The 143,035-nt window shown below is 33.9% G+C and overlaps 15 protein-coding genes and 1 non-coding gene across 23 annotated transcripts in view; 7 read left to right on the forward strand and 9 right to left on the reverse strand.

Moving 5' to 3' along the window:
• LOC118062957 (uncharacterized) overlaps nt 1–4,990 on the reverse strand; it is a 5,843-nt gene extending 853 nt beyond the window's left edge. The window contains exons 1-5 of the mRNA XM_035076851.1: nt 4,698–4,990; nt 3,696–3,757; nt 730–820; nt 143–245; nt 1–37 (exon numbers count right to left, since the gene is read on the reverse strand). The exon at nt 1–37 is cut by the window's left edge and continues 853 nt beyond it. Of these exons, the coding sequence (XP_034932742.1) occupies nt 1–37; nt 143–245; nt 730–820; nt 3,696–3,757; nt 4,698–4,861 (457 nt within the window). The 5' untranslated portion in view covers nt 4,862–4,990. The remainder of the gene's footprint in view (nt 38–142; nt 246–729; nt 821–3,695; nt 3,758–4,697) is intronic.
• Nucleotides 4,991–10,431: 5,441 nt separating this feature from the next.
• LOC118062958 (lon protease homolog 2, peroxisomal) lies at nt 10,432–20,956 on the forward strand. Of its 2 annotated transcripts, none has more exons than XM_073408094.1 (17): nt 10,432–10,803; nt 10,984–11,111; nt 11,193–11,323; nt 11,423–11,592; nt 11,720–11,811; nt 12,050–12,229; nt 12,335–12,418; nt 13,386–13,513; nt 14,215–14,416; nt 14,508–14,714; nt 15,765–15,895; nt 16,211–16,424; nt 17,281–17,583; nt 18,235–18,429; nt 18,711–18,956; nt 19,843–19,944; nt 20,405–20,956. In XM_073408094.1, exons 2-17 carry the CDS (start codon nt 11,055–11,057, stop codon nt 20,486–20,488), a joined length of 2,526 nt encoding a protein of 841 aa, XP_073264195.1. In that variant the 5' UTR covers nt 10,432–10,803; nt 10,984–11,054; the 3' UTR covers nt 20,489–20,956. The 2 variants fall into 2 exon arrangements, with proteins under 2 accessions (XP_073264195.1, XP_034932744.1); XM_035076853.2 differs by having other exon boundaries at nt 11,212–11,323.
• A 1,463-nt stretch (nt 20,957–22,419) lies between these two features.
• On the reverse strand, nt 22,420–29,215 carry LOC118062959 (ATP synthase subunit delta', mitochondrial). The gene is made up of 2 exons (XM_035076854.2): nt 28,844–29,215; nt 22,420–22,930 (listed from the first exon to the last, which is right to left on the reverse strand). Exons 1-2 carry the CDS (start codon nt 29,120–29,122, stop codon nt 22,586–22,588), a joined length of 624 nt encoding a protein of 207 aa, XP_034932745.1. The 5' UTR covers nt 29,123–29,215; the 3' UTR covers nt 22,420–22,585.
• A 2,406-nt stretch (nt 29,216–31,621) lies between these two features.
• Nucleotides 31,622–51,657, reverse strand: LOC118062960 (uncharacterized). Of its 3 annotated transcripts, none has more exons than XM_035076856.2 (23): nt 51,358–51,657; nt 49,486–50,510; nt 48,061–48,176; nt 47,316–47,524; nt 45,171–45,290; nt 44,093–44,221; nt 43,864–43,989; nt 43,096–43,151; nt 42,884–42,983; nt 41,932–42,049; nt 41,578–41,787; nt 41,023–41,347; nt 38,867–38,960; nt 37,772–37,880; nt 37,411–37,676; nt 37,183–37,307; nt 36,538–36,772; nt 34,717–34,905; nt 34,345–34,631; nt 33,755–33,962; nt 33,416–33,655; nt 33,059–33,144; nt 31,622–32,267 (listed from the first exon to the last, which is right to left on the reverse strand). In XM_035076856.2, the coding sequence occupies exons 2-23, from the start codon at nt 50,340–50,342 to the stop codon at nt 32,108–32,110; spliced, it is 4,365 nt and encodes a 1,454-aa protein (XP_034932747.1). In that variant the 5' UTR covers nt 50,343–50,510; nt 51,358–51,657; the 3' UTR covers nt 31,622–32,107. The 3 variants fall into 3 exon arrangements, with proteins under 3 accessions (XP_034932747.1, XP_034932746.1, XP_073264133.1); XM_035076855.2 differs by having other exon boundaries at nt 33,755–33,983; XM_073408032.1 differs by lacking the exon at nt 51,358–51,657 and adding an exon at nt 51,222–51,353 and having other exon boundaries at nt 33,755–33,983.
• Nucleotides 51,658–55,442: 3,785 nt separating this feature from the next.
• On the reverse strand, nt 55,443–68,921 carry LOC118062826 (regulator of nonsense transcripts 1 homolog). The gene is made up of 29 exons (XM_035076678.2): nt 68,255–68,921; nt 67,091–67,342; nt 66,848–67,018; nt 66,677–66,727; nt 66,462–66,554; nt 66,151–66,246; nt 65,947–65,997; nt 65,737–65,855; nt 65,275–65,383; nt 64,449–64,571; nt 64,296–64,367; nt 62,978–63,049; nt 62,809–62,875; nt 62,237–62,379; nt 62,096–62,167; nt 61,890–62,018; nt 60,346–60,501; nt 59,928–60,041; nt 59,747–59,845; nt 59,587–59,664; nt 58,687–58,821; nt 58,414–58,488; nt 58,140–58,257; nt 57,569–57,933; nt 57,410–57,472; nt 57,243–57,314; nt 56,771–56,902; nt 56,562–56,681; nt 55,443–56,377 (listed from the first exon to the last, which is right to left on the reverse strand). The coding sequence occupies exons 1-29, from the start codon at nt 68,783–68,785 to the stop codon at nt 56,246–56,248; spliced, it is 3,810 nt and encodes a 1,269-aa protein (XP_034932569.1). The 5' UTR covers nt 68,786–68,921; the 3' UTR covers nt 55,443–56,245.
• A 7,863-nt stretch (nt 68,922–76,784) lies between these two features.
• LOC118062861 (putative invertase inhibitor) lies at nt 76,785–77,681 on the forward strand. Its single transcript, XM_035076723.2, has one exon. It carries the CDS (start codon nt 76,861–76,863, stop codon nt 77,407–77,409), a length of 549 nt encoding a protein of 182 aa, XP_034932614.1. The 5' UTR covers nt 76,785–76,860; the 3' UTR covers nt 77,410–77,681.
• Nucleotides 77,682–82,439: 4,758 nt separating this feature from the next.
• Nucleotides 82,440–83,144, forward strand: LOC118062858 (putative invertase inhibitor). The gene has a single exon (XM_035076720.2). The coding sequence runs from the start codon at nt 82,472–82,474 to the stop codon at nt 83,060–83,062; it is 591 nt and encodes a 196-aa protein (XP_034932611.1). The 5' UTR covers nt 82,440–82,471; the 3' UTR covers nt 83,063–83,144.
• A 1,848-nt stretch (nt 83,145–84,992) lies between these two features.
• LOC118062860 (ras-related protein RABH1b) lies at nt 84,993–88,913 on the reverse strand. Its single transcript, XM_035076722.2, has 6 exons — nt 88,549–88,913; nt 88,013–88,083; nt 87,221–87,309; nt 86,840–86,951; nt 86,450–86,540; nt 84,993–85,471 (listed from the first exon to the last, which is right to left on the reverse strand). Exons 1-6 carry the CDS (start codon nt 88,663–88,665, stop codon nt 85,325–85,327), a joined length of 627 nt encoding a protein of 208 aa, XP_034932613.1. The 5' UTR covers nt 88,666–88,913; the 3' UTR covers nt 84,993–85,324.
• A 1,736-nt stretch (nt 88,914–90,649) lies between these two features.
• On the forward strand, nt 90,650–95,369 carry LOC118062841 (nuclear intron maturase 2, mitochondrial). Of its 4 annotated transcripts, XR_004689842.2 has the most exons (4): nt 90,652–90,929; nt 91,274–93,312; nt 94,228–94,731; nt 95,078–95,369. XR_004689842.2 is itself a non-coding variant. In XM_035076702.2 (2 exons), exon 1 carries the CDS (start codon nt 91,104–91,106, stop codon nt 93,309–93,311), a length of 2,208 nt encoding a protein of 735 aa, XP_034932593.1. In that variant the 5' UTR covers nt 90,650–91,103; the 3' UTR covers nt 93,312; nt 94,228–94,904. The 4 variants fall into 4 exon arrangements, 1 of the variants encoding a protein (XP_034932593.1); XR_004689841.2 differs by having other exon boundaries at nt 90,650–93,312; XR_012169487.1 differs by having other exon boundaries at nt 90,650–93,312; nt 94,228–94,726.
• A 2,796-nt stretch (nt 95,370–98,165) lies between these two features.
• On the reverse strand, nt 98,166–100,870 carry LOC118062887 (haloacid dehalogenase-like hydrolase domain-containing protein Sgpp). Its single transcript, XM_035076757.2, has 5 exons — nt 100,718–100,870; nt 99,397–99,511; nt 99,011–99,162; nt 98,671–98,932; nt 98,166–98,582 (listed from the first exon to the last, which is right to left on the reverse strand). Exons 1-5 carry the CDS (start codon nt 100,732–100,734, stop codon nt 98,391–98,393), a joined length of 738 nt encoding a protein of 245 aa, XP_034932648.1. The 5' UTR covers nt 100,735–100,870; the 3' UTR covers nt 98,166–98,390.
• A 3,348-nt stretch (nt 100,871–104,218) lies between these two features.
• On the forward strand, nt 104,219–106,099 carry LOC118062857 (expansin-like B1). Its single transcript, XM_073407895.1, has 5 exons — nt 104,219–104,419; nt 104,528–104,634; nt 104,800–104,981; nt 105,314–105,446; nt 105,692–106,099. The coding sequence occupies exons 1-5, from the start codon at nt 104,275–104,277 to the stop codon at nt 105,893–105,895; spliced, it is 771 nt and encodes a 256-aa protein (XP_073263996.1). The 5' UTR covers nt 104,219–104,274; the 3' UTR covers nt 105,896–106,099.
• A 1,835-nt stretch (nt 106,100–107,934) lies between these two features.
• LOC118062856 (pentatricopeptide repeat-containing protein At4g18840) lies at nt 107,935–110,413 on the reverse strand. Its single transcript, XM_035076718.2, has one exon. It carries the CDS (start codon nt 110,229–110,231, stop codon nt 108,300–108,302), a length of 1,932 nt encoding a protein of 643 aa, XP_034932609.1. The 5' UTR covers nt 110,232–110,413; the 3' UTR covers nt 107,935–108,299.
• A 4,371-nt stretch (nt 110,414–114,784) lies between these two features.
• LOC118062835 (uncharacterized) lies at nt 114,785–122,368 on the reverse strand. 2 transcript variants are annotated; one of them, XM_035076694.2, is made up of 9 exons: nt 122,197–122,368; nt 120,726–120,945; nt 119,744–120,635; nt 118,465–118,532; nt 117,810–117,871; nt 116,973–117,076; nt 116,026–116,098; nt 115,705–115,885; nt 114,785–115,223 (listed from the first exon to the last, which is right to left on the reverse strand). In XM_035076694.2, the coding sequence occupies exons 2-9, from the start codon at nt 120,922–120,924 to the stop codon at nt 115,138–115,140; spliced, it is 1,665 nt and encodes a 554-aa protein (XP_034932585.1). In that variant the 5' UTR covers nt 120,925–120,945; nt 122,197–122,368; the 3' UTR covers nt 114,785–115,137. The 2 variants fall into 2 exon arrangements, with proteins under 2 accessions (XP_034932585.1, XP_034932582.1); XM_035076691.2 differs by having other exon boundaries at nt 122,184–122,367.
• A 1,547-nt stretch (nt 122,369–123,915) lies between these two features.
• LOC118062878 (pentatricopeptide repeat-containing protein At1g32415, mitochondrial) lies at nt 123,916–126,664 on the reverse strand. Its single transcript, XM_035076744.2, has one exon. The coding sequence runs from the start codon at nt 126,570–126,572 to the stop codon at nt 124,338–124,340; it is 2,235 nt and encodes a 744-aa protein (XP_034932635.1). The 5' UTR covers nt 126,573–126,664; the 3' UTR covers nt 123,916–124,337.
• A 3,388-nt stretch (nt 126,665–130,052) lies between these two features.
• LOC118062973 (small nucleolar RNA snoR135) lies at nt 130,053–130,204 on the forward strand. Its single transcript, XR_004689850.1, has one exon. It is a non-coding gene; the product is annotated as a small nucleolar RNA snoR135 (small nucleolar RNA).
• A 6,755-nt stretch (nt 130,205–136,959) lies between these two features.
• LOC118062913 (uncharacterized) lies at nt 136,960–140,114 on the forward strand. The gene has a single exon (XM_035076796.2). It carries the CDS (start codon nt 137,076–137,078, stop codon nt 139,860–139,862), a length of 2,787 nt encoding a protein of 928 aa, XP_034932687.1. The 5' UTR covers nt 136,960–137,075; the 3' UTR covers nt 139,863–140,114.
• The last annotated feature ends 2,921 nt before the right edge of the window (nt 140,115–143,035 follow it).

Raw genomic sequence — 143,035 nt, forward strand, 5'->3', positions numbered from 1 at the left:
ATTTGGAAAACCTCCATTCATTTATAGCTGCAGCTTCCTAAAATAGATCATTTGGATCAGGTAAAAAGAAAGGAAAAAAACCCTTTTTGCACCAACATATAACACAATCAGCAAGATATAACATCAGCTTATTATAATGCACCTTTCTGGTCAATGGCTTTCTTGAGCGGAGTGGGGAATGCAAATTGTTGAATTGAGAAAAATTGCTAGAAAGTTGCCGAAGTGATGCAGCTCTATGCGAACTCCTGAAACAAATCCCAATGAAAAGAAACAACCATGGTTCAAAACAAACAAGAAACCAAATCAGAAATAGGATACAGCGAAGAAAGTAAGCAATACAGGGTACAGACAACCGAGTCAAAGAAGTTAAAAAGGAAAAAAGAAAAGAAAAGAAACGTGTAGGGAGCATTTAGCAAACAAGAACTTTAGAAAAGCAAGGTGAATTTTGAAGAAACAAAGGAATTCAATGGAAAATACAGAGAATTAAATGATTCACTTTCACATAACTAAGAGAAATATGCCCCATATACCTGTTTTGAGTGGCACGGCAATTTTTATGACCTACCCTCAGTTAAAAAATCTCTATTATAGATATCTGACTATCATGTAAGGTAGTTTCTTGCTTGATATTTTAATACTTTGTCAAGGATCAAGAATCAACACGGATGTATACAACACACAAGAATCATGTAAGGTAGTTTCTTGCTTAGAGACAGGAATTTGACTTACACTGCAGGGGGCGCTTCATTAACCGGCTGCTCAAAGAGAGGGGCACTTGAAGCTGGACTCTTGTCCGGAAATGTTGCATTTGCTTTAAGAACTGCATTTAAAAAAATGAGGATGTAATACAGACCAAAAATAAAATGGCATGCAGACAATTTACTAATTCTTTACAGATGGACTGTAGCAAACTAGAATTTAAATTTATAATGCATCATCCATGAAGGTGAATTTCTTAGACAATTGCAATACTGAAAATATTAGGTAAAATTTTCTTCCCCCCATCAAAATCATATAGCATCTGCATTTTTAAGTTCTTACAATTTGTGAGACAATGCATCAAATCTTGGCATCTAATTTTTTGCTACTATTCTACGTATACATATACCCACACACAAACTTAGGAGTTGGGACTTTAAACCTGTGTCCACATGCAACATGACTTTGCATAATTAGTTCAAACATAAATCTAAAGTGAGCTATACGAATCCTTGTATCAGCTGTGGCAGCAGAGTCGCTAGGTGAAATAAATGATTTTATCTGCATTATAAGAGCTTGCATAATTCAGTTGTTTATATATGTCCTGGGCATATTTCTTCAACTTTAAGGTGGTCCTTTATGCGTTTATCTTTTAGTTTTCAACTAAGGAATACTGAGCATGTTTAACTAAAGATAACTTTAACTCACATGACTTGCTTTTGTAGGTCTCTATATGTCTTAGTAATGTTTTCATCAACTTTTGGTGATTCCTTTAGGTGTTTATCTGTTAGCTTTGAACTCAGCGATCGTTACACCCTATCTAAACAGTGAAAAGCACATAAGTTTTCTCGTGATCTTAAAGTTACAAGACTTTGATTGATGAAAATTCAACCTCTTTTAATTTAGGAAGAAATGTGTCCAGAGTCCAAACACTCTGTCCTTTCTTCTCTTAGTTATAATCCCTCTTCTTTAATTTTCTGCTGTTTTTATTCAGTTACTTCCAACCAAGGAAGCAGGAGGTGCAACAGAATATGACATGTTGATAAATGATAAAGTTACAGCATGTCAAAGAGCTCATCTCTTCAAACATTCAAATGAAGCTTCCAGTAATAAAAATAAATATTAGAAACAAAAAATGAAAACAGAACATTCTTCTACACAGAATCTCTCCAAAATCATTCCCAAAACATCAACCAAGACCTATCAGCAAAATATTAATTACAGTCTCCTTACCCTTTAAAACTATATATTATCATGCACTCAAGCCCCTTCATTAAATTAAGAACCTAAAAGCAATCAAGTTACAAGTCTACTAAGGATAATCTTGAGCTCAGAATTTTGCCAATCTTCTCTAGGACCCCTTTTTTTTCTTATCCTTTGTGTTTCAAGTTAAATTTCTCTTCATATCAAAAGTAAAAAATTTTAAAAATAAGAATGAGAAACTAATTCTCTGATTATGGGAAATTCTCAGACAGGGTTCAGAGTGTACCCAACTCATATCCATAGGCAGGCTCCTTATGTCATGTATTGGAGTATCCACATTTCACAGAGTAACATCCTGAACTCAACCAACAGTTTCTCTTTTACAGTATCAATTTTTCACTTCACCACCAGCCAGCCTTATTCCTCTATTTTCTAAAGCTCAATATCCGATTTCTTAAAACTCTTTTGGTATTTACATGATTACGTCACACCAAAAAATATCAAACTCTGTTAGGACTTGCCAGCAACTTGATTTCTCAAGTATCATCTACCTTTCCCCTTTAAATCTTAAGCTTACTCAAGTTCTTTGCAAGCCCAAAGCATTCATCTATGAATTCAAACCCTAAAATCACATGAATTCAAAAGAGTGGATTACCACACAACTGACCTTGAGATATCTTAGGGTGTCTTTTTTGTCCGTGAGATAAAAAATACACTATCAAAAATCAATGCAACAAAGACTGGGCACCACTTCTTGTAAACTAAATGCATAAAGGGCATTATCAATGTCTATTTACTCCCTAGTTCATCCGTACCAACACAAATGGAGCATAAGAAAGAAAATCCCATAGTTTCTTTTCCATGGACAACCTTTCATTGCCATCTTTCTAGAATAAAGTGATTGAACATGGAAGCACACAACATATTCCAACTGAAGAAATGATGGCAGTCCCAAACTACACTACCAAATTCAACTGAACTCAACCCAAATAGCCAGGTGAAAATCAATTGTTCATGCATCTTCATCAGGGAGGAAATTCTGTCAGGGGCTAAACTTACTGTAAAATATGTGACACTAGATCATCTTATCACTTCAGCCCCAAATGCTGATTAACCAAGGATAAACCCTTTTCTTCAGATATCTACTATCAAATCAAGTTTAAGAAAGCTTATGAAGTAAAAAAGGCCCATCAATGTGTCTACATATAAATTGATCAATGCGCAAAATCTGAGAAGAAATTATCATTGTTACATCTGAAGATCAAGGATTACCAGAGTGGATTATCCCAAAAAATCAATGAATATTCATTGCAATCTCAAATATGACCATGTACCATATATGATCATTTAGTCATTTGAAAAACATACTTCCCAGATGATATGACATTAGCAATGGTGAAATGAGAGTATTTCCCTAACTAGCTAAAAAGAAAATGTGTTTGGATGGCTTGACATGATATAACATTAGTAATGGTGGAATGAGAGCACTTCCCTAACTAGCTAAAAAGAAAATATGGTTGGATGCCTTGATATTGTTATTTAACTCCAAAAAAAAACTCCTTCCAAGCAATGTATAACAAAACATATGACGATAGATACTAACTAAGGAGTATCCTCAGATTTATAATAATTTTTTAATGAAGAATCGTTACTAAGTTTGTCCCATAAGTTGCTTCTTTCCATAGTAAGACAAGGAACCTCCAAGAACTTCATTTTAAACTCAATGTTGGGAAAATAACATGCAACACAAAAGAATAGTTGTTTGCATGATTTACAGAAGAAAATTGGCATACCATGAATGTGGCATGGATTTTGAGCTCTTGAGCAGCAACTTTTGCACGACTGATAAGGGCACCTGCATAGACAATTCCATTGATGAAAGGTTTAAACAATGGAAAAGATGCCAATTTTTTAAAGATATCTACACAATAATAAAAGGCAAGTGATTATCATGATAAATATGTACTTCTCTAACACCTATGCACACTGGAGTAGCATCTTCAACAATCACAAACCAATCCACTATGCATGCATGTTTTAAATATCAGCACTAACACTAATAATGGCATTTACTAAGTGACTCTATACAAATCAATATATCAAACACTAAATGATAAGCCGATCAACACGCCATCGGAATCTCTATATACCAAATTGAGTCAGTCAGTTTCCATTGGACATGGAAAGCAAGTAAAAAAAGTGCCTCTCTCCTCGAATGGCAATCTGTACAGACAAACCTTGTATAACCTAATAGTCAATACCCGAGGACAAAAAAAAAGGTAAGCCTATCTCCAAATACTCTGTTGAGAACACCACTTAAACTGGTTCACAGCTACATAACAGCATTTTTTAACCTAACACCTAGGAAAATATCACCATGGTTAAAGATCACAAGCTCGAGAATGGGTATAAAATTTCACTAGAGATGGATAAAATTCCCAGACAGATAATCATTCACATAATGAATTTTCACGACGACAGAGAAAGTAAATCACCAATTCTTTTTCTCCCCAAGTGAATTAACTCCTCTATTGGCCAGCGCCGCCCAAAAGGATTCACTGATATCAACCAATACAATACTTCTAGGGCTAGGGCTAGACACCTAACATGCACATTTGTTTCAGTAACTATCTTCATAAATAACCCATACAACTTTCACCTCTTAAATTCAATACTACGATTTGTATTTTTTAAGTAATTCCAAGGTGAAACCAACAATACCTAACTGCAAAAGCGAAACGATATCGTATAACATTATAAAGTACACATATGCGCGTGCACGTGTACATGTGTACCTGGAGCGGGCAACGTTGCCGCATTGAATACACTTGGGTTTGTTGAGGCCGCGGAGAGTCTTCGGTGGTGCGCTAAAAGATACCGTGCCTCCGGCGGCGGTGGAGATGGAGGTTTGGCCGGTGTCGGAGCTGTTATTGCTCATGACCGGAGAAGAGGCTGCCATTTAAGTGTGAGTGCTGCAGTTCGGGTGGCCTATTGTAATTTTACGGTTAATTTCGTTTGGGTTGCAGAGGGAGAGAGGGCGATTTGATTTTTAACGTTGTATTATTTTGTTTTTATTTATTTATTTTTATCAGGGGAGAGATTAGAAATGTGTATATATCGGGGGTGATGTTAGGAGAAATAGATAATGGGCTGGGTATGGGCCCTTAGGGTATAAAAGGAAATCGACCCACGAACACGTAGATTTCTAGATCCGTCTATTAATGGGCCCCTAATCTGGATGGGACTTCGATGGGTCTAATCAAATTTTATTGATATGATTCTCTAATTAATCTTTGTTTGTTTGAACTGGTGCTCGAGTTTTTGTCAAATCATATCTTCTACCTGCTGCTACTGTTGTTTTCACTCAGAAAAAAAGGAGGAAATTTCTCAAATCCTCAGACACAGACAGAGAGAGTCTCGTCCTCTCTAAACTCCCTACCACCACAAGTTCATTCTTCTTCTTCTTCTACTTCATCTCCAGATCCTTCTCAATCAAACCTTAATTTCTGTTTGTTTTCTTAGGTAATTTTCAGCTTAATTATTTAATATCATTCAATTTCTCTTGCTTTTAAGTTCACCACTCGTTATAGAAATATTCTTGACTTTGAAGTAAAAAAGAAGAATATTTTTAACAAAAGAACGGCAAAAATTCAAAGAATCAAGATTGAAATTAAAAAAAAAATTGAATTGTAAAATTAAAAAAAAAAATCAATTCAATAAAAGGGCATAAAAAATAAAAAGAATAATGACTAAATTGAAAAAAAAAAAAATATTTCTTAAACGAATCAAAATTCTACAAAAATACTATGAATAAAAATTAAAAATTAAAATAATAAAAATTGAATTTTATATATTAATAAATTAAAGGAAAAGGCCATCATCATCACATCCCCACACCATCACACACGTCATCTTAAAAATAAAAGACACTGCACTTGAGGTCTTGGCCCAGCGGTTGAAGGGACTTGTTCCCTTCCTCTGCATCCTGTGTTCAAACCTTACTGTGCACGCCTATCACCCCTGCGGTGCCTTACATGTTCACTGGATTTGCAGAATGTTCAGTGAGCCGTGGATTAGTTGGTGCGCGCAAGCTGGCCCGGACACCCACGTAAATAAAAAAAAAAAAGACACCATAACACTTTCAATGACATGGCACAAAAGTCCAAAGTTAGGCTGTTGGAAGATGTTACATATGCTATTTAGAGGGCTTAATTGTGCTCCTACATGCTAATGCTTGCATTGCATGCACCAATAAATTTTATTCTTTTAATAATATTTTTATTATAAAAATATAAAATTACTCTTCATTTAACATGATAATAACAAAACAAAAAAAAGTAATGTAAAAATTCTAAAAATCTCGTAATGCCAGTTTACAATTTTTTGCTTCAAACAATATGTTGATTGTTTCACCTTGTTTTTAAAATAAAATTTTTTTTTATCACTAATCAATTTAATAATAATTAAAAGAACTTTAGAAATAGCCAATTCTATATATATTTTTTTTTTTTTAAATGAACAAAACTATTTTTATACATTCCAGTACACAAATCATACGAGGCTGCATGAATAATGCTTTTCCTAGCTGTGTTAGTTTTGGTTAATGTCCATGTATGATCACATCATCAATCATCTATCATCGCCAAACAACGACTTCAAATCATCGGTGACTTCACTTTTTTGTGATGGAAAGGGCAAATGAAGTGAAAGAGATTCACATCACTTTTTCTGTGATGGAAAAGGCAAATGAAGTGTAATTAAAGGCAAGGCAATAAAAGAAATTAAAAGGTCGGGCACCAAACAATAGTCTTTTAAAGATATATTATAAATCAACTATTGGATGGGGCACAGAAAAATTAAGTTTAATTGCATGTAAATCCTGTTGCAGTATTTTGACTGTCTTCTTCTTCCTATTCTTTTTTAAACTATTGCTATTGGCGATGTTAATTTTCTACCTTTTTAATATATATAATAATAATTCTATATCTAGGTTCTATCTCAGTAGACATTTATGTTTTTGTTCTTAATATCCAATTTATATGGTTATATATATATATTCGAGATGTTTTCAAGTAAAAACAATGTATGTAAAAATGAGTTTTTATGGTAAAAAATCTTGAATTTTAATTTTTTTATCATTGAATTTGATCAAAAACTTTTCAGCAAGTAACAACTCACCTAGTTATAAAAAAACCTCAAAGTGAAGGGCAATTGAGAAAAAAAAATCAGGCATGTCTAGGTTTTTTTATTAGAGGCCATGAGTCTATCATGTCAGGCCCATCAATACCTAGCTTATATTTTTTATTTGTATATATTTTTGAATGCCTAGGTTTTTTTTATTAGAGGCCATGAATCTAGCATGCTAGGCCATTAATATCTAGCTTATATTTTTGTTTTTTTTATTTGCATCATTTTTTTTATTTAAATATTCATTAATGTTTTATCTCTCATTTCTTAAACTTTTTGGTTGAATTTTATTTTTAAATAGTGAATGATTTCTTCATTTCTTTTTAGTTTTATATTACTTTAAAGATATTTATTTAATTTATCTTCCATTTTTTTACTCTTAAATTTTATATAAATTAGTTGTATTTATATGACATATTTATAAAAATAGAATTCCCATTTTAGTAACAACGATAATTAGAATCTAAGATTAAAAAAAAAACCTACCTTGAATATTTAGTAGTTTAGTCATTTCTTCACTTCTCTTCTATTTTTTTTTTAAATATAATTTTAAATCCTAGAATTTATAAGCTTATAATACATCTTCACTTATCCGTGCAAAAAAAAAAAAATCTTATTTTTTAAATTATAATTATATTCCAATTAATAACTATTTTTTTTATATTAAATATTATAATTTTACCATCAAATTGGAAAACGAGGCACCTTCCTCATCATTTTCTCCTCCACGAAATCTCGCTTATCCCCTTTATTGACTAGAGTCCAGACCATCCATTATCTTCTCTGCAATTTTTTCTAGCCAAGAAAAAACACTAATTTTCTCCAGAGAAGGTCCACCTTGCAAATCAATGACATGGAAAAGAAACACAGGAAAGATAATCTCTGGATTTCTTCTTTAAAGATTAGATCGAGTGTTATAAACTAAAAATTTATTTAATTGTTAATTTTAAAATTTTTAAAAAATTAATTAAAATACATGTAAATTAATTCAGACTTCCACGATTACCCACCATTCCTTCCATCTTCGTGGTGACTTGTCCGCCACATTGCTACTTCAATATTGATAAAACACTCACTTTATGTTCATCGTTAGCATTCCGGTGAAAAAAGGATTCCGTTTCGAGGGCGTGCTTGTTGCATCTCAATAGTTACTACTCATGTGCAGTCAACTTGAACAGTTTCAAGCAGCGAGATGAGATCCTAAGATCCTGCAAATTGCAGATTAACTTGGTTACCTTTTGGATCATCTATTCCAAGAGTAAAACACCCAAGTATGAATTCTTTGGAAATTTCAAAAATTCATCATATGTTTTTTCTTCAAACTAAACATCGGACATTGCTGAAAATTTATTGAGTCGAAGCCTAAGCTCTCCCTCTCTACCAAAACACCGCTCAGATCTAACAAAACATCGTTGGATCTTCATAAATGTTCATGATTTAGGTTAAACTATAATAAATTTTGATTTTGGTTAAATTGTGTTCGAGAAGAGAGATAAAATATGTATAAAAAGAGAAGTTTTGTTAAACTAATGTCATTTGTGGCTGTTACCGGATATCCTTAAAATCTCGTATATGGTTTTGATTTAGTTTAAATTATATTAGATTTTAATTTTGATTAAAAGATGTTCAAAAAGAGAAAGAAATTGTGTTAAACTATTATGTTTTATGTAGTTGTTTATGTTATATTATTATACATGAGAGTAGATTTATTTTTTCATCCAAATTAAAAAATTGCATCGAGCTAGGATATAAATTGTAATTTCTAAAGGAATAAAGAAAAAGATAAAAAATAACTAAACCATAGAGTAATCAAGACAATTTTCCTTAAAATAAATGAAAATATATAAAATAAAAGACAATCAATGTAAAATATTTTGTATGTGCATCAAAAATTTCTTTAACTATAAGAATTAACCTTTTATTTTGGTACTTAATTAATATTAACATTTTTAAAATTTATCATTTCATATATATTTTTAATTATTTTAAAAAACATAAATAATGTCTCTTATATTAGAAATTGAATTGAAACACATGTAAATGATTAGTCATGTTCTAAATAAAGAGGTATTTGAGAATGTGGTAATTATTATTTTTTAAAGTGTTTTTCATTTAGAAATACATTAAAAATAATATATATATATATATTATTTTTAAAAACTTATTTTTAAGATCAACACATCAAAATAATATAAAAATTTTATTTTAAAAAAAATTAATTTATTTTAAAATACAATTTCAACGTGATTTGAAATAGAGAGAAGCTAGACTCAGTGGCGGAGCCACATATAAAAAAGGAGGCAATTGCCCCCTTAATCTCTTTATTTTTTTTTTCAAAATATTTTTTATATTAAAATATTAATATAATAGCTTTACAAGGTTAATTTTCTTTGTTAGTTAATAAATTGATTCGAGCTCTTCTTCTTCCTTTTTTTTTTCACTATTGTCTTTACTACCTCTTTCCTTTCTACAAAATTTTTCTTTAAGTCATAAGCTACTAATTAGTTAAATAAGTAACATCTTATGCTTTATATTTTAGAGAAGTTTTCTTAATTTTTTCTATTTATTTTATTATCTAATTTTAGTTTTATTTTTTTTATAATTAGTTATTGAAAATGTTATGATTTATAATAATTTATGGGTTTGTTGAATTGGTGCATGGGAGAAAGGCAATTATAATGTAAGTTTTAGATGAAAGTTTGTAATAATTTTTTTAAGCTGTGATTTTAAATGTTATATACCATATGTCAGTATAGAATTGTTGTCAAAAAATTTCCTAATCCTTGAAAGATTTAGAAATACATAAATGAAAATTTGTTGTATATATTAAGAAAGATATTTTTAATTAGATTAAAAATAAAATTATTATGAATCAGTTTTAAAATATAAAATATCGAATATAACAATTATAATGTAAGTTTTTTTTATTTTAAATGTATTCTTAAATTAATTTTTCTTGACTTGAGTTAGTACATATATTTTAAATTAATTTCTCTATATAACACATGTTTATATAATATATAATATTAAATATTTGTTAATAATTTATCTTTTTATTTAAAAAATTCTTACTCCACCGCTAGCTAAAATTAGCATAAAAACCGGAGTTACAATGCCATGCATATCACATTTTTTTTTTTTTTCCAGTAATACATGTGAGAATTAAAACAGTAATCGGAACATTCCATGTTAGGCATCATGCACATCCGAATAATAAATAGATATGTACCCAAAATAAAAATGTTACATAAAATTGTGGTACAATAAATAAACAAATAAACTAAAGTAAAAGTAAATCCATAATAAAATTCACATGGTAGTTTTTACATGCAGATAGCAAAAACGAGATTGAGAAGAGAAAGGGGCGTCGATATTCTCATTAGGTGACCTCTTGACTGATCACCATCTCTCACCAAACTCCCACGCCCGCCTACCCGCCCTATTTCCATGTTTCTTATTTGCTAGTATATTATCTGTCTAGTCCTTGTTTCTCTATTTTAACGAAACTATCTCTTTATAAACAAAAATCCTCTCCCTTGACAAGTGATTATTGATTATTGTCCCCCCCCCCTCCTTTTCTCTTCTGTAATTCGAGTTACGAAAAAAAATGGCTGAATCGGTGGAGTTACCGAGTCGGTTAGCGATCCTTCCGTTTAGAAACAAGGTTCTTTTACCTGGCGCCATAATTCGCATTCGCTGTACTTCTCCCAGCAGGTACTCATTTTCTTTTATTTGATTCTCTCTCTCTCTCTCTCTCTTTAATTTAGAACTACACTTATGGATTCAAGTTTCTACATATTCGGAAATTTATAAATTATTCGATTTTTCTTCATGATGAATTGCGTGATTATTTATTTGTATTTTTATAAATTGATTGTTTTCGATGAATTCTAGTGTGAAATTGGTAGAGCAAGAGCTTTGGCAGAGAGAAGAGAAGGGGTTGATTGGTATTTTGCCAGTCAGGGATGCTGCTGCTGCTTCCTCGTCGGAGACAGCATCTGTGGGCCCAACGTTATCCCAAGGCAAAACTCGTGATCCTTTTGTTTTTTTAATCTCTCTTTTTGGTAGCGTTTGACTTATTTTTTGCTATATATAAATTGAAGGGAAATATGATTTGTTTAGGTCTTGGTAGTGATTCCAGCGAGAGAAGCTCGAAAACTCAAGCCAGTACCTCGTCGGATAATGTCAAGCTTGATGGGAAACACCAACAGGAAGTTTTTCACTGGCATAATAGGTTTATACTTTAATTCCAAATTCAAGTTCATTGTTTTTGCTGTTTTTAAATTTTAAGTTAAAGTAAAAGTAGCGACAATGGATGTTGAGTTCCTTTTAGGGGAGTGGCGGCTCGTGCTTTGCATCTTTCTAGAGGAGTGGAGAAACCTAGTGGGAGGGTGACGTATATAGTTGTTCTTGAAGGCTTGTGCAGATTCAACCTCAATGAACTTATTACGAGAGGGACTTATTATACTGCACGGGTATCTCCACTTGAAATGACAAATGCTGGTATGTTTTGAATTAATTTCTATACTTTCCGCATGCATTGATACCGAGTCATATAGCACTGATGTGCTCTATATAGTGTCGTTGATCAGTGTGCTGAATTATTTCCTCTGTCTTGATATTTTATTAGAGCTGGAGCAAGTGGACCAAGATCCTGATTTTATAGCATTGTCTCGCCAGTTCAAAGCAACTGCAATGGAGCTGATTTCTGTTCTTGAGCAGGTAATTTTCTGTTGTGATATTTGGGGATTAAATTATGAAATGCAATGCACCCCCCTGTTTATATGTGAACCTTGTCATAGTAAGATATGATCGTTGGCAAATTAATTAGTCAAATTAACGTGTCTCTTTCAAGAGCGTTGATTCTTTTATTACTTGAAAAGAATTAGCTCCTTCATATTGTTTTTCATGTTTGTATTGTTATTCTGTCACTGATTGCTGTTTCATTTTCTGCTTTTAGAAACAAAAAACTGGTGGGAAGACAAAAGTCCTTCTGGAGACAGTTCCTGTTCACAAATTAGCAGATATATTTGTTGCTAGCTTCGAGATAAGTTTTGAAGAGCAGCTATCTATGTTGGATTCAGTTGATCTAAAAGTAAGACTGTCAAAAGCTACTGAGCTGGTTGATCGACATTTACAGGTAATCAGTTCATCCTCTGATAAACATCTAATGCTTTTACATGAAGTGTTCTTGATTATCCTTCCAGCCTTCAAAAAGTCATGTTTTAATGTGTATTTGTGACAGTCAATACGCGTGGCAGAGAAGATCACGCAAAAGGTTGAAGGACAATTGTCAAAATCACAGAAAGAGTTCCTTCTGCGTCAGCAGGTTAGCTTTTCTTCTTAGGTAGTATAATATGTAGGCTACAATATGCAGGTACTGTAGCATATTTGAAGCATCTACTATGGAAATGAGAGCCTTGTTTTCTGGTTTCAATCGTGCAATTTAAATGTTGTTAGATGTAAGCTATTGTAGATGCAAGCTATGTTTTAACCAATTAGCAGAGCTTCTTAGGAGGATTCATGCTACTATCAGTAATAAGCATTTTTTTTCCTGTGGGGGATGGAGGTTCAGGAAATCTACAAGTCCTGTCATTTGGATCTAATTTGAAGTGTTTTTTTTTTTTTTTTTTTAAATAAAGATAAAAGCTATGTTTTTTTTTAAATAAAGATAAAAGTGGAAGTCTAGTTGTTCTACTGTGGTAACTGCACTATATTTTCATCTTTTAAGTTCATTATTCAATGTAGCATTTTATAACTGTATTTGGAGAGGGAGTTATGATAATTTAGTTTTTACATTGCAAGATTCCCCAAAGTTATTTTGTGATTGAAGGGGCCTGAAAGGCTCCTTAATGGAAGGGTCTCTTTTGGGTATTAAATTGACATCAACTGGTGTAGCTGATTTGGAACTTTTCATGTTAGTTTTGTATGTAATGGACCAATGGTTATAGACAAAGATGCGAAGTGCTATCAGGCTGTGTCTCATGCTTAATATTTACAAGTGTGTGGCTAATTTCCTTGCTAAGATGGTTTCTCACCAGGCTGCTTTGGAGACTCAGTGGATGACCTATCCTCCTGGTCTGCGTAATCGCCTCCTTGGTGACTTAGTTGGGGCTGTTTCTGTTAGGCCTTAGTTTGCTTTCTTTTCTGCTGTTTTTGTTTTTTTTTTTTTTAAAAAAGTGTATGGCTGCAGCTATTCAGTAAATTATTTGCTTGTAGAACATTCTTTTTTAAATCTCAGCTAGATACTATAATTGTTTTAATTTTTGAGCTAATCCATTTGATATATGTTCTAGATGAGGGCTATAAAAGAGGAGCTTGGTGACAATGATGATGATGAGGATGATGTAGCTGCCCTAGAAAGGAAGATGCAAAGTGCAGGAATGCCTTCAAATATCTGGAAGCATGCCCAAAGGGAGTTGAGGTATGTGTTTTTGGATCACAATCTTTTGATTGCTGGATTTAATGTGGCAATAAAAGTAGTTGATTCTTATCTAGCCAAGGATTTGACTAAAACCACATGTTGATGCAGTGTTAAAATATCATTACTTTGGAAAGTTTGTGTGGAGAAATGTTATTAGTTTCATATGTAGATGACTCCGTTTAGAAATCTCTAAAGTCCAAGACAACTTTTATGAAGACTTATTGTGTTAGAAAACTTAAATGTCAACATGTACATCTGAGAAAACATCTACAGACATTCCAATACATCTAGTGTGGTAACGATTGTGCAAACCCTGACACGAAGCTATACTCTGAATCAATGTTTTTTGATGCTGGTTGGACTACCAAAGCTTTAGTGTTACCCATACATAGAGGCTAGGTGGATCATTCTTGCAGACCCATTGGGCTGCTGCATTTCTAATATCTCAATGGAATATCATAGTGCTGAAAGAGGTCCTTATCCTAATTAGATTTATTTTCAATATGATACTTGCAATCATCAAATTTTGTGGTTCCTGTGTTTTACATGCATTTCCTCTGGAAAGATTTAGACTTCATTTGAATTAGAGTCTTTCCTGCTCAGAAATGTTCTAATGCAAGACCTGGATTTTGTATTCTGGAGTCTTGAATTTTCTGTTCATCCTCTTCTATATTTACGCTTTTTTTTTTCCTCTGTTTCAGGAGGCTTAAGAAAATGCAACCTCAGCAACCTGGATATAATAGTTCACGTGTTTACTTGGAGCTTCTTGCTGACCTGCCCTGGCAGACAGTGAGTGAAGAACATGAATTGGATCTAAAAGCTGCAAAAGAACATCTTGATAATGACCACTATGGTCTAGTCAAAATCAAGCAACGTATTATTGAATATCTAGCTGTTCGCAAGGTTGACATATTTAAATGTTGTTTCCTTGAGTGCCTTTAAAATTTTAAATTTCAATTGGATTTTAGTCTGGATTTATTTGTTTCGATTGCAGCTTAAACCAGATGCAAGAGGTCCAGTTTTGTGCTTTGTTGGCCCACCAGGTGTTGGAAAGACATCTCTGGCTTCGTCTATTGCTGCTGCCTTGGGCAGAAAATTTGTTCGTATATCCCTTGGTGGCATTAAGGATGAGGCTGATATTAGAGGGCACAGGAGAACATACATCGGAAGCATGCCTGGGCGTCTTATAGATGGAATAAAGGTAGAGCTTGTTTTGGTGGATTATATTTTTCCAATGTTTGCTGTCTCTTGTCAATATCTTTTTTGGTACACAAGCCACCAGAATGTATTTTCATTAGGAAAATAATTTCCAAGTGGGGTAGCTTGAAGTTTTCTATTATGCTAGGTCATCAGATTTTTATGCCCCAGTAATTTCCATATAGCTATCTCACACAAACTAGTTTTTCATTAATCACTATCTATTTATGACTGACATCTCACATATAAAAGATTTGCCTTAGTTTTAGAGAAGGCCTAGTTGCTTTAATTCCAATCAAAAAGTTCTTTTTGATTGAAATAGTTCTCTCATCATACAACATATGGGCACCTTAAATTCTGTCACAAGGAATGCAAAAATCTGAAGTTCGTTCTTTTAGATTGGTGTGATTAGTGGGAGATTATTGTCCTTTCTTTAATGATTGATGACATGTAGAGGAAATGAAACACACTTTCCAACTGTTCTTTAATTTATACAAGTAGATTTATCTGTAGAAGGAAAAAAAATCAGGGTTGCTTTGATCAGCAACGCAGCCATTGGCCCAGTTCATACGCCCTGATTTGTGCCAAGAATGTGATGCTGATGGATTTTGAATAGACAAATGATCTAAATTGAAGAAGGCTCAATTAATTTTCATGCTTAACCATGGAACTATGCATCTATTTATGTACAGTATGTGTCATGACTCCAGGAACTATGTGGATTTACTTAATTTGAGCTTTGTCCCCTCTCTTGCAGTTTTTCTTTAGAGTTAGTTTTAGTTAGGATAATACAGCAAGTTGATAATTGTGACCTTCTGTATTCATGTTCCCGTTTTAGTGTTTTATCTCCTTCTGAACATGATCTCTCACATGAGGTAGCATAGAACTTGGGTGTAAATTAGATCATTCAGTTGCTTACCATTCTGCAATTGATTTTTTTGTTGCACAAGAGTTGAATTTTGAAGTTATGAACCAAATTCCTCTTTGCAAACAAAGATCATGTGACCAAGTTAGTGAATGATTTTATGTTACTTTTCTGGTATTTTGGCTTTAGAGAGTGGGTGTTTGCAATCCTGTGATGCTGCTGGATGAGATTGACAAGACGGGTTCTGATGTGCGTGGGGATCCAGCTGCAGCTCTGCTGGAGGTTCTTGATCCTGAACAGAATAACACATTCAACGATCAGTATCCTATTTTTGGCTGCAGGATGTCTTTCACTGAATCTTGGTTTTGTCTCACTGGGCATGCATTTGCATCCCTAAAGTTTAATTCCATATACATATGATATAAATCTAAAGTTTTCATCACTAATGTTAATGATGCAAATTCTATTTATTTTTCTTTTTATAGGACCAGGAGAAAATTTTAAGGCATGAAGTTCATTTGGAGGTGTTGAAATTTAGATCTGATCGATGCCATTAAATCTAAACTCTGAGTAAAATAACATCTCTCTCGTGATAAGTATGTCAGAATGGTTCTACCTTAACTTAAGGTCTGTAGCTATCTGAATGTTCCATTTGACCTTTCAAAGGTGATTTTTGTGGCAACTGCAAATAGGATGCAGCCTATTCCTCCACCGCTCTTGGACAGGATGGAAGTCATTGAGCTGCCTGGATACACACCTGAAGAAAAGCTTAGAATAGCAATGCAGTATTTGATTCCAAGAGTTTTGGATCAACACGGGCTGAGCTCTGAGTTCCTTCAAATTCCAGAGGTAGTGAATTTATTGCTTGACTGATGTTAATAATTTACAAGGATACCTTCTTAATTTCTTGTTATCAATTTCATGCTTAAGGACATCTTTTTCCTTCACAATTGCAGAATAATGTTTGTTTTTGAGATGAAATTTATTATTTTCTTATTCTCACACAATTCAATATTTAAGCATTTCATATTGGAGCGAACAATTTTTTATTTGAAGGTCATCTATGGAAGTACTCCTATTTTTCCTTCATTAATATTTATTGTTGAAAGTTGTCAACCAGTTACTTCATCAGTCATCAAATGCGTGGAATGATGTGGTTATTTATTATCTATCAAGGGATATCATCCAATCATTGCATTTCTATCTTTCTAAATTCTTTATCCACTTGTTGCATTTTATTTTGCTGAAATAATTCATCCAATAGTGATCTATGGATGCTGGGATGCTATGGTAATTGTGATAAGAATGAAGTATTTGAGTGATTAGAAGGAGAGGCAGACAAAAGTTTGAAGTGAAAAATACAGATTTAGAATCATGACAACTCACTGAAAGTGGGATGGGATCCGTGCAGCTGCTCCATCTTGTTTGGGATGGAGATGAGTTGAATTCAGCATCACCATCTGGCTAACATAATACTTTTGAAATTGTCCGGTCTCACATATGACCAACTGATAACTTCTTCCCAAACTAATGTGAATCCATGTCTTCAATATCTTCCCTCTTTAGAATTATGAAGAAAATGAGAAAAAAAAGAAGATAGGACTCGGTGAGAAATTTTCTGGACAAGATATTGCATATTCTGTAATAATCTGCACATAAGTTGTTAATGAATATACATCCTGATAGCCTTTCCAACATATTGTAGGGTATGGTGAAACTTGTCATTCAGAGATACACAAGGGAGGCAGGTGTACGCAATTTGGAGAGGAACTTGGCTGCCTTGGCTCGTGCTGCAGCTGTGAGAGTTGTGGAGCAAGAACAAGCTGTCCCGTTGAGAAAAGATATGCATCAGCTTGCTTCACCATTGCTGGATAACAGACTCGCTGAGGGAGCTGAATTGGAAATGGAAGTTATACCAATGAATGAAAACAAGCATGAGATATCAAACACTTTCAGCATTGCCTCACCTTTGGTTGTGGATGAGCCTATGCTGGAGAAAGTACTTGGGGTAATAATTATTTTCGTTGTTTCTTGATTTTCAACAGGATGCTTTATGTTTGAATGCTTCTGATCTTTTATGCATTATTCAAGTTTATTTTAATGGGTTTGAGCTTTGTGATAACCATCTGCTTAGCAATTAGATCCAGTATGTTTACTATTGTACATAAGGGTGTTAATCTTTTCTTGCTGGAACCAAACTGTGAAGATGTTCTTTTTTACATTGATATATTCATGGGTTGCTCGCTTGGATGATCTTAAAAAATACGTTGACATTTGGTTATGCTTTGGTGGTTCCTTTTTCCAAATTGAGAATGCTGAGTATTATTGTGGTTTGGGCATTTCAGTTACTTTGATAGAATTGGCATGTGCCAAAAGTCATGCATGACAGCTACACTGCTGGCATCATGTTGTTTGTTTTGTCATGCATTGAGGAAGTTCAGCCTGCTCAACCTTCCATTATTTGTCAGATTTTGAATTATAGCATGATCTCATATTTCCTTGCTGTTGCTATGCCTTCCCATGCATTGTGTGGTCTGAAGCTAAATTTTGTATTGACCAAATACAATGGTTTTCCCAATTACATAATGCAGGTGGTAAGGTCTGTTGTAAATTTGACCACTTCTGAGAATCTTTTACTTGATCTTTTACTTTGATGCAGCCTCCACGTTTTGATGACAAAGAAGCTGCAGAGCGTGTTGCATCCCCAGGGATATCAGTTGGGCTTGTCTGGACTGCCTTTGGTGGAGAGGTTCAGTTTGTGGAGGCTACAGCAACGGCTGGAAAGGGTGAATTACATCTTACTGGACAACTTGGTGATGTAATTAAAGAATCAGCACAAATAGCACTGACATGGGTAATTCAAAATTTTCCCGATCATCAGTTCATTCTTTTTAGGATTATGAAATGAATAATCATCACTATTGATGAAGGCCAAGCTTTAAATTGCTTTTAAATCACCTATGAAATGCTTATTTGCCCAACATTCAAGGGTGTAGCATCTTTCTCTGTTTGAAATGCATGATTGGAAATAAAATCACGTTAAAAATGAGATGTTATGCAGAAAATAATCCTGTTTTCTATTAATGGAATTTTTTTTCTCGAGATACTTGTGTTATCGAGTCATTTATGATGTAGGTACGAGCGAGGGCAACTGATCTTAAGCTGGCAGCTGCTAATGAAACCAATTTCCTTAAGGGTCGAGATGTTCATATACATTTCCCTGCTGGTGCAGTACCGAAGGATGGACCCTCAGCTGGTGTGACATTGGTAACAGCTCTGGTTTCACTGTTTAGTCAGAAAAGAGTAAGAGCAGATACAGCTATGACTGGGGAGATGACTTTGAGGGGCCTTGTACTTCCTGTTGGCGGTATCAAGGATAAGGTATAGTCTCTTGATTAGCTGGTCTTGTTATTTTTATCCATTAAAATAGAGGGTCCTAACTGTGGTGTGGCATGATAGAGCTGTTGGTTTAACCTCAAGCACTACCGTTTCTTTCTTTATTTTTTTCCCTTCAAGTTGAACCATATACCACAACAAACAACATTTTTTGGCATCTTTTTCCATTTAAAGCTTAATAAATGGAGTTCTCATGCCACATGACTGGTTGCTCCTTTTGAATTATAATTAAGACCTTATATATACTTTTGTTGACCTGCAAAACATCTTGACTTGTGTGCTTGTTGGAAACGTTAACATTTTTGCAGTTTTATGTGGTTGTATCTGTTCTTGCTGCAAATGCAAACACATTTGCTGTTATTGTGTTTTCATACATATTGTATTTGTGTATTGTATTGTGACTTCTAATTTAGGTTTTAGTTTTTGCTTGATCTTTTTCCTATAATTGGCAAATAATGGCCTGTTCCATTCATATTATTAGGACCACCCAAAACTTATTCTGTGTTCATTGACAGCTACCTGGCTAAGCTGTTGGGAATGCTGTTTGATAGTCTCATGCCAAATTCTGTACAATTTCTTAAGAAATTCAAATCTTGTTGTAAAATGGAGTGTGGTGACTGGAAAGTTTTGTAGTTGGCTGGGGATGTAACCGAAATCTTGTGCTTGTTATGTCATATATGCATGTTTAATTTGATAGCTTTGAGCTTGCATATTATGGCATATTTGATTAATGTACACACGGTATCAACTGTAAAAATTATGGACTATAATCATTAGTTTGTGTGGAACACCATCTGCTTAGGCACTCAGCATCTCTCATGTGTGGCATGCTTATATCAGAGGTGCAGTTTCTTAAATTGTTCTCTTGCAGATATTGGCAGCACACCGCTATGGCATCAAGAGAGTGATTCTGCCAGAGAGAAATTTGAAGGATTTGGTTGAAGTACCGGCAGCTGTGCTTGGCAGTCTTGAGGTAATGTTTCTGTTTGAAGCATATTGTTTGTCTGCTTTATCAGTCCATGTTGAACAGAGATTTACTGGTCTACTATGGAACTGCAGTGTCCTTTCTTGTCCTCTTTTAGATTCATTTACCCCTCACTTTCCTGGCCATGTTAAAAGGAATTTAGATGGCAGATATATTCTTTTGCTTAAAATGATGGCTTGGCATTTGTGAATTCATTGGTAGCGTGGAAACAATTTGCTCTTGAATGTACTTTTTGAGATGAGCACAGGTCAATAGCCAGAATTTCCATATTCATCTAATTTCCACTTTGGGAAGAGTCTGATCATATGTTCGAGTGCTTATCTCTCACATTGAGAGATCTCATCTATTTAAGTTTTCCCACCGTAAGAAACTTAAGCATGGTGGTTGATGGTGGATATTTGTTGTGATGCTTGCCTCACCTGTATGCATCAAACTCTCATCTTGACAGATTTTACCAGCTAAGCAAATGGAAGACGTGTTGGAGCATGCATTTGAAGGTGGTTGTCCGTGGAGACAACACTCAAAATTATGACAACCCCCCCAGGCATGTATCTAACCAATCCCCGGTGACGTGGTTGTTTGGCTTGTCCCACATCCAATTGCAGACAGAGTTCATATTTATTCCGCCGCTGCCGTCATAGTCGGAGATCAAAAGGAGTGCTATAAGTCCTACTGGTCAGTGCTCTAACAAGGAAAAAGGCAAGTTCAATTGCTGGGACCTTAACATTTGTAATCTTTGAGAAAAGTTTTCATGTCCAGTCCTTTTTCCCCTTTCACGTGGCTGTATTCATAGCGGGTAAGCCACCGCTTTCCTATTATTTCCGCACCCTTCCATGTTTCTTCCGTCTGATTATAAAAATTGTGTACAAGTTATTTATATAATGGAGCCAGGCAACGCCAGACATTTAATTAAATGGAATGGTGCTCGTAAGTTGTAAATTTGTTCGGAGGCTTGCCCAACAGGTTTAATAAAGTTTCTGATTAATGGTGGTGTGTGGACTATACGTGAACGAACCTCTACATCTATCTTCAATAACTAATGGCGTTATCTGGAAATGTCAGCGGGTAGCTTGTGTTTGATAGACTTTGGAAAATATTCAGTTGAGATGGAGTGCAGTCAAGGTTGTAGATGTGAAATTTATAATATAAATTTGGATTGTAAAATCATAAAAAAAATATATTCAAACTAATTATATATTTATAGTTTCGGTCAAATAATAAATAATAATATAATATAATTAAAATAAAAGTGAAATAAACAATATAAATATTCAAACACCTTAAAATATATAATTTAAATAAAAATTTATAAATGGTTTAAATAACTTAAAAATATAATATAATACAATTTATTTATAGAATTTTATTAACTAAAAATTAACAAATCTAAAACAAATAATTTGTTCAAGAATCAATATATGCATCAACAATGATGTATAAGGTAAAGAGTTGGATAAAATACAAAAAAAAAAAAAAAAAAAAAAAAAAAGAAGAAGAAGAAGAAGAAGCATGCATGTATATGGTTTATATTCTTATTTGAATCAAGTTGAGTGAAGTTAAATAAGCTATTAAAACCTTGATTGAATTAATCTAATTTAACTCTGTTAATATTTTATATGGTTAAATTAGAAATTGAGTTCTAAATTAAACTTATAAAATTAAACTTTTAATTATAAAATGCAGTGTCGGAAGATTCAAACAGGAAGTTAGTAAATTTTTTAACTTTTATCAAACTCGTAAAATCAGTTCGATTTTACTGAGTTTGACCGATTTTTGAATTTTTAACTTAATTTTAAATATTATATACATATTAACTCATAAAATCATATAATTTTATGATAACAATGATTGCAGTAGCAAAAGTTCTAAAATCAAAGGCTCGAGGCTTGGCTAGGGAAAAATCCAATAATACTTGGGTGATTATTGTATGAGGTAGATTTATGTGGAGGATGCGAGACAGTCCTTGGTAACTTGCTTTCCGTTCTATCTATCCACGTATAACACAAGGTAGAACTGCTGCATGATTTGACCAAGTACTAAAGGTGTCAGCTAAAATTGTTTGTTTTGGAGGTGCAATCTCTGAAATCTGGGACTCTAAACTGGACTTCCGTTGTGCTATAATATCACCACATTATCAATCGAGGGTCTCAATGGTATCACCAACATCAGAAAAGAAGAAGAAGCTCTGCTCAGTGCCTGCAACGGCATGCAAAATGATGGAGAACACGAGAACTCTCAAACAAATCTTCTAATTATTTGTGTTATTTTCAATGCATACGCTTTTGTCATATGACCATTAACGATCAGGATTCATGCAAGACGCTAATGAATTCAAAACAGAGTCATTCAAATGGTCTGGCTATATAATCAACAGTCTCAATTCACTAGAGAGCAATTCCATTTGTGTTTTAAGAAACAGATTTATCAGTTGGAAGGAAAAATCATCCTGCGCAGAGAGGTGTCTTCAAGGAAGGGAAAAAACATTGGAGTTCTTGTTTATAAGGCTTTATTTAGATCTCTGGAAATCACAGCAAAAACATATCTTGGCAGAGCTTATCAGTTATAGAGACAAGATCAAACAGACAGGGAAGAATTGTGAGAAAAACTGAAGACAGGACCACAATGACCATCAGCCTACCAATGCAGAGTTGAGAGCACTGTGAACATCAATACCAATCTGTGCCTCAGCTTTCTCCAACTCGGTTGTAGCTGAGCTGAGCTTCTGTGTGAAATCTGCTAGCCCCTTTTGAACCAAGTTCTGATCAATGTGGTCAACTGGAACAGCCTCAACAACGACTATATCAGCAACCGAGTTTGCATGGACAAAGACAAACCCACTGGTAAGGAAATATTTTTTCACATCATTTCCTTCATGGACTGATAAGACCCCAGGCTTCAGTTCCGCAATAGTAGGTACATGCCCTGGCAAAACACCCATTTGCCCAGTTGTTGCTGGTATAATGACCATGTCAACCTGCATCACATCAATAAGCACGATGATTATGAACGTATATGTATTGAAAAAAGGTCTCATGTTGGGAATCCCTCCATTCCATATCTAGGGTACAGCATGCAGATTAAAAATCCTCTTAACATGCTGATGCAAGCACACCAATGTACCATCTGATTGTTTTCCATACAACAGCCGAAATCAAATTGCTGGGAAGTACATCATGCTATAAGAAGGTTCAAACAAAGACAGAAAATGGTTATGACTGGGTGTGAAAATGTAGAAGATCAACTTAAACACTCCACCAAGCACATCAAAGGGCTTTGGTTTATTTTGATTATAATTTTTTGACTGTAATCGCTCTCCTCTAACATAGAAGCATGCTCAAATTTTTATTTCATCTTCTGCGTTCTCTTCTTAAAGTGAATGGCTAACTTAATAGTATGAACAACTTCAGTGGGTGAGAAATTAGAAAGCACATGCACAAAATTACAAGCAGTCACTGACTGAATCACAGGGAGTTCAGACATATACAAAAGCCTAAAGAGGTAAATGGCAGACGGGTGTGACAAAAAACATAGACAATTGAACATGCACTGTCACGTGTTAAACCACGCTTGACTAGGCATGTCGCCTTTTTATCCCCAATGCTACTGTTATTAACCTCATCATGAATTACTGGAGTAGACATTGGAGTGCATGTGGTAGAAAAGGGAACAGCTCGTTTTAACTCTAAATGGTTCATTTCAAAGCTTGCACTCTATACCTGGAGAGACTAGATTCAGGGACTGATGGGGACATCGAACCAGAAACACTATTTACGCACGCGTATGATCATAGACGATGGAGGATAGCCCAAACCATTGAGAAATTGGGCTTTAACTTATGTTTTTGGATTTAATTTATATGGACTTTCAGTTGAGTTTTATTAATTTAGCTTTATTTGTTGGGCTTGATTTAATTAATGTTGGATATTTTATTTAATGGGCCATAAGCCCAATTGCTTATTCAAGTTAGGGTTTTAGTATAAATACCCTACTTTTCTAAGTGTTAAGGGACTTTTGATGATTAATGAAAAAATGCAGATTTGCATATCTCCAACCCCTCTCCTCCTCTTCTTCTTAGCTTCTTTCTTTCTCTAAAGCTTCTTTCTTTTCTTGCTTTAATTCTTTTTATTTGTTGTCCCGCGTCAAATTTGGTATCAGAGCACGGCTTTTAATTGTTCTTACAATTAAGCGATCTATGTGTTCATGTTTAACCCTAGATTAATCTGAAAAAAAAAAAAATCAGTACTGTTCAAAAAAAAAAATCAAAAACATCCACTGTTCTGATCACAAGAAAAAAAAAAAGAGAGTTCCCCGTTCACTGTTCACTGTTCAAAATCACTGTTCATCTTCGATCTTCAGCAGCGGCGCCCCGCCATCAACGGCGCCTCAGACCATCACAGCATCCGCAGACACCACCGAGAAGACCTGCACATCACTCCCACAAGACGATCGCCCATTCTACATCAACGCCGATCACAGCCACCGATTACTAGTCCTCACCGATTTACTGCCTTCGACGTCCAGTAGCGACGCCACAGCGCCATCCAGCAGCGACACCACCGCCTCGTCCCTCGCATCGCCATACCTGAGCAGAATCAGCAACCTTCGTGCGCCGTCGCCGACAGCAACAGGGCACCGAAGCCAGAAAGAAGGAGAACAGTAGCTGGGAAAATAATTAACCTAGACACGTCAGCGCATCAGTGGCCTTCCACGCCAGCAGTTCTTGCCACGTCATCAGATCGTGCCATGTCAGCGGTACCAGCCACATCATCTGTCTTGTCAGCCCTCTAAATCCACGTCAGCCGCCACATCAGCATGAGCAGCCACATCATTGTCCGCCACATCAGCATGAGCAGCCATGTCACCCCAATTGCCATGTCATCTGAGGTCCATCCACGATCGAATTCGACGATTTGAATCTTGGTCGGTAAATTACTCTACTCTTTGGTTTGTTGATTTTTACTTCTTTGGTATTGCACTTAGTATTCGAAATTATCATTAATATTTCTTTTTGTGCCAAAAAAAAATAATCTCACCTAGCGTTTTTATTGTTAATTATGTTCATCAACCTCTTTCATTAGTGATAGCTAATATCTTGTTCTATTTGATAATTATAAGTTCTCGCTTGTGACATCGTATTTGATTAATCATTTACACTTAAAAAAAAAAAAAAAATCTAGTATTACATGCTTACAATTTTATTAGTGTAATTTGTTCTTGATTAATCTCCACATTTAAAAAAAAAAAAAAAAATTAGCTTTATTTTTGTATTGTGATTTTACATGCAAGAACCATTTGTGATCTCAATTCCATTTATAAGTTAGTATTGCATGCATTTGTGTCACGATCATCTAGTGTTTAAGCTCAAGTTTACACTTATTGTAGACTCAACCTTTAGTGATACCCTAATGATCATTTTAAAGGAACTGCAAACTTAGGTGATCAACATGTTTAGAAGAATTGAGCCCCAAGAGAGTTTTCGAATAAAGTACTCAAAGACCAATAAATATCACAAGAATAATCATTATGAACAAGATCACTCTGAGCGACACCAATATGACCATCATTTAGGTTACTCTAAACATGATGATTTTGATGAGCGAGTCTTGAGTCCTAACAAAATAGAAGCCCCCACTTTTGACGGTCGTCATGACCCTTGGATATTTGATATGTGGATTCGTGATATGGATCAATTCTTTGAGTGGCATAATTTGTCTGATAATAAGAGAGTTAGATTTGCTAAGATGAAACTCATTGATAAAGCCAAAATTTATTGGAGAGATGTTGAGGATTGCTTAGAGATGAGAGGTAAACCTCCTATAACTGACTGGATCAAAATGAAACAAAAACTTCAAGAGAAATACGTACCCCAGTCTTATAGGAATAAACTCTTAGACCAATGGAACAATCTAAGACAAGGGAATAAGTCTATCAATGAGTACATAAGACAGTTTAACGATTACATGATTAGATGTGCCATAAGAGAGAGTGAAGCCATGACTTTGTGTAGATTTTGTAGAGGCTTAAATGATGATCTTAGAAGAGAAGTTGTATTTCAAGGTGTATCTACCCTTGACCAAGCTTATACCTTAACTAAAGATTACAAGTTGGTCACAAAGAATCAGTGGAAAAATCGTCAGGACTCTTATAGTATCCCTATTAGGTCCCAATTCAGAAGTAGTGATTCTTTGTTAGTTGCTCCACCCCACAGACCTAATCCTAGTAACTCACAACCTTACAAGAAAGATAAAGTCAAACGAGTTGTTAATGAAATGTCTAAAGTGAGTTCTATGGTTAAATGTACTAATTGTCTAGGTTTTGGTCATATCTCTTTAGATTGTACCTCTGAACCTTTAGTCATCCAAAAATATAAAGATCTAGGTAAAGAGGAATATTGTAGTGTTGAAGTGTATGAGCCTAATCTTGAGGATTTTAGTGACCTAGATGACGAGGATGTGCAAGAAGAGGGACCCAACACAATAAGTCCTAATGAGCTTGAGAATGAGGTTAAGAAAGAGTTTGATATGTCTGCTTTAATGGTGGAGGAAATCTTAAGGAACTCTTCAGTGGAATCACCTATAGAGATAACTATGGTCTTAGAAGAGTCTCATGATATTAGTCCTCCTGAATTATCTGATTCCTCACCCCACATGCTTGGTGTCCAGCACATCATAAGTTCAGAGCAACATGTTGAGTTTCTTGACCCCTTACCACATGCACGTTATGAGGAAGATGAAGATAATCCTAGTTTACTTGATTGTGTCCATACCATATCTACACAGGTTTCAGACAATGCTTGTCTCATTCCACACCCTCAATCATTTAGTGTTCATAGTTACAACCTTGAGGAACTAATAGAACACCTTCCCATATCTCCTCACAATAGGATGTCTAAGTCAGCTGAGTCATTACCATGTAGGGTTCATAATTTGCATATTGAGATCATGAAACAAATTCAAGCAAGTAATGAACAATACAAATTTCGAGCTGATTTACTTAAATATCATAATGCACTTAATGTTGGAGATTATTTCATGATACAGATTAGACCTGAACGGTGTCCTTTGGAAACCGATCATAAATTGCAAGTAAGTAGTGCTAGACCATTCAAAGTGTTGCAAATGATTACATCAAATAATTATGTCATTAAATTGCCATTAAACTTTGATATTAACTCTACTTTGAACATGAAAGACCTCAGTATTTATAAAATACAGCCTACCCCTGATGCTCCTTTTGATACCCCTACCTCATTATCCATATCTTTGGCACAAAAGGAACATATTAATGCTACTTTGAATGCACAAGTTGTTTTTACCAGGGATGGTGAACTTCAGCAAATCCCAGTATATGGACTCGACGACCAGATTCATAATATAATTGGATTATCAGAGAGACATCACAACAGTTTGATCCTTATCTTTGAGAGCATTATCGGAGCTGCCTTAACCTATACTCGACGGGGTCGAGTTCTTCCAACCCCGGGAGAATTGATGGGGACATCGAACCAGAAACACTATTTACGCACGCGTATGATCATAGACGATGGAGGATAGCCCAAACCATTGAGAAATTGGGCTTTAACTTATGTTTTTGGGTTTAATTTATATGGACTTTCAGTTGAGTTTTATTAATTTAGCTTTATTTGTTGGGCTTGATTTAATTAATGTTGGATATTTTATTTAATGGGCCATAAGCCCAATTGCTTATTCAAGTTAGGGTTTTAGTATAAATACCCTACTTTTCTAAGTGTTAAGGGACTTTTGATGATTAATGAAAAAATGCAGATTTGCATATCTCCAACCCCTCTCCTCCTCTTCTTCTTAGCTTCTTTCTTTTCTTGCTTTAATTCTTTTTATTTGTTGTCCCGCGTCAGGGACAGAACAAAAATGCAAAAGAAGAAGAAAAGGGAGCTGGACAAGGACAAGAAATAAGAGGTTGAACTCACTGGGAAGTTTTAAGAGACGTTGGACACTGCCCCTGTTAGTACCGGAGGTACCAAATTCTGGTCAAGAAAGAACCCCGATACTTTACTTGTCTCAATCAAGAATATCAGTAAACTAAATAACAGACTGATTGAATTGGGGCTACATGGACAGTGACTGCTCAATCAGCATAACTATGAAGATTTCAACCCAATGCTGCCCAAACTAAACCAACATCATATGCAGTTTCACCATAAAAATAAACTCAAAGCTGGGTGAAGAAAAAGACTTCCCAGTTTACTCATTGTCAGCAACGTATCCAGATCAAAAGATGATCCTAAAGCCAAATGTGAACACAAACAAACAGCTCTAATTCATAAGCCTTTTAGATCATTAAAGTGAAAATTGAAGGTGCTGCAAGGCACATAAATGTAAAAAAACCAGAATAAAAGTCAAAGAAAGGAATATAGCGGACAAAGATGCAAGATGGTACACAGAAAAAAACCCCCTACTCAAACCTCTAAACTTACAGCATCTAACCAATGAAAGCAGGACATGGATTTTACGCTATAACTCTTCTAACATGCAAGCCAATGTGTGCATCAAAAAAAGAAGAAATTCAAGCCAAAATACCCGCCCGCAAACGAATACCATCCGGTACGCCAAACTTTAAACTAATTTACTTAACAAAAAATCCGGTCTTAGTTAAGCTACAATATTTAAACTGCTCAAATATCTGAGATCGATCGCATAATTAAAAAAAAATCCAATCAAATAAACCCCAAGGGAAACAACAACGGAAACAAATTTCAGCTCGATAAAAGAAAACCCCAAATCAAAATGATAAACAAATTACTCTAATCAAATGCTATAATCTCCAAATCCAAAGAAAACCCATGTGGATTAATACACACAAAAAAGAGAGGCAAAACCCTACATAAGAAAATAAAAGGAAGAAAACAAACCTCCTTGGAGGTGAGCTCTGATGCATATGGAAGAACAAAATTGACAGTGATCTTAGAAGGAATAGTAGATGGAGTAGGAGGACGAGGCTTCATAAAAGCCGATGGAGTCTTAGGTGGATCAATGTTTGGTGCCACTTTTTTCCATGATTCAAGAAATGCTGAGTCCTCGACGGGTGTGGCTGGCACGTTCGTCGACATGGGTCGAGCCCCCATCACCCTAATCGGTTGTTGAGTGGTGGCGATGGATCGAGTCAGTAGGCGTGATGCTTGGCGTAACATGGTTGCTGCTGACGGCTGCTTTCGGAAGAAATAAAGGTCTGCCTGTGTCTCTGAGGAAGGAATTGCCGAATAGTGGAATTGCTAGCCTACTGCTGTAAGTTATTTTCCACCAGTGGATTTTATCTCGCGTGCCTCGCGCGTGACTCTCTTTCTCTAGTCATGGTTTTCCAAATGGCATTATAATTTGAGTTCAATATGAAAATTAATTTATAAAATAAAAGGTGAAACTTAATTTCTCTTCAAGACTTTGTGTTATTTTCAATATAAATTAAGACTATACTATTCTTCTATGCATTATTATCTATCATTTTTAGAGTTTGTTTGATAATATAATTACAGTTATTTTTTAAATAATTTTTTGTGTTAAAATATATATATTAATAATATTTTTTTATTTTTTAAAAATTATTTTTGATATTAATACATCAAAACAATTTAAAAACACTAAAAATATATTAATTTAAAGTTAATAAAAAAATAAAAAAAATTAATTTTTTTTAAAATCATTTTTAAAATGAAAAAACAAAGATGCCTTAACTTCCATCTCTAACGTGATATGTAAAAAGCTAAATAATAATAATATAAAATGTTATAAAATTCTTGAATTCCCAAAACCAACGCAGTTATCCTTTAATTTTTTCTGTTAGTAAAAACATTAGTCCTCCGTGCTTCATTAATAAATAAATAAATTCTTACAGGGATTATTGTGTAGGTTCTAGGAGCCTAAATACAGAAGTGCAATTGAATAAAAACTTAAGGGCTTAAACATAATTTATCTTTATTTATTTAGTAGATGGTCTAATGGTAAAAGTTAGATTTTGGAACCACAAAATTCCCTCTCCCAGTGATTTTAGATTCAAGCCATATAATTATGAATATTGATAGTCACTGGAGATTTACCAGATCATTAATTTTAGGGCTCGTGAGGATTGTCAAGGTATACATAAGCTTACTCAGACACCTCACATTAATAAAAAAAAATATAATTTATTTTAAATTCTTAGTTATATAGTTTATTTTTTAATTTTTTTAAAGAACTTGTCTATACCCAAGATAAATAAAAAGGATATGTGATATTATTGTACTGTTGAAATATGGTAAATGATTTTTTTTTTATACACAATTTCAATGCAATTTATTTCATGTCTTTCAACTATTTTGCAATTTAGCTTTCTTGCAATTTGCTTTGTAAATTATTTATAGCTTTATGATCTATCTTTTATTCAATTTACTTTCTTAGGTTTATTGTTTTTCTTTACAATTCATTTATTTTTACTATTTTATTTACATGTTTTTATTTACTTTCTTAACCAAATAATGTTTTCTCTTATTCTTGTTGGCAAGAAACTATTATTATTTTGCGTAATAATAATTATTTTGGCCTCATTAGTTTGAAGTATTTTTTACCTTTAAGTCATTTGATTTATTTTTTTTTCCTCACTTTCCTCACTTTTTCTCTTTAAAACTGTAGTCTAAATTGAAATTTATTTTCATAAACAATCCATCAAGTTTTTTTTCAATCGTGTTTTTTTTCTCAACAAAACCAAATTATTATCTCATATACAGGCTAGGGCTTAAAATTTATTTCATCCTAAACCTATAATTTGTGGGAACTTTACTTTCTCTAGAGAGGCTAGTTATGCTTTTTTGTAAACTTGTGCTTAATAATTTATTTCAAAGATGAATTTATAAACCAATTTTTGCTATTAACTTTTAATAGTTTCAAAAAATCCAAATGACGCACGGCGACCACACCAAAATTAATTATTTTGCAGTCATTTTGTAAAAAAGTTGATCAAATTTTGTGGCCAAACAACTCATCTCCTCTGCCAGTCTTGCAAATCAAATCTAGCCAAGGTAGGAAAGGGCGCCACCAAAAACTCAGTCACGTCCCAAAATAATGGCTTCAATTTTTTCACTGTGGGTTTGCTAGAGATTGAAAAAGAAAAGAAAGAAAAATAAGAAGAAAAGGAAAAGAAAAAGGCTAGTCTCAATGTCTAGGGATTTTTAGTTTAATAAAAAAGTTGTATATTAATATTTTAGTAACTCTTTAGTCAATAAATAAAATATAATAACATTTTTTAATTTTTTTTTTGTTTTTTTTAAGCGGGAGCTTGAAAATGTAAATTGTTATTAACATATAAATTAACTCTGAAAATATAAAGTGTAATTTTCAAAAGAATTAAAATATAAATAAACTAAAAAAAAATTATTTTTAATTATCCTCATAATAATTTAAACATTGCTTTTCTTTAAAAAATTATTTCTCTCCAACCTACTATATTTTCAAAGTTTAAAAAATCTATCTTTTATGTTAGACTTCTAGACCTTTACACTTAAGTTTCTTATAATTTTTTTTTTCTTTTTTTCTCCCCCTTTCCTCTTTTTCTAGCTCTCTTCTTAAGAGGATATTTATAACGTTCTTCTAAGATTATATGAAGTCTTGAATCCATTTTTAACATTTATGGTGATAAAAACCTATTTAGAAGTATGAGCACAAAAAAAAAAATCAGTTTTTAATTTATTCAATCAAATCCTTAATTACCTATCAAACTTTAATATTTATACAATTAAATCCATACCAAATAAACTCTTAAAAATTATAATTAAGCCCCCTTAACCTATTGTATAAGGCTTGGAAAGAGATCGAAGGGGTGGTATGGAAAACCAAAACGGTTTCTTACAAAAAAATAATCTTAATCTAGCGTAGAATCTACAATGAACTAAAAAATCTACTATACGACTGATCCTATCTTGCTCAACTTTTTTCCTCCAGTAATTCCTGTGGCATTTATACTTACAAATACGGCAAACTGCACACCTATAACCAATGCTTTACACAATTTTGAACGAATTTACACTGCAATGTTGTCTCACCTGGGGAAACAGCCTGACACTAAAGGTAAAAGCCTCTTTCCTGGATCCTGTTGACAAGACAGAGAAACCAGGACATGTACTTCTTTCCATGCATCAGTTTCTTTGAAATCATGAACTAGATTCGTGGGCCCAAAAAGCATCTGGATCTGGGCAGAACAAAGAAAAGTCCTGGATTTCTAGATTAGCAATGTGCCAATCTACAAAACGAGCTTGTACTGACTTGAACAGCAAAAGGATAGTTGGCAACAGCCACCATTTATCGTCCTCCCTGTTGGCAAACATGATCAAAAGCTTTTCAGATTCTTGATAAAATATAAAAGATGCAAAAGCAAAGAATGAAAAAAGGTAAGCTAATCAATTCCAACCATATCAAGGCATGCAACATAGGATGAGATGGTCTCTTTGGCATGAGTTAATAGATTACGTCACCTTTCAGACATATCAAGACCAGGTTAACAGATCAAGTCACATGATTCTGATTGATTTTACTGTATCTCACATCTCTTGTCTCTGTTCAACGTATAAAAGAGACCATCTACAGAGTCTTTTCCAAAGAGTTCAGAAAAATTGGAAGAATTTGCATAAAATATACATGTAACTGTTGTTGGGTTTTGGGAACAACTGATGCAATTTTCTTTCTGCAAGAGCCAAATCTTTGTGTGGCCTTTCTTCAAATCCAACAAATGGAGAAACCAAGGGGCAGATTATTAAGAATTCCAAATGCAATAAGTAAATAAATTCCATCATTCAATATGAAATCAAAATCTACACCAGCAATGAATAAAAAGGCTCAACAAATGAAACCAGTTATTTCACACCTTTGATCCAATACAAGCATTAGATAAGACAGCAAAGCATTTAGTAATCCATAGTATAACTTAATACGACAGGTAAATTGTCATTGAACTTCCTCATATTGAGCAAATGAATGCTTAGGGACTCGTACACATGTATATTTCATCAGCATGCAGCATATTACTTTGCCTTGACTGGCAGCTATGATTTTTCATCTTACACTCCAACCATTTGTTTTAGGACAGATTAGATATAAAACCTCACCTTCTAATGTTCCATGTGTTTTCCTCATCAGGTGGTCGGAAAGAAGAAAATCCATAATGAAAAATACCACAAGTGAAAGCTACAGCCTGCAGGAAGCAACAAAACTGTTATATAGCTTATCAAGTCAACTAAAAGAGAGTAACTCGTGAAGTGAAAGCAGAGTAAGTAATTTAAGTTGAAGGCATTATGGGATGTGAAGTTTCTGCCTTAGCTAATGGATTTAAAAAACTATTGAATGTCAACTAGGATAAAAGAGAACTTGTTTGGAAAGCCAAAGCTCTCAAGAAGCTTCACAGTAGCAAATTGTGACTAGCAAGTAATTTGAGAGAAAAGCACAGCACTTTTGGTACAACTTACAATGTTAGACAGGGATGTCGCATTCCATAATGTATATACACGAGCAAGTGAGGCTCTTCTAGGTTCCCTGCTGAATAAGGCATTCATGCCTGCAGGGAATGGAGAAAGCAAGGATAGAGGAAGAACAAGCAGTACAGCAAGGAAAGCGCCAAGAGAAATCCAATAGAACTGAAGTAATGTGAGAAGTGTGACAGAAAGATCTGCCAAAAGCATGATAGTAATGAAAAGCTGTAGAGTATCCTGAAATTAAAAAAAAATAATAAATAAAAGAATAAAAGAATCTGGTGAATAAAGAAAGGAAAACAAGAGAGAGGTGCTAAATGAATAGCCATCCAGTACCTCGCGACCGACAGGTCTAGTATTATGCAATAAGAGAGAGAGTGGAAAGAGAAAGTCCCTTTTAAAATCCAGAGATTTCAAGGTAGCTTCATTCAGAAGACCTCCATTAATTCCCCCCGTCATCTTTTTGCGAGATAAAGCTTGACTCAAGTATGGCTGCTCTTGCTGAAGCTGCTTAAGACTTCTGCTCGTACATGAGGCATTGTTCCTGTAATATGAATGATTGTTCCTGTAATAAATGATGGCTAACTGTATAAGCTGACATACGAAGACTCAAGAACAATGAAGTCATTGCAGCAAGATGTTTGGATCACTCCATAAAAATAATATACGTGCAAGTTGCTTTGGATACAAGATTTTTTGTCTTCACAAATGCAAGTTTTTCTCCACTTTTTAAAGCATATTCCTCTATCCAATTAAAGACATTAAATAAAACAGTTTGAGAACTAATGGAAAATGCTCTTTACAACTTGACTAATCAAACATTATTCTGTCTCTTGTGGCTGTCTCTGCAACTTCCAAATCGGTCTAAATTCAATGAGAACATGGACGGACACTAACACACTATAGATTATAATTCTCAAAATTACCTTGCTGATTCACCATTGCTTTTATCTATGCAGTCAGACTGGTGCATAGAATGGAGAGAATAATCACCAACCATTACTAAGACACCTAACTGATAGTAACCAGAAGCAGTAGCTTGGAACCATCCTAGCTCTATCTTAACTCCATGGAACTCGAGCTGGGTATTTCCATGGCTGCATATCCAATCAATTACAGGAAGTAGAGCAGTGCGGATAGATCCATGCCTCACAGTCCTCAACTGAGCATTTAAACCAGCCACCAAACGATTCCAGACAGTTGCAGGGACATGCTGCAATGATGTATTTCTGCATGTCAGAAGAACTTTGGAGAAAAATAACATGGTGCTTAATCTTATTTTACATCAAAAGTCATACCTGACCAAGAAGACTGGTCAATAATGTGTCACTATGTAGATTATAAGGTGACATATAGCTCCCATCACCTCCAAATATTATGCACATGGGAAATCTCTTTTGTATTATAGACACTATATCTAAACGCTTCTCATCACCACCAAGGAAAAAGTCAATGTAAGCAACCATTAAATCTGGTGTCGCCCCAACCTGCATCAGTTGCCGCTTGTATAAAGACAGTATGAAGGGGGGGGGTATTCTCCCACTTGAAAAGAAAACACAAATAAAAACTATTTGAAAAGATAAACTCAGCAAAAAGCTAAATCATAGGCCATTTCAATTGACACCCTTCAATTGATTTTTTTTCTAATTTCAACCCTCCAATGAGAGTATTTTGACAACACCCCTTTTGGTATATTTTGTCCAATATAGCCATTAAATATCACATGCAAATCACATGTTTTCCTTAAAATACTATAAGTCAAAAAACTTTTGAGGATTAATTTCTTGATTTGTAATCTTGTTATATTACATACGACATTTTATCATAGCATTAGCAGAGGTTAATTTTTTTTAATGTTATTTCACCAATTATTTATGATATTTTGTAAGTAAACATGTACAACTCATATGCTAGTTAGTGAAAAATACAAGGGATGTAACAGAAGTGATGCCAATAAAAACACTATAGTTTAAGGGTTGAAATAAGAAAAAACAATTTAGGTCAATTAAAATGGCCTATAGTTCAGGAGGTGTTCGTACATATTAGCCTAAAAAAAAAGAACCAATACAAAACATCCTAATTTGTAAAGGAGTAGAATGGGCGGACCAGCCAATGGACAGCATCAATAAATTGCTTGGGCTGGGCTATGGTTTTATAGTACACAACCAGCATGACAAAACCCATGATGGATTACCTTGCATCCCTGTACCATATCGCTAATCTGGTCAAATCAGCTCCTCAACATGAATATGGGTAAAATTGACCTCTCTACCATATAAACAGGACCATTTCAACCTATTTTTAGTGGAACTAGGACAAGAGTCAACATCTAATTAGCTAGCAATTGGTCAACTGCAATTGTTTGGTCTAAAATGCTTTGTGGGGTCAATTATAGCCTTTCATGTAGAGGGGCTGATTTAACCATACGGTATAGTGATTTGAACCTCAACCCATGATGAGCTTCTGCCAACACGGAATGGGGACTACCACAACACGACCCAAATATGTCATGCTTCAGCATAACATACTAATCAAAACAAAATTTACTTATTTCTATATACTTTAAGACATATGTAAGACTTGTTTGTTTAAATTTTTTTATTAGCTCACAATTCATGAGTAATTAAAACCAAATAGAAAACCACTAGTAACCTATATGCACATATAATTTGTCAACATATAAGAGGTACTTAGGTTACTTAGATTTGTATATTTTTTCCTTCCATTCAATTAAAAAATAACTTATATTTAAAAAAACCATAAAAAATAATTAAAGTGGAGTGGCACAACACAGCAATTGCTCATGGGTCTAGGATAGCAGCATTTAACATGCATGAGTGTTTCTTTATGAGCTTCACAACACAGAATTTGCTCATGAATACATTGTTTTCTGAACAAATTATGAGCTTCAAAAGACAAGAAAAACATAATTGCATGCATGAGCATTTCATATCGATTTGAAACCACCAGCAAGGCAGTACTAAAGTAAAGGGGTGCCAGTATCATGTCAGAGAAAATGAGAAGTGGCTGTTAGCCTGAAGTATTGAGAACTAAAAGGCCTGGAAAAAAGTGATGTTCTGTAAATGGGGCAACTGAAAAGTTAAGACAGCAAGTCAAACCTTCATCCCCTTGTATAGGGCTCGAGATCGACAAGAGCGAAGACACGAGTGGTCATATTCAGACTTGACGTATTCCTGAAGTCGATGAATTTTATTTCTCTGCCGCCACTGTTTCCAGGACCATGCACAAGGATAGGCAACCACTGAAAGTATACTGTGAACCGACCCTTCCCACCAATCATAGGCAGCAACAGAATTTATATCATCAATAAATCTGTTAAAAACATCTTCATATCTGCAAGCAGATCAAAAAGTTTTTTCCATTGTAAATAATAATTAGTAGATATAGAATAAGATGGAAATGATAGAGGATCGCACAATCTATGCTTTCACTTCTAGGGCTTGCAAAGAATGTCCAGGTATGTATTGGAACAATTCACAAAGGACCATATCTTAGTGCAAGAATAACTTTAATAGGATAAAGTTATACAGGACAGAAATGGAAAACTAGCACAAAATAAGAAAAGCTTTACAATTTATTTTATCATGTCAGCATCAAGAAGTGGATTTAGTCTACTCAGGTCAAGAATCTTGCATGAAAATATGTAATCAATGAAAATCATCTGAGGCATAAAAAATTAATCCCAAACATTATATTCAAAAACAGTCAATTATGCCATCCTTTGGTATCCTTGAATCACTTACACAATCTCAATAATTGCATTGGGAGGAGAATAAGGAAGATGCCAGGGTTCCCTAAAAGTATTGGGACCCATAAAGTACATTCTGTAGACATGGCTCTGACTTTCTTCAGCTCTAGTTCCTCGCACCTAGGTTTAAAATAAGAATCAAATGTGAATTGTCAAAGTGCTGTATCCTGACCCATTTATAGCTGCAGATTATGTAGTCAAAGGCAGTTCACTATGGAAGTACCTCTGATAGGGAAAGTAGATGTGGAAAGTGGTGATGACTCTGATGCTCAACTGAACTTGCACCATAACAAGAACCTGATCCTACCAATTTGACTCTCACTGTACTCAACAATAGAGCTAGAAGCACCAAAAGGAAAGACAGAATGAGGGCAAAAGGCCAAGGGCCTCCAAATGTATACACCAGCTCTTCAAGAGGAGTATAACAATTTGGCATCCTGTACTTGTCAGATATGCATTTATATGGACAAGATGGTTCACTAACTCCCCCTGCAGTGACCAGTGTCTTCAATATCAGACCATGTCAGTTAAAAAATGGTAGAGATAGAGAGATTCGTGTCAATCAGTGTAACACAAAAAAATACCTCGAACATATATAAAATTTGCACGATTAGGAAGAAGATCAAGAGAGCAAGGAATGCAAAGACTTTCATCAGATCCATCGACATCTTTGAAAGTACCAAGAGGGCATTCCTACAGATAAGTTGCATCATTAAATTATAGGAGACAAGTCAAGCAAAAAATCTAATAATCAAGAGGGGGAAGAAAGTGGTCCATTCAAAAATTTTCATTCAAGCTTTCTATTCTTGGTACCAAATTCTTCATTTTGTGTACATATTTATGTATTTGTTTCTTTTAACTGATGGTAAGAGCTTAAAAAAATGGTTTCAGAGAATTTCTTCACATGATTCCTTTTATAATTTGATAGGATCAGAATAAGTAGTATATATAATTGCACTAGGTATGATGGAGTAGATTTTCACTTTATCGTACAACTCTCACCAGAAAAAATAAAACATATGCCTGCTATCCCTTAAATGTTGGTGTGAAAAATTAGAAACATCCATTCTACCCTTCCACACTTATTCTGCAACTTCTCATTTATCATTAAGAAAAAAAATTTACTAGTTTGTAACAATGACAAATTACACTTCAATAGTAGTGAAGAATAAAATGCTAGTTAGACTCGTTAGTGTTTGTGCATTTGAAAAATAGACTTCAGAGTTCATTTGTCCTGATTTATAACCTTTACATGATTCGTTGAAAGTATATCATATACCCAGATTCCACTGAGTCCATTTTTTCAAGCATGATAATATTTTTGCATATTTAATTATTCATATGCCAACCATTTTAGGTTAAAGAAATTACTTCAGCATAATAATCAAACGACCAAAGCATGGGTTACAACCAAGTTTGTAGAGATTATTTGGCTTTTCCTAGTCCTACAATTAGGAATCCCAAATAGCACCAAGAAATTAAAGACTCAAAGCTAAAGAAAACAACAGTAAACCTCTTAATGCTCCTAGAAGACTCTACATTATCAAAATCCTCTGAAAAAAATGCAGGAATTGCACATATTGTTGACCTGGCCCTGCTTATAAACTGCCCTGATTACATTGACTTCAAGAATGAAGCAACAGAAAATCACATGAAAGCTGTGTAAGAACAAAAAGTACCTTGCAAAATGTACCATATAGGCCCTTTGGGCATTTTTTCCCAGTGACCGTGCCTTCCTCCCCAAAAAGACCACCATTTTCTCCAGCACCTCCACTGTTGGACATCATGAAGTAAACTTGTTTGTTATATGCAACTCCAAATAAGACACTCCCTTATCAGAAAATTAGTTATGACAAACTGTCAATATATGTTGCATGAGAAGAGAGAGAAGGCAAAAGTGAAAAGCACTATCAGCATTTCCAGCCTTGATGAAGAAGTCCACATGGTTGTTTCTATATTGGAATTTTGTCTTTCATATCACATAGCATGTCTATCATGGTTTGAATTTGTAAAATTGAGAGAAGATAATGATAGTCATGGCCTGATCATATATAAATTTGAAGCAAGTACATCAAGAATATAGTTTATGCAAAAGGTTTATACTATGATGTCACAAATCACATGAGAAATTTTTAAGATTTTAACCGATTTGTTTATAAAATTCCATGTACTAAAATTATTATTCTATATCAGAAATCCAGGCTATCATAACATTATAAACAATGCCTGCAGTTAATGCTAAAAATACCTTGGGAAATATTTTAAAAGATTGTTTGGATAAATGAAGTGATAAAAAACACAGTTTAGCATCAAATCTTTCACATCGTTCAATAAAGCACCCTAGTAATTGGCTTTCATGAGGAAAAATAGTTCTTTTGAGGTTAACAATTGTCTCGAAGCATGGGATACTCATTTGTGGAGCGAGTAATCATTTCCATGCCAATGAATTGGTATTCAGTGGAGCATCATTTTACAATTTCTTTCAACTTAAATCATGGAGTGGTAGAAGATGTATGAAGATAACAGACAGAAAAGAAACATTTAACTTTCACTTTTATTTTTATTTTGTATGAAATCTTTTTGTGAAGCTTCACCAGAAGAAATAATGTCCAAAAAGAGTGATTTCCTGTGAAGTTCAGAAAATCAAAGTCACCTCCAAATTATTTCTATTAATTTATTATGCACTTATTCTTTTATTTTCTGTATAGGAGAAGGCTTGACTTACAATTCTAATTATTTCTATTAATTTATCATGCACTTATTCTTTTCTTTTCTGTATAGGAGAAGGCTTGACTTACAATTCTAATTATTTCTATTAATTTATCATGCACTTATTCTTTTCTTTTCTGTATAGGAGAAGGCTTGAATTACAATTCTTTTTTTTTAATAAAACAAAACGGCTGATACTATAACAAAGTGAAAGCTATACGAAGGAGTAAGCATCACCTGCAAAAAAGAATGAGGATTTAGAAATAAGAAAGGTATGATTTGTAAACCCATTTTATCTCAACTAAAGAAAGATTTGACCATTACTGATCTAAAAGAGAGGGGAGAGGTGTTGGTGGATCAATGATCGCTTTGCAAGGAAGCAGCAAAGGATCCTTATCTGATGTAGAACAGAGAAAAGAAGAGAAGGAATGGAAGAAAGGAGGAAGAGGAAGAGATGGAGAAGGACAAAAGAGGACGTAGAGAAGAGGAATTTGTTAATTTATCATTCATATTGTCCCACAATAGAACTATTATTTGCTTTATATTGAGACAACAAAGAAACCCTAGGTCCTCCATCATTATAAGCTCTCACTACTTTGTTTTGGTGCTGTAATGCCATGGGGAGCTGGTGTTGAAGCAGTGGGTGGTACTGCCTATCAAGCTCTATGAAAGAGGTAATTGCTCAAGAGGTGGAGGATGTTCTAGAAGAAAGAGTTACGAGCTTGCAAATAGCTATTTTGTGGTTTGTTATGCAAGTATCAGCACAAAACAGCATTGCCAAAGAAGAGCCAGCCTTACCCTCTTTATTTCTAGCACACAAGGGAATCTTCACAAGGGTAGATGGTTCTGGAGTTTGTTGAATTGTAATTTTGTAGTTTGTTATGCAAGCAACAGCACAAAACAGCATTGACAGAGAAGAGCCAGCCTTACCCTCTTTATTTCTAGCATACAAGGGAATCTTCACAGGTGTAGATGGTGCCAGAGTTTGTTGAATTGTAATTTTATATCTATGTTTTGCTTTCTGTGCATAGAATGCACCTTATTGGTGCCTTTTAATGGATTTTGTTAGCTTAAAAATATATACATAGACAAGCACACACACATAAAAAGAAAAAAAGAAGCATACCTTCTGTTAATTGAACCACTTATACTTGCAACTGGAACATATTCATCCCCAATGTCTATTTTATACCAATGAAAATGAACCCTTCCACCCCCACCTCCTCCACCACCAAGAGGACTGCCATTGCCCCCACGAACAGATAAAGACGAGTTTTCTGCAATCATAAGCTCTTGCAGGAAAAGAAGAACCGTCCCTCCAGAACCTCCACCAAGTCCACCAATCAAAGAAGCATTACTATTTATTGATGCTTTATCAAAGCTTTGACCATCTACTCTCAAAGATCCATAAAGATTGAGCTTCAACAGCGGCCACTGGATGGATCCCATCACTAAAAAACATGAAGCACAAGTTAGCAAGCATGATCTGGGAATGATGTCGAGCAGTATGCTGTAAGTGAAGAAACTCAAAGCTCACAGAATAAGATTGCTAATATCTATGGATAAGCGAACTACTGTTCAGAAATATTCAACATCACAATCAACTGTAAGCAAAAAAATTAACAACATGAGGTAAAAATGAAAATTTTATTGCTAAACTTGTGATTTATGAAAATACTACCAATCATTCCCCCTCCAATCACATTGCCATAGGACTGATTGGGACCTTCGGTTCCGCTTCCCAATTCACAAGGAAGATCAGCTTTACCATATTTATTGCCGCCATTACTCACAATCCCATTAAAACAACCTGAGCCCCCTCTCCCCCCATGTCCAGCCCCACTACCAGCTCCTTTGGAATAGTTCCCTTTCCCAATACCACCACTGCAACCTGAAGAGAAGCTCTGCATATTAGAATTAAAAATATACAACTGTACACCAGGGATGCTCTTTAAAAAGAGCAGTTCAATTAGAACAATGATCATGCGCCAGCCAAAGGACGTAATGGAATAATGCTGGGAATACTCTTTACTACCTAACTCTGATGCAGTAATCAAGCCATCAACATCAATAATGATAGTTCTTGCCCTGTGGATATGGATGATACTCCCCTTTACAATGCCATTTACAAGGAGGTCCTCGACACGACAAATCTGCCAAATATAAAGTGAATTTTTTTTTTTAGAGATTTCACAACTAAACACTGATAGAAACAGAGAGCTGATAAATCAAAATAAGAGTTAAAGCCATAAAACAGTTGCAAACTAAAAGATTGCACAGAATAAAGGACCAGCCAGCACTGAGACATAAAAGAGAAATGACGACTTGGTTCATAAACTGATTGAAGTCTAAACTGTTAAAAAATATAACTGTTTCCATCATAATGAGATAGTTGATGAGACATCAAAGAAAATTTTGAGTCCCTGAAACTAACAAAAATCCAAGAATGACATGCTGAAGATATGTGGAACACATGCTTCAATATATGCCGATGTGAATTATATAAAGATGGTTTCCAAAGAAATGCAGCACTACAGCTAATATTGTGGCGGTACCAAACAATTCTACCCTGAAAGCATTATAAATGGACGGGTTTTAAGAATAAATATATGCTATCCGATGCCAAAGCTGCTCAATTTATCTATGATAGTGGCATGCAATGTGATGTTTCGTGACATTTCCAGCCAGTCCTTGTGTTGAAACATTAACTTGTTCTTAGATGACTCCATAAAATTGCAAAGTCACAAACTTAAGCTGATGTTGCATGTAAATGATGACAACAATTTTTGACATTCTATTAAGGGTGCCTTGGTGTCATATTTCAACATTCTCAACTTCTCCTGTATTATATTCCTTTAATTCCTTATTGCTTAAATATACTTAAACATGAGCAAGATTAGCCTCGCACAAAAAGTCATTTTCTATCTGCCTCAAGCACAGACATATACTAGTATCTGAAATAATCATGCTTTAAATTTAACTGTTACCTGAAGTGAAAACGACAGTGTGTAATTAACATGGCAATCATCTGGGGGAGTTATCAAATCTATTGGACATGTCTGACTCTCACAAAGTGATTTTGTAACCCTGCAACAACAATAAAATAAAATAAATGGTTCAATGATAAAGGGAATATTATGATGCTTTAATGTTATTAGTACAGCATATCCCAGTACTTATAATAGAAGTTCATACTCACAAACTTCTGCTAGCATTATCATCCAATGGAGCTTGAACTAAAGAACCAGGTCCAACCTGTATTTGACGAGTCATAAGCAGTTATAGCAATGACAGAAAAGTCACACAAGGCTTAAAAAAATTCCCATTCATATCTCGAAAAACAAACAATGTGCTTATGGGATTAGAACTGTTCTCAGATATCATCATGAAATGTCACCCGGTACCCATAATTTCTCGTTCATAACATCCAAGAATAAAAGGAATTCATATATAATTATATTCTAATTTGAACAAGGTAAGAGTGCAAAAGCAAATAGAATAGATGACACCATATGCCATTATAAAAAAATACTGCCGCGGAATTTCAGCTTCTAACAATATTACAGATAAAGATGAAGAAGAAAGACAAGGTTGGAGAGGATAGTTTTTTTTTTTTGTCCTCCAATGTATCAACACAGTTTTCATTATGACTTTTTTTGCATAGGGTCCCTATCCAAACCACACACATCTTTTTATCAATCTCAAATGTTTGTCCTCGCTACCTTCTTGGGGGGAAATATCAACCGTCTCAAACAATTCCTTGCAACCATCTCCCAGTTGTAGAGCTTACAAATCTATGTGTGTTGCGTGACTGTTATATTAGGCACATTACATGCTCAGAAAAATTCATTAATATTTAAAGCAATTTGAGTTTCAACATGACACAAAGGTTACAATAAACCTTAAAGAAAAACACAGCAACATAAATAAAAAATGGATCAAACGTATGCATATGCTAATGGCTTACAGTTATGTTATAAAAAAGAGACAAGGAAAGTCGCTGGCCTCTAATTGTATCACCATGACCCGTCAACTTCAGTAGTCCTTGACCATATAACCCCAAATTTGAATTTGAACTGAGGACAGAACCTGCCTGCAAATACAAGTAGATAGAAGTCTCGAATTTTCAAATAGAAAACAAAAATGATACATGTTTGAAATGATAAACTGTAACAATGAGGTTGAAAGTATTGTACCGTTAGAACAATCAGATTCCTGACTTCAAGGACAGAAGCAGTAACAATAGTATTTCCACCTCCATCTATTTCAATTTTGGAGTTCCACATGAGTAGCATTTTGATAGCAACTCTAAATGCGCCAAAAACCTTCATTTTTTGTTGTGGAAGATTTTAGGTCCTCAATAAAAAATACAGATAGATCTATGTGATATTTGAAGCATGGAAACTCAAAACAAACCCAAAAGAGAAGTTATTTGAAGCATAGAAACTCAAAACAATCCTAAAAGAGAAAAGTCTTTAAAACACGCAAAATATAGCTGCAAAAACTGGCATATAAAGGGACTTGAAAACCCACTTGATTTGATTTCTTTCACTTTTTTTCCTTTTTTCATTAATGAGATACAGTGTTCAATTACTTGTATTCACTCTTATTTATTCTTGATGAGAATATGTAGGGAATATGGCTGCAATAAATGAGTAGTAATTAAAAGGCTAGACTCAATTTTTTCAATTAATTAGACAAATTAGTATGTGCACTGATAATATTTTATTTTGATGGAATAAGTTCATTGACAAACGGCAAGAGAACACAAAGTTGGGCATTAGTCATAATCCAAAGCAACACAAACGATTTCCCTGGTCTCATTGCATATTCAAACATACACCTCTCTCGATAGCATGAATGGGATATAAGTTGAAGTTACTGTCCTTATTTAAGCCCTTGCAAAATTAGATCTCATTTTTTTCCTTCTCTTCGTCGATAATCTATCCATTGCAAATTGCAAAATGACTTCAATATTCATTTTTCTTGCCAACTAGGAGGAGGTGATGCCCTTTCCTCTATAGCCTTCCCTCACGCCAATCCCCAAATCATGCTCCGTTTTGTTTTCCATCCTAGTCTTTCGGCATCAATGTTTTCAGGAACTTGGAAGCAGGGTGCATTTCTTCAGACCTTCAGTTTTTCAGTCCCTTTGTGTAACTTAAGTTGCATGTTTCCCGTTAAAGGTTTTGTTTATGGATCATTTCAAGACAAACACATGCATATTGATTCAGCCTAAATAAAAAAGAGACATGAATATTCTTTCAACAAAGATACCTTTATGATAGAATCGCTCATCAAAAGCTCTTCTGCTACAAGCTCAAATTCTGATACTGGGAATTCAGACAATCCAAAGACAATGCTGCCTCCATGATATAAACTAATCTGGCCTCTGACCTACAGTCAAGGAGTTGGAAACAATGCTAAAGTATTATTCTCCAGAATGTGAGAAATTCATCATGCAGCAAAGAACAGTTGTTGTGAAGAGCAGTTATATTGTAATGTCAAGGGTGCTTATGTAATCTCATGCTCTTTCTCAAATATATATATATATATATATATATATATATATGGTGCAGGTTGGGAACTAACCTAATCTCCAGCCTCCTTTCCTTTCATCTCTCGTTCCCCGCTCCCCTTTTCTATTCCTCACATCTCTCTTGTCCTTCTCATATCTTTCTCTAATTCTTAAATAAATCTTAACAATAATGGACATTTGAAGGTAGAGGCCTTCACTGAAGGCAAAGTGGTTGGACTTGATCACTAGATGACATGAGGTCTACATCAAGATATTGTACTTTCATTGGTGGTAATCTAGTCTCATGGAGCAAGAAGCTATATGTGGTGGCACAATCTAGCGCAGAAGCAGGGTATCGAGCAATAGCACACGGATTGTGTGAATTCCTATGGCTTAAAAATCTGATGCATGAATTGGGAATAACAAATGATGATCCCATGTCACTATTTTGTGATAATAAAGCAACTATCAACATTTCTCACAAGCACATTGAGATTGATAGGTACTTTATTAAAGAGAAGTTGAGTAATAAGACTATTTGTATTCCCTTTGTAATGTCTAAGAATCAGTTAGCCGATATGTTTACCAAGGGACTTAGGAGTAAGGTGTTTCACTATTTCACTTGCAAGATGGGCATGAGAGATATTTATGCTCCATCTTGAATGGGAATGTTGTGGGGAGTATTTATATTATAATATCAAGGGTTGTTGTGTAGTCTCATGCTCGTGTGTACATGATGTACGTTGTGAACTAACCTAATCTGCAGCCTCCTTTCTTTTTCAACTCTCATTTCCCTCTCCCCTTTTATCTTTCTCACATCTTTCTTCACCTTCTCATATCTTTCTCTATTTCTTGAACAAATCTTAGCAAAACAATGACAGTAACACTTTATGAAAAACATAGGCGACAGAAGACCAAATTTCTCCACAGAGACCACTGGAAGGCAAAGGATAACTACTCAAAAAGTAGTAGAAATGACAGCATCCACGGGTAACTATGGCAGAACAAGGGTCAAAAATATACATTTAAGTTTTCCATGTTAAGTCCAAGAAAGAGTGTCTACTGGAGAGAAGTTAATGAAATCTCCTAGGAGAAGATGTCTCCTGAACCTATCACTTTCTAAACCAAATTCTACAACAGATTCATTAATCAACTTCTTCATTAACTCAAGCTTCAAAAATCACAAATGACACAGGCTAAAACAAGCATGGATTCAAAGGAAAACCTACTATGCTAATTCAGTTAACATTGTTCACAATCTACAACAGAAATAAACATATGGTGAGTAGATGTAATGTAACCAAATTTTGAACTTGAATAATCTATAACATTAAAATTTAAGTAAAAAATATTAATTTCAAAAGTAGCCTTTCTTCATTTTCCATCAATATGATGATAACCCCAGTCAAACATATTTTTAATTAAAATCAATCAACTTCAAAAGTAGCCTTTCTTCATTTTCAATCAATATGATGATTAACCACAGTGAAACATATTTTAATTTAAAATCAATCAGAAAATGGATTGCAATGCTTTTTGGCATGTAATGTCAAGGTGAAAATTCGCCATCATAATTGCATTCACGTCTGGCCCACATGACAAGTCAGATATTGGGTTGCAGAGAACTAACAATGCATTGGCATGTTATCTTTTCAAGAAGAACCTAGTCATAAATTACCAGGGAGAACAACCAACAAAGCACCAGTGCATCTAAGAGTTAGAGCACACAGCTTCACTTGAGAAATCAATTCCATTTTTTAAGGAAAGATCAACTTTGGGAGATGATTTATGTGAATATTAGGTGCTAAAACTTGTTGATGTCATAAGTAGGCAGAGAGCACAAACATGAGACCAATTCAACAAAATAATAAAATATGTATGCATGAAACGACAGTTTACACAACCTGAATCCTGCTCCAAACCAGGGGGACCAAAACTTTTGCATAATTCTCCACAAAAACATTTGACCATAGAATCGTGGTAGGAAAATCAAGCAAAGGGGTTTCTGTTTCTGTCATCACGTAGTCATTGCTCACTCTTAAACTGAGTAAATCTGCGTTAAAGAATGTACCAGCTGCTCCAGCATTCCCAGGACAGCCAATACTCAAACCACCTGCCACAAGGAAACATAACTATCTCAAAACAAACCACCAAAAGTTCCATCTTCTTGGAAGAAGTCCATACATGATAATAATTACAGAAAAACACATTAGCTGTTGTTCACGGTGAAGATAGAGAAAAACAGATTCATGACTTCCAAAAGAGAAAAACAGCAAAAATAAAAAGATGATGAATGCATAAGAAACTAGAAATACTAGTTAGAAAATGAGACATGAAATGTGGTGAATTCAGCTCACAGCCAATGGAACTCTTAGTACCACACCCAGCAGGGTCTCATAACAAGAAAACTTTATTGGTTTCACATGTACCCCTATTGGCCATGTATAGATCAGCTTGGCACCTTTTTATCAAATCATTGAAACAAAAGTATAGTCATAGCTTTTGAGTCCAAGGCTAGTAGGTAAATGGCTCAATCTCATCAAAACGAAATTTGAATATGCAAGTGGAGCCTCTTGCACATGAATGAAATATTATAAGTTAACTAAAGTTGCTTATACTACTAGATACAGATGTGTGATCAGAACAAACCATGTACAGTAACTTTCACATCTTCCTGTATGCTATAACAATCCAAAGAAATTCTTCCACCGCCACCTCCACCCCATCCCCTTCCACCTGCTGCACTGATAGTTCCATATCCCTTCCTGTGCAAGTAAAAGACGATGCAAGAAGTTGCATAAAAGAATTAACCAGGGAAAAAAAAACCTGCAAAAAAATTAGAAAAATTCTTCCCTAGTCCTGATATGATAAGAAATGCATCAAATATAAATCTCAACAGTTTAATGCCCCATAAATAGCCCAAAAAAAGGAAATTCCAGTAAATAAAATCTCATCATTCAGCTTCCAAAACCTTTTTAAGGAATTGAAAATCTATATTAGAAGACAGTAAGAAAGCATAAAAAAAGGGATTCTATCTTTCCATCTCTTTCGAAAAAAAATAAAAAATATTATAAACATGACAACGACAATAACATGAATTTACTTGAAAGATAGAACAAACAACGCAGAATCTGAGCTGCCTACAACCTTCTATACAGACACCTTTTGATAAGACCCACTTTGCTCTACTTATTGTAACCTTTGATTGTATTCACTGCCTTGACCTAAAGGGACAAGAAATCCCCATTAATAGAAAAAACATGGTAAACTTTAACCCAAAAAGAGAGTGGTCAAAATATGATTGAAGATGTGCTCTGCTAAAATGTCACTGAACCAGACATCCAAATCAAACTGCTGCAAGCTACACAGAATTGAAGACAGAATACTCTAGAAAATTATTTCTAGCTAACTTGAACGAGGATTAAAAAGAGGATGAACCTCTTCGACAGCATAAAGCAAGAGAAGATCCAGTAAAAAAAGATGAATAAGAAGTGTCAGATCTAGGATCTATCCAATCCCCCTCCACCACTCTTTGTTTCAAACCTTATAGCCAAAGAAGTGTATGACTGGGGAGCAAAACCATGGAGGCTCCTATAAATTTGTGCAAAGTAGCAGACAGTAAGAGAGAGATGATAAAGAAGGTGGGCAAGCATGCCTCAAATAGCCAAGCCAATTTCATCCATTTCTAGTCAACCTTCTAAGAGTAAATAGATGATCATAAACTTTTTTCTATTTCTCTATACTCTAAGGGAACAGGGTTCCCTAATTCTGATTATGACTATCTAATAGGGATACTTGCGCACTTGAGAAAACACTTCAAGCACCGCAACACTAGTAGAATACTCTAGACATGAATTTTTTTATTGCATTGCTCAGTTACTTGATAATAGTGTAGTTACTGATAAACCTTACTTTCAATTTGATAGAGAATACAAAGAAACCTATTCAAAACTCGATCTTACTTTGACAAAGTTATTTAAGGAGTTCATACAAGAGGCCTGTTGATAGTGAAAAGATGGTGAAAAAAAGGGCAAACAAGCATAGAATTAGTCTATTCAAACAGCGAGGACTCACAGTTTCACAGCATGCACAAATATGCTTCCACCAGACCCACCTCCCCCAATCAGCCCCCCATCCCCACCTTCTGCAGCGATAGATCCATTCAAGCACACAATCTCCTTCACTTGAATCTTGATGCGTCCTCCACCATTCCCTCCAAATTTATTCCGAGACGATGTGCCACCGCCCTTACTACCATAGCTCCATGGCTCAGCCAAGGTTGACCATGCATAAACATCACCACCCCAATTACTTGTCTTGTTCCTTTTCAAACAGGAAGCACCTCGACCACCATGCCCACCACCACCTCCATCATCCCCAACTGGTGTACCACTAGTTTGAGGTGGTGGTGATCCACCCAAGGCTGTTGTATTTATAGAAGAGTGACTATCCATGGTCAAGTTGGCAACAGCAAAAACAACTGAACCAGCAACAATTTTTGCATATTGACCAATGTTAACATTGCCAGTCATATTGATCGTCACCATACATCCTTCTATTGGGCATGCAATTGAAACATGTGGAAGTATCTCTAGGTTTCCCGTTCCATAAATATAAAGATCAGAATTCAAATACAAATTTGAGTTTACCAAGCATGTGGTATCTAATGATCCCACTCCTTCTAGGTCCTCACAGGATACAGAACTGTTTAATGGCAGAGAAAATTTTAATGTCTTGGCATAGCTAGAGATGCCACTTCTAGAGTGATTGCTTGAAATTGAACCGGAGTTATGCAACCCATTTCCTGACCAAATGCCCCCACCCTCATGCTGCCCTGGCCCAAACAAAAAGGTGGACATACAAAAATTCCCTAAAAGAATGCACCAGCAAGTGTACCATAGCATTAGCAAAGGACACATTACCGCCCACATGAACAAAGTACCAGGGCTTCTTTCCTGCACTTAAAACTTAAGTTCCTGAGGATCAGTTGGTTCAGTATGGTCATACACACGCGTGGTGCAGTCATTAATGCCCCAACTCTTCAGAGATACAATTGTTTCATAAAAAAAAGCCACTGCTACGATCTGGTTGCAGTTAACCTGTCAAGTAAACCAAGAGTTTATAATAAGATTTGAAAACAACAAAGTGAAATCGGCAGTCAGTCTAGCACGCTAAAGTGTGGGATTTGATTATTTTCAATAGAACATTTCACATATAAAATTTTCAGGAAAAGTAACCAATAGCCTTAAAAATATAAAACAACATTCGACCACAAAAAAAAAGGGGTACAACAACCGTTTTAAGAAACAATATTTCTCCTCGTTCATGTAAGATTTTTTCCGGTGTAAAAAAACTTAAGCATCCTTTTAGCATGTTATGTCGAGTTCGAAATGATAACTATCGTATCTTCCCATCACTGACACTTTGGCACTGGCAACACCATTTTTCATCTTTTCTTTCTTTTCAGAATTGATTTTCAGTCTAGATTGCCACATTTTGCTGCATAATGTTAAAATATTCTCATCCCTAATCTTCTCTATTTCGCGAAACAAGTTAATTTTAACGCGATTCAGTACGCATAATGTGCTTTTGATTTTTTTATATAATTACTATAGAAAATCAATTCTGATAGTATTTCAAAAATTCAAATATGGAACTTCCACTAAAAAAAAAAAAACTAACTGATCATTTGAATTCATTCATTCACGCAAATCTGATCGCAAATTCAAAATTCATCACACATAACAAAAAAAAAAAAAAAAAAAAAAGCTTTAATAGCAAGAATCCAAGCTTATAAAGTAGAAACTCGCATTCTCACAGAGCTTTAAACAGAGCAAGTGAGATTCTACTTCGAAACACTAAAACGAAAGCGATCTGCCGTTACAATTCTCGCTTCCAAAACTAAAAATCGAACATCAAGTGACCAAAATTAAACAAAAAACTCACTTGAATCCTTAAATGGCACAGAGAGAGTACAGTGAGTGTGAGAAACGAAGTAACGTGTTTGGCGAGAGAGAAAGAAGCGGAAATTTGTGGTGAATCTAAAGGAGCAATGCTTCGCTATTTTCGTAAATGGTTCTCTCTTTTATTTCTTGCTTAAAGTCTGTAACTGTTGTCTGTTTCTTTTGCTTTAGATTACTACCCTTTATTAGTATATTTTTTATTTTTAAATTGATTTGATACTGTTTTTCTCTACAAGCTGAGATAATAGAGAAAGTAATACGAGTCCAAGCTACGTTTTTGCATAGCTGGAGATTTAAGCCTGTTCTTATTTTTTATAATATTTAAAAGGCGTCTAGCTCGGAAGTACCCTCTTGTTTGTGTCAAAAATAGCAATATTGCCCCTGGAAACCGCAAGTGGATCTCAATGCAAATGCTATTAAAGATTGTGATAACATATATTTTTTTATTTAGAAATATTCCGTAATAATTGTTATTTTTTAAAATATTATTTATTTAAAATAATTTTTTTATCTGTAAAAATTTATTTTTGATATTAATATATTAAAATATTATAAAATCATAAAAAAATTAATTTGAAATAAATAAAAAAATAATTTTTTAAAAAAAAAATACTTTTAAAATACAAAAATAAATATAAACTTAGATATTTTTCAACTGTGATGATAATTTTGAATCCAAGGTATAAGAAATATTTAAAATTTAAAAAGGGAAGTGTAAAATATGAAAGCTTAAAGGGATATCCTTTTAAACTTTGTTCCGAACATCATATTTGAATAAGAATTAACTATATGGTCAACAATTGATCGGATACGTTAAAATCAAAAGCTTGGATGCACAAGTTGAAGCATGAACCGCGTGTTAAAACTATAATATGTAGTTGAACCCTTGATTGGATGTTCGATTCTATAATTGGTTTATTCATGTTTTTTTCATTCAGATTTCATGGTTTTTTAAGAATTCATTGCATTTTTTAGATAAATAATGGTAAATGACGTCAAGCGGTGAAGCTACCTCCTAAAATTAAAAAAAAAAATTAGATTTAATTATAAAATCATAATTGTAAAATTTACGAGTCGCTATCTTGTATAATATCACTAAAACACCTAATGATTTATGAAAATTGAGGTAAAGAGACTAGTTATACAAGCAAGAGATGCATCACCTTAATATACTCAATCTAAAAAAAAATTGCATTGTTGATTAATTATTTTTCTGAATTATATTTTTATTTATTAACCTCATCTAAGGTTTAAGGTTTAAAGTTTAAAGCAGATCTATTTACATAAAATAAAAATATTGATAGTCACTCATCACTGTAAATACAAGCCATCTCGTTGTTTGAAATTTTCACTCTTGTAGACAAAATTAAACAAGTTCTTATGGCTGTTTGTAGAATAGTCTTTTTACTTTACTTTGTAGAATAGTCCTTGTAGAGACTATTCACGCCTTCATCTTAATCTTAAAAGTCTTTTTTTTTTTTTAATTATTTTCAATAGCACCACTTTGTAGTGTGGGTAAATAATAGTTTAAAGATAATGAATCCTCATATTATAAAATCATATAATCAATATAATTCTCCCAACAATTCCATCTTTTCAATTGGTATAAGATATATTTTCTCAACACATAATAATATAAAAAGTTGAAGTACGAGGTCTTATACGTCTTAAGACTTAGGTTTTTGAAACCACTCATTAACGGTCTTGATGATGTGTTTTGTATTAAGACATATTATTTGTTAGGCAAAATGCACACAAGCCAAGCAATAATATAAAATAAAGAGACGTGAAATCTAAAGTTCGTTTAGCATGACTTTAATAGAATATGAATTTTGACTCTGAATTATCTTCGCTCACTCCATCTACAAGAGGATCAATTTACAGGTGTTGCTTAAATCTCCAGATCCTGGACTTGATGCAGATGAGATCTCAGGAGCAATTCCAGCAACCTGAAAAGCCTTGAAATCCGCAAGCTGGGTGGAAACAAGCTCTGGGGTATGATTCCTCCCTTCATCGCAAACATTTCCTCTCTCCACTTCCTGGATTAGGTCAGATTTTCATCCGAAAATCCAGAGAAAAACTTGACCCAGTCAAGTTGGGTCATTTCAGGTGTACGGGTGAGTCCGGTGGAATTGACATCTCTAACGATAAGCTCAATGATAACACTGAATTGAATATGATAGAAATATAAACTAATGTGATTATTGCCTCAATCACTTAACTTTACATAAAATAATTTTATTTTGAGATCATAATTTTTTTTTATTATGTAGTTAGATAAAAAATAAAAAATTTAAAATATCTCAGTTTTATAGATATTTGATATTAAGGTATTATTTGGCTATCAATAACCAAAAATATCACCAAAATGATATTTTAATTTTGGTACAATGTTTGGAATAGTAACAAGAAATCTGAATAAAATTTAAAATTTTTAATACCTCAATTTAAAAATAAAAATGAATAAAGATTAAAAAAAAACATTTTTATTTGTAATGTTGGTAGTATGAATGATAAAAAAAAAAAAAAAGAAGATTATGATTACGGTAGTGAAGAAGACGAGGAGAATTAGATGCTGTGATTATGATAATGTAGTAAAAATAACAAATTTTTAAAAAATAATCCCACCACTATGGGAGGTGGTGATGAAAAAGGAGTGACGGGATTGTAGAAGCGTGGTGGTTCAACAACAACAATAAAAAATAATATATTTTTTTTGGGGAAAAAATATTATACCACCATCTATAATTATGGAAGTAATTTAAGATAATTATGGAAGTAATTTAAGATGGTAACGGTAATAAAAATAGTTAATATATAACGGATTGAAATAATATACCATTCTAACGTTTGATTTTTACTCTTATTGACACCATTCATTCCCATTATCATTCTCATTTCATTCTTTGGAAACCAAATACACACGGTTGAAAACAAAACTTTCAATTTCATTTCCATCATTCCATTCTATGTTACGAAATAGCATAAAAAAGTCATCCACATGATGCACTTAAATGGATAAACATAAATATAAAAAACAATTTGTACCATTTTTTCTTGTGTTAAAAGGGCTCGTGATGTGATTTTTAGCCATACAATATAGTTGACAAAGCCTCCATTGTGCATCCAAATTATCCCCGTGCTAATCATGTGAAAAATTAATAGATTTATTTATTATAGATTACACTGTATCATTAATATGTTCTTTGCTATGAATTAGATGGAAAAAAAAATCTGGAAGTTGCTAACATATTTTTTTAATAAAAAAATTTAAATTATATGATGATTATTTGATATAATTTAATCAATTTAATAGGTCTAAAAATAACATGAATAATTGATAAAGACAGTTTAATTGAAAAAAAAAATCAAAATTATATTTTAAGAAATTATAAAGACAATATCATATAAAATTGACATAAATTAACATGCCAAATCAAGTCATAAAATCATAATAACTTCATAAAAAATAAATTAAAATAAATCATAAAGTTTAATTTTCTATCGATCTAATATTAAAATATAAAATTAATAAAAATAACCTAAATCAACATATATTAACATGTCAAACTTACAAATACAAACCATAAAACTAGAATAATCTCATATAAAATACATTAAAATAATTTTTAAAATTCAATTTTTGATTAAATCAATCTCGATATTTAATAATAAAATTAAAAGAAAAAACACATTATTTTAGATTTTATAAAACCAAAATTTATAAAACGAAATCATTGCAAAAAAACAAATACTATTAGTTAAGGAAAAGAAAAGCAAACACTGCCACAATAACAATCTCTTCCTTCTGTCTAGACATATTCAGTTACGTGCTCCCACCCTTAGGTATAAAATTTAAAAACTATCAAGCACATCCCATTAATTAACGTTGACTTTTATACATTATTCCTTTTCTTCCCCCGAGTAGCGGGTACCTAGGAGGACCTCAACCCGCCTGCCCGGGTTGTGACTTCATTTTATTATTCCATTTTTACCCTAACATAACCCCACATTCTCATACGGCAAATTTAATAGCCGATTAAAGGCATCTTCTGATCAATCCAGATATCATTTCAATCTCGATTCCATCAATAATAATAACGACGGGAAATGTAAGATTACAAGTTGAAACCATCGCCACTATTAGTCAGCCTCCCAAAAGTAGAGTCAGTGACCACGCAGTCCCAATAAAACTACGGGACAAAGCCTTCAAAGCAAGGCTAGTCTAACGTAAAAACCAATTCCACATTTGAAACAACATCCCAGCTAAGAGCAAGATCCCCCTGGCTGCACAGTATAAAGTTCATAGGAGATATCGTCAGCGTCTAACTAGTTACAACAGAGTATAATTACATGTCAGGAAGGGCTGAATGTGTTATCCTGCGCACTTGGAAAGGGCTAGGTGGCTTTCCCATCGCTGTACAAAAAGTTTCAGGGGCAACTGCTTTTGTATAATTATTAATAGGGGTCTCTCCCCTTTGGATCAAGTATTATAGTATGTACCCCTCTCGTCTTCACGTCCACACCCTTCCAACAGACCATGCCATGTAATGCTCCTTCGGAACTTTACCTTCTCAAAACACACTACTTAATAAGCAGGCACCTGGGTTTACCCTTTGTTTCTCAGCCTTGGATGTGCGGCCCACATTTGCTCATACACCCCATTGCAGAGCTATTGCCCACTCTCTTTTATTCTTATCACCCACTGTATTCTCTGGCTTATGAAGTATACCAAACTGACCTCAAAAGCACGACAAACTCTCCTGCCCTTTTGGCGGAGATATATTTAGGCACACATGACAGCACAAACCAGGTTGCTGAATGCGAAGATCATAACCCATCACGGCCAAAAAACCTCCCCCCATGCACTCTCAACCATTGTAATGGATTTTCTGGTTTTGGGTACCCTGACCCTGCTGAGGCTGCTGTTGTGGAGCCTGCAAGTTCAGCTGCTGAGTGTTGTAGTGGCCAAAGGGCTGAGAGTAGAGAGAATTCATCAAGCCCTACACATAAAATTGACCACTGTTTTATATACCAACAAACAAAAACTGGTAAAATTACAAATGCTGCGAGCATTTCATCAATGTGCAAACATACATGATGCCAAATTTCCTACATTTTGCAGTTTTGGTTATTTTTCCTATTGCAACTTCTTTATGGTTTAGTGCTTCAGGTATCAGAAAAAACCTGTGATTGAAGCTGGTTAGGGTTGGCTATGCCAAAGTGGCTTTGTGATGCATCTTCTTGCGAGGGATCATTAAAGCCAACCTGAGTGAATAGACCTTGTGATCCATGAGCCATGTAATCCTGCAATAAAGAGTTCATCAAGGATCAGATAACCAGCAGTCAATTGATGATTCAGGAAAGGAAAAAAAACATGTTGTCAAGAAGCAAACCTGAGACATGAAATCATTTCCAGAACCAAAACGAGAGTATCCAGGTTGAGAATTCTGATTCAAGAAGTTGCCTGGAAACCCACCTTGTGCCCCTTGTGTAACATAATCGACAGCATATCCACCTTGAGATGCCTGCAAAGAATTTGGCATTGCAATAAATCTTGCAAAACAGTAGTGACATAATTTACTACAACCGCAAAGAAAAACCCTATTTAGCTGAAGCAAAACTTCAAACACGGAAGTTTAGTGACAAATTACTCTTCTCAATTTGCCTCATTTGCTGTCTTGGCAGTCCCTACCATTATCAGGGCATAACTTCAAAGCAAACCTAGAATGGAGTATGACTAGCATTTGGAATATAAAACTGAATATTCTGACAAGTACATAATCATACATTCCTTTTCCATTTGCACAATAAAATGAAAACTACAAGACATATAAAATGATCTCTACTATAGCAGGGCTTATATACCTGAGTTGAGAAATCAGCAACATTGTAAGGAACATGTGATCCCTGGCTTTTGAAGTCATCGCCCAAGAACTCCTAATTGATTTCCATTAAAATGCAAATTAGGAAAAAAAAAATGTAAAACCAAGACATGGAACGTAATCTTTAAGCATGAAGAGCAGGGAATATACCTGGGACATACCCCCCACGGAAAATCCATCACGGAAGGTTTGGCTCGACCCTTGAACTGGAATCTATATATGCAAAAGACACATTCATGACACGATAATACTATAATAGCAAATACAAATCAAATAGGTCAAGCAAATTGTCAAGAAACCATAGCTTACATTATTAACATATCCAGGCTGAGATAGTGGACCACCCACAGATGGCTGGCTATTTGGATTCTCTAGGGCAGGAAAGTTGAACGATCCAATATTCCCAATGCCTTGCTGGTTGCCTTGCTGGTGAGAGAGATGACTTCCAATAGGTGCACCAGCATTGCCACGCCCAGCACTAAAACCTCGACTTCCAGGTGGAGGGACTTGAGGAACAGCTCCGATGGGCCCATGCACAGCTCCACGAGTAGGAATAGCATAAGGTTGAGAAGTTGGACCATCATGAAATGGTGGAATCGGGACCCGAGGCATTGGAAACCCAGCAACACCAGGCTTATGGGTACCATTTGGTGGGCCTGGTGACAAATAAGAACCTATATTTGGGACAACACAAAATCTGACTAGTTAACATAAGGACAACAGAGTAGCTAAGCAGAGGAACTTAACTGAATAATGAGAGTGCTTTAGTCTTATTCTACTTTTGAGTATGCACACACTTGGGGACTTGTGGGACTATAGAAATGCCATCACCAAGTAAAAAATTTATAATTTCTAGCAGGACAAGTGAAATGGAGCATACCCCTGGCACGGGAGTTTCTTCTATCAGCATTTGAGCTAGCTGAGGCAACAGACCCAAAACTATCATTTGGGACAATTCCAGGTCCACCACCAAAAAACAGTCTCCTGTCGTTATAAATCTGTGAGAAAACATAGCCAAACACAATCAGTATGTATTCATTCCTGACAAGTACTTCATGATATGCTGGACAAACTAAGATAACTCAAAAATAGAAACTTGGATAAATTTATCCTTAGTCAGTGATGCTGCCCTTGCCTAAAACTGAACCCCATACCTTTTTGGGCTTTTGAAATTGAACCATACTCTGCTTCAAGTTATTCAAAGGTCCTTCAACCAAACACTCGTGTTCCTGGTGAAATATTCAAAGCAAAAAAAAAAAAAAAAAGTTTCAGAAAAAAAAAAACTATTATTAGCATGTCACACGGATACGTGAAACTGAAATTTCCCAATCAATCTCAGCATCATACTAATGCCAACATTAGCAAATTCCACCAAGCAAAGATAAAGAGAATTCCTTGAAAGCATAACACCAGGTAAGAAGACATACCTTGTAGTGAGTTAATAAGCTATTCCACAAAGGCTGCTTGCTTAGAACTTTAGGGTTTCCCAGGATGACAATACCATATCGAGCACGAGTTAGAGCAACATTCAGCCTCCGAGGATCATTAAGAAATCCAATGCCCTAGAAAAAGTGACAGCAGTCAAGCACCAACACGTGATCATAAATGACAATCGTTTTTATCTACCACCAGATACAGCTTTGATGGTGAACCAATTAAGAACAGGCTTAACTAAGTCAGAAAACTGCACCAAATTCTGTCCACGTGATAAAATCGAAATGAATTTCAAGAATAAAATTTCTAGTACAATGACCTGGCAATTCTCGACATAACAGAAATATTTCCAATAGCTGAAGTATGAAATTCAAGTATCCATCAAGCAAGTTCTTCTGACAATCACTCATATATTAAGTATCAGACATCAGACAAGTGCTTTCACATGAGCACTTTGTCAACACTAAGATCCTTCATTCTAACATACATGTGAGAGGGAAGAGGAAACAACTACAAGGTGACCACAATGCAAATGTTAAAATGCTGAATAATAGGACCAAACCAAAATTCTCCTTTCTAAGACCACAATTTTGAGAGCCATATGACCAGACATCGCCTTTTTTATTCATGTGATTACCAACAAAGGGTTTGACAATGGTCTCCATCACTGACACGATGTCAACATACAGAAATGAGGATTGTATCAATGATAAGATGATACAGCAAACATAATAAATATAGAGCAATAAATAAATGAGCACAACCCAAACTTATAAAAATAGAACACAAGAGCAAGATAAAGCTCATACTCAGAATATTCAGCTTCCTCATTGAAATTAACCACATAATTTTTTGTGATCTATAGAATTGGGGGGAGGGTGTAGAGAACCAACCTGATGTTCATTGCTCCTAACACAAGACAAAATAATGTAATCTTTTTCTCTTCCTTGAAATGAATCAACACTTGCAACCTGCAAAAAACATAAACTATGTAGCAATTGCAAGTTATGATTGAACAACCTCCAGACCCAGAGTATAAAAACCATTTATGACCTCAATTTCCTTGTATAGTTGCTGTCTGAGGGCACCATTTCTTGACATATAGTTCACAATATATGCTCTCTGCCCCTCATAAGGTGTTATCACTCCAATCTGTAAAGTGTTATGAGTGATCAAAATAATGTATCGTAAAAAAGAACTGCAGCTATGAAAATAAGTAGAGAAAAAAAAGAACCTGGCTCGGGACTACACCGCTCCTCAAAAACGTAGTTACAATTTTTTCAACATTTGCAGCCTCCGTACGATTTAGATAGGATGTCCCACTGGCACTTATCTCTTCTTGTCCCATCTAAAGAACAGCTATCTAGTTACAAAACACATCCTTGGAAAAATATAACATCATATAAACAAATGAGACCCGTAATTGTGGTGCATTAAAAGCACTTGGCGGAAAATTCTTTAAGCTAACAATTTATAAGCATATTAAAACATATATATTGTCATAGTTACTTTTTGGTGGAAGAATACACAATTCCCACACTCGTTATCAGCCCAACAAAGAGAGAAAATAAGAATAAATGCAGAATCTACGTAATTATTCTTTTTGTTTAAAGTGATTGTAATGTAATATAACCATTAGGCAAATAACATACTTGGACATAGAAGAACATAGGACGATTAGGCACAGGCCAAGGAAAATCAATGCCTGATGATTGTCTCTCATTGACAGTCACTCCATTTTGTAGAGTGCCTTCATAAAAGTTGTTAGATGGAAATTCAGAAAGACACGGGTGCATACGATATTGAACCTGAAATTTGAAAGCAGAAAACATAAGTACCAGCCTAGCAGCATTCTATGAACAAAATTACATCTGCCTAGATACACAATATGAGAAATTGATTGAACCTAAAAGGATCTTGGGAAAACTGAAAAATAAAAGACAACATTATTAGCATTTCTTGATAACATCCTCACCAATGAAAAAAATGAGCATTCATCAGCTAAGATTTCTTGACTAAAGAAATTATCAATTGTACCAAAATTTGGAGGCATAAAAACTGGCATAAATGCAGTAACAACTTGAGTTAAGCCAAAAATCTGTTTATGAAAGCAAATATAACAAACATCAACAATGTTTTTTTTTTTTTTTATGAAGACAGTAATCTCTCTAGACTTCTTTACATGCTGTTTGGAACCTTGGAATTGAAATTATGAAGACAGTAATCTCTCTAGACTTCTTTACATGCTGTTTGGAACCTTGGAATTGAATTCAATTTCAAGGGTTAAAATCAATTCTTGTGTTTGGAACCCCTTTTGAAGGTATTGATGGAATTCAAATCATAAGAAATGGACAAAAACAAATTAGAAGGGAGACCCCTGATTTGCTACTGTAATTCCAAATCAAAAATACTATTCCAAAACTACCCCTCTTTCTTTTTTCTCAAAAACCCTCCAGCTTCTCTTTACCAACACTTTCTATTCTTCAACAAAAGCTTTGGTTTTTTGGGTCAAAAAATTGCCTATGAGGTGGAAAAGCAAGGCTACAAAGTTAAATATGAATAAGGCTTTTATACATACTCAAATAGAGTATTGTTTTACTCTGATTCTTCCTTTACCAACAGAACCTTATCTTGACTTTCAACTTTGCACACTTAACCATAATATAGCTACGGTAAATGAGAGCATGAAAATGATTAGAGGTGGAGGCTAGGCAGTAGGAGGAAGCATTTTGGGAAGTAGAGAGTATACTCTTGCTTAAGAAGCAGCTATGGTCAAGGAGGGCATGATCTAGGGAAAAAAAACCAAACCACTCACTTCTAGACTGAAATTTTTGGAACCCAAAAACAAACCAATTAAATTCAATTCCACAACTATTCAAAACAGTATAATTGAATTCAATTATGTGGTTTAGTATTTTAGTCCAGACATACAAATTGTAAAAGTTTATGAATTGAAGTCAAAACACGAGTGGAATTGCATTTCCACATGTGATTTGGTTCCAAACAAGCTATTAGGTGTATCACATAGTGATAAACACATACTCCAAAACTCTTCCACATCATACTGGAAAACTTATAATAGATAATGCACAGTTCCTCAGGACCAATTCACTTCCTCCAACCAGGATAAATGAGATCACCAAATGTACATGAGCAGACCACACATGGAGAGAGAACTGTCAGACAACATTATTACCTGCAATCTAATTGGTTTCACACCAAGTAAAACAAGGCGTTCAAAGAGAGACTGGGCTAACCCAGCACGAGCAGCTTTCTTGCACATAATGACAGGACCGAGCTGGCAATGGTCACCAACAAAAACAACCTAGCATATAACTTCTCATTAGAAACTGAAGCATGTGATAGTAAAACAGGCAAGTATATCAAAATAATATCAAGTACCTGCTTCGCCCCAAGTACCAAAGGAATAAGACACTCTGGTTCTGTCGCTTGAGTTGACTCATCAATAAGTACCTAAAACAAGGTTAAGAGTGTAAGCTTCTGTAAGTCCAGCAACAAAAGGCAAATAAGGCACATTTCTACCTGGCGAAACCTAAAATTTGCCAACCGAGGATCTCCAGCACCACCACAAGTGCAACAGATGACATCAGCGCTTTGAGATATTTCCCTTTCAGTCGCTCGTTTCAGTGCTTTGTATTTTTTCTCATCACTACTGGACAGTTCCCCTGATGATAAAGGAACAGACAACAGGCGAAGGAAAGAAAGAGAACAATATTAGAACAAGCCCCAGAGGCCCACCATAGAACCGTATATAAAGACTTGTACATCAAACCAGAATAAAGTAAAGACAGATAAAAATAAATTATGTTGTCAGTAAACTCTTATTTGTACATCTTCTAGTAGCAATGGGTTCAAATCCAGAAGCCAAATATAATTACTTCTATGATCAGTAAGAATAAAATAAAATTCTAAAGATTGAGCGACAAATTAACAGGGTCCCCAGTCATATAATCCCTTATCTTTTAATGTATCCACATGTGTGGGTGTGTGCAAGTCTATCCAGAAACTAAGCTAATCAACCCACAAATGAACATCTTATTTGCAACTCCTAATTAACAACTAATTTCATTTTAAATAATTAAGAAAAAGGTCACCTTGTTCATCTTTCAATTGTTGCAACTTGTGAAGTTCACTTTTCTCTGAAGTGTCCAGATGTCTGACCTGTAACAGTCACTAGTAATAAGAATATATACCAGGAAAGCATAAATATGAGAAGTGCGCAAATGAAAAACAAAAAAGCAAGGTGCCAGTAATAGACAAAACCTGATAGTGAAGGGTGAGATGCTCAACAGGAGAACTAACAGCTTCCCTTGATTTTGCACATAGCCTAACCACCTTGGTTGAGGAAATACAATCCACAAAACAAAAACTCAAATACATTTACTTGTTAATTTAAATGATCAGGATTGCAAAAAGATTTAATTTAAGCACCCAGACGGTCAGTATAACATATAGTAACCCATACATTGTTTTGTGTTACTATATAAAAATAAGAAAATACCAGCATATATATCTAAGGACTGGTTTTCTTTTTCCAAAATTTAATTTGAGCCTTCAACAAGATAATCATCAGGGAACAGCAAAAAGAGAAACTTCAAGGATATAATTCGCCATGGAATTATCCACACAAATAGAGATAAAATAAAAATAAAAAAGGCTCAATAGAATAAAAGCCACACCGCCTTTCCAGGATCATTGTGTGCAAAATGAAAAACAAGAGAGAGAGGGAGGGAGAGAGAAATGCAGAACCCTAAACAATATTTCCAAATGGGTTTATCAGAAAACAAGTATCAGACAGCACATTGTCAAGGTGGAAGTGAGATTAAAAGGTTTGGAGATGACCAAGGACATGGCTCCTGGTCTGAAAGCATCACTATAACTTTTTCTAGTCCTGTAGGGGTACGACTAAGAAGATATCATCAGTGGTGAAGGAAGCATGGATTCTACTTTCTTGATGTTGATTCCTAAAAAATAGCTCTCCTAAAGTCAGGAACTTTACATGTTTCAACCAAGTCACTAAAGTGTATAATTTTTTACTAGCAAGTAAATAGGTCATAAGCAAAATATGAGGACACTATTTCTTACTGTGCAACTATTTTTAGGGGTAGATGTTATTGAATAGAGAGGAGATTTGCTGACCCAATTATTCAGTTTGGGAGGGCACAGAGTGCAAAATCTTTTTTAAGGTGCTATGTTGCTGTATGTTGGATTAGATATTAAACGGTCACTTCCTCTCAAAGTAGCTTTGGTGGGATAGGATAATTTTCTTAGCATTGCTTGTCACTAATGGAATCTAGAAGAGTGTCGTTAACTAGTATTGGCCAAGATGGGAAAGCCTGTCTATTTTGGTCTCAGTATCTCCACTTTCAACATAGAGGATGGTTTAGTATCTTTCTTGGCAAATCTTCTTGTCCATTCTAACAAAGCTTTTTGCACTCTGAATTTTCAAATTTAGGCTCAACTAATGTGAGCTTAAATGACATACTTTGACTTTTTAAGAGACCACACAACAGAACAACAAATTGCCAGGGAAAAATGATATGAAATTAGTAAAACAATAGGCAGGGCTTTGCTTTCATACCTTTAAGCCAGTGGCACTTATCTTCTCAGCTAGCTGATCTACAGCCACATTACTTGGGGCACACACCAAAACCTAAAGAAGGAGTGGGGGGACCTTAAGACATACAGTCAAGTATCTGAATGAGACTGATAGAAAGCATTTTCAATGACCTACCTGCCCTTGGCCCTGTTTGGCCATGTGATATACAATGGCTGCAGAAGTAACAGTTTTTCCTGTGCCAGGTGGACCTTGAATCAAACTAATGGGCTTTTGGAGGACATTCTTCACAGCAAGAACCTATCAAGTGGAGAAAGGTAAGGATCATTTACAGCATTGCACAATTAAAAAAGATATTCCATTAAAATAATTGAATGTCAAGAAAATGGTAATAAGCAAAACTAAACAGAGAAAAATCACAAGTTAATACAAGTGATGACAGCAATTTGCATTCCCTTATGGACACACAAATATCTCTGGAAATATCTAAGCTACATTAAATTCAAAATGTTACAGCAGAAAGTTCATGCCACGGAATTATCTCGCATGTAAACAGCAGGGAAGTCATTCACACAACAAAACAATGGAAAAACAAGGACATGCATCTGATTATCGAATATGATACTGCTCCTGGCAATAACCCTTATTTGTTCTTATCACGGATAAAGACACCTTCAGGGCAGATAGAGAGTAAAGGAAAGATACCCCTTTACAAGCTAACAGAAATAAGAAGCAACATAAAACTAAAACAATGTAAAATGGGGACTCAGGATAGAAATCAATATACATCCAATAATCCATGGGACTTCCCCGGGTGTGTTAATGTATGTTTTGAGCATTCAGGAAACTAATGCACTTCTTGTCATAACAACATGAAACCACAGATTTTCAAGTAAAGGGACCATCTCAAGAATAATTAGTAGCCTGAACAGGAAAATCCTAGTATGAGACAAGATGAACTAGTTTAAACATGGAAATTGAATGGGTAATTGAGACATCATACTTGGGATGCATTCAGCTCTGGAAGACCAGGTGCCCCAAAACGGCGAGGCAATGCATTACGAACTGTTTGATTCTCAACCTCATGGCCCAACAAGTGGTGATATATATACCTGAAGAAGGAAACTAGCATTATATAGAAATTAAAAAGTGGCAACCCATATTCAACACACAAGAACTCTACATTGACGGCGCCAAGTGAAGGAAAACGATGATATATACTAGCTCAATATTAGCCTACAGATAGAAAATAGCAACTCGTTACAAGAAAATGATAACTGCCCATTAATCATAACATAATTTTGTACAAGATAGTGAATTTCCTAGCAAGGCTACTCAGCCCTATTTCAGATAGACATATCAATAAATTTGAGATAAACCAAAGCATGACTCATATTCAGTTCTCATTGTCTGGTGTGTTCACAATACATAAAAAACACAAACAAAAATGAATCAGCCAACCTACCCACTGACACTGGTTTCATCCACTGCAAAAGTCTTCATTGCTCCCTGCATCCGATCAAAGCTCGTGCTCTTCCAAACAAAATCAACACTAAAACCATGGTTCATGTCAACAGGAACTCCCTGGATACAAATAATAGCACTTAGCCTTAATGTCAGCTTAACTTACAGAAAACTAGAATTGAGAAATCAAGCTTGTTAGTATCAAAGCCACCTGACTAGCACGAAGCTCAAGTGCAACCTCCTCTTGTGCAGTTAGCTTGATCTGAAATAGTAGAGAAGAAACTTAATATCAACATTAGAAACATTTGGTACTGCGTTGTATTCCTATGAGAGAGATGTAAATCGCCTATTAATAATCGATTAAATTGAAAGCGAGTAGAATTTCAAGCATTGATATCAGAAAAGAGTTGCATACCACATGCCCAACTGATTGCCATGCTGGATGAGCTGCATCTCCAGAGTAGCGCAGTCGTAACTCATCGCCAGGTACAAGACGCAACTCATTGTCCTCCTATAACACCACCAGTCCAATGAAATGAAAATACAGACAGAAGCATGCAGAAAACAGAAATCAAGCAGCACATGGAAAACAGGAAAGCTAAGACCCATGTTTCTAGACCAGCAGGACACTAATAAATTAAACTAAGCCCCATGTTTCTAAACAAGCTAGAGACAGAAAGGAGAAAGTTTAAGAAATAAGAGAACAAAAGCAAAAGAGCAAGGCACCTTTGGAAATACAAAATATGCAACACGCTTCTTGTTAAGGCCAATATCCCATCGAATAGTGACATTATCCTTGCTTTGAGACTCTTTCATCATCTACAATAAAATAGCATTATAAGAAGCTGCACAATCTTTTTTAAGTGTTCCAGAGAGATTTTATGATGAGAACAACAAAATCAAAACAAGATAGAGAAAGAAAAAGAAAAAATATTGCATACTTTATCATAGTCAGCTTCAAGCTTAATAAGTGGAGCAAACACATTTTGGTACTGCAAGAAAAGAAAACTGTCAACTCATCAGCTAAGAGCCATGATGAAATTGTTATAATTCCTGGCTCACCCAAGTTATGTATCAAACCTAATTTTAAAAACTATCACTAAACAGGGCACCTGATATGCATCTTCATACTTCAATGCCACAGGCTGTGGCTCATCATCAACACCAGGCTTCTCAAGATCTTCAAGGGTGGCGTCAGGATTAGTTTTCCAAAGTTCTTCTACTTTATTTATTTGTTGAGCACTAATTTGGCGAGCCCTCAACTGCTCCTGTTCAGATGGGATCTACAAAATGCAACATGTAATTAATTTCTAGAAATAATAGAGCCCTTTACAGATTAAAGGACAACTACCAACCTTCACAAGCCATTGTAGAAAACACCTATCATCAATAAGGGGGCACCACTGGCTCAGGTCCCAGTTCATGTCCTTCAGCGCATTAACATTCAAGCAAGGCTCCCTGCAGAGGAGCACAACAACACTCTCTGTCTTGGCCGATATAAATCCAAGAAGAAACACATTTCGGCAACCACAGTTGTAGCACTCAAGTATTGTTTCTCCAAGAGGGCTATCTTTATGGAGACAGACTTCTTTATGCTTTGCTCGAACCTAAAAGGAGATTCAACAGAATAAAACTCAATTCAAAAGCAATATGAAAAAATTTTGTACACAAAATTAACCAAGAAACCAACAGGTAAAATAGGGAATGTCAAAATCAGCTGCTTTCATTAAATTTTGCAGACTATGAAAATGCAAAGCATGGGGGGCATCAGGTGACAAATACATTCCGAAGTACAACACTAAAATGATTTAGGACATTTGCAAAGGTCATTATGAACTACAAACTAAAATCAATGTCATATTACTAGTTTCCTCAAGACTTCTTCTAAATTAATTTCAGTTAAGTCTATATCTCTATGCATGATTCCAGGTAATGAACATTCAGCTGCAGATGCCTAATGCAATAACATTTTTGTGCTATACCATCAACAATTCACACATTTTCAAGTCTAAATAGCAAGTGAGAATACCTGATTACCATATCCCTCGTAAGTAAAACCCAAAGCAACCTCGAAACCCTTCACTCGTAACATCTTGCATTTCCATTCTTAGATATTTACACATAATGAACTCTTTAAGAGCTCAAAATCATGTAGTATTACAAACAAATCACTTCAATTTCAATTAAATCCGAAAAAAGCCAAACCCAATGAGACTTAGCACTTCCCTACTTGGCCAACCCCCCCCCCTCAAAAACAAACAAACGTCCAAAACAAATTACCCTAATTCAAAAAAAAAAAAGCGGGCATAAGCTAAATGGAGCCAAATTTTAAGTTTCATTTACCTAAGATCTCACGTTTTCATTTTAAAATCCCTTGAATTCAGATCAACGAGTCTCCAAACAATTCAATTTCTATAAGATACAGTGTAGTCAGTAGCCACTCCAATTTCCGTCCCATGAATAACAATAAAAAACCCCACACAAAAATCAAACAAAGGCAACGCGCAAACAATACTCACCAGATGATTAACAATATGCGAACCAGATGTATTCCCTCTTGAATTACAGAACCATTTCCTACATGAAGGCACATTACACCTCACAACACACGCAGGATTCGAAACCCCGCAGTACCTACAAGCGTGCTCCGTAAAATCCCCTTTCCCAAACTCATACCCGTCATCATCTCCCGTCTCTTCAAAATTCAACCCTCCTATGCTCGCCACTAACCCCTCCACCACCCCCTGGGTCCCACTATTCGCTCCACCGCCACGCGCAGCAGATTTTGACGCGACAGGAGACGCAGCAGGGGAATCAGAGTGGAGATCGGGGGTGGAAGCGGCGGTACGGTGGTCGGATGAGATAGGGTCTACGGCGGAGGAGGTGGCGCCGAGAGAATCAGAAGGAGTGGGCCAAGCCACCGGAGAGCGGAATTCGGGGTAGTCAAAATCGGATTCGCCTTGTGTGTTAAATTCAAGGAAGGTGTAGGCATCTGTTGCTGTGTCTGGCTGCGAGGCCGTTTCGTAGAGGTTATTGTCTTGGTTATCCATGGAGATTATAAGAGATTATGATCCTATTAGGACTTTTGTCTTTAGGGTTAGGGTTTGGAGAGCGAATGCGAGATTAAGATAAATGGGAGGGAGAGGAGAGTTTTTATTCGGGTTTTTCGGGGAGGGGGAGAAACTGAAAAGACGCGCTACACGCGCTGGCTTAATAGGGCTGTAGAGTGTGGAACCCTTAGGGTTGGGGCACGTGAAATTAAAGGTTTTGGGAAAGGATGGGCACGTGAGATGGGCAAGAGGATGTTTGGATACGGCAATTACGTTCGGTGTCCTGACCAGAGCGCGTGGGGCTTCCAGAGCGAAGTGGCTAAATACCATGCTTTGCTTTAACAAGCGTAAACGTATTTATTAGTTATTTTTTAAAATATTTTTGTTTAAAAAATTATATTTTTAATTTTAAAAAAATTTATTTTTAATAGTAAGGTATCAAAATAATTTTTTAAAACATATAAAATAAATACAAAAAAAAATAAAGATAACTAAAATTTAAATGAGAAAAAATAAAAAAATAAATGCAGATCAAGAAATTTGATAAAATTATATACCTAGTTATTTTTAATAAAAAATATTTTAGAACTAATATTTTATTTAATAAAAAAAACATGTTTAAGAAAACAATTGAATAGAGGGATGGTTAAAAAAACCTCATATAGCGTTTTATTTTTCCTACATATTTTTAGAAATTACATTTTATATCCTTAGTCAAACAAAATTTGAAAAATAAAGAAAAGATGAGATTGCTCTCATATATGATGTCTTAACTCAATTCTTTACCTAATATTTTTTACATATTTCAAATAAAAAGGAAAATCCACAATGCCTTTTTAGTAAATTTTAATTATTTTTTATTTTTGTTATCTTTATCTTTCATGTATAAAATTAAGTTAGAAATAATTATAAAAATCATAAAAAATACAAAAATATAAAATATAAAAAAAAAAAACAAAAAAAATAGTTCAGAGAAAAATTTAGAACCGAGTTTCACATATCAAAAATAAAGTTTGGGTTCAATTAAATTAAAAAATGATATGGGTTGCAATTGAAAACTTATTGAAAGAGAAATAGAATAATAAGAACTTAATTTAACTTTAACTTGGCTAAAAACATAAAACATAAAACATAAAACATAATGAATCAATGTTGAATTTAAAATATAAAGCCAGATTAAAAGGTCAATTAGGTACTTATTTGAAGAGGAAAATCAAAACTAAGAGTTAGATTGGTCAAAATTTATAATTTTAGGAATCCATAATGAATTTATAACAAATGGTTAAATCTAGGAGTTTAAACTAATTCAATTAAGAACACAATTAAAAAGAAAAAAATGATTTATGGAAAATTTGATTAAAAATGTAGGAATTTGGAAATCAATGACTAAATTAAAAGTGGTTAAATTGGAAAAATCAATTAAGGGACTAAATTGAAAGAAAATCCAAGATTTAAAACACTAATTAAATGAAATTGAAAAATCCAAAAGCAAGGGACTATAATGAAAAAGAGGAAATGTTTCAGGGACCGGTTGGTTATCTATTTTTTTTGTTAGTCCCAATTTTTTTTCAATCCAATTCAGTTCATTTGATTCAATTTTATCCAATTGATTCAATGTACTCCCAAATAAATTTATAATTTATTTCAATTAAGTCCAATTTAACTAAACAATTAGAAAATCAATCCCTCAATTCAGCTTTTCAATACTAAATACCAAATAATTTTGCAAGATCCTAACTCAAATTGATTGATTATAGTAAGTTATTGAGCAAATCAAGCTCAAATTCATTTCTTCAATTAATCCCTAAAAATTTGCTTTTAATTGATTGTCAAAGCTCCCGAATTCAAGCTCATAATATTTTTTATAAGGTTATCCTAATCTCGTGGTCTAAATTGTAAGTTTGATTGATTAGCTTAGGCAAGGGATTTTTGTCCTTTTTTTAATTTAATTTTTATTTTATTTTTTCCTTCAACATTGAATTGATTAGGAATTAGCATTTATAATTTATTTTGATTTTATTTCAATATGGTTATTATGGTCTCAAGACTTAAATCACATATTTAACATGTTAACTTGGATCGATTCAATATATTGTTATCTTATTTTTTTTTAAATATCATTATTATATTATCGTATTAATATTTTAAAAATATATCATCCAATATGCATGCTATTTAATTTAATGATTAGAAAACATGTTGTTGTTAACCAATTTTTTTATCTTATTTTTCAAAAAAATTGCAAAAAACAAAAAAAAACCCCAAAAAATAGCAAAAAAATAAAAACCCAAAAAAATTACGTTTTTAACGCATTTGCATCGTTTTCAACATCTTTTCCAAAGAATTTAAGATTAGAAAATATACTTTCAACTCGTTCAGTTTTAATACGCTCATTTCAAAATTATTGATTAAATCTTCTCATCAAATCGACATTGATGATGCGTTTTTTAAAAAAATCAAAATACAAAAAAAAATAAAAAAATATAATATATAGACAATGAGATCAGAAGTGCAAGAAAAAAATAATGAAGGATTAAAGTGAATTTGATTTGCTCGGTCACTAAGTAATTAAAATGGAAGAGATAAAAACTTTTGCCTATAAAATGGTGAATAAATCTTATAGAAGGGGGAGGCAAAAAAAAAAAAAAAAAACTTAACCTAAGGGAACCATTAGAAAAATATAGACCATAAAAAGAGAGAGACTCTATCCCAGATAATAATAATAATAATAAAAAACCTTAACCCATTCTTATTCACCCCAGTCGTCCAAAACTTCTCATGAGCCATATTCTCAATAGCATCACCCATTAACACCCTTTTAAAACAGAAACTTAAAAGGGGAACATGAGCTTTCTTTGTGATCCTCAAAAATCAAAACTCTTAATCTCTCATAAACCAACCCGACAACTTATCTTTTATAAGCCATCACCCATTACTAGTTTTCCATCCTTCTCCACCATGTTACCATAATAACCTACGACCAATTTCTCTACTAGCAGCTCCTTCTCTCAACCATTGTATGACCCAACCACCACAAGTGCCTCCATAAATCATCCAAACTTGTCATTGGCTCGTAATATACATAACCATCATGATACCTATATTGTCAGTCACCTGTTATGGCAACTGGTTCCCACCTCTTCCATACCTATAGAACCAACACTGCTTCTTTAGTTAAGACAAACATACCCGTTGTACCTCTCCATCACCACCACCACCACCACCACCACCATTACCAACAATAACTCTCTTTTCGAACCGAGAACTACATTGCCCCTCTCTCAGCTGGCATATCATCAATAAATGACAACCACCACAAACAACATTACTTGCCCTTTTATATGGCAGTGCCTCGTGGTGTTGGAAGCTAGTAGAGAGAGAGAAACAACCCAAAAAAAATTGATTAATTATGTTGATTTCTTTGTTTTTTAGAAGTAACAGTGAAATTCACCAGTGGCATAGAACTATAAAGTAAGAGGAGATTTACCCAATCTACCAATTCTGCCTTTCTAATGTTAATGATGTGTGTTCCCACTTGTAGCTAGTGGTAGCAGCGCATGGAACACACACATCGCCACTCCTGCATTTTCAGTGCATTTTAGCAACTCCTTTTGGTTGTCTAATTTTTTTCCAGTCAAATGATTTAATATGTTTTGATTACATGTGATAATTGTAAATGCAATCATTGTTATGTAAATTAATAAAAGATATGAGTGTGTGTGTTTGCATTTTCTTACATGTTTTTGAATACTTAAAACCAAAAAGAAAAAAAAAATTAAATGTTTAAATTGCATTTAACCAAAAATCCTCAAAATTATTTAAGAATTATTTTAAAATCTAAAATATTTTGGTATGTTTTAAAAAAGATATTGCATGGATTTCACAACAAGTTTGTAAAAATTCAAAGGATTTTGGTTTATATTTCAAACAAATAAAAAATTATTTTTGGTAGGAGAATTTATTACTCACTTTTAATATAAGGATAACAAACCCTACAAAATGGTTAATATTCAAAATATTATTAGGAATAATGATTTATTACTACTCATCTTTAATATAATAATAGAAAGCTTTTATATAGTTAATATCCAAAATATTATTGGGAGTAATAAAACTCGTCCACTCATAGTATAAGGATAAAAAAAATTGCAATGAATTTTATATGAAATGACCCAAAAGTAAAAAATTCAAAGTTTATCTCGAAAAAGTCTCAATGATAATTAAGGACATTTTATCATTACAGGCTAGGTTCTTAACCTAGAAAATCAGAGTTTGTTTATCATAGCAAACTCACTATAGTAGATTGATAAAAACACCATTAGACCATGCCAAACAAAGAAAAATAATATAGCTTACATTAGGTAAAGCATATTAGAGGTGTCAATACCCTTCTTTACATAATAAGTCATTTGCTTAAAATATCTAAAAGATCAGTTGGGGTTTATGATAACCATAATACTAGGTGGTGGCTCATAAACTAACCAAAGACCATCTCGAACATGTCCGGGAATGGTCGTCCCAAAGTTGCGTTCCTGAGAGAAGGGCACGACACACGTCATAAACATTTGGACATTTTTATTACAAAATACAATTATATGGTTCAATTAAAAAATGAAAGAACAATGGTTGGAATTAATAAAAAAAAATGATCATTTTTTCATTTGTTCTGTTCAATGGGCACCCAGTTTTACACATTTTTCATATTTCTTTCAAAATTATATTTAGTTATAAAATCTTATATTTTAAATTTCAATCTCTAAGGTACTGTTTGGTTACTTCCTAGGAATAGAAGAGACGAAAACAATGATGATAAAGAGACTTGTTGTAACCCATTTCTAGGTTACTCCTCCAAATTTACCTTTTTTTTTCTTTTTAAAATAAAATTCAAAATAAAAAAGATTGGCGATGGAAAAATATGGCTGAGATAGGATTAAAGATATGCATAAAATCAAGTTGAAATGTTGAACAAATTTGAAACATAATTATACCCTGTTGTACTCATGACTAGAGGGACAATGCGGATTCAAGGTTAAATTAAATGAGCAATAAATGAATCTGCATAAAAATTAAGTCCAATGATATAATTGCCAATTTGATTTAATTACGGGCCAAGTTAAAAGTTTAATTATGTTTAAGAATTAATTTGGGTCCAATTAAAGAATTTAATTAGGTGCAAGAACATAATTATACTTTCAATGGGTCAAATTAATTTTGTTAGGGGTTTAATTGGTGAAAAAATAAGTTTTGAAGCCTAATTTGGGCTTAATTGAGAAGATTGAAATTTTAGAGGATCAAATTTAATTTTTACAAGTCAAATGGTTTAAATTAGGGGTAAAATTCAAGAAAATTAAAGTTTTAGGGTCAATTAAGGGCTAAATTGTATAAACTTACAACTAAGAATCATTTTAAAAAGGTGCTGAACTCCGAGGATAAAATTGAATGAAATCAGGGGTGAAATTGAAGAGAATTGAAAGTTTAATGGTCAATTAAGGGCTAAATTCAAGAAATTCCTAGTTAAGGACCATTTTGATAAAAGCATCGAACTCTGGTGACCCAATTAGCTGAATTCAGGGGTGAAATTGAAGAGATTTGAAAGTTTAATGGTCAATTAGAGGTTAAATTAAACAAATTCAAAACTAAGGACCAAAATGAAAAGGGCGTTGAACTCTGGGGCTAATATTGAAGTTTGGCAAGGATAAAATTGCATAAAATTAGAAGTTCAAAGCCAATTAAAAATGTAATTGAGAGAATTCACAAATCAAAGGGCTACATTGAACTGTACCAAACAACGCCATTTTGTTCATTTTCTTCTTTATTTTTTCCTAAAAAAACTATTCAAATGATTACTTTTCAGGGGCATTTAATGCTTCATCTCTCCATCAAATTTAACAAAACTTGAATAAAAATGATGGCCTGACATTTAACTACATCCTAATATGGTCTTTTTTTTGCCGATTGACACAACAACGGTTGTTTTAACTACTGAATTTGACAGTTCATGATGATCACTTTAAGCCAACGGTTGAGATTTTTTAGGGTTGAATCAAGAGTCAAGATTTGGCACAATTAAAGATAAAATATCTCTCTTCCACTCATAAATAATGATAGATTTCATGCCCTGATGATGAAGAAAATTGGGTGCAAAGTTGATAAAAAAAAAAAAAAAACTAACCTCCCTCCCTATTATTTTTTTCTGCTGATAGCTCTCTCTCTTCTCTTCTCTTTCCCCGCCATCTCTCTAGCCACTACAACCTTAGAACCACCATGAACAACTGTAACATAACCTCTCCACCAACCCATCTCCCTGCCAGCAATAAGAACCACCACTGACAATCTCTCATTCTTACTCTCCATCGTAGGTTTCTTCTCCACCAACTCCTCTACTAATGTTGCCACCAACCTCACATCGACCTCCCATCATGACCAGCCATACCACCAGTTAAGCGCTCTGAAGCTAGGTAACACTCTCATCTCTTTGTTGTAACCATGAATGTTGCATGTAAAATATGAATTCGTTTTGCATGTAGCATAATTAATTAACATAGTTGTTAGGTTGGGCCAATAATCATGTGGATCTGGACAAGACATGTTTCAGCCTAACCCAAGCCCAAAAAGGAGAAAATCAGGTTTGTTAGGCCGCTCTCGGCCCAACTTGACTCAGTTGGGTCTGGTCCAACCCAATGTATTTAATAATAATATAAAAATATAAAAAATATAAGGAAAAAAGAAAAGAAAAGATTTTAAATTTTTCAAAGGGCATTTTAAAAATATTTGTGGGCCCCTTCACATGTTTTTCCAATAATTTTGCATAATATTAGGTTGTAAACTTACACTGTAAGATATAGATCTGATATTAAAAATACTTAGTTTCCTTTGAAATTTCAAAAAAATAAAAAATAAAAAAAATATTTTGTTTATGTACATATGGTCAAATCCTAAAAGTTTTCCAAGTATATTTTCTAAAAGATAAAAATCATAATATTTTTATCATGTTTTAAACAATATAAAAAAGATGGATATCATAATCAATTTATGATTATCCATTAGGATTTAACTAAAATAAAAAAAACCAATAATAATTATTTTGTTCAAAACGTTAGGAATTAGTTATATTTAGAAAATAAATGTGATGTTAAAATTCAGATCTTAGAACAATTAAAATTTAACTTAATAAGATAAAGATTTTCTTACGAATTAAGATCTACCTTGAACCTTTGACAAGATCAATAGATAGAAACATAACTTAGAAAAAAAATAAAAAACAATGCAGCTTATCTTAGATAGAGTATATTAGGGGTGATGTGTTTTCTCCTTACACAACCAATTCCTTACTCATACTTTCACATAAATCATTAAGTTTTTTAATAATAATAATATTAAATGTCGATTCATGAACTCATAATTATAATTTCATAATTATACCTAATTTTTTTTTTCAACATATATTCTGAAGAGATAGACTCGCTTGACACGGCACACACCCCACGTTATGTCTTACCTAATAATTATGCATTTAGTCTTGGAAAAACACATACAGAGCCTATTCTATCTCCCAGCTTCTGTCATCAGTCATAACGTTAATCCCACATGGCCAGCTCCCCCAGCCAGCTAAGCCCAATTTTATATGCATACATGAAATAAAAATTCTCAAAATAAAGCTATTTCAGAAGAAGAAAATATTGCCTAAAGGAACCCAAAAAGGAAGAAGAAGAAGAAGAAAAGTAAACGAAGACAAGCCACAGGGAAAATTCAACTTTCACCAATGTTACAAGTCAGGAAGATTGCATAATTATACGAAGAAGTCAATGTCTGCACATTAGATTTGATCAACGAGTAACATGCGACGACACGGCCTCCAAAAGTTTGTAGTGTCGTATAGCCAACAACAATCCAAACCGAAATCAAGTGAGAACGAAAGAGGATGTTTGGTTTTCTGCCCATATATATATATATATATATATATATATATATGTATGTATATGTATATGTATGGGCAGAAAAGAAGAAAACCTTTACATTCTTCCAGTTCATGCTTGCTACACAGGGTCCATCTTCAAACTCCCACGCCAAGGAACATGAAGCTCTCTTTTTCGTTGATCAGTTTCAACTTTGTTGTTGTATTCCTACTTGTTCATGGTTCATCGAGCTTTAACAAGTTGCATCATTATTGCAACGAAGCTGCAAGGAGCGATCCAAATCTGAGCTGTGACTTCTGTATAGCATCGCTTGAAGCCATTTCCAAGAGCAAAAATGCAAGCCTTGAAGAATTAGTGGAGATCTCAACTGTGCTAGCCATGTCAAAAGCTACAAACATTAGCCGCTACATTTCACAACTTTTGAAAGCCCAGAATTTAGACAAATACCATACGAGTGCCTTACAAGATTGCTTGGAACTTTACGCGGATGCAAATTCCACGTTGCATGATTCCAAGTGTGTTTTGAAGTCCAAAGATTATTCCAAAGCTAATATAGATGCCAGTGCCGCCATGGATTCTTCAAGTACCTGCGAGGATGGTTTCAAGGAGAGGGAAGGTGTGGTCTCTCCCTTGACAAAGGAGAATAACACTTTTTTTCAATTGACCGCAATCATACTTGCTTTTATCAACATGCTAAGTCGATCATAACTCTCATATGTTCATGTTGGATTCACGGGTAAACCTCTATATGTTTATGATATCATATTAATTACATAATCTTCGTATTTCTCCTTTAGAATTAATTAAATAATCTTCTTGTTTTAATTGTATGGTGTGGATTTATTTGTCTGTGTTTTTTAAATTAGTTATAAGCCTCATGTTATAGCAAGATTGGCATGCTTTCGTATCCCTAAGAAAGTTTGTAATAATCTTGAGATATTATTATATAATAAACTTGAAAAGGCAATACACTTCCTTGTATTATTTTTCAATTAGTTAATTATTAGCCTCAATTTGATTCAAATACTTTTCAAATAAAGTTTGTAATAGTCATAAAATAGTAAGAATTTATAATGTGTTGAAACACACGATTTCGTTAAAATGCCCTAGGATTCATAAAATTTTAATTAGCTTATTTTCCTTCAATATAATAAAGTTTTCTTTTTGAAAAACTTACGATATATTGTACTTACGCCATGAAATGAATAATTCTCCTTCAAAAATGGCACCTAAGAAAACAAGAAAGGAAATATCTACAAAAAAAAAAAAAAAAAGTCTTTGGGCTGGTGATGATGCAAGCAATGAAGGAACCTTTAAAATTGGTAGGCATAAATTGACTGTGTATACATATCATTATTATATCAGAAAAAATTAAAAGAATGATCAATATTTGTCAGTAATTCATTTATAGGAACGCGCTTTGAAGATTTATATATCTTTATCTCACGTAATTTTTCCCAGTATTTTCTTTTTTCACAAATAATTCTTAAATTAAAATTATAATGATTATCATTCAACATTACTCTCGTATTAATTCAACAGCATCCTCGTGTTAATTACCTCTAAGCATGAGAGGCAAATGAAACGACAAGATAAATGTGAGGTTTCATGGACCAGTTCATGTCTAATTGAGTAAATCTACTTGCATAATGCCTCTGTGTGTGTGTGTGTGTGTTTAAGAGAAGACTAATAATATGAAAAGGACAAATAGACGTTTTTGGGTAACAAATAATGGAATGGTGAGAATAAAAATGAAAGTTTTATCATCGCTTTTTAGGTATTTGATTGGAAAAAATAAAAATGGAAAGTAACAATGGAAAGTAAGAATGAAAATAAAAAACTCAATATTTTTTTCTCACAGAAATTAAGAATAAAAACAAATAATATAAATGATTTTTTTTTTATAAAAATGATATTATTTATTATTATTATTATATATTATTGCTATTGAAATTTTTATTTTTATTGGTTGTGGTGATTACATTTTTTCTAAAAAAATATATTATTGTTATCATTATTGAACGTCCACTTTTCCAAACATCCCCACCACTTTTATTCCACCATCTTTCTTTCATCGCCACTTCCTCTCATGGTGGCATTAATTCTTAAAATATATAATTTCAATTATTCTATTATTATTACTATCATTTTCATTTTCATCTTAAAAATAATAAAATATTAAAAAAAATTAAATTTCATTGTGATTATTTATTACTATTCCAAACATAATATTAGAATTAAAACGTGATTCCAATTTTTTTACTTTTCATTTAAATTCCTTTATTTTTATTCCAAATCTTGTTTTTCTAATAACCAAACAATATATTAAAGTATTCGGTAAATGCTCAATGAACATAAGATTTATTATAAAACTATATATTTAAAAAGGAGATACTATACTTAAGTAAATAAAAAAAAAAATAGAGATTAGAGGAATATAGAAATAGCATTCTTATTTCATATAATCTTATAAATGTAGCCATAACACAATATTATATCAACATCACTTCTATTTATAGTTTAATGCACATTAATACTTGTAAGCCTAAATAACATAAAAAAGATATAGAATTTAAATGAACTTGGAGATAATGAATGAATATGAAGATGAAGAGGTAAAAAAAACAAATAGACACCCATGGTTTTATAACACTCTCTTGAATGTCTTTTGTACACCCTTATGTATTGCAAACTGTCTAATTAAAAACCTTACCAAGAGAAAACCCAATGGTAAAAACAACTTGATGAAGAAAAAAAGAGTACAATGTGTATTAACTCCCGCTTATGAATGTATTACCTTAAGTCTTTAAGCTATCACATTCCAATATTGCGTTGTAATATTTGAAACATTGTAGCTGGTAATGCTTTAGTGAATAAATATGCTAAATTATCTTTCGAGTGAATTTGTTGAACATTAACATTACCACACTTATCAAGGTCATGTTTGAAAAAGATTTTTGATGAGATTTGCTTTGTTCTATCTCCTTTCTTTTAATTAAGCTATACATGCAACATTATCTCCATCCAATATGGTTGGAGTTTCTCTATTAGGGGATAGACCACATGTTTTTTAAATATATTGAGTCATTGATCTCAGTCTCACATAGTATCGACTTGCTTTATGGATTGCAAGTATTTCAACATGATTTATTGCAGTATAATTACATAAAGTGGTAATTAATATTGCTTTGTAAATCTCCATGATATAACAATATTACCACATGTAAAAAGATAATTTATTTGAGATCGACCTTTATATGGATAAGATAAATATCCTATATCAGCATACCCAACTAATTCATTATTATCATAATTTGAATAAAATAAGCTTATATCTATAGTTCCTTGTATGTAATGAAAAATATGTTTAACTTCATTCCAATATCTTTTGGGTATGAGAAGAACTATATCTTGCTAGCAAATTCACAAAGAATGCTATATCATATCGTGTATTACTAGCAAGATATATTAGCGCATCAATTTGTATTAAGGTATGGTATTTCAGGATCAATCAATTCTTTGTTATCCTCTTGAGATTTAAAAGGATTTTTTTTTTACACATCAAGTGACTAACAACTATTAGGGGTACTTAATTATTTGTTTTATCAATATAAAATCTTTTAAGCACCTTCTATTTATAAGTTGACTTATGAATAGAAATACTAAATGCTTAATTTGTAGGTCAAGATAAAATATTATTTTTCCTAAAATTTCCATCTTAAACTCTTTCTTTAAATTAATTACTTTTTTTTAGCATCTCTTCATGAATTCTAATTATATTTAAATCATTAATAATATACACAACAATAATAGCAAAATTAGATTCTAACTTTTTTTTATATAAAAAAGACATGGGCATATAAAATTAATATCATACCCTTATTTCAATAAATATTCACTAAAAAGATTATACGACATGCGTGTTTTAATCCATATAAAGACCTTTACAACTTGATTGGGTAAATTTTTTAAGGATTTGAACTATATAGTTTACATATTTTAAATCCTTCATGGATTTTCATATAAACATTATTACCAAATAACCTATATAAATAAGTGGTAATTACATCCATTAGATACATATGTAGTCTTTCATGAGTTGTTAAGCTAATGAGATACTGAAATGTAATTGCATCTATTATAGAAGAATATGTTTTATTGTAGTTAATGTCAAGTCTTTGTGAAATTATTGTGTCATTAGTCGTGTCTTATATCTTATGATTTTATTTTTCTTATTTTAATTTTGCATAAATACCTATGTATCCAAAGTCCAAAAACTTCACCTTTTGCAACTAAATTTAATTTTGTCTAGACTGGTTCCTTTTATTTTGTCCAATCATTTTTACATCGGCATTCTTCAACATATTTAAGTTTAAGATCCTTGTTTTCCCTAATGATAACAAATGATATATTATATATAAAAAATATTGTCATAACTATCTCGTGTTGGTTCCATCTTTTTATTTTTACTGTTTTCAGGTATCTAAATATACTTATGAATGTTTGCCTCTTCAATAATGCCAACTTGATTATTTTTTCCTTTTCTTTTCCAATGATTTTGTCTTGGTCTGGTGTATTTTAGATTTATTTCTTACCATTTAAACGGATTATCCTATTGAGACCATCCCTGGGTATTTGTTAGGACAAACAATTAAATTTATTGCGCCTTAAATAAAATACTCAATAATAATTAAATAAAATCTAACAAATAAATTAAACTAAAATATAAATTAAAATCTAATCTCTTTACCTTTTATTTTCATAGTTTATAATCATATGAGTATATAAACAGTATTTTAGATACAGTGTCCCCACCACTATTCTTCCCTTTTGCTTTAATTCCTCTTATATGTTTAATATTCCGTGCATTCAATCATTATGATGAATCACATGTGTATACAGCAATGATTTCCCATGAACGCTTATTTCTGCGTCTTTTTGTGTGTGTTTGCCCCAGTGTAAAAAACTTTACATACTATAAAACACCTCTCCGAAAAGAAAGAAGATACGAAAGTAACAGTGATTGTTACGATCAAGACCGTATGATTAATCGAAGTATTCAACAATACGTTCCTAAATTTCTCCTTAAAACACTCAAATGAACTATACAGAAGGATAAGACTGCTGGATTCTTAGTGAAGCTCCAAACCAGCACTTTTCTCCTAATGAAACTTCATGACTTCGTTCCAAGTTTTCTCCTAACTGAGAAGCTGCATAACACTAGCTTCCAGTTTTAAATTTGATATATAATAGCGTACAAATTACTTCAAATTAGATATATACTGTTAATTTCTAGGCAATTCTAAATAATTCTATATACTGTTAGGGTAGCTAGTTGGCATTCAAGCATTGCATCTTCATTCCTCTTGAAAAAACCATCCTCCCCTTTTTTTTGGTTCTCTTATACTTTGTTTTTACATTTTTCTGATTGCAGTTCAAGTTATTTCCGTATACTCTTTCGCACTAGTGACCTTCTCGGAAGCTTCCTTTATTAGATCTCCCCTCTCCCATAATAGACGTATTTATACCTGTGCATGATCCTGTGTCCAACAATTCTCAGAACTCATTCGGCATCTTTTCCTTTAAGATTTAGCTAAAAGCTCCTCATGATTTCAAGTATTGGCCATGTTGTTTTCTCATCAGTAGAAAGGAATCGATTACCCTGACTGAATCGGAAGCTTCCCGTGAAACATTTTGCACGCCACTCCTTATCTGAAACCATATGCTTATATAAACAAATTAGACCGACAAATGTCAAGCAGAGATCAAAATGAAGCACATCTCTTTCTCTTCGTTTGCTCTTTGCTTCCTTTTCTTCTTCTTAGTAACTCCTACTCCTGGCAATAGCATTTCAACCCTTGATGCTTCGACCATCGATATAACAAACCGAACCTGCAGAAAATGTGCGGAGGAATATTCCAAAACTTTCAGCTATGACTTTTGTATAAGCTCTCTCCAAGCAATTCCCGTCAGCCATGTGACAAATATTCACGGACTAGCAATAATTGGCATGGAACTAGCTCTAGAAAATGCAACCAACACCATTTCAACCATTAAGTACTTGTTGAGTTATGGAACTTTAGACCGCTTTGCCGTGGTTGCCTTACAGGATTGTTTGGAACTATATGCAGATGCTCTTGTGACAATAGTAGATGGTGTGGCAGCATTTCTGACAGAACATTATAGTGTCGCTAATGTGAAGGTGAGTGCAGTTATGGAAGCATCAACCACCTGCGAAGAAGGGTTCTCAGAGAAGACAGGAGTGGTTTCTCCATTGACAGAAGAGAATTACAATCTCTTCCAGCTATCTGATATAGCACTGTGTATCATTCACATGCTCAGTCTAGCTGTAAGTAAATAATTCAGCTGCGCTATTTATGCGCTGCGAATACCTCACCCATCAACGTTTATCAAAATAAACTTCTTATAAGCCCTTGCTCTGATTATAGTTAGCTCCATGGAGATGGCAATTGTTCTCAAATTTGCCAGCTTTTAGCGACCCAGCACTTTCTTCTTATTCATGGTCATTTAAGTGATTCTATAAGGATCCATTATTATAGTACTGGATGTTCGCCGGAGCTTTAGATGCACTCCCATAAATAAAGAAGGAAAGAAAAAGAAAAGAAGAAGATAGAATGGGAAATTCCAACTTCTAAGTTTTACGAATAGCAGGCAACAAGAACATAGAAAAGAAATTTTCAGTAATATATAGAATAAATTACCTTATTATTACCATGCAAATCCTTTCTCCAGTGCAAGTCTCATGTTGCCTGCATGTATCTTAAAACTTAGTTGACTTGTGTTTCCTCCTTAGAAGTCAAAACCATAAAAAGGGTCTTAATTTCTGCTAGTTACCATAAAAAAGTGACGTTAAGTTAACTTTTGCAGACACGGTTAAGAAGAAAGAAGTTATATAAGCTTGCCAAAGTTTGGGATTTGGCCTTGGTAGATGATGATTCAGAAAGAAACTTCAAGTTCAACTGCTTGATTTGCCAAACTTCTTTCTTTTAAAAAATGTTCTGAATATTCATGTTCTGGCGTTTAAAGCAAGAAAGGGCGAAGGACCAGAAAACTAATACGACAGTCACATGCGAACTTAAGGCAGAAACCCAAAGCTTCACACTGACCCAATCGAAAGCTAAATGTGTGGCACACGAAAGCAAAGAGCATCGGCGATAGAGAAAAAAATAAATAGAACTACTATCTGAAGTTTGAAGAAGAGAATTTATATAAAAAAAAAGAGTGGCAGTTGTGCAGCTGAGAGTAGGAAGAATAGTATTTATGCAGGTTTCTTACACTAGCTAATATTTGTTTTTATGTTTTAAAAAATATTTTTAAAAAAAATTAATTTTTTTGTTTTTTATTAAATTTAAATTAATATATTTTTAATGTTTTCAAATATTTTTGATGTACTGATATCAAAAATAATTTTTAAAAAATAAAAAATATCATTAATTAACACATATTTTATTATGAAAAATTATTTAAAAAACAATTATAATCATAATATCAAATAATTAATCTTCTTCTTGTTTCAAAAATCTCCATAGTACATGCAATATTTATTTATTAGATTTTTAATCCAAACAGGTCAAAACAAATTTAATAATACAAATATTACTTGGAAGCATTATGCAAAGGTTTTAAAAGTGTGTCATATTATAATAGGTTTTGCGTTTCTAACTTTTAAAAATACCTTCTTCTAATTTGTTTTTTTAAATTTAGTTGTGATTTTAATCAAATAAATTTTAAAAAATATATTTTATTAAAACTGTTTCAAAATAAATTTTGACATGTAAAATAAATAAATAAATAAAATCTTTATAAATAAAAAAACATGCTATTTCATCTTTTATATAACTAAAATTTAAAACACAATCACTTATAAAGTGAATGCAAAAAACAAAAACTATTAGGCTAAACAAACAATTTTTTCCTCTGTGATTAAACAAAATACAGAAGCGAACACAAGCTTACTGTAAGCAGTCCGTGCCCTCTTTTTAAATATTAGCACGGTCCCTAAGTACAAGGTGCACGTTTGTTCTCGACAACTTCAACGACGATCATAATTTTTATCAGGACAAAGTATACAGGACTGGAATCACAGCTGATCAAGAGGCAACTTTGAGCTATCTGCAAAACACGGTTCAATGATCTAAAACGCCAACTTGTTTACAAGAAAGATGAAGCTGCCATTAGACTTTTGGGAGAGTGAGGTGGCATTGCTATCCACCACAGATCCATCAGGTTGTCAAGTTGTTGAGCTCAGAGAGGAAATCATAACTCCAATATGCATGTGATGTACGGATAACATTACCAGATCGTTTAACATAACAAAGAAAGAAAAGCCTATTGAAGCCTGTAATTCCACTGCGTATTCCACAACCTATGACTATAACCAACCTAAGAAACACAAGAAAACCCCAATCACAAGTCTTTCTATTCCTAGTTTTCAACTACTCAAGTGTTACCAGAGAGTTCCTCAAACACAATGGAAACGCTACCCAAATAGAATGGGAAAAAAAGGATGGGGAAATAAGCCAAGTCATTTACATATTAGTGAAATATTGTAGAAAATTCCGGCAGGGATGGTGTCATAGCAATGGTGCAAAGTTTCGGGGCATCAACAAGCACATCCACCTGACTGAGCCTGAGTCTGGGAGGCAGCTCCACCAGTAGACTTTAGGTTCACATCAACCATGTCTTCTTGCTTTGATGAAGAAAGTGCCTCCATTCCTGGCAACGCTGCAGCGATTTTTCGGAACAAAGGCTGCACCAAATTTCATCAACAAAGAGATAAAATACCAACAATAATAAATATTTAAACAGATAAGTGCTGAATAAGAAAACTGCAGTCACATCAGGGACACTAAGGCATTGAATCCAAAATAACAAATTCAAATTCCAAGAAAGTTGTCAGGATAAAAAATAGTATTGATCTCTTTCAACTCCTAAGGCAAAATTGCTTAACTGTAGCTTTCTTCCAAACATTTACCCCCCTACATATAGAGATAAAAATATGTTGAGTCCAGATGTAGCTCAAATAATCATTAAATGCATGTTATTGGGCAACGACGGACACCTTCAAGAGATGGATAAATGAAAGATGGGAAGCCCATCCATCAGATTTCCTTCCTACTCTTTGATATCCCAGACATGTAAAGATCCCTACCATTAGACAAGGTAGACATCTGGACTATATCTGGTTGATACTTCATAACTGAGGGAAAAAGTTAATAGAATATGCAATTAGAAGGGAAGAGCGTGATCTTGTAAGAACTTAAGCAAATCCATAGCCAGGTTTGGAGCATAGTTCTTTTATCCCAAAGAGAATAATTAATTAGCCAACAACAGATTTAATATGCAAGCCTACTTTCCTAATGGGTTCGCTGAGGCAAACGGAGGCGGAGAAGAGATAATGGAACCCTTTGGACAAGTTGCGAGGGATTAAACATGTCATTTCTGGAAAAAAAAAATGTCTTCATCACATAGAGAATGGCAAAAAATGTCATACCCCTAATCTACTCTCCATGGATTGAAAATGGAAAAAGACATATGATAGACCTGCAACTGATTTTTCATCCAGCTCAGACTTTCTTTCTTTTCTCCCCTTTCTCGCTTCTCAAAGACCATTGGCCATTAACTCAAAAAACATATTGGGCAAAGAATTGTGTTCATTTTAGGCTCATGAAAAACTCAACATTGTCAGGAGGCCGTACAGAGGAGGACAATGTGCTTGAGAGCATACCTTGATATTAAAACCAGCTTTTGCACTAGTTTCAATAAACATGACATTAAGTTCACGAGCTTTAGCTTCTCCTTCTTCTATAGAAACTTGCCTGTCAAATCATCCATTTAATGAAATGTTAATTAACATGAGGCAATGCAAATGAAAGACCAAAATGATCAGACTGCAGCAAGGGAAAACATCAAATAATTCACATCCCTCGGTATTTATTAGGACAAAAAATTTACAAGCCAAAATGAGTGGCTAAGATCAAGCAGGAGCGGACCAGTAGGAAATAATTTCAGAAAACAGTGTTTCTACTTGAGTGTGTGAGAGTGTGACCCAGAGCACACAGAGAGCATAAAAAACAGCGAACAATGACCATGGTAATGCTTGTCATTAAGCATTCACCTTTTCTCCACAAGGTCAGTTTTGTTCCCAACAAGGACAATGATGACGTCGCTGCCCCTCTCAGTGCGAACCTCTTCAATCCATTTTGAAGTATTCAGAAAGGATTGCCGACCTGAATCATGAACTATCAAGTTAGGAAACATCCATGAGACATGGATACCTTTTTCCAAACAAATAGTTTGAAAGTTTGTTTGACGAGTATAAAATAAAAAAAGACCTATGAGTCTTGATTGCAATAAGAGAACATAACCAAACAAGTTTATGACTTCACGAAACCAACATGCCAATCAGGGAATTAGCAACAAGATAAGTGACTTGACTTGATCTCTTGAAGCACCAATTTATTTAAGATGGATAAATGACACTTAAAAAACTTCATACTTGCAACGTCAAATACAATGACAGCAACTGAGGAATCTCTAATGTAACTTGGAATGAGGCTTCTGAATCTTTCTTGTCCAGCTGTATCCCTGCAAGCATACAGAAGCAAAAGGTTGACCATCCACAAAGGAGGAGTTTCCATGAGAAATAGTAAGCCACACAAAAATCAATAAGAATGAGGATCAATAATACATGCATGTACATTTGTGTAACTATATATACAAAAAGATAGGTCTGTGCATACACATATACATTGGCCTATACAAAATACTGCAATCAGATTTATGAAGATAGTGATAGTAATATGGTCCCTCACATCTACTAATGTGCAAATCTCCATTCCTAGTTCTTTAAGAATGCCTATCCCTCACAAAGCAGTGCTATGTCAACTCTTGATTTATCTTCTTTAATGGATTGCCATTCATTTTGACTCAATACAAAGCTTCTGCAATCATAAAATTTGTGCATATTTTTTGGAAAAGAAATAGCACTCCTTTAAAGCCCACAACATTGTTTATTTTCTCTGTTTTACAGCATTTTGTTGTCCGTGCGGACATGAATGAGCACTAGAAATTCCCTTGCAACTGAACGCAATAACACATTGCTAAATATATCATGGTACTGATATAGTTACGCAAGCCATTCAATATTAATCCTGTCCACCGAGAACTGAATAGATAAAGCCCCTCTCAAGAAAAGAGTTCAGTGCAGGATTCACGCACAAAAGCAATGTGCATATTGCATTTCTAACACAAAAACAAAAAATCAGTTCCGTGAGGTGATGGATCTAACCACAACTGCAAACGAATAGTTCTGTCTTCGAGGTACATGGTCTTTGATAGAAAATCAATGCCAATGGTAGCCTGTTCATCAGTTCCAAGATAAATATAAGTTAGATCAAGATCACAGACTAACTACTTTCGAAATAACGAAAAAGCAAATCATAGTGACTACAAAAAAGGCCCCTTCATCTGACCAACTTCCCAAAAAAATGAAGAACGAAAACACCGAGGCAGGAATAACAGAGATTGAACATCAACAAGGGCAAAGCTCTTAACTTATAGTTACGATTTTCTAACGACTAAGTATCCCCATTTTATACCAAAAACAAAAACCCAGAAAATAATATGATTCCTTGATTGTTGTAAGAAGAAAGGTCTAAAAAAAAGAAGATCGAGTTCAATTATGAGATAGTGGGATCTTTCAAAGAACAAGTAACTTCAAAACCCAAAAATGGGTATATCAAAACAATAGTACAAATCAGCCAACAAAAAAAAAAAAAAAAATCAATCTGAGTGCGAGGCACAGAATAATGATATGGGTTTTACCTGGTAGGTGTTATCGAATTTATCATACATGAAGCGAGTGATGATGCTTGTTTTACCGACTGATTGGTCTCCCAAGAAGACCAGTTTGTACTTTGCAAGAGCTGAGACTGGTGCCATTATTTATTTAATATTTTCAGGGATCTGTATAATAGTTGATCAGCCCAATCGGAGAGAGGAGGAGATCTATAGGAGCGGGTATGTGCTTTTTAATATTTTGTGTCCGTGATTGGTGATGGAGCAGTGGAGAAGGTACTTTAGGAAGAGAAGCCCGATTTTGGTATTTGATTTATTGCTACCAGGTCGAGGCGGGTTAGAGTTTTGGCTGTTTGGATCCTCTAGGGTCTTTACCAAAATGAAAAAAAAAAAAAAAAAAAAAACCCAAACAAACAAGAAGAGCAAAATACTGTCTCAGTCACAAACATTTTATACCGGAAGGGATTTATTATTTTTCTTGCGATTTTTTAACTTCGGAGATACTACTTAGACAAAATTATTTTGAATATATTACTATTTTTTCAGAAAGCGTTGTTATATATAATTTTAAAATTCTGCTTGACATTGAAAAATCTCTCATGACTTGTTTTTTCTGTTCATGGTTTAAGTAGTTAAACCGATTATTTTTTAAAGGTTTTTTAGTTATAAATATATTAAAATAATATTTTTTTATTTTTAAGAATTTATTTTTAATATTAATTCTTTAAAATAATATAAATACATAAAAAAATTAATTTTAAACAAGAAAATTTAATCAACTTGCTTTTTGTTAAATTTAAATTTTTAATATTTTTATAAATTTTAATATGTTAATATCAAAAATAATTTTTTAAAAAAAAATTATTTTTTAATATTTTTTAAATAAAAAATATTTTAAAATATAATTATTATGATACTCTCCAAAACTTGTTACCAATTCCTCTCTTTCCTCCATCTTCCCTTAATTCCTTAAGCAAAATTTACTAAAAAATCCTAAAAAACTCATTTTTTATATTAATTCAATTTAAGAATATTTATTTGTGAAACAAATACGAAATCTCAGATCACAAAGATTCAAATCCTAAAAAACTCTATTTTTTTCGTTTAAATTTAGGGTTTCAGGGGCTTGGTTTCCAATGATTTCTCAAGAATCTAATCTAATCGGTCAGCTCTAACTTTTTAAAGAAGTTTGCTTTGCTCCTCTACTATGGGCTCTGCGCCTTTATTGGCATGTAATGACAAATTTCCATGAAGTGTAAAATTTACTATAGGCTCAACTATATTAAAATTTATTTGATATTAATTATTATTTGTTTTTCGTTTGGAATTACTTAAACATTTTAAAATTGTGTTTGATTTTTAAAAAAATATTTAATTAATTTTTTTTATGTTTTTGGATGATTTTAAAGTGTTAACATAAAACATAAAAAATCTATACAAAAAAACTATTTTATTATATTTTTTAAATAAAAATATTTTGTAAAATTTACTATAATATCAATCACACTTCTGATACGAGGAAGATTTATTTATTTTTATGTTTTAAAAATATTTTTATTTTTTTAATTTCAAATTAATTTTGTTTTGATATTTTTAAATTATTTTAATGTATTAATATTAAAAATATTTTTTTAAAAATAAAAAAATTATTATTTTAATATAAAAAATATTTTAAAAAAACAATTTTAAAATCCCGTAATAAAGCATGGATTCTTCAGCAGAGCTGAAAACTTTGCCTAAAAAATAAAATAAAAAACGCAAATCAAATCATGATTTGTTGAGAGAAATAAAGAGAATTAATGGAAATTGAATCTTGCTCGACAAAATGGAAATTCAGATCTTCACTTCATATAAATGGGTGACAAAGCTTCAACTCCTCATCATGTACATGCTTCAAGGGATGGTGAAATTATCCATAATGCTGGGTATAAGAATCCGGCTCATTTGGATGATATAGGAGACATTTTTCTCTCCATGGGAGCACAGAACATTTCTCCAGTTTAATGAAAAATCCGAGCCTGATTATATATTCACATATATTATTTATTATTGTATTCATCGTGTATATTTCTCGAATCATTGATCTTTTAAAATAATATTTATATCTATATTTAATAATGTATGGAAGCTATGGAAAATCCAATAATTTATGGACATATATTGTATTAATTCTAAAATATCAATTGCAATTATTAAAAAAATTATATATTTTCTTAACGAGGAATCCCCAAACCTCCAAGGAAAAAGAAGTTTTCAGGGTTTTAGCCAGGGTTTGGTTTTACTTTTATCTCTCAAATTCTCTCTTCACTGCATTGAACGCCGAGTTCCTCAAACCAAACCGAGTGGCATCACTTCATTTTAAGGCGTATCCAAGCTTTACACCGCACGAGGGGTTGCTTCAATTTCCTGTAAGAACTCGAAACTCGAAGCAACTTTTTCACTTTTTTTCCCCATTTTCTCATTGTTTATCTTTGAATTGGGTTTTATCTCATATTTGATGCTCACCTTTGTAATATTAATGTTCATTATAAACCCAAAAATGACCTAAAAAAGAGGGTTGTTCTTGATTTCACCATCACCAAATGCATCGTCGCCTTGCAATATTCACCTACAAAGTCCTCGTTAACACTAACCCTATTCCAATCACAACAGCCACCAGCACTGCCCTTTTGTACTCTCAATGCAATCCCTTAAACCCTAGGACTAATGGGTTTGCTTTCTTTCGCTTACTATCATTCACTCCGGGGCACAGGCGTGCGCAGGACCCTGATGACCCATCCAACCTGATGAAGGAAGATGGCGTCTCAGTTTGCTCTCAAATGTGGATAGAGAATTTTCGAGAACCAGATAGAATTGTGAGCAATTTGACCACTTATCTTCGCCGTTTTGAACTGTGGGTATTGGCTTATCAGAAAGTGTGTGCTGATGACATGGGAGCCTATATGCCCCGTAGTGCGATACAAAGGTCTGCATTGGAGGACTTGTTAGCTCTTAGAAATGCAGTTCTTGATAATAGGTTTAGGTGGGGTGCTAGGTTGGATTTTCATATAAAGTCTCCGAAGGATAAGACTGACTATCAATCTTTGTCGAAGAGGAAGATTAAGGCAATTTTGACAACCACACAACCGGCAGCATTTCAGGATAAGATAGTTCAGGAGGTGTTATTTATGATTTTGGAGCCGATATATGAAGCACGGTTTTCGCAAAAGTCTTTTGCTTTTAGACCTGGTAGAAATGCACATACAGTGTTGAGGGTGATTAGGAGGAATTTTGCTGGGTATTTGTGGTATATAAAAGGGGATTTCAGCACAATATTGGATGGAATGAAGGTGGGGTTAGTGATAAGTGCTTTAATGAGGGATGTGAGGGATAAGAAAGTGATTGATTTGATAAAGGCAGCATTGACAACCCCTGTGATCACGAGTTGCATGGAAGAGCCAAAGAAGAAGACGAAGAGGAAGTATCAAAAAAAGAAGGTTTTGGCAGAGGATGAGCCAAAGCCAGATCCATATTGGTTAGACACCTTTTTTGGGTTTGCACCTGAGGAGGCAGAGAAGGTTCCTTCATGGGGACACTGTGGGATACTCAGTCCTCTTTTGGCTAACATCTGTTTAGATGAATTGGACCGGTGGATGGAGGGTAAGCTTAAGGAGTTTTATCGTCCTTCAAAGAGTGATGTCATATGGAATAGTCCAGAAGGGGAAGCAGAACAGGGGAATACATCCTGGCCAGAATTTGTGCCGACAAGTGGCCCAGACAAAACCAGGAAGATGGATTATGTAAGATACGGGGGTCACATCCTGATTGGCGTGCGAGGACCGAGAGCAGATGCAGCCACATTGAGGAAGCAATTGATTGAGTTTGTTGATCAGAAATACATGCTCAAGGTTGACAATGAGAGCCTCCCAATTGAGCACATAACTAAAGGTATAATGTTTCTTGATCATGTATTGTGCCGAAGAGTTGTGTATCCAACTCTACGGTACACTGCCACTGGTGGGAAGATCATTAGTGAAAAAGGTGTGGGCACCCTTTTGTCAGTCACAGCAAGCTTGAAACAATGCATTAAGCAATTTAGGAAGTTGAACTTTCTGAAGGGGGACAGGGATCCAGACCCACAGCCTTGTTTTAGAATGTTCCATGCCACTCAATCTCATACAAATGCACAAATGAACAAATTTTTGTCAACAATGGTTGAGTGGTTTAGATATGCTGACAATCGGAAGAAAATTGTGAACTTCTGTTCATACATTATAAGGGGTTCACTTGCAAAGCTATATGCTGCAAAATACAAGCTGCGGTCACGTGCAAAGGTGTATAAGATTGGTTCCCGGAATCTGAGTCGTCCTTTGAAGGAGAAGAAAGGTTCTTCACCTGACTACCACAATTTGCTACGAATGGGCCTTGCCGAATCAATTGATGGGCTTCAGTACACCAGGATGTCTCTTGTACCTGAGACTGATTACACCCCATTTCCAAGTAATTGGATACCTGATCATGAGAAGGCATTGCTTGAATATATAAGCCTTGATGATCCAAAAACTCTCGAGGATCAACGATGTAGCATTAGAAAGCAAGGTCTGGTTTCATCTCAGGACTACATTTCAATGCTTGTTTGGAACTACAAGCGAAATGCTATTGCGATGGATCAGCTTTCCCTCATAAAAAGTGGTGGAAATAACACAGAAAAAGAACAACAGTTGCTTTTGGTCTCTGATAAAGATGCTTATGATCAGAAAAGCAAAGAAGAGGAAGAACATGAAGATGGGTTTGACGTGGCAGAAATCTAAGGTAATAGTTGTATCATTCCGTGCTTGAGTGGCAAAATTTCTGTTGATGGACTGATCTTGTTAAGAGGAACAGTTTCTTCCGCAATAAGTTAAATTGTTTATGATTAAAGAATATGAACTTCTTGGATAAATTTAAATATATTTAGTCAATTTGAAGTGCAAAATACTCCATTTAATTGCCACTGGCTGCAATTTCATTGACTTTGGTTTTGCATTTTGCTTTGGGTCTATTTGTTTGAATTGATGTGGATCATGATGATGAGGTTGTGAGATATTTGAATAACTCTACACAGGATCCAAATTTGAACTTATTATGTGTCTTGTATTTCTTACAGCAGAGTTGTTGTGAAAATTACTTAGCAACATCTTTTTCTCTTTTTGGAATTTTTAGTACAATTTCTGTTATGAGTGCCCTTCATGGATTCTGTTTGAAATAGTAGAGGGTATGCCATTGATTTAAATCCTACTCTGCTTTCCTTGCCTTCTATGCTTTTGTTTGTCACTTCTCGCTTCCTTATTCACTCTCCTTTTTGTTTCCAAGCCTTCACCCCCTCCAAGATTTGTGTACTTTGTCCTATTACTGATTGACCAATTTCACGGGGTGTATTGAATTTTGACCACTAGGTCCATAATTTCTAACATCTTGGAATTATGTATTGGGTTTTACTATTTCAGTTGTTCTTTTTGTTCATTACACACATATTCTCTTATTTTTACTCTGCAAATATTGAGGCCCATTTAATTTGATGACTTCATAAAACCCTTATTGGGTTCAAGATCCAACAACACCATGGTCAATAGCTCTATGCCTCCAAGGAGGATTGTGAAATATATATTTTTTTATGAAATTAAGGTTCTAAATTCTGACATTAAATGCAAGTTATATGATTCTGATTTTGATGTTGTCTTATCTCAGGGGGCTCTGGTGTTGCGATTGGAAATTTCCTGGGATAGGACCACATTTACTTTAGTTCTTTGATGTTGAGTTGAGTCGTCACCTGAGTACTGCAATTTGCTAAGAATTGTCCTCATCGAGTCAATTGACAGGCTTCAGTGTACCAGGAGGTCTCTTGCCAGACTGATTGTGTCATTTCCATGTAATTGGATACCTAATCAGGAGAAGGCTTTACTTGAATATATGAGCTTGATGATCCAAAATTTCAGGAGGATCAAAGATTTTGCTGATGTTGCTAGGGGAACAAGGGCTGGTCTCTCCTCAATTAATACTAAATTTTGATGCTGGTTTGAAACTACAAGCGAAATGCTATTCTGATGGATCAGCTTCTGCTCATTAAGTGGTGGAAATATCGAAGAAACAGAGCAACATTTTCTGCTGGGTTCTGGTCATGATAATCATGATTAGAAAATCAAAGAAGCAGAGAGGAACACAAAGAAGGGTGTCACGTGGCAGAAATGTGAGGTAACTTTTGAATTATTCTGTGGTTGATGGGCAAAATTCTCAGTAATTGGATTCATACTGTTTAGAGAAAGCAAGATAGAACGGTTTTATCTTTAAGAAATAAGCTAAGTAAACTCATGATTAAGGGATATGAAGATTCTTGCATGAATATATTTTTTCAATTTTAAAGTTCAGGAGAGTCCTTGACCCTGTAGCTGCAATTTTGGTGTCAATTGGTCTTACATTTTGCTTGGACCTACCTGTTTCCTCTGACTGCATTTTAATGATGTGTTTGAGAGATCTTTGGATGATTCTAAGCAAGATTTAATTCTGAGCTTTTTACACATCCTGCATTTTGATATTTCAGGTTGCGAGAAAATCTACTCTGCACTTCTTTTTGTGGGAAGTGGTTCAGTCTGTCCTTGTATAACAATGCAGTTCATGAATGTACACAGTCATGCACAGTCATTACAGTCATACACTGTCATTTCCCTCCTCCTCTTCCTCCTCCATATAAATTTTTGTTATAACTAGTGCTGTCCAAGGATTCTTTTTTCTAAATGGCTATGTATGCTAGTGGCTCCAATCCACGTTTGCAGTCATTTTTTGCCCTACTTTTATGGTTCTGTTTTTCACCGACTGCTTCCTTGTTTACTCTCCTGACTCTCGGCTTCCTTGTAAATATCAGCTTGTTCGTACACCAAGATTCTAATTAAATCCACTAAAAATAAGATACAACTAGTAAATTACTCTTTTTTGAGGAGCTATTGCAGGTAAATTTAATGAAATTAAAACATGGGTTGTATAAACTGAATTTAAAGTTCAAGGTTTAGGGTTTATTATCATTCAACCGATCATGACTTTCAAGAAATCACCCATCAGTGACTTGCACAGACACAGACGGAGCTGATGCTCCTTATATGTGAATTTCAGCTGTTCTCATTCCATGAAAAACTATATACCAAAAACATTCCACGAGGACATTCCAAAATGGTCGACAATTTTTGTCCAGATTTGAGACAAGGTCATCAGCAAAGATGCTCATCAGCCAATTCGCGGGCTAGAAATATTAATACCAGCTGAAATCAAGCGATCAGCAATTTGGAATAAACAGAGGAACACGCATGGCAAGTAAACGGTTGCCCAACTTCCAGTCAAATCTGCAAAGGTAACAGGAGTGAATACGATAAGAAACATATACGGGAGCTCCTTCTCGGCCTTTTCTGGTCGGCAAAGACAGGTTAAAAAAGGATCCATGGAGATCCAACATTTTAGCCATGGGCATCCATGGATTCTACGCAGTCAATTAGAAAGGAATAGAAAGCTTGGGCTGGATGAAAAGCAGTTTATTGGCTGCGCCATGCACTCCATTAAAAGACGATTTAATTCCTGTTCTATAGCAAAGATAGCCGAGCTCCATCTCTAAACAAAGAGAAGGTCCGCCACGACCCTCAAAGGAAAGAAGGGGAACGACCTGGCGTGGTTACAAATAGCATGAGAGTTTCAGTGATTTTGCTCAGGATCGTGCTTCGATAAAGATAATTCACTCGGCCAGACTCCATCTTATCGACTGAAATTTTGATAGACCATTTGCTCAACCTGATTGCCTTTGGACATTTTCCGATTTCGAGCTATGGGGGTTTGAGGATGAAGATTACGCCGTTGTTGCTCACTGGCGCTATCAAGGATGTCATTGGAGGCACGAGTTTGAGTTTTTTTTTTTTTTTTTTTTTTATATTTATTGAAAATTTATATAGTTATTAATTATAAAATTCATGGTATATTAATTTCAAAATTCATAGTATTAATTAAGATATATATAGATTGGTTCAAACATTCATATTAATAAAAAGCTTATAATAGAATGCATACAACTCAACTAACACTAATACTATTTCTAACAATAATTTTTTAACAATAATCTTCTTAGCTGTGAAGAGTGTTATATTGTTCATTTATTTTGTTCTTAAGAAAATATATCTACGTGTTTAAAATCATTGGTCTTCGAAAATTATATAGTTTTTCATTAATGATTCATTCCACAACTACTTTGATATTAAAGGAATATAGGGCAAAGCTCTAAGTTTGTGTTTAAAAATCTTTGCAAAAATTAATTAATCGTTATAAATTGTATACAAATATTATCTTTGCAATATTCAAAATACTATTCTGAAATACGGGGCACAACAACGAGTTATTAGTCTAGGAATTACAAGCTAATATAATAATTAAAAAAAAAAATACCCTAGCACAACCATGAGCCATCTCTCGTTGCGCGTGTGTGTGCAGGCAGCTTGTGATCTAGATCCGTAAATCCTAATGGAAATGAGAATAACTTGATAGAACTCAGGTCCTATACATTTTACAACCAAATGAGAATAACTATAAGGACTTGTTGCAATATTTATGAACTATAAGGACTGGATATAACTTTTACTGAAAAATCTCACCAGCTTCTTCCTCGTACCACCCCCTAGCCTCAAAACATCATTAAACCAATCATTTCCATTTTCTAAACAACATTAAAAGGCATTTTAAAACTCTAATTAAACACAAGAATATTAAATCCTAACTTTAAAATCCAATATTTCCAAGCCTCATAGAACCTAAATTATATAAGATCGTTGACATTTTACTTCTGAAAAGAACTTCTCGGCAATAGGAACCCCTCCATTGAGATTTATCTATCACAAACCAAGGGAGAACCGATCAACGTTGATCAATTCAATACTGATAGAACATCATTTCCGTCCTCCTAATTACCATCCATTTAAAATTTTATTACAATTTATTAATGTACATGATCAACGTTTAAACTTGGAAACAAATATGAAGCACAAACGAGATTAAAAGAATACCTCTCAACTGAGTTTTCACGGGAAGAAACTGCCATTCCTTTGATGTGAAGCCTCAGACAACAAAAGGGACTGCTCTCTTTGAGATACATGAAGAAATCCTGTCCTTCTTCAAGTGCGTGTTGAACAAGAGGTCTAGGCGCTGAAGATATATGAAAGACAATCTATAGAAGGGGAGCAAAGTATACGGGGATGACTAACCATGTTAATCACGGACCTCCACAGAGGTGTTTCAATGTCAAGTTATTAGTACGGCGGGGGCTCTACACTACAGCAGTCAGCAGCCTGCACAAAGATTATTTTTTCCCTGGTTAATTCCTGATTCCTCTGTTTATTTATTTATTTATTTTAATATGCATGGATTTTTTTAAGGAAAAAAAAAAACCTAGCTGTCATTCTTTCAATTCTAACATATAATTTTATCCTTCTCTTTTCGACTATAACTCTGCAATAGCTTGAATTATACTCGAATATGTCTGGAAAGACAAAAAAATCGAAAGTGCCAGTTCCAAATAGCAATTTTCAGATAATGCATCATCAAATATAACTTCGATTTTAGATAACACGTTCCGATCATAGAATACACTTTTGATAATTGCATTTTTCTTAAGTGATTGTTCCAATATTTTAATAATATTACATATCCAACGTTTTAGTTAAATGTAATGTAATGCCACAGCCCCTAGAACCAAATTGATATCGTCGATTATGAGCCCACGCGCTTGATATCAACCCAGAAGCAGCTTCAAGGTGAAGATACATAATTTCACGTGGAAAAGAATTATTCAGGTAAATCATAATCCTTCTAGTTACCAAAGAAATTATTCAAGCAGCAGGTTTCACAGCAGCTTCCTGCATATCAAGTTCTTCCAGAGCTGTCCACAACTTTGGATCTTCATAATCGTTTATAATAATTGTAGGCTTTGCCTCCATCAATAGATGCTCTGGATTTCTGGTAGTTAAACCAACGACAGGCATCCCGGCTGCCACTCCAGCTTTTATGCCTGAAACAGAATCCTAACCAAGGAAAAACAGAACACAAATTTAGGAAAATCTAGCAAGCTGCAGAAGCTTAGAAAATAACGCTGCCAGGAAGAAGGCTGACCTCGCACACAAAGGTATGGTCCTTTGACACCTTGAGCACTTCAAGAGCCTTCAAGTAGGGTTCTGGGTGTGGTTTGGCGTGCTCACAATCATCCCCAAGGATAACAGCATCAAAAAAATCAGAGAGGCCCAGAAGTGAGATCATAAGTTCAGCATTTGCTCTTGGAGCATTGGTAACTGCAGCCCGTTTCAGCCCATGATCTTCAACCCATTTCTTCAATTTATATATGCCATTTACAGGCTTCAGTTGCTCAGATGCCAATCTGTTTGCATAGAATAAGTTATATGGTTTAACCAAGCGAAAATCTCAACACATGAACTGAAACTAGCAGGTGATCTACCTTCGAAACATCGCTTCCTTATCGTCCATGAATTTTAAGCCTCGTTGGAGATCATCAGGAAAGAGGAGCAAAGCAATATCCTCATTATGCTTCCCGGCAATATTCTTAACAAAGAATTCCTCTGTAATTGGGACCCCATCATTGAAACTTATCTGGTAGACAACGCAATGTGATTAAGTCTCTAATCTGGATTAATTTTCAAAAATATAGCTAAAGTGAAAGGTGATATGTCTCTATCAATTAGACAACATGATTTGAGATATTCTCACCACCTTAAGGAAAGAACATGTTCTCTTACACTTTTCCATGGTGTGATGCAAGTGTGTAAAAGAAACATTAAGATCACAACATATTCAAGACCTGATTTTTTCGCATAGACGCATTACCTCTTGAAGCATTTCTCGGAAGGCATAGTAGTGGAGGGGATCTGAATCGCACAGAGTCCCATCAACATCAAATAGTACCCCTTCCAATGGAGCAAGCTTGGAGAGAGAAAATTTACTGCTTAAAGACAACAGCATGAGATTATGATCCAACAATAAAGAATCCCAAACCACAAAAAACACAAAGCTTTTATCTTGACAAGTCTGGCACCAGCTTATCTGCCAGCTACTTAGGCATCGAAATAGCATCAAGAACCAGTGTCAAAACCATTCTTCCACTAGATTTGAGTCACTTTTTCGTCATTCAAGTTTATTCACTTTCTTCCAATATTACATGATTTGACAAAGGAAAAAATAAAGAATAAACTTTTCCATTTCAGTTTGTTTTTTTCAGGTCCAACTCTGTGATAATAGCATAAAAGCATAATCAACCATGGAACTGGATGATGTTGACTCCTAACTATTGCACCCAGGTTTGGTGTTAACTTTCAAGTAATAACAGGAAAGTTGCTTGCAGCAATCCATTTCCAGCCTAAAATTGAAAACCTCTAGCTAAAAGCATCAAAAGCCATAGTTCCTGATAAGTCATTGTGAGAAGAACCATAGAGTTGATGCATACATATTTGGGGCTGGCTGTCAGGGGAAACATATAAAACCAGCACACTAGCACAAGCTCACATCTTCAGATGAGCCTAACTGTTAGACCTTAGGCCGAAAATACTCCTTCGATAAGTTAAAAATCAGGGGTGGTGGATACAATTTAGCAATTGCATATGAATACTCAACTTCAATAAGTTGTGCCCTAAATACTCCTTCAATAAGTTTGTATCAAATAGTGAATATTATTATATCAACAGAAACTAGGCTGCCAGACTAATGTTGCCCTTTTTTGACATTTCAGCCATAATCCTTTAATATTTCTTCTTAAACGTCAATGCAGAGAGCAGCCATGACCCTTGATCATGATAATTCCACAACCATAATTCCGCTCTCTTTTTTGATGAATTATACCGACATCATTGTCACAAGAAAAATGAGGCAAAGAGGGGGGGGGGGGGGCATTGCCTTGTCAAACTCGGTATATTCAGAGCAATGCATGTGATAACAGCAAACAGATCGCAGAAAAACCAATACATATATGATGGCTCTTAAGAAAGCAATTATGAAAATGAAGTCCAACAAACCAGGAAGATAGCCATAAGCTAGAGAGATCATAACTCCGAGAAAAATAAAAGAGAAGAACACGATGATGATGATCCAACCAAACATTTAAAAGAAGCCAATAAAATACAAATAGGAAGAAAGAGAGATGAGAAAAACTGACGTATCAGAAACAGACATGATTTGATGCCCTTGGAAATACAGAAGCCTCTCTCTCTTCTTTTGGTCTTGAAAAACAACAAATGCCTTTGGCAACGATGTTGTCAAAGGTCGTTAATTTAAAGAGAGAACCAATGAGGAGATTCCAGACCAGCTGGCTACTTGCCTGTCATTTGCATTTGTTCTTCTGTTATTTGCCCACGTGACCCTTATCTCTATTATTATTATTATTATTATTATTATAGCCCCCGAAGTTTTCTACGAATGTTGATTGATCTCTCCTTTTCCTAATTTCTTTGGATTATAGGCAATTATAATTTATTTTTTTACCGAATAATCTTCTTCAAGTAAGTTGTTATTAATTAGTTGAAAGATCTCATAGAGCACCGAGTGAATCCATTAAGATTATTGTTGAAATTCTTGGATATATAAATATTTGGAAAAATTAATTTATTAAACTTACTCACACCCAACTTGATTTTTCTTCTGAAATAATTAAAATATAGTAATTGTTAGTGAAAAGTACCAGGAGAAATTCAATAAAATTAGCGTTGTTTAGAAACAATTCAATCTTTGAGAAAGATATTTATGCCATTATTGTATAGTTGAAAATACTAAAATTTTCTTGTAAGAAAAATACCCGATAAAATGTATTTTTATGAAAATTACTTGACATTTGAAAAAAATTAAAAATATTTTATTTCTACGTGATAATTAAATTTAAAAGGCATGTAAAGAAATTAAATTAATTTAATTAAAAATTAAAATATCAAAATAAAATAATTGTCTTTTTTTTTAATCAATGAATCATATTAAGAGGTTTTACAAGTGTTGCCATTATTAATACAAATATTTTTTTCCTGTTTATTATCTCAAATAATTTTTTATTTATTTAATTATGTGTATAATATGAAATTTTTAATTTATACTCTGAATATTTATATATATAAAAAAATTATATCGAAAAAAGCTTTCATATACAAATTTTTAATAAGAAAATAAATATCGCCCGTGAGCGCAATTGTTTTTCAATTAGAGCACATAATATAATATAACAAAAGGGCCTAATCAGGCTGGTTTGCCGAGGCAGGCCCGCACATGGCCCTAACAACATGAGCCAGGCAACAGCCCAAATTACCCGCATTCAATGAGCCGATTATCACATTAAGAACACCCTTCTGGGCCTAGGTGAAGGAGGCCATAGCAATCATGTCCAGATTCTTAACAATGGAACATTTATACTGTTTATGGATTGCTTTGTAATAGCTTTGTGATTGTAATTTTAAAAAAATTATTTTTATAAAAAACTATTTTTAGTTAAGGTTGATTTGATATTTAAATATATTTTTTTTTTGGTCGAATAAAAAATAGTTTAATGTGTTTGGTTAAAAATACTTTTCAAATTAAGGTTATAAAATAACTAAAAAATATATATATATATATATATATATAATAATGATTTTTAATTTAAATATTGTAGATTTAACTACCACTATTACATAATTAAATAAATAATACTTTATATCAAATATTTTTTATTATTTCATTAATTTATCTACAATTTTATCACATATAAAATTCATCCGATAAGAACTATAATTTTCATGGCATTTTAAATGTGCAACAAAATCAGGTAAAATATCATCAGAAACAAAATTGAAATTGCGATCAAATTCCACAAATACTACGTTATCATACGATGCCCTTCTAATTTATATAGTATTATTAAATAATATTAAATACTAATTTTTCAAGTAAAATATAATTTAAAAAAAAAAACCTATCAGGTCAAATGCAGTCTAATAAATAGTTAAGACATTATTCACATGAATAATACCAAATAAGATTTATTTGTACTGTTCACGTGAACAATACCTAAGTGAATTATCACCTGGTATATAAACGTGGCTTCTCACAAACCGGTGCTGTCAACGGATCCCACATACACAATAATTTATATTTTAATGTTTCCAAATATATTATTTAAATGGTTTGCTTTAAAAGTTGCCGCAACCGAGTAAACAACAGTCCTCCAAGAGTTAAAATTACGTCTCCTGGAGGATGGTGGGGGCGATCATTAGGGTTTAAACAAACAAGTTTAGGGTTCCAAGGACGGAAACATATAAAAAAACTTCAGAGCTCCAACATGATTTCATGATTACATCTAACCTATGCAACTTCTCATCAGACTTGTATTTCTCATGCATGATATGAGGGGTCCATCAAACACCAGCTCGCATCCCCTGAAAGGCACTGCACAAATTGTTTTAAAACCTTTTGAGTCCATTTTACTCCGGCTTGCTGAAACTAGTGCTTTCCATGTCATGGCTGATGTAGTTCCATGGAGTATGGACTCTCTTCCTGCCAGTCTGCGTTGGTGTGCTGCCTACGCATCTTCTCCGCCTGTCAAGAACTGTGCAGTCAGCTCGGCTAAATTCCTGAGCTCAAGAAACACGAGTCGCACATCAGAGCTTGGTAAGATCAAGTACCGTTGATCAGGAAAACTGAGGGTACTGCACTGAACTCAGGTTTTCAATTCTTTCCAAGAGATAACGTTGTTGAATTCTCTGGAGCGCATTAAGAAATAGAAATGTCAGAGTATGCCGGTCATTTCAGCGGTCTTCATCTCAGTATGCTTTTCTTATTGCTCAAACTCAAACTAGCTTCAATCCATGTCACCCTTTTCAGTTGAGCAACACCATTCTTTATTATATATTTGGTATCAGATACTTTTCGAAATATTTTTTAATTGAAAAATAAATTAAAATTATATTATTTTTTATTTTTAATATCAGCATATTTTTTCAAGTAAAATATACTTTGTAAAGCATGTTATAATGCAAAAAACAAACACCCTATAGATTTCTAGTGTTTCCGTGCAGATTCCAACCCAGAGAAATCAAAGACGGTGACCGGTGAGAACACCAATAGATGCCTAACCCAAGGGCTCTTTGGTGGAAATCCACCAAACTGTCCCCTTCATTTTACCAATCTCTCACGCCAAATTGTTTTGAAGTATCCAATATTTGAATTCAATATTCAGGCCAATTACAACCAACCCTCCGAGAGAGAGAGAGAGAGAGAGAGAGAGATCATCATGGCCGAGCAGCCTGTATGTGTGAATCAGCTAACGTATATTTCCAATAATGCATTATCTCTAACATGATTTTGACAGGACAACGGTAAAAAGCTGCTAGATTTTCTATGGTGAAAGCAGAATAAATCGCGATTAGAAATTCTTGCTAGAGAATTAATTATAATCCGGATACTTTTTGCTAATTCCGAAGACTTCACCAAGTCGAATTTTCAAACGAGAGATTGCAGTTTTCTATATTTTACCAAAACAAGTAATTCCAAGTCTAAGAAGGTACCTATGAAACACCCGTAACAGATTTCCACGCGTTGAAAATATTGTTTATGTGAATGTCAAACTTGGCAAAGTTCACCAAACTAAAGAATATGGGAGGCTGTTTTTGCTATAAATACTACAAACCTTGTTCATTGCATGCATTACCACCTCATCTTCTTTGCTTTTATTATCTCCTCTCTTTGTATCCAATAATGGCTCCTTCTCTGCGGTTCCTTTTGTTCCTTTCAGCAACCTTGTTCTTTATGCAGACTCTGGCGGAGGCTGCAACATGTAGCGACTGTTTCACTCATTCTCGGGCAGCTTACTATCCAAATTCTGATGAAAATGGAACAGATAGTAAGAGACCTCTACTAAAATATGACAAGAATAAAAACAATTAAATTATCTGTGCACTTATTACCAATTGAGCATGCATTCTTATGAGTCTCTTTTCATGAATTGCAGCTGGCAGATGTGGATATGGTTCATTTGGAGCAACACTGAATGGTGGAGATGTAGCGGCCGCATCTAACCTCTACCGTGATGGTGTCGGTTGTGGTGCTTGCTATCAGGTATCAATTAAAAGCATCATGATTGCAAACCAGCTTGTAACCCAAAAAAAGAAGAAGAATTGCAAACATACATTTTTTTTTCCTGCTGTAGCATTACATGGCATGATTCTGTTATTGGTTCTCTTTAAGCGTCGAAATACTCACCATAATGGTTTACTGAACCAGGTAAGGTGCACCAACAGTTACTATTGCACTGACAACGGAGTGACCATTGTTATAACTGACCAAGGATCAAGTGATAATACCGACTTTATTCTCAGCAGACGAGCCTTCCGTCGGATGGCTCAAACCACAGATGCAGCTGCATCCTTATTAGCCCTTGGAGTAGTTGATATTGAATATAGACGGTAAGTTATACATAATAAGACTTGAAGCAAGAACCTCTTATTTTTTCATTTACAAGAGACAGGTGAAAGCAAGTTTAAGAATGACTAAAAAAAAAGACTACTTTTAATAGGGTGAGAAAAAAGAAGTGTTTTCTTGGTTTTAATCATCAGCAGGGCAAGCATTCCAAATAATCTCCCCAAAGATGAACTCTTAGAAATAGCAACTTGAGCATGGAAGGGTTATCAAGCATCCTTATTCCTTCGTTTTCGTGATGAAAACTTCCCCTGCTCTTTACTTCATGAAGGTTTGTCGTGTACAAGTGGACTATATATTGAACTCTTTCTCCATGCAGTGTTTCATGCAGCTATCCATACAAAAACATAACCATCAAAATCGACCAGAACAGCAACTATCCTTATTATCTGGGTTTTGTCATCTGGTATCAACAAGGAAGAAGCGATATTACTGCTGTTCAGCTATGCGAGGTAATATGCACATCTTGTAATAATATCAAAAGCACCTTTTATATATTAAATATGCCTAGTCAAAGATGACGGCAAAGGGAATATTAGCTGATATAACACAGGAAAAGAAACTGGATATGAAGAAAGTAAAATCAGCAACTAGTCTCTAGCTCATTGAATGAAAACAACCAAATTTAAATCATCCAAATTTTACATGTTCTTTGAGTCACCGAAACTGTTACTAACAAAAGTTCTATTGTGTGCAGACGCAAAATTTTGTATGCAAGCTCTTGGACAGAACCTACGGTGCTGTATGGACAACTACCTCTCCCCCCAGTGGACCCTTGTCGCTAAGAATGTTATTCAGTGATGAAAATGGAGATGAGACATGGGTAGTTCCAGTCAACAACATACCTAATGACTGGAAAGCTGGAGAAACATATGATACAGGAGTACAAGTAAACTCATAAAGTCCTGGGAAGCAGACAAGTAAACTCATAAAGTCCTGGGAAGCAGATAAATCTATCCAAATAAGCCCGTTGCACTTCGTTTATTTATTATTTTATCATTTATTTTTGTACACGGGTATAGGGTCTAAGAAACTCACGAAAGTAATCATTTTAATGTTGGCTATAAAAATTCCTGGTATACTAATAAAATTTGATTTCTTATAACTTTACTTTCCTCAAGGACCTCAACTTTAGCCAGAATGTCTGCCACTAGTCAACATCAATAATCCCAGTAATGGAAAAGACTGCACCTGTCCCTTTAGATATTCTTATAAATTAATATACGTTGGTGCATAGCAGAGTTACTAACGAATAAAGTTTCCAACTTCTATAAATTGATCACTGTTGGCACTTGAAGGGGAGAATGGGCAAAAATTCATACAAAAGTGAAGTTCAACATCTGACGGTTAACGCTTATTCCATCTAACAATTACTACATAGCTGTACAAATATAAAGAGAAAATCAGCTGATGTCAGCATCCTAACCTGATTGTACTAAATAGCCTGTCATTCTTTCATAATCAGAAAAAAACAGCATCAAGCAGCATCTTTGTATAAAATTCCACAGATAATGAAATCACACTGGAATCCTTGCAATGCAACAATGACATGGTGTCATGTTAGTATCGGAGACTTCATTTTGGTTATAGGATATAAACAAAGTTGTAGATAAATATGACAAGAATTATGGTTCTCCTTTCATGATATCTCTTTACCTAAAAATTTCAAAGTTCTGTAGCATGCACTTAAAATCTGTAAATCTCTATGCCACCTTCAGAATGCTCCCATATGTATCCTAGAAATTTGCAGGAGGGATAACCTTTGAAGTGGAGAGTTTACTCTCATGCAATCCATCTCTAACTGTTAGCAAAAGCAATTAAGTTCAGCTTATCTAAAACCAAACGTGTGTTCATTTGAGCTCAAAACAAACATAATTTCAAACTAGAGATTCTGTTAGTGAGAGAACTAGATTACAGCCTCCATTGCTAAGGTTAATATTATGTGTTCTTGCAGAAAGGAAGTCAGATTTGGCTAGAGTAACTCAACATATTACTGGTTTGCAGGAACTTTTGTGTTCCATTAACATGTAAAACAACCTTGTCATAATCCTGAATATTTCTGCTTCAAGTTTGGAAAGGTACAAATAAAAATTTTCCACAGTTTCCTTTAGTTTACATATGAACTGACAGAAGCATGTAATAAAATTCATGCCCACTTTCTAAAACTTGGGGGGGAGATTCCAAGACAATCTCATGATTGTTTTACGTGCTACCCAAATGTTCGTGCATAACTTGAAGGGGTGGACAACTTGAACCAAATCTAACTTCAACTGTGCTACAGTCACTCATATAACAACAGCAACAAAGGCCTTTAAGTATGGGATAGTTTTCTCACTCATATAACTCCTCGAGTGGGAGTTGCATTCAGAATCAAATGAGGGTACAACTTTAAAGCTGAATTAACCACTTCCCCTGACAGATATAGATAATGAGTTGCATGGGAGATCAAGACTCCACTTATCTGTTAATTTGAAACTTCAGTTGACAGATACTATTGCCCCACTTTATGATATTGTTGATACTATCCTTTCTAATTCAAGTAATCTAAACCAAGTTTGATCTAAGCAGTTCTGGATCAAACTCAAATGTCTAACACCTCATATTGAACTAGACACAAGAATTGATACCAATTCGGTTTAAGGGCACCAATCACCAAACATTGTACAAATGTCTCACATTACAAAAGACTACTATTCACAAGAACAAAGTTTTAACTTTAGCAAAATTTTATCTTACTCTCACAAAGTTGCTATGCAGAAGTTAAATACGTATTCTGATAAGGGAAATTATTAAAAACATAAAACACCCTTATAATGCTCCCACGATGTATAGGTCAACTACAAAAGTACACATTGACATGAATAGAGTAGAATAGCAGGACTATAAGATAATGAAACAACAAAGTATATTCAATGCTGAGCTTGTAACCAAAACCATAGATAAAGGCCAATGGCATAATACATTTCATGCAAAACAAATGTGCTATCAGCTTATCATGGATTTAGAGTTCAGACTGGAAAACAAAAGAAATCAGTTTTAACACACCTCTTCAGCTACTAATCAGTGTGACCTTATCTTTACAAGTTGCAGCTGGATATGGTATCCTTAAACAGTTACAAGGTTCTTTCTCAGGGAAAATCAGCTGTTTGAACGAGTTAGCCCATCGCCTGGAGTCCACGTGCTTCCTGGGATTCACACTTGACATCCAAAAGACTTCCGTATTTCCCATTGCAACAATTGTCATTTTGGCCATCTCCAATTGAAAAGGTGTATTTTTAAAACTTGCTAAACAGTATGGCTGAGTTTCAAGTCCTAATAGAATCTATATTAGACAATTTGATCTGAGCAGCTGCCTCACTCAACATTGAGTGCCTCCTTGAAGTGAAAACCATTTTTGAATTAAGAGTCTTATTCTTCAGAGTCGTTCTCAAATTTTCTACATCATCCCACCTCCCTTCAGTGGCATATGTGTTTGATAATAACAAATATGGAACAACATGATTTGGAAATAACTTAATCAGTTGCTTGGCCAGGATCTCTCCAGGTTCTGAAATACAGTGGGCCCTACAAGCTGAAAGAAGATCTCCCCATAAAGTAGGCTCTACCTCTGTATGCATCTTCCTTGTGAGATCTTCTGATGGTTCTTTCAAACCTGCCTGGCCAAGGAGGTCAACCAGACAACCATAGTGCTCAGGCTTTGGTTGAATCTTATATTTTCTATGCATTAGATCAAAGTACCACCAACCATTCCAAACCATCCCTGAATGTGAGCATGCAGACAAAACACTCATAAAAGTAGCATCATTTGGCATAGGACCTCCCTTCTCCATCTCCCAGAACATTTCTAGCGCTTTGTCTCCATCTCCATGCATACCGTATCCAATGATCATAGAATTCCATGACACCACACTTTTTTCAGGCATCTTATCAAACACTTCTCTAGCCAAATCCATTGCCCCACATTTTGTATACATGGTTAATAGAGCAGTTGAGAGTAACATATCAGGTTTAATCCCATTATCCTTCATATAAGAATGAACCCATTTTCCTTGATCAAGCATTTTCAGTTCCGCACATGCAGTCGAGACACTTACAAGAGATGCTGCATCAGGCACAAAGTCCCCTCCAACCATCATGTCAAAAAATCTCAAGCAATCACTATACTTCTTGCACCTTAGATAAAGAGCCAACATAACATTCCAAGAAACCACATTCCTCAAAGGCATCTCATCAAAATACTTAGCTGCCATTGAAACATCTTTTATCCTTGCAAACCCATCAATCATGCAATTCCAAGACACAACATCTCTGGATGGCATTTTGTCAAACAATCCTCTAGCCGCCTCCATGTCTCCGACTCCCACATACCCAGAAATCATTGAATTCCAAGTGAAAATATCTCTCTCGTACATTTCATCAAAGATCTCACGTGCAAGACCCAATTCTCCATTCTTCACATAACCATCAATCATCGAATTCCAACTCACCAAATCCAACACAAACCCATTATCAAACACCATCCTCGCATCCGAAGTCCTCCCACAAACAGAGTAAAAACGTATAAAAGAATTCCTCACAAACAAATCCAACTCAAACCCAAATTTCACTACTAAAGCATGAACCTTTTGACCTTCTCTCAAAGACCCAATATCAGCACAAACCTTAGCAACAAGAGGAAATGTGTAATGATTAGGCAAAACCCACTTAGCAATCATTTTTTCATAATAAAATCTCAAAGCACCAAAAGGGTCATTCATATTCACAAAACTTCTCATTATAGTATTACACATAAAAGCATCAGGTTCTTCAATGTGATTATACAGAGAAACGCAATGAGAAACTGAATTTAAACAAGCACAGAGCTTCTTGATGTAACGACTCGCGGCGAAAGGGTGTTGGAAAAGGCCCAAGACTGTAAGTTGGGTGTGGATTTGATTGAATTGTTTGATGTTAGTACATGATTGTTCCAGTTTTTGCAAGATGGGATGATTAAGATCTAATGTGGGTGCATTTGCGCTGTTGCTAATCGTTTGTGTGAGTTGTTGGGGTGTTGGGTCATTAGGAAATAGTTTTGGAGGGGTTTTAGAGAGGTTTTTCTTGGATTTGAGGAATTTGTTCAAAGAAAGGGAGTGTTTGTAGTATTTGTGGTTTAGAGTCATTTTCTTTGTATTATGGCGGGAAGGGAAAGGGCTCTCTGAGTTATGGGTCGGGTGGGGAGTCCCAAGTCTCGACTGCATATCAGCGTCTATGTTTGGGTTGTGGCCATGTAGACGATTCGATGCAAGACAGTCTATTTGTTTGTGTGGTAGTAAAGAAAATCATGAGAAATTTAAGTTTTTACAATTTGGTTTGAGATGAAAAATCATAATGAATCAATGGTCAAGGAGTAAAAAATCCCCTTAGCCGTTATTAAGACTACACTTTTTTCCAATGAACTTTGACTTTATTAGCATTACTATTCTCTTATTTCAAGACAGAGGTATGATCTTACTTCGCTTTTATAATAAATTAGACTTGGTGCTCATGTTTTATTCCGGTACTGGATTATTTTTTTATATAAAAAATATTAAGTATTGAAATGGAGTTAAAAAAACAAAAAAGAACAATAGTATTACAACACTAATTAAAGTTAAGACAACATTTTTATTTTTATTATTATATATGCCATCCATATCGGGAAAGAAGATAACAAGGAATAAAATTATATAATGAAAACTAATTTTTAACTACCAGGAACTGTAGCATGCGTCGTTCAAACTTCAAAGTGCGTGGCAGCCCCAATGCCAAAAGCTTTTTCAAATTTAAAAATATTATTTAAATGTTAAATTATTTATCATCATCAATCAAATATATAATTAACAAAAAAAAATCAAGGCTAAAAGAATCTATTACCCTTACCCCAATTATTTATGTTTCTTGGGTGCATGTATAATTTGATTATTTATTAAAAAATATTGAAATACCCCTATCCCCGTTGTGTTGTGTTTATTTATTTTTTTTATCTTCGAGAATATTTTTGTTATTTTATTATAATTAAAAATATTGAATAGATGAAAATATCCTTAATCAAATCTATAATAACTAATAAATTGTGTGAAAATATAAAAACACCCTTAACTTCAAGGCAAGTCCTTTTATTTTATTGGAAGTTCATAGGTGTCACTTGACTATGGTAGTTAATAAAGGATTATCTTTTATGGCTACAAGAAAAAACCCTTTCTTTTTAATTTTTTTTTTATCAATTTCATTATTATTATTAATATCACGACTACTACTACTACTACTACTCATATTATTATTAGTATTGTCATTATTATTGTTATCATTACCATTATTATTAGCATTATTACCATCGTCATCATTATCATTATAATTAACATCACCACCACTATTATTATTGTGTCTTCTCCTTGACAAGGAAAAATTTACTATTCGACTATATGCATATTTTTTTTGTCTTGGTATTGACACATACTATCTAGATCCTCTTCGGAAAATAGCTACGCCAATCACTAGATATTCTTTTGAGTACAAATTCTATTATATTTATATTATCTATCTTATATTTTCCTATTATATTCAATTAATGGACTACATATAATTTATATAATATTTTTATATGTTTGATTTTTTCATTCTATTTTATTTGAACAAAATTAAAATTTATATTCATTTAGAATTTATTAAAAAAGTATTTTAGAATTTATTATTCTAAATTATAATTTAGAATGATTTGTTGTTGTTGTTGTTGAGATAAAAATAAATAAATAAACTTGATTTGAAAGATAAAATTAAAGACCATAAAAACTTTGAAAAAGAAACAAAGAAAAAAAAAAAAGAAATCAAAAGAAAAGGAACCAAATTGAAATTAGTATTATTCTTATTGAAAAATCAAAAATAAAAAACCTAAAATGAGGGATAAAATTGAAAACCATAAAAACTTTGACAAAAGAATAAAGGAAAAAAAAAAAGAATCAAAAGTAGAAGGATCAAATTGAAAAACATTACACATACAAATTAGAATTGAATAATTAAATTGAAAACAAATAATACTTTAACAAGAAAAAAAAAGACAAAGATCAAAAATGAAAACTAAAAAGACTGAATCCGAAACACCAACTATAATGAGGACTAGAGTTGATTTTCAGATTAGAAAAAAGAAATTAAAAGTAAAAAAAAAAAAAAAAAGTCCACCAATAACAAACCGACCATCTTTAGATGCCATGTTCCACTAATAAAGAAAGAGGATACGAAGAAGAATTGAAAAAGATGTTCCACTACTGAGAGATGTTGCACATGTCACCCAAAGCAAGTGGCATCTCCCATGAGCTAGCACGTGTGAGGCATGCGCTAGCAACTTTTACCATTTAAAAATTATAAATTACATAGTAAATTATGTTAATACATAAACCAAACTAGCAATTACAAAAAAACCAAGGTAAAATGATGTCAATACCCTATTTCAATAGCTTAATTTTTTTGTACTTAAGATCATATACGTAGTCTTACTATATTCTAAAAAAAGACAATAGCACCCCTACCCTATAGTGTTAGTTTTTATTTGTTATTATTATTATTCCAAAGGTATTTTAGCTCTTTACTATTCATAAATATATTGAAGAGACAAATACATCCCAAAAAAATTCATAATGACTAAGGAACCATATAAAAAGATAAAAATACCCCCTGTTTAGAGGCAGACAATTTTTCTTGTGAAGGAAAAAAAAGTCATTACACTATAGTGGTTAATAAAAAAAAATGTGAGAAGGCTATAATGTGTTTTTTGCCTTCTGTTTTAGTTTTTTTGTTATTTTATTTTTCAATATCATTGTTATTGTTATTGTTATTGTTATATACTACAAGGCATTTTTCTTGTAGTAATGAATACTAAAATATCAAGGTCATTTTCACTTTGGCTCTTAAAATTTTTTAGGATATTTTTTTATTTATTTCAAGTTTAGTTTTTTATTTTTTCAATTTCACCACCCAACATTGGGTTTGTTGGTTATTGAACTTTATAAGTTTTGCTTATTTGTTTTATATGGAATTATCTTATTCTCCCACCAAAGTTTGGCAGGTTAACTCAGATTGACCCAAGTCATTTTTTTTTTCAATTTATTCTTTTAATATTGGGTTGACTAGGAATTAAGCTTCATTTTTTTTTCTTTCTATATAGTTATCATAGTTTTATGACTCCGTGTTGTAGGTCAAGCTGCTGACTTAATTTTTTTTCTTTTATTAATTGATTTTTTTGTTCAATTTCATCCTTCAATATTGGGTTGATTGAAAATTTAGTTTCATAATTTATTTTGTTTGTTTTTTTAAGGTTACCGCGCTCTCATGACTTGAATCAAAGGTTTATCGGTTGATTTAGGTGGTTTTTGTGTCCTTTTTTTATTGATTTTTTTTTTAAAAAAAATTTATCATGCAATAATGGATTGATTAAGAACTTAGCTTTATAATTTATTTTGATTTGTTTTTTATGAAGTTATCCTAGTCTCATGACTCAGGTTTGATAGGTTAACATAGATATTGGGTTGATTGAGAATTGAGTTTAATATTATTTTTTATTTACTTTCAATAGGCTTATTAAAATCTCATGACTTAGCGAATTTGATTTTCTTATTTTTATTTGAAACTTTCTTAGATTATGATAAGTTTTTGTTTTAAAAAATATGCTATTAAAAGATATGTTTTAGTATAAAAAGATAAATTAATATGAAAATAGGAGTTTTGCTTGAGAAATATTTTTTTTCACTTCTTATATCAACATCTTATAGCTTCTTCTTTTTTTTCCTTTCAATCTTTCTAATTTTTTTATACTCGATTTTTCAAATTTCTATTTTCTTATTATATAATTCAGTAAAAAATAATTTTTTATTTATTTAAAAAAAGCATTAATCTCTAGGCCAGAATCATTTCTAGACAACTCTGACACAGTTTAAATTAAAACTTAAACTAAACAAAAAATCATGTCTTCAACTCTCATAAAATTAAAACTAAACAAAAAAGTCATGTCTTAGAAGGTTTCAATATTAACTTGTTAAAGCAGATTAAATAACAATACAAAAGAGTTCTTGGAAGCCTAGATGTTTTTTACATTAATTGTTTTTTAGTTCAAGCCCGCATTGTAGAGCGGCTAGTAAACTAGTCTCATTATAGAAAAATTTAAGGGGCTATTTTAAAATTTATGGGATATAATTGAATGATTTACATAATTATGGGGATCAGAATACACTTTGGGAGGACGGGGTCGTGGGCTCCTCCCGCCCTTATGCAGCGCCCCTGCGGCAAAGCCACAATTGATCACTGAACGCTGAGCACTGCTGAAGGTCCGAGGACCTAATTCAACTACCACCAAACACAACATGCTTTTACTTCCGAGTGTGGACAGAGATGGAAAGCACCCTCGCGCTTTTCAAACTCTTTGAGATTAGAGAACACGAACCTTCACACAGATACTGCAAAAAGATGGTGGTTGTTCGTTGATCTCCTTGCCTCATTAGTTGAAAATCGAATACACTGCAAATATCAGACATAATTTCTCCGCAGGATTTAACCAGAAAGATCCATTACATTTTGAACTCGGAGAAGATATTAGAGAAAGGCACAGGCAACATAATAGTTAAACTCGTAACATATAGTTGGTTTCCATTTGTAAGGTAGTGTTTAATTAGTGCATAAAAAAAAAAAGACCAGACAGAAGAGCAAGAGAAACAAAATTGTATTTAGAAATGACGTTCAAGATAAAATAACTCTTTATATAATGTTTGACAAACAAGACGATAAATTATAAGCAAATCTATTTTACTCTTGTATTATTGTCGAACTTCAAACAATAATTAGAGATTATTAAAAAAATATACAAGGAATTTCATCATTTTACACTGGATGGGCGATTAAATCTGGAGCAGGTTTTGATTTCTGAAAGATTCTTTGTTTTGACAAATCTAATCAATCGGAGCTACAAATGCACTCCAAGCGAGCACCATATGCTCACACAAAAAAGAAAAAACAGGCTAATAGTGGGATTGGAGAGAAGAAACAGAAGTTAATTTGTAAAATTCATGCTTAATTTGTGACAGTGGCCGCCAAGGTCTAAAGCAATAAATTACCAACTCACTCCAGTTCACACACTTGCAGTTACATATCAGACACAGACCAAAGGTAGGCTTCCCTCTCTGTAGCTTGTTTCTCATTCATCCGTTTGACAAGTTGTTTCTCATATCCTACAACACAGACATCAAAATTATCAGTTTCTACACACGCACTGAATTCTCTCCAGGACTAGCTAAACACATCATAACCCAAAATGATACCTACTGCTAGGTGGGCCAGGGGCCTCACATTTTTTTGGCGCAAGAAAATTGTATTAACTTAAGCACGTAGAAAGCCAGCTTCGTGACAGGAAGAATAAATCCTCCACATAGGACTTAGACGGAATGTACACAAAAGGAAAAACAGATAAATAAAAACTGGAAGTGATTGAAAAGATGGGTTCTCAGTCCCATTGAGTGTTGGATATGAAACTCTAGCAAACACATGTTATGGAACATGTTACCACCTAATTACCCCCCACACTGGTAACTTACCATAGTTTAGCATGGATCTAAAAACAATTGAAAGAAGCAGAGAAGGAGGACTGGCTCGTTAAAGATTTTTCTTTCTGGTTAGCAGAAAGAGAAAGCAATCAGTTCAAATATAACTTACCATTACTTCGGTCCACCCCATCCCAATGTCTTCCTGGTCTTATACCATATCGATTTGGAGCAGCATCTAATCCTCGTTTTATCCAGCTGTGACTGGGTATGTCCTGGGGAATTATAAATCCTGATTCCTTCATCTTCTCGCTATCCCCTAGGTCTGCAAGAACCGGTTCAGAATGCTTTTTCTGCAACATGTCAAAATAATGTCCAACTCAGTATTTTAGTATCAACGTCAAACAGCATATCATTTGTATTTTCAGATACATAAAAAACTAAGCATCAAACCATGCAAAATCTAAGCCAACTTAATCAGTCAACTAATCACCTTGACCAAATGTGCCATAGGATCGCCCCATCTTACTCTTTCCATCAGCATTTTGTCAAGTTCCGGATCATCCCTGTGAACATAATAACAACATGCATCAACAAATTTCTATAATACAAGGTGAGTGAAAAACAAATATATTTTCAGGAATTTATTGATCATGGGATTTCATTTATTTTCCCATCTTTCTGTAGATCTAAAAGAAGATTTGACAAATAACCCAAAATCTTTTCTCATAAAAAAACAACAATATTATAAAGTTAAAAAAGAGCCTAAAAATGATGTAATCCTTCAACAAGCGGAAGAAGGGTAAAATAGTCCACAATGCTGTTAAATAAAAGTTATAAATAGGAAGCATTCATCAAGCATCTTATTCATCAATACGCTAATATAGTTTTAAGAAACATTCAATCCAAAATTTCAGTTTCAGAACAATTACATTGCTTATTTTTGCATACAAACATTGTTCATCACTAAACTAGCATATTAACCAGGTAGCCTTGGATGAAAATTAGAAAAAATGGATATTGAAAATGGGGTAGCTTCTCCAGCTTCCTATTCGCATCCAGTTTCTATTGTCATACCAAACTACCAATCTTTGTTGCGCAGGATGATGGGTTTAGCAAATCCAGTAGAAGGCTTTTTTTTTTTTGTTATTTTTTACAGGAAGCTGAAATTCAATACACACCACCAACAATGATGACAATAGCAAAAGTGTCCAATAGTTAATCTATGACTACTTTAGTTTGCAACAAGCAAAATTATCATGTGGACTTTAGCTAAGGAATAGTATGACATGGTGAGAAATTTGACATGCAGAGTCCAAAAAAGAACTGAAAAATAAAAAAAGAGAGGAGATATTCCACTGGTCTGACAGAAACATGCAATTATGACACTTTCAATGCAAATACCAGCACTAAGGCATTGTTTGGTATGTTTAGTCTTACCTAGTCCGTGCAAATGGCTTGTCCTTCTCAAGCTCTAACTCCTCCAGCCTAGTTTCAACTTCCCGCTTTTGAGCCAAGCCCTTTCCCCACTCTAACTTCTTTTCCTGATTAAATAATGCAGCAAAGAAGTAAAACTCATGCTCCGTGCATGACAAAGGATAAAATAAAACGACACACAAAAAGAATGAAATTGATACAGAATGGTCCAAAAATAGTTCCAAGGAACATTCACATTGCGGTGTAGGGGCACACACTTGGACGAATCTGTGGAATCTCTCTGTACTTTGGGTTGGTAAATTAGTTTGGATTATTGTGTGCTTATGACACCTATTTGGTTTGTGTTCGACAAGAATATTATGATGTCAAAGTGAAGCAAATCTATTGGAGGCTTCATGCTATGACTGCCTCGAGGAAAAATATTAGGTTTGTTTGTGGCATCATAATATTATTGCTCTAAACAACCAAATATGTGTCCAAACCAAAGTAGGATTCAAATTAACTTACCAACAAAGCCTGCCATCTATGTAATCCACAAACCAAATGTTGGATGTTTCTGATAATTATGTGCATGCAAACCCACACAAGAGGGGAGATCAAGAGCCATTAAACAAATGTCAAACTGTGAAACCTCAATCCTTGCAAAATAAAAATCCTTCCATGTGTATAAAGAACTTTGAAAACAACTTTAACTAATGTCAACAGGGCAGATAATACCAATCAGATTCAAGTCATAGTGAATCCACAACCACGGAAACAACTATAGTAACAATTTCATCAAATTATGACATATAAGACCATTCAAAAATGAACGTTCATAAATACAACTTAAAATAGTACCTTGGGTTTTTCCTCTACTTTTTGTTTTGATTTCAAGTAATCATCCTTTGATATGCGCTCTCCTGCAATATTAATTAGTAAAGCATGGTTAAAAGGATGTCCAAGCAGGACTGGTTTTGGCAGATGGCTCTGCCTTCATGAGCTTTTTGGTTGGATAAAGTTTAATCAGAGTTAAATTTACAAATTTAAGGACAGGGATTGGAGTTCGTATATAATAGTACATTATTATTTGTTATAAGTTAGAAACTACAGTTGCTAAAGTTCCAAGGCAGATTTTCATGAATTAATTGGCTGGGAAAGGCTAGAAGAATATGCATCACAAAGAAAAAACATAACAAATGCCAAAATTTAGTTTAGCTTGTTCCCAACTGGAATGTAACAGAAGCTTGTTCAACAAGGTCCCCCCCTCAAAAAAAAAAAAAACCACCCAAAATAAATAATATCAATTTAAGAAAGCATGAAAACGTAAATAAACTAGATCAGCAACAAATTAAGGACTAATACAAGCACTAAGGACTTAGGACACTTTTCCTTAGACTAAAATGTCATCTTTGTTAGCATATGATCATAAACTTTAATCTTAGGTTTACAAATAAAAGATTAGTTGTCAAACATGAAACATATATGGCATCAATATCTCGTAGGGTTCACTAGCCTGTTTTCTTATCACGGTATACAGGTTCAACACCCCGTCCACTTATAGAAGGATCCATCTTGTCAAACCTGCAAAAGGGAATGGATAAATTGCATCAAGAAAGTCGGATTCATTAAACCACCAAAACATAGCATAACACCAGTTCCTTCACTTCACCATGTTATTGCAAGAAAAAATGTCAAATTATAGAAAGTAATTCAATCTGAAAGGATTGGGCATTGGTTATATGAAATCAGACCATAGAATACAGCTTCCCTACACCATGATATTCATCAATGACCACCAAAATGTCCTAGTTTAAATTAAAATCAATAAATAGAAGACAAAAATTGTAATAAGAAATTCATGGGTACAATTTAATGGTGAAATAAGGGAGAATTATAGAAGGAAAGGAGCACTGTTCCTTTTCCAAGACAAAGGAGCATTCGAGTGTTCCAGCCATTAGTGATGATTTTTTTTTCTTGCTGCTTCAATGTATTTGTGAGCTGAATGCTGGAAATATCACTCATATCTCAAAGTTAGTTAAATAACTATTGACCCTATCCAAAAACTCAGAGACTTCATGAAACACCAGTACACAGACATAATGAACTCTCAGCAAATGATACAGAGAAGTCTATAACTGGTGTTTAATTATCTGACCATGAGCTAATAGCAGTCCCCTATAGCAACTTACACCACAAGTCCCTTCCTAACATTTTCGAAGTTGCAAGCACAAAAATAATGGGGCGATTACTTCACCATAAAATGAGGTTCACCAAACTTCAAATGTGTTTTGACTTGTGTTTGGATAGAGTGTAAAATATTGCAAGACTTGATTGGTTTTACACCAAACAATTGAAACTGATGGAGTATTTTTTTTTTTTAACACATTTGGAGTGCAAAAAACTCACTACCACAACCAACCACCTCTAACATGATATATGAAATTTCTACTACACTAATCCCACATACTAGAAAACCACAAAGAAAATGTTTCTTAACAAGTACAATCTTTCCCATTTTAGAACATCTTTACCCCATAGTTCATTCTATGATGTAACAAACAGTAGCTGCCACAATCATGTGAAAAAAATTCCATATGGTTCATGCGTGCCAGAGAGCTAACACTAATCAATGGAGGTTTGCATTTAAAATAACTCACAGTTGAAATGAATATGTGAACAAACATTGTACAGACAGAAAGCAAAAAACTACTTAATTAACCAGAAAATAGACAAAGTCAGCACATGAAATGAACAAAGAGGTCAGAGCACTTTAAATAATCATTAGAACTTACAACAATGATGCTTCCTTCTTAGTTTTAATTTCTTCCCGCATATCACGACCAGTGATCAGACCAGTTTTTGGCGGTTCCTTTGAAGAAACTGGATCAGATGATTCTTTCCTGTTTTTCCTTGGTGGAGAAATGTCTTGAGCCATGGATGCACGTGAATTACCACTCTGAGTTGAAAGCTGTAGTGATAAATGAGAATTTTCAGGCAATCCTGATCTCCCAACATCCTTCTTTCTTTTCCTTGGGGGTGAAAGATCTGGCTCGGGTTTTGGTGATGGAGTATAGTGTCGTTGCCGCTGTTGTCTTGGAGGAGACAAATCAGTATCTTCTTTCAAAGGCTTCAATTTAGGTGGTTCAGTATCAGTCCTCCGTCTTCGTGGTGGTGACAAATCCGAATTCAGAACACTGGAGTGTTTAGACTTTGTATAGGGCTTGGGTGATGGAGAATGATGGTGTTTTTGCTGCCTTCGTGGTGGTGACAAATCACTAGCTTCTCTTGAAGGCTTCAACTGCGGCTCAGGAGATGGCGTATCATTTCGATACCTTCTCTTACGGGGTGGCGACAAATCTGAATTCAAATTTGTATCAGGAGCAGGTGATGGACTACGGTGCTGTCTCTGTTGTTGCCGTGGAGGAGACAAATCTGCTTCATCTCCACCATTATGCAAAGGCTTCCCTTCATGCTCAGGTGAGGGTGTGTCATTCCGAACCTTCCTTTTATGAAGAGGGGATGTATCAGGGTAAGGATCAGCAGAATTGGCATGGTTAGGAGGTAATATAACCCAACCACTTCCATCCTCTGCAATTGCATTATACGCGCGTCGAGCTCTAATTAGCTCCAGCCTCTTCATTCGTTTAACTTCTATGTCTTCATCAACTTGAGGATTCTCTTCATCTACACAATCACAACACACAAAACATTATCAAAGCAAACTTCAAACTCTCAAATAAAATAATGTTTAGTAATATATGATTCTTTTTTTACCAGCTGAATCATTTTCCTCCTCTTCAAGCTTCACTGGCTTTTGCCAAACAGGGTCTTCATCCACAACTAAAACACCAGAGGCATTCGGTTTAACTTTCTTCTTCTTCTTTTTCACTTTCTTCTCTTCTTCTTGATTGTCACTTCCATATTTTTTCAAATATTCTTTCAATGACTTGGATCCCATTGTTGAAGACGCCATAATTTAATATAATTTTCTTTCCTGGTATGACATTTAAAACATCTTACTACATACCACAAAAAAGTAAACAATAATCGACCAGAGAAAACAATTAATACAAAAAAAAAAACAAGTAATCTTTATTTTTAAAATAGATAATCATAAACTTAGAGATAGCAATTCAAACTTCAATAATTAATCGAATCAAAGATAGAGAGTAAAATTGGACCGGTGAAGGAGTATTTCCAGCAGCCAGAGGAGAAGTCTGGTGGAGGCATCAATCAGTCACCAATGGCAAGTATAATAAATTAAACAGGTTGGGAGTGTGTTGTGGTTGAAATTGAAATTCGATAGTTTTTATTTTAGCAAGGAGATTAACGAGGAAGAGAAACTTTGAAGAACAATAAATGAGAAACCAAGAGATGGGGGGAGAGGGAGGGAGAGAGAGAAAGTGGGGATAGAAAATAAAAGGCAATGGAATATTCAGAGTTTGATGAATTGTGAGGAGAGTTGAAAGAATATCTCTGATCAAGTTTCATAGGAGCCAAACACCAGCAATGACTTTGAATTTTAATTTGGGAAGGGATGGTTTTGATTCTAACTGGTTGTTTTAGAGCCTACAGATTTTTGGGTTGTGATGGGTGTAGATTATAGCCATGAAGATTATGGCACCGGCAAGGTACAGAATGAAGAAACACCAACTAAAGTAAGTTCCTTGCCCTTTTGGCTTATCCAACTGATCTTCCATCCATAGGTTGAATTATGAAGCTTGTGCCTCCAAATCCTAATGACGCTAATGCTAATGCCTCGTAGAGGACTGCACATTGAAGCAATGGTCAACCATTTTTTAAGGGACCAGATTCTATGGTAAGTTACAAGAGGAATCAGTGGACATACAACTTAATGTCAAGAACTACCATTGCTTCTTTAGCCCCTCTGATCTTTGTACAAGGGGGAGAATTTGACAAAACAAGGTCAAAACTAAAACACCCAGATTGATTTTTTATCAGAAAGCAACTATCCCATTAGAGAATTAAAAAACCTATTAACCCTATGTACAGCTACAAACCAGTATACACAAAACGCTGCCAATTTCAGAAAAAACAAAGAGATACCCTAGTCAAGATCCTAGCGGACGAGGGAAAAATGAAATACCCATTATACACACACAAAAAATCAAGTATATTAGACTATATTAAGAGAAGCCCCCACTGAATCTCAACAAAACAAGCAAAAAAAAGTAAGATTTTCAATCTAGAGGGTATTGAAAAGACTGAAACCTTATTAGTGTACCAGCTTTCCTCCCTTCCCTTACGAATATATTGTTGCTGGTGGTGGCTATGGATCCCGTGGAGGAGGTGGCAGCTGGTGACTCTCGGCAGAACTTCAGTTGCTGTTTGATTTGGGGTTGTTTTGTGTTTCAGACCGAGAGAAAAGAGAGGCTAGGCACGTGGTCTAGTTTTCAAAAACTTTTTTTTTTTTACACGAATAGATAATATAAATTTGAATGGTAAACTTAGTAAAATTATAAGTAAAATATATAATTAAATACATATTAATAATTTTAATTATTATACATAATTAAAATAAAAATAAAAAAAAATTCAAACATCTTTAATTTTTTTTACATTAATTTTTTAATTTTTTTAACCAATCAATTCACTTACTTTATCATTTATAAAAAACGAGTCCTTTCAGATTTTGATAAGTTATTTAACATTAACTACTTTAATAGTCAAGCATATCAATTTACATCTTTTATTTTATGTATTTGCAAGCTAAAATAGAGAAAATTATAAATTGATATATTACCAGTTTATATAAAAAATTGTTAAGAATAAATAAGTATTTTTATTTTACAGAAATAAAATATACAGGTAATTTATATAATTTAAAAAATTATAATAATTATAGTCAGAATCAAGCCCTTGATTATTAGATTGCACAAGTTTTGCCATACATAAATTTGGAGCAATAAAAATATTAAGATACAGATTATTAGATTGCATAATTTTATACTTCTTTTAAACTCGTAAAATCAATGTGAATTTACCGAGTTCGATCGATCTTACTAATTTTCAAGTTCTTAATCTAATATTACATGTTAGATATAAATTTACGAGTTAACTCATAATTTTAATAAAATTACATATAATTATTGCGAGGGGTGTTCACAATCAATTCCTGTTTGGTTTGGATAAAAAAATTTAACTGAATTAAAATTTTTTATTTCTGCAAAATTTAACTTAGATTAAACTAAGCGAAAAAAACTAAACAGTTGTCCACTTTAAGTTATAAACTAATGGACAAATTCAATTCCAGACAAAAAATAATCCACCAAGTGTAATTTGAATTCAGGAAGAATACCAACGATTCAACAACAAAAGATCCACCGAGACAACTACAAAATTCCATGCACATGTAAAACAAGAAATATTAATTTTTCACGTGTAATTAGATCATACCCAGCATCGGAGACCCTTTTCCATGCACAAAATCTGCCAACGCTTCTATTCTTGATGGAGATGTCGAAGCTTTTGGATCCTAAGAATGTAGGAATTGGGATATAATTAAATGTGTTGATGCTCAAATCTAAGGACTTGAGTTTTAGCAATGAAGGTCTTATCTTCCCACTCAAGTTCAAATATCCATACACGCTTGAAGATTCCGCGGAACTTAGTGAATATGGGTTGTGGATATCAACGGAAATGAAAGCTCCGGTAGTATTGTCACGGTTGATGCTCCTCCGCTGACAATAGTTTTGAACGTTGAAGATTTTGTAAGTCGCCCATCAAAACCAACACGTACCATCTCAAAAAGCAATTTTGAACATTGAAGCTCATAATAGTAAATTAAAGTGAGAAAGAAACTTGCAAAAAAAAAGGATAATTGGGGAGACCGACCATATCAACAAGGTCACTATAAAAGGGCCGAGCAAACTTTATCCCTCAGCTGTTGTATAGAAATTTTTGACCCGAAACAAATTTAACAAAGGAAGAGGATACATTTGGATGGTCCAACTAGTTTGAGATTCAGACTGGGCTTATTTACATGGAACGACAACATGTAACATTCAGGTTGTAAACAGTGTTGTGCTATTACAAGAATTTGTACGATGATACAATGAACAAATGGATATTGCCCCCTGGGTATACATATAAAAACTATGTAGAGGAAACGAAGGTGGTTTCCTTCAGTAATCAAAGTTTTCAATATATATAGGAAACAACGGCGGAGCATTGAAGGAAAAAGCAAGTTTGTTGGAGAAAAAAGTTTAGCCACTCCAGATTGCATCCAATAATTCCCAACCAAAGGATTATCTGAATCAGACCTCATAGATATCATCAAGGTGGTGCCACATATCAAATCTGAACAGTTAGCAAAATTGCAGTGTCCATGCAATCAGAACTCTGAAAATCCCATAACTTCTACTATCATCCATCACCAGACTCAAATAAGAATAATAGCATTTCATCTGCTTCAGGATTTAGCTTATCTCCTGATAGAAAGACACAAACATTTCCATTTACCACTATCCAACTGCATCCAGGGACCTTCCTCACACCTTTCAAACCCATCTCCTTCCTTAATTTTTGCTCCTCAATATGCTTGCCACAGGCTGTATATATGTTGCAGAGCGCAACATGAGCTGGTGCATTCAAAGGATCCAACTCAAGGAGTCGCCTGGCAGCATGTTGAGCAATGTCAGCGTTTTTCTCAGCAACCCCACATACACCAAGCAATGCCCCCCAGATAGCATGATTTGTTTCAAAAGGCAGTCCCAATATGAGCTCTTCTGCTTCTCTTACTTTCCCTGCTCTTCCCAAGAGATTGATCATAGAAATGTAATGCTCCAAACCTGGTTGAATTGCATAAACGTCTCTCATTGCTTTAAATAATTTCCATCCTTGACTAACTAACCCAGCATGGCTACATGCTGACAGGATTCCCAAAAATGTAACTGAATTTGGGCGAGTCCCGGATTGGAGCATGGTTTGAAAAACTTTCAGTGTTTCATTTGCCAGAGCATGATGTGCTAATCCCATAATCATGGTATTCCAAGAAATTAAGTCTCGATAAATCATGTTTGTGAATATGCTATATGCATCATGTATCTCCCCACATTTCGCATACATTGAGATCAGAGAATTACTAAGAATCAAGTCACAGTCTGATAGTGTTTTCATCAGCATGTTATGCAACTGCCTCCCAAAATCAAGATGAGCAATTGCACCTGCTGCTCCAAAAAGAACAGCATAAGTAGAACTTAATGGTGGAACACCATGAGCCAGCATTCCCAAGAGGAAAGAGGTTGCCTCAAGGAAAAGCTCATTTTGGACAAGCCCTGAAATCATTGATGTCCATGCAACCGAATCCTTATCAGGCATGTTTTCGAATAGATAGCAAGCCTCAGAAACATTTCCAATATCAAAATACCCAACAATCATTGAAGTCCATGTGATGTTGTCCCGAGCAGGTATAGTATCAAACAATTCTCGAGCCTTTTCCACTTGTCCAATCCGAGTATAACCATTAATCATATGATTACAGGACTGAACAGCATAACTATTTAAGTTCTTGTTAAAGACATAGTGTGCATAATCCATGGCACCAAATAAAGAGTACATGTGAATAAGGCTCTTGGCTATCCTGCCATCATAATCCTCATATTCCAACCCATTAATTATCAGTTGAGCATGTAACTGCTTGCCAAGATGATGAAACCTCATACCAGCACAAGCATAAGCAAGTGAAATGAAGGTCTCTCCATTTGGTGCTATATTGTACCTCCTCTTCATCTCAAGAAAAAGCAATAATGCTTCTCCATAGTAACCATTCCAAGTGAACCCACTAATCATGGCTGTCCAAGAAACAACATTTCTCTCAGGAATTCTACAAAAAAAACAATAAGCCTCCTGAACATCACCTATCCTGCAATAACCTGCTATCATAGTAGTCCAGGTTATCACATTCCTATCCTCCATCTCCTCAAACAAAACCCTGGCTTCCTCCAATTTACCATTCTCTGCAAACCCCTTAATCATAGCATTCCAAGAAACCACATTCTTCTCTGGAATCTCGTCAAAAACCCGCCTTGCTTCCTCCAAATCCCCATTCTTAATCAACCCAGCAACCATTGCATTCCACGAAACAACATTCCTCTCTGGCATCTCCTTAAACAATTCCCTTGCCTCACAAATCCTTCCTGCATCAGCTAACCCACAAAGCATCGAAGTCCATGAAACAACATTCCTCTCTGGCATCTCTTCAAACAACCCCCTTGCCTCACTCAGCCTCCCACACTGCAAATACCCTGACAGCATCACGTTGTAACTAACAATATTTCTCTCAGGCATGATATCAAAAAGAACTCTGGATTCGTCAATGAAGCCAATTCTTGAGTATTTTGTAAGCAAAGAAGTCCAGTGAGCAATTCGGCTATGACGGCTTCTCTCGGGAAACTTGTCAAGTAGGTTGCGTGCTTCTTGGAGTTTTTGTTGAGAGAGCAAGCAGAGAATTTGAGAGTCATCTAATGTGAGTTTATAGTAATGGGTTTTGGAAACTTCTGATTGGGACTTAAGGAACCGAATATGGGGTGAAAAAAATCGAAGTTTGAGTGAAATTTTTGAAAGAGAGATCTTCAGGGTTTTGAAACAAAAGGCGGGCATCACCTGTTCTTACAAAGAAACGGTCCAGACTCCAGACAGCTCCTTTTGAACTCGTATTGCTGGTGCGGTGCAGAAAACGGTGTCGTGTGCAATTATTGATTCAAGTCAGACTGGGTAGAGTTCGTTTTAACATCTACTAGATATGTACCCGAGTCTCGCTGTGAGTACGTTATTTTAAAAAATAAATAAATAAATATGCAGATTTTTCAAATATATATATAATTAAATTGATATTTTATCAATATATAACAAAGATTAAGATATTTTTTACTCCATTAAATGACTACTTGTATTGATAAAAAGTAAAAAAAAAATGGTAAATGCAAGCAAGTTAAATCAAACTATAAAGCTTAACTTTAAAATAATTTAATATTAAATTATAAAATTAAAAAACATTTAAAAAAAAAATCGGTCAATCCATGTAAACATGCAAATCTCGCGACCATAAGCACAAGATTATAATAACTCTATAGAAAAAAAAAAAAAAATAAAAGGAACAAAACTAATTCCTTATGTGTATGGCTTAACTCGTATTAACTTGTTAACCTCGTGACTATTGACATAGGATTGAGATGACCCCATTTACCAATCCTAAAAAAATAAATATTGAATTATAAAATTAAAAAAATATTAATTTTAAAAAGAAACTAGAAACACCAAAATCAATTTGTATTAATCTTTAAAACTCTTGATTGTGGTCATAAAGGTGGATTGATCACGTAAAAGGAGAAACCAAAAATCAATGAAGTAAAATTCCTAATAAAAAAATATTGATACATGAAATTAAAAGGAATTAAAACATAATTTTTTTTCAAGTCAATCAGTGTTAATCTATCAATACCACAAATAAGAGCAAAGGATTTAGATAATCCTATAGAAAGGAAAGTGAAGTAAAAAGGAAGACACGAAGATAATTTCTACAAAAATAAATTATTAGATGATAAAAAAAAATAACTTTATGAAATGATCTAAAAAATCAAAGTTAACATGTACTAACCTTTAAAACTCATGACTTGATAAAAAATATCAAGGTATGAAATATATATATATATATATATATATATATAAACATAAAAAAAAAAAAAAACAATAAACAATAAAAAGAACATGAGCCAAATTTGACATGAAAAAAATTAAAATCATATGATGAAGGATGAAATTTAAACAAATTTCAATTAAATGAATGATTTAAAGATATTAAAAGAATAATGATCAAATCTGATATAAAAATCAAATGAAACTCAATGATTAGAGATAAAATTAAAAAAATATCAACAAAATAAATAAAAATAAATAACAATTAAAAAGATAATAACCAACTTTAATATGAAATATAAATGGAGGACACTTTCATACTTTATCCAACCACCTTTTCTTTTTAAAAATATTTTATATTTGTCAAAATCATATTGCCCCTAATTCAATTTAACTATATATATATATATATATATAAAAAGAAAAACCTAAGATGAAAAGGGCCATTGAAATGAAGTTTTTATTTATGTTGTTTCCCACGGTCAAGGTAAGTTTTTTGCCCCACTCCATGAACTTTTTTCTTTCTAATTTGATCGTTACAAATTGATTTTATTTATGATTTAACTTTATATTTTATTTTTGTTACTTTGATACATATATCTTGTAATATTGAGGGAAATTTATGGTGCTTAACTAATACTTGCTTTTGTAAAATAAAATAAAGATAATTTAAAACAATTAAGTTTTAACAAACTAAAATTAAAAGTTTGACTAGCATGGGGCTCCTATAAATGGATGATAAAAGTTGATAGGTATGTGCAACACACAAACTAGAAAGTGGGAGATGCCTACGATTGTTTAAAGGCACAAGTGACATCTCATCACATCCAAACAATGATTTTCATAGCAACATTGGAAGAGTCGAGGCATATCTTTTTGTATGGGATGCTTATGTCATCATTTATGTGATGATGCAGACCTTTTGTTTTTTATTTTCTTTCTCTTCCCTTTAAAATTTATGTTGGTCATTCAAAATTTATAGTTGTCTTTTAATTTATTAATATTTCAACATGGATCCTCATTATTTTGAATGCTATATTTTGTTTTATGATCCCTTGTGAATTTAATTTTTTCTTTTGAATTTCCCCCTTTAATTCGAAATTGTAAGGTGTTCACTTATTTTTTTAAAAAAAAATTGGTCCTTAATTTTTTTATTGTAGTTTTTTTTTTTTTTTGTGTTTGGATCCTGTTGTATAATTAATTTTTTTTTCAATTTTATCTTTTAATATTTGATTAATTGAAAATTGAGTTTCGTGATTTTTTTAAATAAGGTGTTTCTGGTCTAGCAACTTGGGTCATAAGTTTAAAAAGTTAACACGAGTTTGCATCTTTTTTTTTCTTTTTAATTTCATCATTTGATCTTATTTTTTTAAAACGGGTTTCATGATTTTCTTTGGTTTTCTTTCTATTAAATTATCATGATTTCATAACTTGGACAACAGGTTTGTCTAGTTACTTATATATTTTTCAAGGGTCCCTTTACATATATATATATATTTTTTAATTTTATCTTTCAAAATTATTATTTTTTAATCAAACTTCATCATTTCTTGTTTGTCTCCTATTAGTTTATCTCAATTACATGATCCAGCTCACAAGGCTTACAATCTTACCTGGGGTTGCATTTGTTTTGTTTTTTGGATCCTTTTTATTGATTTTTTCTCAATTCCATCCTCCTACATTTGTATTGCTAGTAATTGATCATTGTTAATTTTTTTTTTAATTTGTTTTCCATGAAGTTAGTCAAGTTGCATAAGTTAAGTTAAGAGTTTATCATGCTATTTTAGATTGACTCGAGGTGTTTTATCTTGTTATTTGTTTTTTCATTTCTCATCCTTTTAATATTTGGTTATCTTGAAATTTAACTTTGTAAATTGTTTTTAAACCTCATTGTTATCCCCTTTTCTTTTAGATTTAATATATTTATCTTCACTGTTTTTTTAATACATAATTAAACAAAACTATCTTATTGGAAGAATCTATTACCGAGTGGTGATATTTTTTTTAAACACGCTAATCGTGTATGGTGATTGCTTTTTAGTTAGTTTTTTTTTTTTTGTTAAATCGGCTGGCTTGCTGGGAGCCAGCTATCTAGTTAATAAACTAAACAAAAGAGTTTTTAATTGGGCCCTGTACTAATTTTTTGTTTAATTCAACCAAGCCCAAGACTACTACACTCTAGTAATGTCCAGGGCAACTTAGTCATTACGTTGAGGCCATTGAAACCCTACTTCTACCTTTATATATCCCGTCACTTGGACGAATTCCAAAGGAACTGAAAGTAAGAAGCCGTTTAACATCTCCCATTTCTTTCCTTTTTCTGTTTGATTTGTGTTGTGGTTTTTACTTGGATTTATAATCTGTTCATTGATCTTGGTTAATAGTTAACGCTGTGGAGCTAATCAATTAGTAGTAGTATTCTCTGTAATGAAAGAGTCATGGCAGTAAGCAGGGATTGTGTGTATCGGCGCAGTGCTATAATAAATGCACTCTGAATCCGAAAGAGTTCCCTGCTATATTGATTTCTTTGGGAAGATGGGCAGTTGTGTTTCATTCTCTTTTATTGAAACTTTTCAACAATCATCTTCCCTACATCACCTTTATTATCCTTTTTTTTTAATCAAAATATCATGGGTATTTTGCGTTCATCGATTTGTTTGTTTTTTCCTCTTGGGTGTAAAATTGTTGTTCAGAAAAACGGGTGTTGCTTAGCTTTATGAAAATTGCTTGCTGCTGCTACTTTTCCTTGATTAAATTGCTCAAGTTCAAGAAAGTTTCAAGTGTAGGTTTTTTTGGTGATGAATTTAGCTGGGATTTGTCGATTTTGTTTGTTTTGCTCCATCAGTATGGAGTTCACTTAAATTTCATATGCAAGGTCTTGCTAGTGAAGGATAAAAGTGAGAACACATGAAAATTATCTATTTTGGTGTGCCTAATTTGGACAATCCTCGTGTTCTTTTATTTCTGCTTCGATTGTTGTTGGCCTTCGCTCTCAAAGCTATAGACAGCCCTTTGTGTAGCCTTGTTTATTGCCTATGAACCATGTTTCTGTAATGAAATAGCGATCTCTAATCCTGGGAAAAAAGTCCCATCTTCATGGGCTACAAGGAAACTCATCTAGAATGATGTAGGAGGGAAATGCATCATGTCTGGAATCGAGTATTTTAGGGTGGCACCAGGTTTCTATCTGACTCGGTGTGCAAGCCCCGAGTCATCTGCCAATTTCCACATAAAACATACTGCTACGCCAAACTGTTGAAGAATGGAATAAACAAGAAATCAAGTGTTGAAAAAGAAAGGAAAACATTGCAGGCCATCTTTTCTCATTAAATTGCAAGACCTGACATTTGATCCCATCCAAGCATTTCATCCATGTCCACGCCTAATTCAAAAACATGTCCCTGAACTCCTTGTTGTGTACTTAAAATTAAGGCATCTGGATCAGTTTGCCAAATTAAAATTTAAACAGTTTTTTTTTTTAAAATATTTCTGAAATGTAAAATTAAACGGTATAGTTTTATTTTAAAAATATAAAAAACAAATTATAATACCGCTACAAGAAATTCAAATAGCGCACAAGAGTGGACAAATGGAACCGAAGCTACTTTTTGACGCCCATGGGCTAGTCACTTGGTTTCTTATTTTAAGCTACTTCACTGGACTTCATCACGAGCACATGACTGGAATGCCTCCCTCCTTCCAAATAATCAAATCTTGTGCTAACACTGCGCATGATCAATTTTTGATCTGCTATTTTTACTGTTTTTGTCTGATTAGCTGTAGGAGGATGCCCTGCCAGACAATTAAGAATGATTAGGTTAATCTGGAAGGTAGTTAAACTTTAGATTTATCTTTTAGACGTAACTAATTCGAGTTTTATAAATTGCTATTACATACTTGAATAATTATTAATTTTAAAATTTATAAAATTAATTAAAATATACGGAAGTTGATTCAAACACTTAAGTTAAATCATATTCATGTAAAGGAGGAAGTGATGGTGATATATAAACAAAATGAAACCTTAGCAGTCGCGTATTAATTCATTCATTCACAACAATAACATAACAAGATATATAGTGTTTTGCCGCGGTGGGAAAATTTATTTCCTAAACTAGCAATGCCTAGATCAATAATTCCCACTCTGGCACATAAACAATAATTGCACATATAGTAAATGCACAATTTATAGATTGTGAATCTAATATATGCATGGCTAGATTAATTAAAATGAATATAATTTTGAGGTCAAGAAAAAGATGATTTATCAGTTATTTATACACAATATGTTATTTGTGGCATGGGAAGAGATATCATATATTTAGAGAGTTATATCCGTTTAATGAGTTAAATCTTTCCATGCCTTGGATGATGAATATAACATGACAATTCATAACATCATCATAAAAGTATATGAGATATCTATATGATACTTCGTGTCGACCACATGTAATCTGAATAATTACAAATCTTGTGCACCAAGATATAATAAATTAATATATATGTATAATTTTTTTTTAGCATGCAATAAAAATCTTATTTATATCTTAAAAACAATAATATAATCTTTTCTAATATATCAGGTGATTTTTTTAGTACATGAGGGTCGAAGAGCTACGGCCACAATTCATGCTGCTACCGACAATGTTGCATGCAGTGTTTTCAATACTTGGTTCTCATTGTACGAACAATGCAGTAGAAGAGAATGATCGTGTTTATCATGCACTATGACGACATACTTGTGGTTTTGATGATGCAGGCCCATCAACGAGTTAATTTGTTAGATGTGTTAACTATGTAATTTAATTAATTCGTAAATGAACTTATATTCTTCACTGTAACAAATTATTTTGATGTTGAGATTAATTTTTTTAATTATAAATTTATCTGCTATAAAAATTAGGTGATTCTATTGGGTGTTTTTTTTTTATTATATGAAATATTAGCTTCAAATAAAGAACGGGGAGCATGTAAGAACATTCTTGATGTGAACACAGAGGTAGCCCCTGTCGACGTGAAAGGAGATAGAAGCAAGTCCGTGTTGTTTGATGCAAGTAAGCTGGCCAAGCTTCTTCAAGGGCAGGACAAGAAATGGGAGTTACTGAGCAAAGTGTGGGTGGAATTATTGTCATACGCGGCAGGCCATTGCAGAGCATATGCCCATGCCCAACAAGTAAGTAAAGGTGGAGAGCTCATTACTTTTGTTTGGCTATTGATGGCTCATTTTGGCCTCGCCGACCAGTTCCAGATCAACAAGGGCCACGCAAGAGCAAAATTGATTGTCGGCAAGTAGATGCTGGGAGTTGAATCCTCTGCAACCTTAATCAACATTGAATTGTCTCAGTTATGCAGCCTGTAATTTTTCCAGACCTGTCAGATTAGATAGATTACTGTGCATGGTTCTTTCTTTCAATTGACTGACATAAACACAAGGTAGCAGAGAGTAATCCAAAATCAAGTATGATCTAATCCACCTGTTCTATTTCCAGTTGATTTCTATGTAACATTCAGTTGGGTTTTCAAAGATTGAAAAGCACACGGTTATCTAACTTCTAGCCTGTTTGCTTTTGAGAAGTTTATGTTCATGAGTTTAATTTGATATATTAGCTTATGCCTTGTGCAATAAGCGTTCTGGGAAATCATAATGTCCTCAGCTCGCAAAATAACTATATATATGGCCAATATTTTGTGTATGAATAACCAGTGACGCCAGGGTTTTTGTTTTTGTTTCTGTTTTTGAACAATAGTGTGACCATTGATCATTCACTGTAATCTTGAGTTATCCCTATTATATTCTTTGAATGATAAATTAAGTGCTGGGGTGTGGAATTTGTAAGGTAAAGGGTGGGAGATGTTGCAAGTAAAGGGTGCCTTAAGAACACATATATATGAGCAAGGAAAGAGGCAAGGAGGTCACTGTTTGGATCATAGTTATCAGACTGATTTGGGGTTGATCCGGTTAAGGAGCTGGGTCTCAGGTTATATAGGTTGATCTGGATCAATTTGAATTAACCTAAAAAAATTTTTAAAAAATAAATTTTAATATTTTACATGAAAAAATTAAGAAGATGCCAAGACAATACATGTGAATGTATGCTATATATGTTATAAATAATAAAGTTTAAAAGATTATTTCAAAAGGTTTTGTATCTTCCATTAAAAAAATACCATGTAAACATGTTATTTTTTTAAGATGAAGTATTTAAATCAAAATTTTTTTTTATTTCATATTGAAAAAACATATTTTTTTTCATGAAAATAAAGTATATATAATAAAGGGTTTCAAATTCATATTGAGAAAATAATTTTTTTTCCTGTGAACATTAAGTGTATATATATATAAAGGGTTTCAAATCTCATATTTAAAAAATAAAACATTCTTCTAATATTTATATAGTGAAATTTAAAAAGGATTAATAACTAACTAAAAATAATAATAAAAAAAGGGACTCTAGCTAAGAGAAAAAACATATTTGTAAAAAAAAAAAAGATCTCAACTGACTTTTGCCAAGTCGCCCGGGTCATGGGTCACCCCAGCGAGTCAGTTGAGCTTTACCGGGTTTTTTCTTTTCCCAATCTTTTATCTTACCTAGACTAGTTTAATCACTGAATCAATCAAGTTCTAGATCAACCTGTCAGGTCACTATAGGTTTGATATCTATGATTTGGATAATGGCTTGGCATAATTGATTAATACTTAGTGAAAATATTAATGGTTGGTCCTCATTAAAAAGGATAGAATGTTGGTCCAAAGTTATTTTTTATATTTTGAAATAATAAAAAAATCATTCTAAACCTATAAATATATTTCTTTTGTCTTTACTGTGCCTCTGCAACCAAATATACTTTTATCATTTATAAACATGTCTTTCTTCGTTTCATTTTAATGAATTATCAAGTGGTTAAAGAAAATGAAAATGTTAGTAAAGTATGAACAGCTCTTAAGACTAAATAATTTTTTATTATACTCTTCTTTTCTAAAAACTAGGCCAGAGGCCATTTGTTTCCTCTTCTCCACTTTAACCCATGATATTTTCTCCTTGCATTCTTTTTTTTTTTATTATTGATTATTTCTCATTGTGCAAGTTTTTTTAAGTTTACCCCTCTATAATATATTCTGTTAATGTTTTTACCCTTCCATCCAACTCTTTTAAATCACGTGACACGAATAAAAAAATTGTTCATTGACAAATAAAATTATTATCTGAAAAAAATACATATATAAAATATAACATCTGAATTAAAAACCAATTGAAATTTATCATAAAATTAAAAAAAAGAAATAATTTATTTACTAATATTTAAAAATACTACTCGTGAAAAACATAGTAAAAAGGGAAATTAAAAGGTTAGAATGTAATAAGAAATGAAGAAAAAATAGTGACGTTGACAAACCCACATTTATTTAAAAAGACTTATCTAAAGCCACATTTTCTCATACACGCAATTAATCACAAGAAGAGAAATAATTCTCAATTATTATCGATGACAAGATTTTCATTAGCTGATTTTTTATAGTGGTATTTTCTAAACTAATATTAAATATTTAATAGGGGAAAATATTTGTAACTAAATTATTAGATTTTTTTTATTTCTTAATTTAATTTTCTTTTTCATTTTTATGTGTGTTTTACTATTTTGGATAATGATCTTAACAGTCAATGCATACATTTTTGACATATGTCATATGAGTTAACAAAATTAATTAATTAATTTTGAGAGCAGTGTATGGATTACCATGTTGTAGTGACCTAATTCGTCCCTACACTAATAAGATTTTGTTAACGAGCCCTTATCAACTTATTAATTTGTATTTGACTAGAAGTGGGAACAAGAGGAGATTCCATGAATACGGCTTTGCTGCCTCAAATCTTGTTAGGAGTCTTTCAAAGGCTTCATGTACTTCAAATTGTGTTTTTCTTTTTCTTTTTAATTATCATTATCTATTAATGTTTATAAACCAACGAAAACAATTATAAATCTATATATCAAAGAGAAACCGGGTACTGACTCTGAAAAAAAAAAAAAGTTTAGCAATTTTTGCTTTCTAAAAGAAATTATGATTTGAATTTTAATGGTTGGGATTTTATTTTACTCAATCAATTAATGGGTGGTTAGATTTTTTTAAAAATATTTCTTAGTTATTTTCCTTTTTCAAGGAAATCCCAGCCATCAATTTTAAAATCAATGATTTGGATTGACTTAACACAATATATAATGTTAATTCTAACCTGAGAAGAGGAGTAAAGTTCAAAGAGTAGAATCATAATTATGCTGTGTAGGTTTTATAGCATAATCATATCGACATGTGTTGTGTATTATAAATTAGCAGTTTTAGTTGCAACATAATTCGGTGGTGAGATGTCCAGTTGACTCAGTTTTTTTTTTTTTTTACTCATTTGCCACTGGAGTTGGAATGGTAGCAGCGTGGATAAATCTTCTAATGTTCAGGCTGTCGTTCGCATCTGCTGACAAGCATACAACATAACATTTTTTTCTCATGACAACGAGTGATTTATGGAGCATGTGGCCACTAACATTTTGCTGTTGGTTTGCGGTGGTTTGTAAAGAGCTGATGTAGTTTTCCAAAGTGATTTTGCTGGAAATAGTAGCAGTAAGATGAGCAGGGCCTTGATCAATCACAAATAGCGAGGAAAACAATTTACACATGTTCTTGCTATTCAATCTAATTCAAAAATTCATTAAACCAAAATTGAAAGATTTTTAAGCAAGTTGATTACTTGATTGAAACTGTTGCTCAGACTTGAGAGTTGATAAATTATGTAATCCATTAATGATTAGGAAACTATAGTTTTAACATGGAATTAAACGTTTTTTAAAAGCTTGTTTAGATAAAAGTAAAAAAAATAAAACTAATGTAAACAGAGTGTCAATTCAAGCTCGCACTAGAGATAATGAGCTCCCTTTGGCAATGACCCTTCTCTCTAGTTTCGTTGAGCATCGATAATGGCTATTGGTCAGCACCTGGAAAATACAGTATAATCAATGTCGACAGTGATCCAGACTAACTTATCTCCTAACCTTGCGTTTCGGGCTAGAAATTTGTGGAGAGAAGAATTAATGATGAATGCACGGAGAAGCTGCTTCGGGTGGTTGTCTGTCTTCTTGTCTTTTACTGCATGTTGGGGTTTGAAGTCTTCGCTGCTGAAATTTCAAAGTCTTCTGTTCCTGTGCCAAAATTGACTTTTATAACATGGGGTGGGTGGTGGGAAATTTCCAAGTCTTGTGCACAAGTCTTTGATCCCCAAAGACACTCTCAGCTGTCACTTATCTTAATCAGGTACAGGAGTAAGTGACGAGTGCTGTAATGTTCTCCATTGGCGTAGACTCAGACTATTGCAAGTCAAGATGAGGTTTCCAATCCTGAGTGGTTGTTAAAAGAAAGAAAACTTTGCCGGATGAGTGCTACCTCTAGTCTAGTATATATACGCTGCTTCATTCCACCAGATGTTCAGACCAGCCTTACCATCCTCACTGTCCAAGAAATATCGGATGATGACCTCTAATTCCTCTCCAAGCACATGGTGTTATCTACCATGGCTTCACGTGGCAATGTTCTTGCTCCTTTCGACCACCTTTTACACCCCCATGGTCTCCTCCTCCAAACTTGACATCCCTAATTACAACAAACACTGTGCCTCAATTGTCCCTGAATCAACTCCCAATGATGTTCCCGAAATCACCACCATCCCTTTTGCTGCAGAGCAAGGTGGGTACTTTCTTGGTGGGGAAGACATATTGAATCATCCAAACTCATCTCGTTACCGTTATCCATCGAGTAACAGGAGAGAGCTATCCATTCATACTCACAGTGTCTATAGTACTGATGTTGATGGTGTCTTTAAGGTTGAGGCGAGTTTGATCCTGAAAACCTCGGATATGGAGTATTACATGTACGACGACAGATCTCCGAGGGGTCCTTTGAGTTTTGAAGTAGAAGGGTTCTGGTCAACATCTACCGGCAAGCTTTGCATGGTGGGCTCTGGTTCTACTTACTCAGAGGAGGGTGAACATGTTGTTCTTGCCGCTCTACTTAAGCTTTATGAAGTTAGAAAATCAAGCACTATCAGTAGTTTGGTGAGGGGAATATTGGAAAGCTCGAGTACTGCTGGTGATTCAGGATATTTTAAGCCAATCTCCTTGTTGATGTTCCCTCAAAATAATTACGAGTTCACTGAGGTTGGAAAAGCACTCGATCATGTCTGTACCGGGGGTATTGATGTTCCAAAGAGTTTGTCACTAAGCTTAAAGCTGAGTACACGTATTTGCAATGCATTCTCTCGTTGGCATACTTTTTTTAAACTGGAGTATTCAAGGGGTTGCAACTCCACTAGTAGTTGCAATCCTTTTGGTGAGGGTGTTGGATATTTACCACAAATCATGTCCTTGAAATTCATTCAATGTTTAGAAGATAAACGAAGTTTGAGATTCCTGATAGAATTCCCCAACAGTAGCTATGCTGATTATTACCAACCCTTCACTCCAAACACAACATTGGTTGCGGAAGGATCATGGGATGCGAATAAGAATCAGCTATGTGTTGTTGGCTGTCGAATCTTGAATTCGACCAACTCGTTGAATAAATCTCATATTGAGGATTGTTCAGTGAGGTTGAGTTTGAGATTCCCTGCCGTTTGGTCAATCAGAAATACTAGTGGTATGATGGGGCATATTTGGAGTACCAAACGTGAGAATGATCTGGGTTACTTCAATACGATCATGTTTCGAAGTCATGAAAATTTTGTAGCTGCTATCCCCGGGTCGAAGTACCAGTACACTGTTGTTGATAAAGCAAGAAAGTCATGCGCAGAGAAGCAGCCCAGAAAGAACAAAGGAAAGCGGCATCCAGATGCAACTTCGAATGACATGGAGTTCAATATGGTGGTCAGGGACTCCAAGAGAAGAAGAATAGGATGGGGCTCCTCTTGGCCCATCGCTGTGGGTGATCAAATTTATCGACAAAACAGCTTTGTGATGTCATCAAGCTTGAGGGATGCTTACTCTCCGGTTAAAGGAAAAACCAACCACAGCATCCCACTGAACATGAGCTACAGCATGAGCTTCCAGCTGAATGAGTCTACTCCTGTTCAAGTCTTCTCTGAAGGAATTTATGATGCTGAAACAGGACAACTTTGTATGGTGGGCTGCAGATATCTTGACTCAAACAATCGGACATCAGACAATGATTCAATGGACTGTAAGATTCTTATAAATGTCCAGTTCCCTCCAGTAGATTCAAAAGATTATATCCAGGGAACCATTGAATACACAGGGAAAAAAACCGATCCTCTGTACTTCGAGCCTCTTTCTTTTTCTGCAGCTTCATTTTACCGTCAGCATTCGAGGGAGTCAATACGGAGGATGGATCTGGAGATCATCATGTCTTTGATCTCTAATACTCTCGTTTGTGTCTTTGTGGGATACCAGATCTTGTATGTGAAAAAGCATCCCGCTGTTTTCCCTTTCATCTCACTTATCATGCTTCTAGTCCTTACTCTCGGGCGCATGATCCCTCTAATGCTGAATTTTGAAGCTTTGTTTGTGCCAAAGGAAAGTCGCACCACATTCCTTCTACGGAGTGGTGGATGGTTGGAAGCGAATGAGGTAATTGTAAGGGTAATCACGATGGTAGCTTTCCTGCTGCAGTTCCGACTTCTGCAGCTTGTATGGTCTGCACGATTCGCTGATGGGAAGCAAAAGGCGTTCTTGGCTGCTGAGAAGAGGACACTCTATCTGTCCTTGCCACTATATATATCTGGAGGTTTAATTGCTGTGTATGTGAATTGGAGGAACAACACGGTGGGTGAGGGCATGGAGTACGCTTACAGCAGCACTTATCAGCGTTCCCTTTGGGTGGATTTAAGATCTTATGGTGGTTTGGTACTCGATGGTTTTCTCTTCCCTCAAATCCTCCTCAACATTTTCCACAACTCCACAGAAAATGCCCTCTCTCGTTTCTTCTACATAGGAACCACATTTGTGCGCTTGCTCCCGCATGCATACGATCTATACAGGGCTAACTCCTATGTTGAAGATTTTGATGGTTCATACATGTATGCCGACCCAGGTGGAGATTATTATTCCACTGCATGGGATCTCATTATTCCTCTAGTGGGCCTTCTTTTTGCTGCTATCGTCTACCTGCAGCAGCGCTTCGGTGGTCGTTGTATCCTGCCAAAAAGATTCAAGGAGGTAGAAGGATACGAGAAAGTACCAGTGGCTAGTGATGCATAATTTGTGGTTCAAACTTCTGCGAGCATGTGATTTTATCACCACGCCCCCCCCCCCCCCTCCCCTCGCCGTTTGTGATTTTAGGACCCCTGCTATTATAAAATGACTAATAAATCTTCATGTGTGATCTTACATGTCAACACAGTGTTTCTACCTGTGTGTATATGCATCTTCATGTGTGATCTTACATGTCAACACAGTGTTTCTACCTGTGTGTATATGCATCTGTGGAAGCGAAAAGGTTTATGTTGTGAATGCTGCCGATTCCAAATCCTGACTTTATATATATCTCTTGCTTGCAAAGACTTCCCTGCATGATCATATCTTCATTCGCGATTACAAGTAGATAGGAAGACAATTTATATGCTCTAGCAAATTCAAGACGCACCGGCTTTTTACTCTCGAAAGTTGAAGCCTTGTAGCTTCCTGTTTCTAAATAAAGCTGCGTTTTAACAGCTTCAACTCCATTAAACATGAGTTTTGCTCAGATTTGGGGTGAAATACCGAGAAGCATCATACCATTTCAGCCATTTTCATCTTTGTTCTTTCACGCTGTTTTGTAATGGAATTACGATTGTTTTTTAAATAAGTTTTTTATATCAAAATACATGTTAATGATTTTTTATATTTTTAAAAAATTTATTTTTGATATCAGCACATCAAAATAATTTAAAAATATTAATTTAAAGTTAATAAAAAATAAAAAAAAAATTAATTTTTTTTTAAAAATACTTTTAAAATGCATGAATAAACATAGCTGGTGTTTACTTCGTTGGTTGGCAGAAAGTATTTGATGTGTTGTGAAATTGGAAAACGTCTTAGCAAGTCAATTATTTGCTTGAAATTCGCTGTTCATTGTGGATACATAGCTCATTAGCTTTCTGTTTAATATTGAACACCCACTTGCAGTAAACAATAATTCATTGACTGATCAAAATAAACCGAAGACCACGTCTTATTATGAGCCGATACATCGATTTCTGCATTCATCACCAAATCCCACACTAGACGATAAATAATAATAATAATAATAATAATAAGAGGTGATGGTTTTGAGATGATGATAATATTAATAATGAGATTAGACAACGATAGTTGTGGGAATGATTAAAAAAATGGTATTAAAATAATGATGACAACGATAAAAGAGATGGTTGTATGGTTGTAAGGTGACAATGAGATGAAGATTATAGCTGAAATTGTTAAATTATATTGTAAACTAATTATTATTTATTAAATATTTTATGAGTTGAAAATATTTTTAGTAAGTAAATTAAGTTTGAAGATTAACTATAAAATATCTTTTTGATTAATATAAAATATTTTATAGTAATAAATATAAAAAATATAATTTTAATAAACAAATATGGAAAATCTAGAGAATATATTTCTGTAAAATATTTCACTCTGCAACGGGTCGCAAGACCTCTATGGTCAACTAATTAATAAATGTTACACCTCTCCATGTGCAAAGCTTCATTGACTACCCACTTCAGCGGCACTATTTTCATTATTCTTGGATAATTATTTTTCTTCATTGTTAGAAACAAGCATAGTTTTTTATTCTATTATTAAATCAGATTTAAACTTTTCTACATTGTTCTAAAATTCTATACACACAGGAGTAGCTAGCTTGCTAGTTGTTTTCATATTCAAGTTAGGCACCGTTTGTCTTTGCGTTGCAACCTGTGTTTTGGTAAATTTCAAATTTTTTTTTTTTTACTAAAATTGAGTGCGGTTTGTACTTTTTGGATTGTTTTGATGTGCTGATGTCAAAAATAATTTTTTAAAAAATGAAAAAAATATCATTGGCATTTATTTCGGCACAAAAAGCTATTTGAAAAACAACCGCTACCATACTGCCAAACACATTTTTAAAAATTAGGAATTTCGAATTTTTTCTATTTCTCTAGTTGTTTTTTTTATTCTTATTTAAAGTAAAACTTTTAATTAAATAAGAATTTCACTATATATAGGATATTTTTCTTGTATCTAAACATCCTTTTAGGTTATTTTAAGAAGATAATTTATGAAAAAATAAATTTAATAAACTATCAAAGTTTTTTATATGATTAAAGCCATGATTGAGAATCTTGGTTTTTTTTCTCTATAATTTAGGACCGTAAAACATTTAGACATTGAGGAACATTATCCATTTTATACATTTTGTTAATTGATATTAAAGTAGATTGATCTGTTTGATGGTTAGAGGTATCGGCAACAACTTCTCATTCCTCGACATAAGAATGGGGGCTAAAGAACTCAAAGAAAAAAAAATACAAACATTTGAACCAGATGAGGAGTAGGTGTAAACAAGAATAGTGAGAAGAAGAAAAATGTGCTCAAAGACTTATCTCACGAAGCAAACCATAGTTATATTCCTAGAAACCCATATATACATCATATTTATATGGACAATGATGTTTAGGAAAGATGGAGCATTAGAGACTTAATTCATAATCATTCTATTCGGAAACACATTCCTTATTATAATAAAATTCCTTCTTTAATGGAACTTTTTGAAAAAAGATTTTATTAGATAGTTTTCAGAGTTGAAAGGTTATTTTTATTTAAATAATATATTTTATTATAAAAAAGTAAGACTTGATATATACAAATTTTCTTAGTCAGACTTGATATATACAAAACTAGAGATTTATTGGCCACACGCGCTCCTATATCATGAAGAAGCCACCTAGACGATTCAAATAACGCCGCATGAGACGACATTTGGTTACCAGGTGACTTTGAACTTACCGCTCAAGGATGCAGGGTCACCCATGTGATGGTATGCATTTTTTTAAAGTACTTGTATTTTTTTTAAAATTACAAATTAATCCTAATGAACAAATTATAACAAAAAAAAATCATAATAAAAAGACAAAAAAACCTTTGGATGTAAATTTAAGATTTATTTTTATATTTTAAGAGTAATTAAGCCATTCATTGAGCTTAAAAATTGAAAGGATGAAAAAATCTCTATAAGAAAGTTTAATATTTTTTTTCTGTTTTTAAGAATAATTAAGTTATTTTATTCTTTTTGAAGGTAATGAATACTCATGTCTTTTAGTTTTTTTTTAAAAAAAATTAACTACTTGTTGACATGATCAACGCTTATGTCAGCAATTTATAGGTGTCAGTCGTTCAGATTCCTAGCAAGCAAGAGTTAAGAGACA

The sequence above is a fragment of the Populus alba genome, chromosome 3 (assembly GCF_005239225.2).
Source record: "Populus alba chromosome 3, ASM523922v2, whole genome shotgun sequence".
Classification (NCBI taxonomy): Eukaryota; Viridiplantae; Streptophyta; class Magnoliopsida; order Malpighiales; family Salicaceae; genus Populus; species Populus alba.

Coding starts and splice junctions, on each gene's coding strand:
- LOC118062959 (XM_035076854.2), bottom strand. CDS start 29,122: ATGTTACGCCAAGCATCACGCCTACTGACTCGATCCATCGCCACCACT. Junction 22,931..28,843: donor CAGAGCTCACCTCCAAGGAG/GTTTGTTTTCTT, acceptor GATGTGATGCAG/GTTGACATGGTCATTATACC.
- LOC118062835 (XM_035076694.2), bottom strand. CDS start 120,924: ATGGCGTCTTCAACAATGGGATCCAAGTCATTGAAAGAATATTTGAAA. Junction 120,636..120,725: donor GGAGGAAAATGATTCAGCTG/GTAAAAAAAGAA, acceptor GTGATTGTGTAG/ATGAAGAGAATCCTCAAGTT. Junction 116,099..116,972: donor AAGCCATTTGCACGGACTAG/GTAAGACTAAAC, acceptor TTATGTTCACAG/GGATGATCCGGAACTTGACA.
- LOC118062960 (XM_035076855.2), bottom strand. CDS start 50,342: ATGTGGGCGGTAATGTGTCCTTTGCTAATGCTATGGTACACTTGCTGG. Junction 44,222..45,170: donor TGAGCGATTCTATCATAAAG/GTATCTTTGTTG, acceptor CAAAAAATGAAG/GTTTTTGGCGCATTTAGAGT. Junction 34,632..34,716: donor TGACCAGTCTTCTTGGTCAG/GTATGACTTTTG, acceptor ACATCATTGCAG/CATGTCCCTGCAACTGTCTG.
- LOC118062878 (XM_035076744.2), bottom strand. CDS start 126,572: ATGCCCGCCTTTTGTTTCAAAACCCTGAAGATCTCTCTTTCAAAAATT.
- LOC118062841 (XM_035076702.2), top strand. CDS start 91,104: ATGCATCGTCGCCTTGCAATATTCACCTACAAAGTCCTCGTTAACACT.
- LOC118062958 (XM_035076853.2), top strand. CDS start 10,697: ATGGCTGAATCGGTGGAGTTACCGAGTCGGTTAGCGATCCTTCCGTTT. Junction 11,812..12,049: donor TGATTTCTGTTCTTGAGCAG/GTAATTTTCTGT, acceptor TTCTGCTTTTAG/AAACAAAAAACTGGTGGGAA. Junction 14,715..15,764: donor GTCTTATAGATGGAATAAAG/GTAGAGCTTGTT, acceptor TTTTGGCTTTAG/AGAGTGGGTGTTTGCAATCC.
- LOC118062887 (XM_035076757.2), bottom strand. Junction 98,933..99,010: donor AAGGAAGCGATGTTTCGAAG/GTAGATCACCTG, acceptor CTATGCAAACAG/ATTGGCATCTGAGCAACTGA. Junction 98,583..98,670: donor ACCATACCTTTGTGTGCGAG/GTCAGCCTTCTT, acceptor TTCCTTGGTTAG/GATTCTGTTTCAGGCATAAA.
- LOC118062858 (XM_035076720.2), top strand. CDS start 82,472: ATGAAGCACATCTCTTTCTCTTCGTTTGCTCTTTGCTTCCTTTTCTTC.
- LOC118062857 (XM_073407895.1), top strand. CDS start 104,275: ATGGCTCCTTCTCTGCGGTTCCTTTTGTTCCTTTCAGCAACCTTGTTC. Junction 104,420..104,527: donor TGATGAAAATGGAACAGATA/GTAAGAGACCTC, acceptor CATGAATTGCAG/CTGGCAGATGTGGATATGGT. Junction 104,982..105,313: donor GTTGATATTGAATATAGACG/GTAAGTTATACA, acceptor TTCTCCATGCAG/TGTTTCATGCAGCTATCCAT.
- LOC118062913 (XM_035076796.2), top strand. CDS start 137,076: ATGTTCAGACCAGCCTTACCATCCTCACTGTCCAAGAAATATCGGATG.
- LOC118062861 (XM_035076723.2), top strand. CDS start 76,861: ATGAAGCTCTCTTTTTCGTTGATCAGTTTCAACTTTGTTGTTGTATTC.
- LOC118062860 (XM_035076722.2), bottom strand. CDS start 88,665: ATGGCACCAGTCTCAGCTCTTGCAAAGTACAAACTGGTCTTCTTGGGA. Junction 87,310..88,012: donor ACTATTCGTTTGCAGTTGTG/GTTAGATCCATC, acceptor GTATGCTTGCAG/GGATACAGCTGGACAAGAAA. Junction 85,472..86,449: donor AAGCTGGTTTTAATATCAAG/GTATGCTCTCAA, acceptor AATTTGGTGCAG/CCTTTGTTCCGAAAAATCGC.
- LOC118062856 (XM_035076718.2), bottom strand. CDS start 110,231: ATGCAGTCGAGACTTGGGACTCCCCACCCGACCCATAACTCAGAGAGC.
- LOC118062826 (XM_035076678.2), bottom strand. CDS start 68,785: ATGGATAACCAAGACAATAACCTCTACGAAACGGCCTCGCAGCCAGAC. Junction 60,042..60,345: donor CTATGTTCTTCTATGTCCAA/GTATGTTATTTG, acceptor GCTGTTCTTTAG/ATGGGACAAGAAGAGATAAG. Junction 56,682..56,770: donor GAAATGATTTCATGTCTCAG/GTTTGCTTCTTG, acceptor TCTTTATTGCAG/GATTACATGGCTCATGGATC.